At 43.0% G+C, this 111,668-nt stretch overlaps 6 protein-coding genes across 9 annotated transcripts; 5 read left to right on the top strand and 1 right to left on the bottom strand.

Annotated features, from left to right (window-relative positions):
• The first annotated feature begins 5,061 nt into the window (after positions 1–5,061).
• polr2a (RNA polymerase II subunit A) lies at positions 5,062–33,813 on the top strand. Its single transcript, XM_063187150.1, has 29 exons — positions 5,062–5,385; positions 6,264–6,396; positions 6,648–6,784; positions 7,149–7,322; positions 7,916–8,197; positions 12,081–12,242; positions 12,661–12,881; positions 13,113–13,245; positions 13,371–13,495; positions 13,795–14,005; positions 14,341–14,550; positions 14,887–15,055; positions 15,456–15,550; positions 16,121–16,324; positions 16,783–17,005; positions 17,840–18,023; positions 18,904–19,075; positions 19,562–19,667; positions 20,532–20,737; positions 21,535–21,798; positions 22,315–22,522; positions 22,868–22,968; positions 25,546–25,650; positions 26,204–26,386; positions 26,736–26,939; positions 28,197–28,383; positions 28,659–28,772; positions 29,016–29,165; positions 29,478–33,813. Exons 1-29 carry the CDS (start codon positions 5,299–5,301, stop codon positions 30,635–30,637), a joined length of 5,910 nt encoding a protein of 1,969 aa, XP_063043220.1. The 5' UTR covers positions 5,062–5,298; the 3' UTR covers positions 30,638–33,813.
• A 1,318-nt stretch (positions 33,814–35,131) lies between these two features.
• capgb (capping protein (actin filament), gelsolin-like b) lies at positions 35,132–56,500 on the top strand. Of its 2 annotated transcripts, none has more exons than XM_063187187.1 (9): positions 35,132–35,238; positions 41,558–41,751; positions 46,252–46,406; positions 48,778–48,939; positions 51,153–51,302; positions 51,959–52,042; positions 54,437–54,569; positions 54,711–54,802; positions 55,975–56,500. In XM_063187187.1, exons 1-9 carry the CDS (start codon positions 35,234–35,236, stop codon positions 56,038–56,040), a joined length of 1,041 nt encoding a protein of 346 aa, XP_063043257.1. In that variant the 5' UTR covers positions 35,132–35,233; the 3' UTR covers positions 56,041–56,500. The 2 variants fall into 2 exon arrangements, with proteins under 2 accessions (XP_063043257.1, XP_063043256.1); XM_063187186.1 differs by lacking the exon at positions 35,132–35,238 and adding an exon at positions 36,729–37,168.
• An 8,499-nt stretch (positions 56,501–64,999) lies between these two features.
• si:dkey-219e21.2 (E3 ubiquitin-protein ligase TRIM39) lies at positions 65,000–73,444 on the top strand. The gene is made up of 9 exons (XM_063187207.1): positions 65,000–65,021; positions 65,783–65,955; positions 66,231–66,329; positions 69,288–69,410; positions 69,645–69,785; positions 69,978–70,106; positions 71,363–71,438; positions 71,543–71,569; positions 71,712–73,444. Exons 1-9 carry the CDS (start codon positions 65,000–65,002, stop codon positions 72,230–72,232), a joined length of 1,311 nt encoding a protein of 436 aa, XP_063043277.1. The 3' UTR covers positions 72,233–73,444.
• Positions 73,445–75,567: 2,123 nt separating this feature from the next.
• On the top strand, positions 75,568–80,357 carry LOC134437682 (uncharacterized). Its single transcript, XM_063187188.1, has 4 exons — positions 75,568–75,857; positions 78,382–78,501; positions 79,254–79,379; positions 79,490–80,357. The coding sequence occupies exons 1-4, from the start codon at positions 75,602–75,604 to the stop codon at positions 80,065–80,067; spliced, it is 1,080 nt and encodes a 359-aa protein (XP_063043258.1). The 5' UTR covers positions 75,568–75,601; the 3' UTR covers positions 80,068–80,357.
• Positions 80,358–82,011: 1,654 nt separating this feature from the next.
• LOC134437671 (uncharacterized) lies at positions 82,012–102,969 on the bottom strand. Of its 3 annotated transcripts, none has more exons than XM_063187168.1 (9): positions 102,691–102,969; positions 101,976–102,206; positions 98,409–98,563; positions 96,716–96,869; positions 95,256–95,542; positions 93,558–93,734; positions 91,408–91,725; positions 84,376–84,672; positions 82,012–83,349 (listed from the first exon to the last, which is right to left on the bottom strand). In XM_063187168.1, the coding sequence occupies exons 2-9, from the start codon at positions 102,043–102,045 to the stop codon at positions 82,804–82,806; spliced, it is 2,004 nt and encodes a 667-aa protein (XP_063043238.1). In that variant the 5' UTR covers positions 102,046–102,206; positions 102,691–102,969; the 3' UTR covers positions 82,012–82,803. The 3 variants fall into 3 exon arrangements, with proteins under 3 accessions (XP_063043238.1, XP_063043240.1, XP_063043239.1); XM_063187170.1 differs by having other exon boundaries at positions 101,976–102,225; XM_063187169.1 differs by lacking the exon at positions 102,691–102,969 and having other exon boundaries at positions 101,976–102,280.
• Positions 102,970–103,025: 56 nt separating this feature from the next.
• On the top strand, positions 103,026–104,461 carry pdcd2l (programmed cell death 2-like). Its single transcript, XM_063187178.1, has one exon. The coding sequence runs from the start codon at positions 103,134–103,136 to the stop codon at positions 104,250–104,252; it is 1,119 nt and encodes a 372-aa protein (XP_063043248.1). The 5' UTR covers positions 103,026–103,133; the 3' UTR covers positions 104,253–104,461.
• Positions 104,462–111,668: the final 7,207 nt, after the last annotated feature.

The following is a 111,668-nucleotide window of genomic DNA, read 5'->3' on the forward strand; positions in this document are numbered from 1 at the left end:
TTTTTCGATTTGATAGGACAGAGTGAGAGGTGGACAGGAAGCGAATTGGGAGAGAGACGGGGAGGGGTCGGCAAAGGACCCGGGCCGGGAATCGAAAGCATGGCAGGCGAGTGCCATAGCGGTTGGCCACAGCAGGGCCTAGTGCCTAGTAGCGCATTCAATGGGGAAATACATCTCATCAGGCCTTTTATTATACACAACATGTCATGACACTGTTTCATCACATATTATTGTAATATTTAGAGGTTGTTGCCAATACCCAGTCTTATTCCTAGTCCTTGTTTTTGTGTGCCGTGTTGTGTTATGCGGCAACAATGTGTATGTCCAAGTCAAGACCATTTTCCCTCAGGCAGAATAAAGAATCTTTTAATCTAGTCTGTACAAAGATGTCCACCACACTTGATTACTGAAACTAAATCAACATGTTAAAGGAACAGACCACCCTTTTTTGATTTTCACATATTTTCAGTATTTCCAAGCATTATTTATGAATGTGCATATAATTTTCGTCTATGTGTTTGCACTGCCCCGTTTAACAGTATAGCCACATTAGGCAAAGCAATGCAAGTCTATGGTACAAAATAAAACACAATCAAATGTACTTATAAACCATTTTAAAATTAATGTAAAATTCACTGGAGTGTAAAACAGCAATTTAATTCCGTCCAGTGACCACTTGTGGCTTGATGCTAAAGATACCAGTTACTTCCAGTGATTATGCTAAGCTATGCTAATAATTCTGATCCAATAAATCTAAGTACTGAAAACACTGAGACGAAAATGATATGCACATTCATGAATAATGTTGGGAAATACTGCAAATATGTGAAAATCAAAAAAGGGTGGTCTGTTCCTTTAAGGTCAAATTAAAAAAAAAAAAAAGACTAGCAAGATCCCCAAAATGGCTCACATGTACAATGGGCCCACATTAAGAAAAAAAAGTTTAAATCATACTTATCTATTTTTAATAACAGTTTTACAAAATGTTGAGGGAAAAAATCCTGTCAGCCTTTGTACTCGTACCCTTTCATTTGTTCACTGGGATCATTGATTCAATCATGTTGTTTCGCAGGCCATCCTACAGACCAAAGCCTTTAACCACCAGGCATTTCTGGAAACCACCTTGGTGTTAGCCATTGCTGGTCTCTCTGGGGCAGTTTAACCACAAGACGGCGCCCGAAAGCATGAACTTGATTGCATTGCGCAACACTTTGAACCCTATGTGCAGTACCATGAAATTCCACTGGGTGTAGATATATGGACACCGACAGACACACAGGGGGGAGATTATGGGGAGTTTACTTGATGGTCACCTGTTAAAAAATGACTACCTTTCGTGTGAAAAGAAATAAATGGGAATATTTCCAGTATATTTGTAGTGATGTAGAACACAATGTAATAACACCATTGACACCAAACCATTGTATGAGGCTGGAACAGAGACTAGGCCAGGAAAGTAAGTTGGGTGAACTTTGTGACCAAAAGCATTTCTAAAATGAACATAACCATTGACAAAAAATTATATGACAATACAAAAGGAGGAAATAGAAGGCAATTAGACAAGAGGTGTGTTTAACAGTTTTAATTTGGCAATAATTTTGTACAAAGACAAGAAGTGTTCCTTACACAAACGTCACAGTCAGACAGGTACACGCATGACTGAAGAACTTGTTAGCATAGATACACCTGGATGAATATGAAAGGTAAAAACGTCAGAAACACAGGTGCCATGTTCAGGAGCAATCATTTCTAAAGCTGTGATGGGCCACCGCTCATCTGTTTAGAAGGTGCAGGATTCAGTAGAAATTTCTGTATAAAAAGGAGACAATCCGCACACTTCAGGTCTATTTTTGTGCAAAGAAGCTTTACTGACTTGCAAGCTTTCGGTCCTTTGGAGCAATCATTTAAAAAAAGTTTCAACAGGTACACAATATTTTAATACAAGACAGAACCACCTACAAAATGGCATGGCAGGTTAGACACTACAGTTAAGGCAATTTCTTCTTAATTCTTATTTCTCTCTTACTTTTCAAAAGCCAACTAATGAGGTTAAATGTGGAACTATTGTGAATCCAGCAAGGTTGATACAAAACACATTATGCCAGAGAAAACTGTATCAAACAGCTAAAACACACAAGACTGACTTCTTACTTAGCTCTTAACATTTGGCAGGAAGTCCATGTCTGATCACTGTCAAGCACAACCACTAAACAAACACAGGCCAGTTTCAGGTGTGTACCAAGTTGTGTACAGGATTAGACCTACAGTATTGTGTAACTGCAGTGATAAGTCCCTGTTGTGTTCATCATAGAACTGGATGCTAGGCTAACCAGAACTAGTAAACAGGGCCAGCCTGATTAAACGCAGCTAGAAAAACGGCTTACAAATAAACCAAAGACACGCTTGAATGGTGTATTACCGAGCATATCATACATGTCTCTTCGGTATAGTATCTGGTTCTCGCGAAGAACAACCTAAACACTGCTAATAGCTATTTGCACACCAACATGGAGCCAAGAGTTACACAATCTAGCAGGCGCGTCCTCGCTAAAGAACCCGCCCAGCACGTCCACTGCCGGGGAAGGGGCGCTTTCCAATATCCCAGGCTAATAAGGCCTCGTTTGTGTGTCTACAATCCTCCACACAGTCCGCCATGTTGTCGATTGATTTCAAAACAAATACGAGGTATGATACGTTGCCAATCTCGAACGAAATATCAAAAAATGCATGGTTTATTCCACGTATATAAGCAACATGCCAAATGCTTCACCTTGGGCTTTACATAGCCTGTAATTATGGCGTTTGATCAATCGTAGCAAAGTCTATCCACCCTTTACAAACTTGACCCCTTATTTTAACAATTGTTTCGTTGAATACACTCGTTACACAACAGGCCCAATAATAACACCTGAAGCTGGAAGTACAACGACGACAGTCAACTTATCTAGCCTAGGCCTACTACTGGCTAACAGTAGCCTACAGTTCTTTTTGAACAAGTTCCCAAAGTAACACCCAATTGCCAACATTGATAACTCTTTTTTAACAAAACTTTCTGTACACATGCATCACACAACTCAAGAGCATAAGATAATAGGCTGTCTGAATCTAATGGCTAGCAACATTATGAGATGGATGGTTAATCAACTCGAGGATTTCCCCAGAACCCAGACAGTACCAAGATACCTTAGCCATTCAGTTGTCTCGTGTTGAGAGCCTGAAGAATTAGCTTGCTAGTAAGCTAGGCTTGAACACAACCCTATTTTGTTAGCATTTCGTGTCACGTTAAACTAATATTACACTATGCGCATTACAGTAGAGGACATATTATAGAAATTGCTATTGAGCAATTGAGGTTGACTACCCGGCTTGTAGGCCAGTTGAGTGCTAGAGGCAGCAGACACTAGCCAGCTATGAGGGACTAACTAGACCTCTGAAAAACTAGACAACTACAGTAGGTTGGTGTTATTTAGTGACATATCTGCAATATTTCCACTACTTCTTTTGACAATCTGTTTGAAAATATCAATAATGTCCTCACGCGGTTTCTTACAGCTTTAACTTGAATCTACGCAGCTTTATTTCACGGCAGACAACGCTGTCTATTGTTCACTTTAGCCAACACACAACATACCATCGTACAGACAACTGATATTCCCAACTGGCGGCCATATTTCCATGTTGAGCTGTAACTTCAGTCAATATTAACATGACGATAAATTATACTCTACCGACCTTCTCGGAAAAAATCACAGTTTCTGATCCATTTGCTTGGACTAAATATATTAACAATCCATTATATATTTCTCATACACACTGGCGCAGAAACATACCAGAGGACAATCTAAGGAATTCACTACCAGCTTTGCTAGCCAGGTAGCTACTTTCTTGGTTAGCACAATCGCCATTGAATAGTATTAGCCAGACCTAGCAAGCGGCAACTTAGTTTGTAGACTATTCTACGCCAGAATAGCCATATTACTAACAAAATACCCCAACTAAATGTGAGTTGAACCAAATATACACATTAGCCAACCTCACAGGCAATTGAACTCCAGACCGGTGCAGAATATATGAAATGTTAATGCTAGCATTGGAGTGGCCCTGTCGAAAAAATGAATTATATCCATAATAATCTTTTTGAGTATGCAAAATGCAACAACCGACTGGTTTTCTAACAGCCAAATGATCATCTCTGTGTTTCAACGTGAAAAAAGTAACTAAATGTCTTAGATTTGTTTAGTAAGGCTTTCAGGGCACTTTCCAAAGATGCATACCGCCATCAGAGCAACTGGTCCCGGTAGGTGTTCCACGCGAGTCCGGGGATCGGCTCAGACTCCCGTAAAAATAAGACAAGGTAAAAAGGGAAAAAATCACCTCGCAGTGGGGTGAAAAGAAGATCGAAAAATAACCCATTTCGCGAAAATCTGCGTTGAATATAAACAAACGTCCTCAAATACACAATTTTAAACTTCCTATAACGGGTTAGGCCCTGCGCGCGAGCTTCTTTTCCAAGAGTCGTAGCTGATCCAGAGCAAGACGAACGAGACAACGCGGATTTTTTTTATTTTTGCTCAGAGGGAAAAATATCGTTCGGCAAAGATCGGTAGTGTTCGGAATATAGGCGGGTCTAACGAAATGCATTCCTACATCAACTAATCTCGCACGTTATTGGTGGAGGTGGATGGAGTAATATATATTAATGATTAAATTGGCGAATCGTCATTCAAGATATTGCATATGTATGATTTTGTATCCAAGTAGCCAGCAAAGCCCCGCCTTTGATGCATGTAAACCAATCATATCGGTATTGATGTTGATGTCATAGATTTATATGCTTCCTATTCGCGTACGAAGAAGCGTGCGATTTCACTGGCTGTACGTAGATTTTGTTGAATTATTCATGATATCTTCCCCAACAGCCAATTAACGTTTTACTACAGAGTTCGTGAGCCCGCCTTCTGACTGTTCAGCCCCTGCCGTGATGAGTGTGTAAACCTGTAGCGCAGCGTGCAGTCTATATAAAGCCGTGTGTGAGCCTTTCAGCTTCAGATGCGCTTAGGGCGCACAGGAGAGTAGTTCAGGAAAAGGGAAGGGGATAGCAGTTAGCCAGAGTAGTTAGGAAAAAGTCCTATAAACATAGGCACATTGTGAACAATCAACGTGGGTCCCTCGGAGCCCGCCATCGGAGGCATTCCGGTCGCTATTGGGGGCCAGGAGAGAGTCTTGGTGGCGTTTTAAAGCGGTTCCTTCTTTCAAAGCGGCGTGCCGGGGGAGGACGCGTCTCTTTGAATAGACAGGATGCACGGACCGCCCTCCAGCGACAGCGCATGCCCATTGCGCCTCATCAAGAGAGTGCAATTCGGCATCATCAGTCCAGATGAGCTTGTAGGTTTTGTCTTGGGGAGGGGGGGATTCAATCTGTTACCTGTGCTATGATGTTGCATCCATACATAATTCCGATAGTTTACGATGTTACAGTTTCATAGTCAAGGATAACGGATTGTCTGTAGTGAACGTTGGCATGTAGTTAGCTTAGCTGGTTACCTTCTGCTAGCCTGCAAGCTAACACATGCTGATAGCTAGGAAGCGCATGTTTGAGGAAGTTGGGACAAACTTTTCTGCACATTTTGTAACATCTACACGAGACAATGCCCAAGTATATTAAACTTCAATTGGCGAATTTACGTCTTCATCACACAATGTTTACACCTATTTGTCCCGAATGTATCCGTTAGCCATTCAGCTAACTACTATGTGAGAGCTTTGCTGTGATACTGTCTCAGCCAGTCAGTGATTCACCACCACCTGTAGAAATAGCCCCTTAGTCATTGCCCCCATTTCTTTACACAGTTGATAATATAATAAAATCTATATGAAATATGCTGTTTAGCATGTTCTGTCCCCTTACCTGTATCCTATATTAGTTATGGTTCGTTGTCGAATGAAACTGCGACTGTTTCAGTAAATTAATTGAATGTTCCTCCCAAATGTAAGCTGAGACCATCCAGCTGTCAGTAATCACATTTACTTTCTTATTTAATTAATTTATCGATTGTCTGTGTTTGATGCTTGCATAATTTCATTAAAGTTATCAACCTGACAGTTAAACTTGCATTGTCAAAGTTTCCTCATTTGCATCTAACGTGGGTCAGTGTTGTGTCTGTTGCTGTCCTGTCACCGGTCATTTTGTTCCATGTTGAGAGCCTTGATATTAATGTGATTATTGATAACACGTGTTGTCTGTCTGTGTGTGTCTTTATTAGAAACGGATGTCCGTCACAGAAGGAGGAATCAAGTACTCCGAAACCACAGAAGGTGGCCGCCCCAAGCTGGGGGGTCTTATGGACCCCCGGCAAGGGGTCATTGAGAGGTCGGGAAGGTGCCAGACATGTGCAGGTACTGCTCCTGGATCTACAGACTGCACTGGTGGTCACAAGACCTACTGTTTATAGTTCAAGTTTGGCACATACCTACCAGAGAGACTGGATGAGATATAATACTCTTACAATCTCTTTACGTATTGTTCATGACGTACAGAAGTATCCAGCTGTGAAGCATTTACAGTGTTTACATTAAAACGTAAAGCAAAAACACACACACATACCATGGGAAAGGCTAATTCTTCAATTGTTGTTTTCGTTGCCCAGGTAACATGGCAGAGTGCCCCGGTCACTTTGGCCACATTGAGTTGGCCAAGCCGGTGTTTCACGTCGGCTTCATCACCAAAATTCAGAAGGTTCTTCGTTGTGTCTGTTTCTTTTGCTCCAAGCTTCTAGTGGATTCCGTGAGTAATATATTCTTTGTCTTAATTCACTGAATATCTCACAAGAAATACAAAATACAGCGCCTTGCATACATACACAAACAGTATCTTGCCTGTATGTATCCACTTGAAGTCAAACACACAAGCACCCCTCCAAAATGTTAAGATTGTCTGTCTAGATTTTCCATCCCTTCACAATATGCCATTTCAGTTCAAAGCATTGAGCTATCCCATTTTCAAAGAGTGCAAACCCTAATGAGCTCTTGTGGAGCAGGGCTGTGTCTCCACGTATCTTACAAAATGTTTGGACGACTACTGTTCTCCAGATATCTGGTGCAGAACTGAAAAGTGATGTTATGCCGAAATTCTTTTTTTCTTACACCAGAATAACCCGAAGATCAAAGACATCCTGGCTAAGTCGAAGGGGCAGCCACGGAAGCGCTTGACCCACGTCTACGACCTCTGCAAAGGCAAGAACATCTGCGAGGGTGGTGAGGAGATGGACAACAAGTTTGGAATGGAGCAGCAGGAGAACGATGAGGACCTGACCAAGGAGAAGGTACTGGACATTAGCCATCGTCATAACAAATACAGTAGTTTCAAAGACATAATATAATTTCTCCACCAGATATGGTTCCAGAACTCTATTCTACACCTCAAATTTGGTTATACTGTAATGCGTTATGAATTATGAGTTAATTTTCTGCAGTAAAGGTACTTTATTATTTAATCCCAGTGGGAATTAAGGTGTAAACAGCATACACCGTACACGTGAACAGTAATGCAGTACACAGTGCACAGATCCAAGCCGTCATATACAACTCTTGCATATATTGGCCATCACTCGCTCATCCCCACACTTGTCTCTATGCATACATTCACTTATGTTTGAAATGTCGAATGGATACTTGTCATCCTAATTTACATTATATATACAATTCAGGGGTTTGGTGTTAAAAGCAGCTATGTTATGAAAAGGTGTTGCAGAACATAACATAAATACACGTATATGGTATTATAAAACCACAGATGACTCGTATATGGCACTCGCATTATCCCATACTCTGATTGCTGTTTCTTAAAACCTGACCCAGAAAGTTGTCAGAATCCCAACCCCACCTCCTGACCTTTCACCTCTCCCCCTCTTTGCAGGGTCATGGCGGCTGCGGGCGCTACCAGCCCATCATCCGGCGCACGGGCCTGGAGCTTTACGCCGAGTGGAAGCACGTGAACGAGGACTCACAGGAGAAGAAGATCCTGCTCAGCCCCGAGCGCGTGCACGAGATCTTCAAGCGCATCTCGGACGAGGAGGACGTCATCCTGGGCATGGACCCCAAGTTCTCCAGGCCCGAGTGGATGATCCTCACCGTGCTGCCCGTGCCACCCCTCGCCGTCCGGCCCGCCGTGGTCATGCAGGGCTCCGCCAGAAATCAGGTGAGCAGACGGGGGTCCGCCAACTACATTGTACTACCTCATCGGAATGATCCTCCACCAGTGGATGGTGGCGTGCCTGAGAGAATTGTCTGCTCCTTACTGCTCTCCTTCGTTAGGGCTCACTTAGAAACATGGGTGATTCTCACGAAATCACGAGAAAAAGATGTCACAAAGCATTTTTATAATTAAAGTTAACTGTATGAAAATAGAAAATATATCAATAAAAGCACCTTTTTATTTACTATATTGCTCATCATTCCAAATCGGTACTTCTATTACTCAATTTGTCATTTTTTCACATTTAATGGTAAATTTCTCATTACCGCAACGCGTCCACAACTAAAATTGTGCCGTATAAGATGGAAATATTATAAATTAAAAAGATATAAAAGAATACATTTCAGGAAATAACATACTACAAATAGGCACAAATAAAGTACATTGGGTATTTGGTGACTGTTGGTTAAGACAGTGAAAATAATAAAAAAAAGAAACGTGTCCAACACCAACTTTCTCATTCTCCGCAACAACTTTGCATCAGTGATAAAATCAACAAGGAACAAATATTTGCAATGCTTTTTGTTGGATGGGGACAGAATTGACTGTAACACTCAAGATGTTTACCAGGCAAGCAGCTATATTTTTCTCTCTCAAGACAAAAGTTAAAACTTTCTTCTTATAGCACCCATGTAACTTTTTAATTCTCATTACCGCAACGTGACATTATGAAGTCTTAAAAAAATATTTCTGCTTTTATTTTTCTATTATCATATACCCTATTATGGTCTAAACATAAACAACTGAGAAAAGTTTAGCTGACCTTCATGGTGCTCCTACAGCTTGTGATAAAGGTTAAGGTCACTCATCCTCCGCAACACCATTATCATACACCGCAATGTTGCGGTAGTGAGATTCAATGTTTCGGTGGATGAGAATACATTGAAAATACATTGTACATTGAGAATGCATTGAGGAATCGTTATACATCTTAGGATGTAACTTAACATTTTATTACATTATATTAAATTATTTTATTGCGCATTAATAAATATTATATTATAAAGGATGTGAATGTATAATAACAGCTCATTTTTATACACATCATAACATTTTCACACATTTATCCCCGCACCCCCTCTACAGTGTCTAACCCAACACAGCCCCGACGACCCCAGCCACCCCTTACTACTCTTGTTGCCATTAGAAGCCATGACTCATCACAGATGTTTCTGAACAGTGGGGTCCCCCAGGGATCCATTCTGAGACCATTATTCTTCAATCTGTATGCCACTCGAACAAATGTTCAAGAATAACTCAACGGTACTTATCTATATCCCCAAATGACTACAGCCCTCTTAAATCGCTCTATCATTAGCCTGGTCCTGACCATCCCATAATACTACCATTTCCATTTCGTATTCATGGTCTGGACTTTGTTTGATCTGACGCGATTGCAGGAAGCAGAAAGGACATTTTTGTGAAAAAAACAGGATTTAACTTATACGTTGTTGAACAAACATGTCTGACGTTTATCTGTGGCGATGTAGGACCGTTTAACAGACATGTCTGACAGAACACCCTACCGTAGGATAAAATTACAATGCTGGACCGTTTTGTCAGAACACCGGAGAAAATCCTACCGCTCAACATCGCTCCACAGAAGACAGGTACCAGACGTAGTGCGGAGCCAAGTGTCTTGGCGGAAGTACGTAGGATGGCGCGCGAGGCTACTCTATCATTGCATTGACCAAATTAAAAGTTGGATGTCTCACAATTTCCTTCAGCTGAACACAGATAAAACTGAAGCAATTATATTTGGGAAAAGGGAGGAGAGAATAAAGATTACTACTTTCCTGGAAAATAAGGGGCCTGAAAGCAAGGGATACAGTTAAAAACCTTGGTGTCCTTATTGACAGCAACCTAAACTTTAATAATCACATGGAAGCCATGAATAAGTCTGCATTTTACCACCTAAACACATTTCTAAATGTAGAGGCCTTATGTCAAAACATGATCTGGAGGTGCTAATACATGTCTTCATTTTAATAGGTTTGATTACTGCAATAGCCTTTTTACAGGCCTCCCTAAAAAGAGCATCTAACAATTGAAGAAGCTAATCCAAAATGCGACGGCAAAGGTTCTTACAAAAAACCACAGTACTCCACATTTGAGATCACTCCATTGGCTCCCAGTGAGCTACATAATTGATTTTAAGGCATTACTTCTTGTTTAAAATAGTAAATGGAATTGGACCCATCTACAGGGTATCTACTGGATATGTTTCAGTGGTATGCACCAAGGTCCAGGTCACTAATGTCAACGGAGAAGAATTTGCAGCTGGAACTGTAATTCCAAAAGTCAAAACAAAGTGAGGTAGCCTTTAGCTCCTACACTGCAAAGCTTTGGAACCAGCTTCCAGATGATGTACAGAAAAATGCACTCACTATTGATTGACTCTAACTTCTTTCTTTCTTTCTTTTTGCTTTTATTTGTTTGTGAAACACATTGAATTGCACTTATGTATGAAATGCGCTATACAAATAAACTTGCCTTGCCCTCAAATGACTCAGGCCCCACACTCCCCCTCCTTGCTGCACCCCTCCTTTCGCTACCACCCCATAACTGCCATCAGGCTTTTTCTAGTAATGGGGGGATATATATTGCCAAAAAACATAGATAGCATTTGTCCCCCCAGATGGCACCAAGGGCCAAAATTTTGGGCCATTGCTCAAGGCCTAATGCCATATTGTGTTGAATATGGCTGAGCCGTATGAAAGTTACAGTGATAGGTAAGTGTTAATTGTTGAATATTCACAGATTTCATACTCAATTTGCTTGTTGTGGAAACATTTCACAAAGATATTATCTGTTGAATGGGAATCCTATACAATAATTCTCATCTCCGAAACATTGAATCTCATTTCCGAAACATCATTCTCATTACCGCAACGCATGTTTATTTGCAAATTAATGATATACTACAAACTGCTTTAAGTTTGTAATGGTATATAGATAAATTATGGTGCTTCATATATCACCTGCATAGAAAAAATATATATAAAAGTATTTTTCCAGTAAGATATCCTAAAAAGACAGATTATAAATCATTAAGTGTGTTGCGGTAATGAGACAAATCATAAAATTGGAATAAAATATTGAACTTAAAATACAATAATTCCTGGTTTGTAATACACAGCTTAACATAACTGTTACAAATATTCAGTTAAAAAGTGCCAAAAACATAACTTTTTAAACATTTTTCTAATGTGAACTTGTGTTGCGGTAATGAGAATTTCTTGTGCTCAGGCAGACAAAAACTCCATTAAATATAGATAAAAAATGTGATAAAATGACTAAAACGTGTGTTTGTAACAACTTTAGACTTCAATCTTTCATTCCAAAAAGAAAATTTGCCTTCAAAAGACTTTTTAAAATTTGGGAGTGTGAACCGTTTTACATCTGATTTTCGTGAGAATCACCCACATGGGAAACTGCCTTGATGTGACTACCCTGGAGCATTATAGGATTAATAAAAATTAAAATGTTATTGATTTTAATATTCACAATTATTTGATAAACTGGGCAACTGTGGCCCAATAATAATGATTAGGGTGTCATTCGGTGAGTCAGAATGTTGATCCAGGGACTCTAACCAATATCCTGTATCTAAAAACTAGCCCAAGGCTAAAACTGGTGTGATGCATGAAATGGAAACATTTATGTTTTAATTGCACATGGTCCTAATAAACCTGCTTGATTGATTGATAAATAATTGTAAGCCACTTTGAATAAAAGCATCAGCCGAAGTAATGTAGGGTTATATATTAAATAGTGTCAATCCCAGCTTTAGAAAGTTTAAAAACTCTTTCTCTGTGCCCCGCAGGACGACTTGACCCACAAGTTGGCCGACATCGTAAAGATCAACAACCAGCTGCGTAGGAACGAGCAGAGCGGCGCGGCGGCTCACGTCATCGCAGAGGACGTCAAGCTGCTGCAGTTCCACACCGCCACCATGGTGGACAACGAGCTGCCCGGCCTGCCCAGGGTACACACACACACACACACACACACACACACACACACACACACACACACACACACACACACACACACACACACACACACTTACCTTGAAAAGAAATTCTCCCGTGTAGTACTATTGTTTTCTTTAAATGGGCACGCTTCCCAGAATTCAGATTTTTTTTTTCTGTGGAAAAAAATTAAGCTGCATTTTACAGAATGATTGCACTCGACAGTAAAACTATACAACTACCAGTGGAAAGGGTTAAATATTAACACCCGTAAAATTTCAACACTGGTCAAGACTAGTCCTTTCTGAAATATAATAAAACAAAAAAATCTGTAAAATTATACATTAGTTCAGGAAAACATTACAGGATTTAAGTTGGGCAAAAAGTGTTGAGAAATCGTGGTCATACCATTTGTTGTTTTTCTGATCATAGGCCATGCAGAAGTCTGGTCGTCCACTGAAGTCAATCAAGCAGCGTCTAAAGGGTAAGGAGGGTCGCGTTCGTGGTAACCTGATGGGGAAGCGTGTGGACTTCTCGGCCCGAACGGTCATCACGCCCGACCCCAACCTGCAGATCGACCAGGTGGGCGTACCCCGCTCCATCGCCGCCAACATGACCTTCCCCGAAATCGTCACGCCCTTCAACATTGACAGGTGAGCAGGACCGGAACCCTTAAATCCCATATGTGTATTATTGGTTTAGTTTGCTCCTATTGAGTTGTTTAAGCTGCAAAAGTCTAGAGTTATCTATTAAGTCTATTATAAGGATCAGATATTAAAAAAATTTGCACCCACAAAAAATACGTTTCTGTACTGTAAGCCATTTTCAAAAGTATATTTCAGTTTTCTGCTCGCTGACTTTGCTTCTTGTACCTCTCCCATAAGACTTCAAGAGCTGGTCAGCAGAGGCAACAGCCAGTACCCTGGAGCAAAGTACATCATCCGAGACAACGGAGACCGTATCGACCTGCGGTTTCACCCCAAACCAAGTGACCTTCATCTTCAGATCGGCTACAAGGTAATCACGTTAACAGCTTCATATTTAGCGAGTAAGTCATGAACAAGATGCACAAAGTGCACAAACGTTGTCGATATGAATTTTCAAGCATTTTTTTGTTTTGCCTGCCTCTCTCTCTGTGTCAGGTGGAACGACACATGTGTGATGGAGACATCATCATCTTCAACAGACAGCCTACGCTGCACAAAATGTCTATGATGGGGCATCGAGTGCGAATCCTTCCATGGTCTACCTTCCGAATGAACCTCAGGTGTGCTACAAAAGCCATACAAGTGCAATTTTAATTAATCTGAAAATTGATTTTACCATCAAGGCAGTTGGAATGGGGTTGCTTTTTTTTCTTAATACAAACATCAATACAGACACAATTATTTACCGTAGGATGCAAAATATATGGTAGTATTTCCATTTTCCTACCCAGACTAAAGTAGCTTGTCGTCTCCCTTCTCAGTGTGACGACCCCGTACAACTGATTCAACAAAAGAATTGGTATGGTTTCCATTTTCCCCCAGTGGGTTAAATGTAGTTTGTCCTTGTCCACATCTTCAGTGTGACGACCCCGTACAACGCCGACTTTGACGGAGACGAGATGAACCTGCATCTTCCCCAGTCGCTGGAGACGCGAGCGGAGATCCAGGAGCTGGCCATGGTGCCTCGTATGATCGTCACACCCCAGTCCAACAGGCCTGTCATGGGTATCGTGCAGGACACCCTCACCGCCGTGCGCAAGTTCACCAAGCGGGACGTCTTCATGGACAGGGTATGGCCTGCACGGAGTACTCTTTTTAACCTGAAAAGGGTCCCAAAAATGGTTAACAAATAAGTTAACTTTGTAGTAATACACTAATTTGTGCAGTTAAATATTAATTGATTAATCATTTCATCATTTTTCATCATGCTTCATCATTTTATTCTCAAAATAGACTGGGATTCACATATAAAAAGGCCTATAGTTCACTTCAAACATACGCATGCACAAAAACATAGGTCTTTGTAACAATCACATGGTGCAAAATCTCCAACAAATGAGCTTTCACACAAACAGGAAGTAAAGGCATGTAAACAGGAAGTGATGTCTTGTTCATCCCCCTGCAGGGTGAGGTGATGAACCTGCTGATGTTCCTGTCCACGTGGGACGGCAAGGTGCCGCAGCCGGCCATCCTGAAGCCGCGGCCGCTCTGGACGGGCAAGCAGGTGTTCAGCTTGATCATCCCGGGACACATCAACGTCATCCGAACGCACAGCACCCACCCTGACGAGGAGGACAGCGGGCCCTACAAACACATCTCCCCCGGAGACACCAAAGTACGCAGCTCACCGACTCGGACAAGTCTTATTTCCATTTCACATCGACCCTTTTTATTATCTAAAGCCGCATGGTCTTCTTTTACAATTAATCTACTGAACTTAAAAAACTATATATTGATTAGTTTAGTTGGTCACACGTACAGCCAGTAGTGAAATCCTCATTGTACTTATCCATAATATAAAGCATTAACCACAGAAAAAGACACTGACATAAAGTGAAGTTACCGCCTGTAGGATGCCATAATTCTGACTTGTCAGTGTTTGTAGGAGGAACGGGTCGGCCGTTTTGTGGCGTCTGTGTAACCGTCCACCTGTGCCCCTTGTCCCGTCCAGGTGATTGTGGAGAACGGCGAGCTGATCATGGGCATCCTTTGTAAGAAGTCTCTGGGTACGTCAGCCGGCTCCCTGGTCCACATCTCCTTCCTGGAGATGGGCCACGACATCACACGACTCTTCTACTCCAACATCCAGACTGTCGTCAACAACTGGCTGCTCATCGAGGGTAAGTATGCAAGATTCAGGCTCATGAGATTTTAAACAATTTTATTACAAATTTTGGTATGTTAGAGTTGAATGAACACATTCTAATGGTCTTGGGTTTAAATGCAACTTACAGCATGTTTATATGTGCTTCAGGGGATGAGATATTTAGGTTTTTATTGGCTGAGGGCATCTTTTCTTACAAAGGGCTTAGGCATTCAGCACCCTTTTTTGCAAGTGCTTTAGGCATCAAAGGGTTAATCTTATGATGTGTTACACAGGTTTAACAAACATTTTGGGAGCATTTGGGGTCTTTCATTTTATGGTTTCTGCCATTGAGTAATTTTATGGTTTCTGCCATTGAGTCGTTTATGCAGTGTCTCTGATGTGAGCGGTGTCTGCTTTGTTATTCCTCTCTCCAGGTCACTCCATTGGTATTGGTGACTCCATTGCTGATGCAAAGACCTACTTAGACATCCAGAACACCATCAAGAAGGCCAAACAGGATGTAATAGAGGTCAGTATGGAGGGGGGGTTTCAGCAACTATTTGTTCATCAGCATTTTCACAAATGGTTGATGAGCCCAAATAAAGGCAGAGAGTTATGAAAAGAGAAAGCAAGAAAATCAAGAACAGAAACTGGAACATCAAGGAAACTGAAACTTATGAAGACGAGCAGTCAACCTCTGCCTGATCATGGCAAAGAAAGTGAAATGTGCATAGTGTCCCAGAGGTTTGAGCTTGGGTGGGAAAAAAATTACTAACAAACATTTTTTATACAAAATGTGCATCATTTAACCTTACATGCATGATGTTAGTTTTACTAGCCAAACACACACTCACTAATGGGTCAAAGTAAATTGGACTTCTCTACCAGCCAAATTGAAATTTCACCAGCATTTTGCCAGTTGGCTGGTGTTAATTTAGAGCCCTGAATATGTGTGAAGAGAAATGGGTGTGAAGGCAAGTGAAATGCTTTCCAAAGCACCTCATTCCAGTCAAAAGGCCAAATCACTGCATTTTTGGCCTCGTCTAAACATGTCCTGTTCTCCATCCTTGACCTCCTCTCGTCTTGTCCTGACCTCCAGGTCATTGAGAAGGCCCACAACAACGAGCTGGAGCCCACCCCAGGTAACACGCTGCGACAGACCTTCGAGAACCAGGTCAACAGGATCCTGAACGACGCTCGAGACAAAACGGGTTCGTCCGCCCAGAAGTCCCTCTCTGAGTACAACAACTTCAAGTCCATGGTGGTGGCAGGCTCCAAAGGGTCCAAAATTAACATCTCGCAGGTATAAATCAGACATCAGGCCTGGGGTATTTATGTTTGACACCGTCAGTGGAATTGCCAGATAAACTAGGGGAAAATAGGCCCAAGGGAGAATATCTGTTTTAATCACTCCCTTTGGGACTACTTAAGAGTTGTTAGTTAGCACACTCTGCTGGCTGTATTTCCAGTAAATTGTGTGAACTCATTTTATTTATCCAGGCCATATTTCATATTAAATGAATTCACCTGCCTTTTAAAGAAATCTAATGATTCAATAAAAAAATAGACTATTTACAACATTTCATCTAATTTTATTTATTTCTTCAATTAAATAAAGACTGTGGGTGTGGCAACAATTGACAACATGGAAATTAATACTCTTATCAGAAAACCCTCCCATGTCTATATATTTGTGTAAGTGTAGGGTAGTAATTAAAACATGTATAAAACCTGCATTCCCTCATCTCCATCCCTGTGCAGGTTATTGCCGTGGTGGGGCAGCAGAACGTTGAGGGTAAGCGAATCCCCTTCGGCTTCAAGCACCGCACGCTCCCCCACTTCATCAAAGACGACTACGGCCCCGAGAGCAGAGGCTTCGTGGAGAACTCCTACCTGGCCGGCCTGACGCCCACCGAGTTCTTCTTCCACGCCATGGGAGGCAGAGAGGGACTTATCGACACAGCTGTCAAGACAGCTGAGACTGGTAAGGAGAGAGGAGGCTTACTGAGAACATGCATCTGCAGCCTTCAGAGCTACAATTTAAGTAAAATGTGCAAGGTTTCCTAACTAAAAAAAACATATTGCTTCCAACTTTATGCAATTTTTTCTTTTTTATTGGGAGCTCAGTTGGCATTGATCCTAAATGGACATGTGCCTATGGGGACCCATGGATCAATTCAGCCAGTGATTAATTTCTCAACCCTACCATATCTTTTTCCGCCTTAAGCTGGGCTTACACTGTGCGACTTTTGCCCCGATTTTGCCCCGAATTGGCACTCGCACGACTTTTTGAGAGTCGGGCCGATTTCTTGCTCAATCGCAGGTCAATCGTGAGTCTCGCATCGTGCAGTGTACATGGGGTAACGACAAGCGATTTCGCCTCACGATCGTGCAATCGCAGGGTCGCAAGAAAATCAAAACGGTTTGAAATTCTGGTCGTGGCTCGTGCGTAAATCGCACAGTTAAATCAGTGCTACGACCCGATTTGACACTTCACAGGCACAAATGTATAGGGCCGTGCGATTCGCTGTTGAGCGCGACTTCATTTCCACCTCAGGTGCGCATGTTCCCTCCTGCAGACCGGGGAAACATGCCTGTCGTGTCGTACGGTGGAAGCATTTCGCTCGCATCCGACTGTCGGCTCGTGTAGTGTGAGGACGTGAGTCGTGAGCTGTGAACTTTTAAACAGTGAAATTCCATCGTGCAATGTGAGCAGAAGCTTAAGACCCACGAGTGAAAATATCGCACAGTGTATGCCCGGCTTTAGTTTCTATGACTTTTTGTCGCCATCCTTCTTAAACGTTACTTCAAATCTCAGGTTACATCCAGCGTCGTCTGATCAAGTCTATGGAGTCTGTGATGGTGAAGTACGATGCCACGGTGCGAAACTCCATCAACCAGGTGGTGCAGCTGCGTTACGGCGAGGACGGCCTGGCAGGAGAGGCTGTGGAGTTCCAGAACCTCGCCACCCTCAAGCCCTCGCACCGCGCCTTCGAGAAGAAGTGAGTCCTCATGGCACGCCATTACCCACATATGCACGCATGCATACATTTAGCATACACTTTTACCCAAGTGAATTACAAGGGGTGAGCCTTGGTGAAAAGGTTAGTCCCAATGGCACGTCATTATAATAACATTATATTTCATATATTATACATTATATATAGCATACACTTGTATACAAGTGGAGCACAGGGAATAGGGCTTTTAGAAGAAGTGAGTCCCCGTGGCATAACATTGCAACATTTAGCATGCACTGCAGGTGGAGTACAGTGGGATTACAATACAACAACACACACACACACACATATACACTTGTATTCCACTTGTATCAATACATTTAGCAGACCCTTTTATCGAAGTCAAGTACAGGTTTGGGGAGCGCGTTGGAGTGAGTCGGCGAGGGCACAGTATAGCAGGGCACTGGGGAAACTAGGAGAAGGAAGTGGCGGATGATTGTGGTGTGCAGTTTTAGGGGCCCCTCTTGTAGATACCACTTTTGTATTTAGTGTCAACCTCAATTCAGATGTTTTTGAAACTTCAGGCTTTGCTGCAAAAAACACATGAGTATTGTTGGGTTGCATTAAGTAGTTCAAGGGCAAGCCTATTTTTTAAGTCAGGGTTTAAGCACAGTATAATGTGTAGTGTACCATCACTTCCTTAAATGATGTTGGTGAGATTGACTACCATATTTGTCTTATTTTGCTTGAGAAGTCATCAGAACTGGTCCTGAAAAGGCAGGCAGGGGTAAAGGGGATTAGGAAGTGTCCTGGCTCTAATCTAGACCACCTTTATCCCAGAAGAGCCTTTCCGTGACCCTTCCCCTTTAGCCATTGTTTTGGTTAACCTCTCCCTCTACTCTGTAATCTTCTTCTTCTCCAGGTTCAAGTTTGACTACAGCAACGAGCGGGCTCTGCGGCGTACCCTGCAGGAGGACGTGGTGAAGGACGTGCTGACCAACGCACACGTGCAGAGCGCCCTGGAACGCGAGTTCGAGAAGATGAAGGAGGACCGCGAGATCCTCAGAGCCATCTTCCCCACCGGAGACAGCAAGGTGGGACATCACGCACATATGTACACTTGTGCGCTCGCACAGACACACACACACTTGTAATGCGAGGGCTCACTAAAGGGGGGAAAATGCATGTTTTGATAACCTTCAGGCCTACACCTTGTGGGGAGTTCACTGATATGGCAGACATCTAGGGCTCTCCTTGCAATGACTCATATCTGCAAGCGGTTTATATTTGTCCACACCACCACTATAATCCCACATGTTTTTTAAATGATGTTTTGGCCATACACCTCATCACACATTTGACTTGTTATGGGAGTACATTGGTTTGGCACACTTAGCCATTTTTATATGAATGAACAAACACTGTGCTTGGCTATTCCTTCAACATCTTCCTTTTTATAAAAAATAATCAACTCACATATGCTAAACACAACTGCTATACTGTTTACTCTGCACCTCACATTAGGGCTTTCTTAGTTGAGGGTCTCCTGTGCTGATAGTAATCCCTCTTCTCTCCTCTAGGTGGTGCTGCCGTGCAACTTGGCCAGAATGATCTGGAACGCACAGAAGATTTTTCGCATCAACCCCCGAACTCCCACAGACCTCAACCCACTGCGGGTGATTGAGGGTACGTATACCCATCTCAACCTACGAGAGTAAAATTTGATTTAAAAAAAAAAAGATTTTTTAACTTTTATTAATCTCAAAGGAAATGAAGGTGTCGGTCAGCATACATAAATACAAAAAAGTAATTTGCCAACAAAATTGCGAACTGAGTTGATTGCGTAACGTGTTTGAGGCAGACAGACACTGATTATAATGTCCCTTAAGCAGTCAGCCAGTGTGTGTATGTGCGGTGACCTTAATGCCGGCGGGCAGTATTCCCTCTCCAATGCTATATAAAGCCGGTAGCCAGGCTCACGCCTCTATATAAAGAGTGCTCATGACTTAGAGCGGTGGGGGGATCACTGGCTAAACATGCTGTCCTCAGGGCAGAGGTGGTCTCCGATACTTCGCAACATTCAATACAGTATGCAGAGATCAGTATATTCTCGTGAATAAAAATAGCGTTTGCATTTCACCCAAAAACCATGGCAATTAAGTCTCTTACTTGACTATGCATTATTACACGTGTACAGCAAAGTTTGCACTTGAGTATGTTTTAAATGCCATAGGCATATCTAGTTGATGGGATTAAATGGTCTGTTCATGCCGTACTCTGCTAATTATTTTGGTACTAGTAAGCCAGATTACTTTGTATTATCTCTCACAATTTATTGTAGTTTTTAGCTGAATTTAGATTAAATTGTAACCTACACTTTTTTTGGAACTATACATTATTCCAGTTTATGCATTTTATCCATTTTTCAATTTATTTGAAGGGTTACATTGATGATGGTTTGGCTATTTGTTTCATATATTTTGATCTGTACTCACAGGTACCTTGTCAGTTACCAGGATGCATGTTTCATTGTCTGGTCTGTGCTTGCAGGTACCCACGAGCTGAGCAAGAAGCTGGTGATTGTGAACGGCGAGGACCCCCTGAGTCGGCAGGCGCAGCAGAACGCCACGCTGCTCTTCAACATCCACCTGCGCAGCACGCTCTGCTCGCGCCGCATGACCGAGGAGTTCCGGCTCAGCACCGAGGCCTTCGACTGGCTCCTCGGAGAGATCGAGACCAAATTCAACCAGTCCATCGTAAGCCACTTTAACACCCCGGGGATTAAAATCTCCCTTCACTTGCAGTGTGCGTCAGAACGTTTGTGCGTTTCAAATAATCAAAGCACACCATACAGCGTTCTCTCACACATAGTGGCCAGATAAGCAAGGTGACCAGAATGATGCTGTAGGAACCTTTAAAAAAAAAAAAAAGATATTGAGGCCACATTCAACCAGTCCACCGTAAGAAGCTTTAACCCAAGGATTACATGTCCTGGCTTTGATGTGTCTGAGAACTTGTGTGAGAAGACTACTTGTAGCGTGCTTTGGTTAATTGCAAGATGACACGAGTGATGCTGTAGACACAGTTTTTAGTCATTAGCTATCAAAAGGATGTACTTGATGAGAATATACCCAAATGTATTGTACTGAGATAATGGCACTAAATTGGAAAGAAAGTGCCTCTCGATTGTTAATGCATAATGAAATGCTGCTGGTGTATTCAGATTTCTACAAAGGGCATTTGGATCCCAGTATTGGTTCACTCAAATCTGCACAGAGATGATTGATAAGGTAGAGAAGATTCATAAACAATTTCTTCCGGGATCCATATGACGCAAGGCTCTAAACTGCAATCCTATGGCAGCCATACCCCTTTAGGAGAATAGGAGAATGATGGAGCTCAATGGAAAGTTACACCCATTCAGGAGACTCGACTAAATTCCACTTTGTTTAATCGGTGACGCGCCCCAAGACTCCTCTTGGTCTACCATGTTGAAAAAGCCCCCCAAAATATACTTTTAAAAAAACACCATCTTTCTTGTGTGTATCCACAGACTCACCCGGGTGAGATGGTGGGCGCCCTGGCTGCCCAGTCTCTGGGAGAGCCGGCCACCCAGATGACACTGAACACCTTCCATTACGCCGGCGTGTCTGCCAAGAACGTCACTTTGGGTGTGCCCCGTCTGAAGGAGTTGATCAACATCTCCAAGAAGCCCAAGACCCCCTCGCTCACAGTCTTCCTGGTGGGACAGGCGGCCAGGGACGCCGAGAGGGCCAAGGACATCCTGTGTCGCCTGGAGCACACCACACTGCGCAAGGTACCCACGCATACTAGAATACCAGTGGCCCTTCATTTGAACCTGTTGAAAGCAGTGGTGTGGTGGTTTGTAATACATATCCACTGCAGTAAAATTGTAAAATACTTGAAATTTGTGATTTTAAGTAGTAAGCATAATATTGTGGAGACTGTGTATTTGTATATTAACCTTCCACTGCGTTAATGATGGAACCTGCCTCACAATTCACAACTGCAGTGTTTGTGTTCAGAGTGTATAGCAATTACTCAATTGTGGTGTAATCACTACAGGGCTAAACCTACAACAAAAGTATAGTGCAATAGTGTCCAGATGGGACTTGATATAATAAATAGCTATGTTTGTGATGGCGCTGTGCTGCTTTTACTGTGCAGCACCCATGCACAGTTTGCCGTTTCAATCCAGTCTGGTTAGAGGAAAACATTGAAATGGCAATGTGTGCATGCGTGCTGCACAGCAAAAGCAGCAATGCACCACCACGAAAGCGGACCAAGACTAAACATCACCTTGTGATCCCAGGTGACGGCCAACACCGCCATCTACTACGACCCCAACCCCCAAAACACGGTGGTGACGGAGGACCAGGAGTGGGTCAACGTCTACTATGAGATGCCCGACTTTGACGTGACGCGCATCTCCCCCTGGCTGCTGCGTATCGAGCTGGACCGCAAACACATGACTGACCGCAAGCTGACCATGGAGCAGATCGCTGAGAAGATCAACGCAGGTGAGGAGGGATTTAAATCAACCTGCTGACAAAAAAAAATGTTTCTATTGCTGATAGAAATGACAGATAATGTGCAATATGTTTCCATACAAAATCTACATCTCTGGTTTTGCAGATTTCTCAAAGTTGTGCATTCACACACAGCAAAATATGGTTCCTATAGTTGTCAGTATGTAAAATGTAAACTGATAACGTGTAACTTGACTAACTTTTGATGCTAAATGTGTTCTGCGTTCTGACAAATCTGCTGAACTAAAGATACTTAAAAAAAATATATATATATATAGTATTGATTTCACACACTGAATTACTCATTGGTCCTTGTTGTTGTGCCGCTTCCCTCAGGCTTTGGTGAGGATCTGAACTGTATCTTCAATGACGACAACGCTGAGAAGCTGGTGCTGCGAATTCGTATCATGAACAGTGACGAGAACAAATTCCAAGAGGTTTGTAACCACTTTTTACTTTGTGGATTTACTAGTAGTAATTGAAGCACTCCAATATGTTAAAATATGATTGAAAAAAGTTATTGTTATTCAGGGTTCCCGCGGGTTATTAAAAATATTAAAAAGGCATTGAATTTAGTTATCCAGCATTAAGAGCATTAATAGCATTGAATTAGCTGTTAAAAGTCTGGAATTTTTTTCACTGCGGCATTAAATTTTCAAAAAACATTTCAGTGTGCAACCTAAAGGACGAAGTTTTTTTTTTCATAATGAAGATGACGCACAGAACGTCAATATGACCCATGATTCGTTGTAGAACGCTACTGTAAACACAAATCTAGAGTGCAGCGGCGTCATTTTTTGATGAGGTGAGGTGAAGAATGGGAAAGTGCCGGTTTAACCCCAAGTGGCTGCAGGATCCAAAATACTTTTGGGTAAAATCTGTGCCGAATGACCGCAAGGCGTGCTGCACACTATGCAAGAAAACGTTTACGCTGGGCTTTTTTCATAATGAAGATGACGCACAGAACGTCCATTCGTTGCACTGTAAACACGTGCACAAACCTTGAGTTCTGCAGCGACAACGGGAAGTGTAGCATTAACAATTATCTATCCTCGATGTAGCGCACAAGTATTTTTTCCACTAACCAGCAAAGTTTTATTTGTGCCGTCCAAGCACCAGTTGAACTCGAGAAGCAGGTTGTGATCAAAGCCACCCCCCCTTTATATTTATTTCATTGTGTTCATGCAAACAGTGGAGAACTGACGTTGTGGAATGTTACCGGTTTTCTTGGGGTAGGCTATTCTTTTTAAGGCTATTGAACGTTGTGAAGCAAACTTAAGGAGCAATCAGAAATCCACCGCTGTCATTTGTAGCCATTTCAATTTCATGACAAAGCTGTGTTACAAACGCAATTAGGCTACTTGGCGAGACAGCCTATCGATTGGTCGCAACTAGTAGATGTATCACCAACGACCACCGACATTAATTAACACACTCAAGCGTTAGCAGAAAACAAGGCGACGTCATGCAACATTTAGCCTCTTTTTAAAATCTTGCATTGAATTTTTGAGGTGGCCAATAATAACCACAGACGCGTAACCGCGGTTAAATCACACACTGGTTAGGCTACAGTGCACTCCACACACCAACGCGTGGGCACGCTATACCTGTTGGTAGCAAACTTGACTCGTATCAAATCCCGTCTCTGAACTATTTCCCCTTGCTGTTCGGAAAAAAAGACGACTACTTAGTTGATCTTGTTTTAATCGATGCGCTGCTAAACCAGGAGACCTGACCCATCTATGAATAGGGGGGCTCACGGCGCATTTCCTTACTGAATCATGCTCAGATAATGCATACTTCCCAGAATTGCGCATGGTGAAAAATTGTAAACAAGCATGGACGCATGCATGGTCTTATCGGATAATCATTATTGTGGCCATTCGACTATGGCAGTGCTATTCTCAAATACCTGTAAAACACTACATTAAGGGGGATCATTACTTGCACAACTAGCCCTATGACCAATAACTTGTTGACTCAAAAAATGAGTGGGTTATTGTCAGTTTAACGCTCAAATTGTAAATGGTACATTTAAATCAAGTCAAGTCAAGTAGGTTTTATTGTCAATTTCTTTACATGCACTGGTCATACAAAGAATTTGAAATTACATTTCTTGCTTTCCCATACAGACATAGACTAATCTAGGTAAGGACATAGACAGTATAGACATAGACAGTACTTATACATGGACTTAAGACAGTATGGACATAGACAGTGCTGTCTTAAGTCCATGTATAAGTACTGTCTATGTAGGCAAGTCTAAATGTAGGCAATTATGCTTTTTGAACGTCATTATAATGGAGTGAAGAAAAACGATCAGGCCTAATTATTAGGCCCAACAACAATAATAATGGTCTACTCCAATTTAGTCTGATAGGTTTACATTATATTGGCTAATACATGTTGAAAGACAGATAGGCCTACTGTATGAATATAGGTTACAGTACATGTGCAAATTATGATTAGGCCTATGATTGGTCTACTTCATCCTAGAAAATGTCAATAGCCTATAAAAAACAGCAAATGTTCCAATTCTTTCTGTGTTTGGCTGATCGGTGATCATCACAGCAAGTCGGTAATCTGCAATTAACAAATAAATAGTGCTTTTGAAGCAGCTTTTGAATTCAATTCTGGGGTTTGTTTAAGTAAATAAATCTGAGATGCTACAATGCAACTTTGCATGTGTTTTAATTGTATTTTCCATAAATGTACATTCTTGTGCCAAACAGAGAGGTAATCTCTTAAGAAGTAATGAGGTTTGAATTTGATACGCGCTTTCTTAATTGAATTTCGTTCAATATTATTGAAATAATGGGTGCGATAAAAGTATTAAATTTTATGTGAACATGCATTAAAAAAGGTCTTAAAAGCATTGAATTTAGGTTTAACAATCCTGGGGGAACCCTGTTACTAGTATTACACGAATTGAAGCACTCCAATATGTTAAAATATGATTGAAAAAAGTTATTGTTATTGAATGGCAAGTTGATGTGGTGCTGCGTTGTTGTCAGGATGAGGAGGTGGTGGACAAGATGGACGACGACGTGTTCCTGAGGTGCATCGAGTCCAACATGCTGACGGACATGACCCTGCAGGGCATCGAGCAGATCCTCAAGGTGAGGACACACCACTGGTTAAATGTTAACTGTGGAATGAACAAGAGTTGAACCATTGAAACAAATCACAATAACAAATCAACCTCACACATTGCTTCAAGCTAGGTTCACACACGTCGCTGCTAGTTACTTGCTCAGCGAATGAAGTCAATAGAATGTCAATGTGTTCCAGCGAGGCGAGTAGGCGAGTACTGTACAAGCGATGCGATGTGGGTGGATCCCGAGTTGAAAATATTTTAACTTTGAGAAAATTGGAGCTCGGTACTTCTCGCCTGTACCTATTGGCAGTTAAAGCTGCTGGAACTTTCAGCGAACGTTCCATGAGAGAGTGGCAAGTAGGCGAGCAAGCGAGAAGCTAGTAACTAGCAGCGATGTGTGTGTGTGTACGTAGCTTTACATCCACTTACACTTACCCATCAAGAAACCTCTTAGATACAAGACATCTTAATCCCCCATCACCCACTCACCACTGAAATGAAAGTTATTCTACTGTGTACCAAAAGACTGAATTTGTCCTCCTCCTCTCCTCTCCTCTCCTCTCCTCTCCGACCAGGTGTACATGCATCTGCCGCAGACGGACAACAAGAAGCGCATCATCATCACGGAGGACGGTGAGTTCAAGGCCCTGCAGGAGTGGATCCTGGAAACGGACGGGGTGGCGCTCATGCGCGTCCTCAGCGACAAGGACGTCGACCCCGTCAGGACCACCTCCAACGACATCGTCGAGATCTTCACCGTAAGCCTACTATGTCATTGGCAGTCTTTTGTTTTTTTTCACTGGGCTTTGAGCAGCAGTTGCTACGAAGCTGTTCATGTTTGACTTTGACAGTAATTTAATGTAGAGATTAAATGTACTAGTAAACGGTGAAAATATTTTACAGACCATCATCAATCCCACAAGTTAACTTTTATTTTTACGCAGAGGTAGATGTGAGCTCAAGTGAAATGCTTCCAGCACACGCGTAATTTACAAGTCATGATGAAGTAGTAAAAAAAAGTAGTGCATACTAATGAGTGTCACAGTTGATGCTAACATATGATTTTAATCAATAACCCTCCTATGTTTTAATGTCTGATGTCTGCAGGTGCTGGGTATCGAGGCTGTGCGTAAGGCTCTGGAGAGGGAGTTGTATCACGTCATCTCCTTTGACGGTTCCTACGTAAACTACCGGCATCTGGCCCTGCTGTGTGACACCATGACCTGCAGGGGGCATCTGATGGCCATCACCCGTCACGGCATCAACAGGCAGGACACCGGCCCACTCATGAAGTGCTCCTTTGAGGAGACGGTGAGTCCAACCTTACACCAATTTAACTCAAATTTTGTATTGTAGTGTTTTTGTATAGGAAAACATTTAGTTTCAATTTTAAACCCTAATCCCATGGGTGTTCAAGTGAAATTAAATTGAGTAGCACAGTAACATTAAACAGAGAACTCAGGACTACATGACAAAATTACAGAAAAAAAAGTGGATGATGTGCGGGATCTTTTTTAGACTTAAAATTACTGAAAACAGGTGGAAGGTGGATCTTCTCCATGTCTGCCATTTTGAATTTCCAGAAGTAGACATTTTTAGCTGCAAAACTTGATCATGCTAGTAACCATTAGTTTATTATTAAGTAAATATTTTTGAAAATACCAAATCTGGCAATAGACAGCACAGTTTCAATGAGCAGCATAGTTGCAGTACATGGTTTGTCCACCATCCTACACAGTGCACCTTTTAAAGCAGGGGTGTCAAACATACGGCCCGCGGGCCGCATCCGGCCCGCCAGAGGGTTGCATCCGGCCCGGATGTTGAATAATTTTTTTTTTTTTTAATTAAAAAAAAAAAATTACTTTTTTTTATTTTTATGAAATAACCATATGCGCAATTACGGCCCTCGAGGCAAAATCGAGACCTGCATGACATTAACCCAATGGTCCCTCTGTTACACTGTATATATGTAGTAAAGTGCACATCACACTTTTATTATAAATAGTGAATTTGTACTGTAACAGGCATTTGATGAAGCTCATATATTATAGACCTCATATATAGAGAAAAAATGTTAATACTTCTTATTCGTATTGTATTGGTATTGGTTGTTATTAAATAATAAATATAATTGGATTTGTATTGGTTCCTATTAAGCTCAAACTGGAAATGGGATGTTAGAATGCGTGAAAATGCAGGAATTTGCATATAAGAAATACAAAATTATCTGGGGGGAAAACCCCCAGACCCCATGCCAAAATGAAATGTCCCATATTTAATTAATTGACGGTTGGCAATGAATGAATGAAGTCAAGGAAATTTTGCATAGGATTATCAGTATTGCATTGCTTTCTACATATTAAACACACTTAAAACGTGATAGTACTGAACACTAATCCTCTGCTTTACGTTTTTTTTTTTTTTTTTGCGATGATGTTACTAATGCGGCCCGCTTGAGGTCCACATGGGTTGCACGCGGCCCCCGGACCAAAATGAGTTTGACACCCCTGTTTTAAAGAAAAAAAAAATCCTAACATGACCAACATGTGTCCCCGTGTGTCCCTCCAGGTGGACGTGCTGATGGAGGCGTCGTCCCACGGCGAGTGCGACCCGATGAAGGGTGTGTCTGAGAACATCATGCTGGGCCAGTTGGCCCCCGCCGGCACGGGCTGCTTCGACCTGCTGCTGGACGCCGAGAAGTGCAAGTACGGCATGGAAATCCCCACCAACATCCCCGGCATCAGCGTACCCGGACGTGAGTAGATGCCACAAGACCAACACACACCAAGTTCATATTAATTTTTCATACAGTAGCTTTAGTGTGAATTTGAAAGATGTGCATTATCGTTAACTGTTAAATTACATCATAGAAAAGTCAACCAAAAAAAGGTAATACTTTTGTTATGTTATTAAATGTAATAACATTTACATTAGAAATGTATAAGAAAATACATGCAGATATAAATGTACACAAAATTGATCTTTGAAGAATGTGTGTAACCGGATGCTTCCTTTGCTCTTCTCTCATAGCGACGGGCATGTTCTATGGTTCTGCCCCGAGCCCGATGAGCGCCATGTCTCCAGCCATGACCCCCTGGAACATGGGAGCCACCCCTGCCTACGGGGCATGGTCACCCAGCGTGGGTGAGTACACACACACACACACATACACACACATACACACACACACACACACACACATACAGCTTCAATTTCACAGGGCACTCTTCTACCTCTTCATTTAATAATAGTACATTTCATTACCACAAAAGTTGGAGTAAAGTGTTTTACAGGCAAATAGAAAAGGTAAAATGCAACACAATAAATTACAAAGAAATTATAATGTGACTTTTTACTGACCTCGTCTTCACCACTCTGCGTCTCCAGGAAGTGGAATGACTCCTGGAGCCGCCGGCTTCTCTCCCAGCGCGGCGTCCGACGCCAGTGGCTTCTCCCCGGGATACTCCCCGGCCTGGTCCCCCACGCCCGGCTCTCCCGGATCCCCAGGGCCCGCCAGCCCGTACATCCCCTCACCAAGTATGTACAGCACGCAGTCTTGTGAAAAAATGTCCCACACTGGTTAATATTCTGTTTAGTAAATTTTATGAGGGAAGACTACAAGTTGTGAAGATCATTGTTAATTAGCATTGTTAATGAGCAGATTATTTTAGATGAAACATTGTTAATGACCAATTTATTAATGACCAACTTGTTAGGGCTTATTTAGTAAAATCAAAATTTGAAGGACAATATCCTCAATTACAGCATTGGAAATGTAAGGTCGTCTCTTGTTGTTTGTGACCATACGGTTGCTGGAGTGTAACTTTTGTTTCCTTGTTTGTCCTTAAGGTGGCGCCATGTCTCCAAATTACTCTCCCACGTCCCCTGCCTACGAGCCCCGCTCCCCCGGTGGCTACACGCCCCAGAGCCCTGGCTACTCCCCGACGTCCCCCTCCTATTCCCCCACCTCGCCCTCCTACTCCCCCACCAGCCCCAACTACAGCCCCACCTCCCCCTCCTACTCCCCAACCTCTCCATCCTACTCCCCCACCTCCCCGTCCTATTCGCCCACGTCTCCCAGCTACTCCCCGACGTCTCCCTCCTACTCCCCCACGTCCCCGTCCTACTCCCCCACCTCGCCCTCCTATTCGCCCACCTCGCCCAGCTACAGCCCCACGTCACCCAGCTACAGCCCGACGTCCCCGAGTTACAGCCCCACCTCCCCGTCCTATTCGCCCACCTCTCCCAGCTACTCGCCCACCTCTCCGTCTTATTCGCCGACGTCCCCGTCGTACAGTCCGACCTCGCCCTCCTATTCGCCGACATCCCCCAGCTACAGCCCCACATCCCCCAACTACACCCCGACGTCGCCCTCCTACTCCCCCACGTCCCCGTCCTACTCGCCCACCTCTCCCAGCTACTCGCCCACGTCGCCCAACTACACCCCGACGAGCCCCAGCTACTCCCCCACCTCGCCCTCCTACTCCCCCACCTCCCCGAGCTACTCTCCCTCCAGCCCGCGCTACACCCCGCAGTCTCCCACCTACACCCCGAGCTCCCCCTCCTACAGCCCCAGCTCCCCGTCTTACTCCCCCACCTCCCCCAAGTACACCCCGACCTCTCCCTCGTACAGCCCCAGCTCTCCGGAGTACACCCCCACCTCCCCCAAGTACTCCCCTACGTCACCAAAGTACTCCCCGACATCGCCCAAGTACAGCCCCACCTCCCCGACGTACTCCCCCACCACCCCCAAGTACAGCCCCACCTCGCCTACTTACTCCCCTACGTCCCCCACCTACACCCCCACCAGCCCCAAGTACTCCCCCACGTCCCCCACCTACTCCCCGACCTCTCCCAAGTACTCTCCCACCTCCCCTACCTACTCGCCCACTAGCCCCAAGGGCTCCACCTACAGCCCCACCTCTCCCGGCTACAGCCCCACCTCCCCAACCTACAGCCTCACCAGTCCTGCCATCAGCCCTGACGACAGCGACGAGGAGAACAACTGAAGCCTATTGGAGGATAACAGCCCATGTGACTCCTCTCCCTGCCCCAGCGATTGGCCCCCGGACCCTGGGGCGGCTGACTGACAGAGGACTGGTACTATGGGAGAGGAAGCGGTGGTGGGGGGAGGGGTGTGGTGATACAGGAGGAGGAGGAAAGAGGGGTGGTTCAGAGAGGTGTAGGAGGACCTTGGGGTCCCACAAATGAGAATTTTTTTTTTTTTTTTTCCCCATTTTGTTTTTCTGTTTTGACCTCTTGGACCACTTGTTCAGCCTCTTCCCCTTTTCTGCTGGGGCTCACACTTCTGTACACTGCTATTGTATTTCATAGACTTGAACTATTGGCCAGACAGTGGCTGCCTTTTAAAAATAGACACTTGTTTCATTTCTTTTTTGTTTTGTTTTGAATTTAATTTTCTGGTGGCTGTTACCCCAGGGTAATTGTAAACCCCAGAATGATGGAGAGAAAGGAAGCAAATTGTGTGGTAAACACATTGAAATAATCCCACCCGCCTTCCCCCTTCACCTCACATTTCTTTCTCTGATATTCAGTGTTGGATGTAAACAGGAGAGCTTAAGTATTGCCAAAAGCTTGTGAAAAAAAACTGCAAATGGAGGATTGTATTTATCTGCAGAGCTTTGAAGATTCGAACGGTTTATGTTCTATTTTTGTCTGCTTTAGAATTATCCTTAGTGGAGTTAGCGGAGAGCAAAGATCTTTTTAATAACATATTTTATTCAAGAACGTATCTTCATAGACTCTCGTTTTCCTCATTTGTTCTGTAAATATTGTTGCCAGGTTTGGGTTGCCAGATCAGCTACGAAGATTCCGATGGTTTGATATGATGTGTCCAGTTTGATGAGGGAAGAGATCAGATTGGTAGAGAAAGGAATATCGTCTTCATCCAAAAGTGTTTGATCTGGTTAGGAATTAGTTTACTTTAAAGTGATTCAAGAGTTTAATCTTGTATCTTATGATAAAAAAATCAGTCTGAATGGAGTCAGCAGTGAATGACAGGTTTTTTTCTTTATTTTTCTTTAATAAGGTAGTGTGCATTATCGAACATCTTTGGTTGAGGAAATGGTGATCTGTTTTAAAATCAAACCTAACACTACATTTGGTGATTATCCCTCTCTCCTCCCTTACCGACCTCTCTCCACCCCAGAGGATGCAAGCCTTATACCTGTAACCGTCTCACCAGCACCTCTGTGTCTCAATACTCTTGGCCACTGTACAGCCAGAACAAATTAAAAAAGGACACAAAAAAAAACGAAATGACCCAACAACCACCATGTTTCCTGAATTCAAGGAAGGTTTGTTTGGTGTTAAAAAAAAATTCTGTTTTGTTTTTATTTTAGTCTTTTCCCCCATGAAAAATGGGTAGTTAGAATTTTGGTTCTCAAGCTTTCAAACTATGAGTTTTTATTTTGCATGTGAACCATACACCAGAATTGATCCAAGTCAAGATCATTGGTTCAATATCTCTCATTCCCTCTTGCTATAGCAACAGTTCAATTGTACAAATTTTATTTTTGTTTTTCAAGGGGAAAAAAAACAATATTCAGTGTATTTACGACCAGTGGAAAAAAAATACTCATCTGTGTGAATTTAGAAATTTACTGAATTTCTTTTGAATTACACCCTCCCAGCTAGGTATGGCTTGGATGTGATATATGGGCTGTAGGGAAGAGGTGTCAGGTGTATATAGTTGATGAAGATGGAAATAGAGTTGGCCCAAGTGATCCACCCCATTTCTTTAAAACCTTCCAAAAAAATCTATTCACTGCTTAACTAATTACTGCTTTTACTATAGCGAAACGATTGATCTGAAGCTATGAATTCCCTTTACAGTTTGAAGAAAGGAGTGTTTTCCATCTCACCACCTCAGTTTTTTGGGTGAAGGACGCTCGTGGGGCTTATTAGCCTGTCTGAAATAGGCAAACTGATGGTGGCACGACACGTCGATGTTTCTTATGAAGGATAGACGCCTTGCCCAATAATAGCACTTTTTGTACTTTTCAGAATTTGATCCTTCTGAGGAATTATGTATGTTTTCAGTGACTTTTTTCCCCCTTTGTGGAGATGGAAAAAAAAAATCAAAGTGGCCTTGAGCAGTGCAGATCTAGCCCTGCCATTTTAACCACCCATTAAATCCATCCATTCACAAACTCTCTGCGCCTCTTCCCTCGTCAGATCGTTGCACCTGGTCTTCCGACAAATCATTGGTCAATCTTTTTGTAATTACCAAGGTCCATGTATACAGGGACGGAGGTCACTGGGATGTTTTTGCGTGGGAAGGGTGGTAAAATATGTTATTTCTGGCAGGAGTGTTTCACTAGATTGGTGGGAGAATATTGGAGAGTTTTTTTTTTGGTCTACCATTGGTGTGGAAACCAGGATTAATTCCCCAAATTTGCTGGAATTCCCTTGGACCACTTGCTTTTTTCTTTTGGTACAGCACCTACCCTGTCTTGACTGTTCCAAGTTTCCACAGTTGGTGTCTGTGACCTTAGCCTGACTGTGTGGGCCAGTCTTGGATAGCTGTGAGGTGAGGTGACTAGTGCATGAGGAAAGCCCCGTAAAAGGTACCATCAGGTCTGCCTGAACTTCAAACAGCACCAACGTCAAAGATTCAGTTTCCAAAGCCTTAAGTTACAGATGGTTTCTCCAAGGCGTCTCCCTGTTTGTAATGTGTATGTGTGTGTGTGCGGCTGGGTCAAATCGGGAGGATCATACCTCCCTCTACTAGGCCCGGCTTGCCTTTAGGCCATTTGGCTGTTTTCATCGTGATGTCCAGTCGCGGTTGCCGTGTCTCATGCGTGTGTGTCTCAGAGAAGGGTTGCCAGGGTGGGAGTTCTAGAGTGAAAGAGTTGAGTGAGAGTGTGTGTGTGTGTGTGTGTGTGTGTGTGTGTGTGTGTGTGTGTGTGTGTGTGTGTGTGTGTGTGTGTGTGTGTGTGTGAATGGGTCTGCTGGAGAGACAGGGTTCTCCGGAGTTCTGAGTTTGAAGACTGGACAGGGTTTTCTTTTTTTTTTTTGCGGGGATGGGATGGGAGGTCAGGAGGATTTAAATTAAGAAAAAGAAATTGCCACTGTATAGAAATCAATCTGATTTACTTCATTCTCTGTATCTATTTGTTGCGTTTGTTTTTGACTTGAGAAAAAAATAAAAACTTTTACTACAGTTTTGACCAATTGTGTTTTCTTCTTTGGGCTATGGCTGACACAAGTTTAAAAGTTTTTTTGTTTGTTTTTTAAAAGTCCCTTAAACAAAGAATGGCTTTTTAATGTCCCCGGAACGTGATGATGCACCCAGACACATTTCAGTGAAAACAATGAATGCCATGCCACCGAATCTGATCCCTCAAGGTCTCATTACACTTTTAAATTGGCCTCACACTTAATTTGCTTTAAATTAGCGCGTGGCTGTTAGACTAATAACGTCGCTGCTGTGGTGTGGGTTTACTAATGCGCCTGGGTGGGTGTCACGGTCCAAAGGGGCAACCGAAATCTGGTCTGTTGTGACAACAGCATTTATTTTTCTAGGTGACTCAAGCCACCTAGAGTCACGGGTCTGTGAGTATCCCCTGGTATCCTTGCTGCTTCCTCTAACTGCCCAGCTGTGGATCACCATTGTGCACAAATTAGGGATGTTTTGCCTCATCTGGTTTCTACTTCCTATGGTTTGGCTCTGCACCCTGCCACCATGAGAAGTTTGATTAACATTTGCAGTGCACAACAGGTCCATTCTCTAATGACTCTTTAAAAGCTTACTTACAGTACTGTAACACGCAATAGTAATAGTGTTTGTCCAGGCATCCAGGCATGTTGAAAATTAGGTAGACCTCTGTAAAATGGAGGAGCCAGACGCAAGGTTTTGTCTCACTCTTTTTGGAAGTTTTATCATTTGCTCCAAGTTAGCAGACCCAGGGAAGTGACGAAGTGCTAAATTAACCTCAGTCATTGGTTATTCTGAAAAAGTCTTATGTTTCCTACATAAATCCTGCATTGGCTAGCTACATATATTACTCAAAATGGGTACCTTGTGCATTATTATGACCTAGTAATTCTGGTTGTAATTCAAATTTGCATGTGGCCTACACGTCTTCATAATTTGAGATATGTATGATATGAGGTATGTAGTTTCAGTAGGTCAAACCATAGTCTACTGTGCACTATACACCTTCCTCTTCCTCCCTCCCACACAGCAACACGTCCCTCCCTCTTTCATTGTGTGTGTGTGTGTGTGTGTGTGACTGCGTGACTGCATGCATGAATGTGTCTTTGAGTAAGCTTTTTTTTCCCCTTTTCTTATGTGTTTAGTTGTCCATGTGGTTGAGTGTGTGTCTGGCTGTAGGCACAAATGTGTTTGCATAAGCCTTTGTGTGTGCGTGTGTGCGTGCGTGCGTGCGTGCGTGCGTGTTTGAGCTGTGACCACGAGAGTGTGTGCATTTGAGTAATCTAGGGGGCTGGACCTATGCTCTACCCAGCCCAGGCGTTTTGAACAGGAAGTCTGTGAAAGAGCTTGTCTCCGGCAAAATCAGCACTCACGCAGACGCACCCCAACGTTTCAGCTCAGGCATTTTCTCTCCAAAAAAGCTACTATGAGGTGAGTGTGCAAACTTTTTTCAAATACTCTGTTTATGTTGATCTCCCAGCGGCTTTATTTTTCATTCAAGTTTTGTCTGTTTTCTTTTTTCTTTAAATCTTCCCATGACTCATTCACCATGAATGCTATGGGAGGAATCTCTCTCTCTCTCTCTCTCTCTCTCTCTCTCTCTCTCTCTCTCTCTCTCTCTCTCTCTCTCTCTCTCTCTCAATAACTTTTGGTTGTAAAAAACTGAGATTGTAGATCTATGATTTAAAGGGTGACCTCATGTAACATGATTAACACAAGTTAAATACAGTATTTATGAAAATCTGATACATAGCCATGCTGCTATTGAATAACAATTATGCAATATCATTCCCAGCTCTTCTGCTCTTCTTGCCAATGGTTCATCTAATATATCATTTAATTGTTCATTTGATAAATAATTCTTCAAAATGGCCAGAGAACTGGTCCCGTCATCGCCCAGTCCCTTCCTCTGAGTCCTCCTCCCCATCAATCTGTGGTGCAACTTCCTTTAGCATGCATTTACACGTGCTGACATGTTCGGACACAGAGGATCAAAATTTCTGCCCAAGCTTCTTACTGTGGAAAGTTTTCCCTTTCATGTTATATTTCTGCATATATTACAACAGACATGGAAATGCAAAACCTGAACATGACAAGTTTGGTTTTTTTCCACAATGCATGACTTGTGGCTTCCTGTCTTTAAAATTACCGTTGACTCTTGTCATTGCACATACAGCAATCTCATCTTCCACTTGCTGAGTTGTTCACTTTTACACAATGTGCCTACTAGGCTATTGCATGCTTTTACTGCTGTTTGTTAGTTACAGTGATGGTCCATGGCTTTAGGTCCCCATCACTTCCTCATCAGTTCTGCATCCCTCCTCTCTGAATTGACTTCTCTAGATTGCTGTTTGGCCTATCTCTCCTCAAACCACACCCAGTTTCATAGGCCCTTCTCCTTCTCCTCTCTCTCTCTCTCTCTCTCTCTCTCTCTCTCTCTCTCTCTCTCTCTCTCTCTCTCTCTCTCTCTGCATATATCTCCCCCCTCTCTCCTGCTCCTCATCTCTCTCCATCTTTAACATAACAGGGAAACATAACATATCATACATAACATATCAAACATAACATAACATAACAGCTCATTTCCTCAACTGAAAAAATTAAATACTCAAAGGATTTTACTTTACTCACTCATTTTCATTCATTGATTCATTTAACTTATGTTCCAATATATTACATTTTTTTCATTTTTCATACCATGCCTTAGTGATTCCTTCCTCCTACTTTCACATTTTGATCTCTTTGTTCTTGTCATGAGAGGGAAATGCATGGCATGATGACATGTTTGCTGTGGAGATGGATGGATGGATGAATGGATGGATCGTGGATGAATGGATGGATGAATGGATGGATTGGTGTGTTCCGATTGTATACCACCTTTAGGCACTGTTCCTTATTGTCACATGGTATCATTTTTTTATTTATTTTTGCCACGAGATGAACATTCATGGCATGCTTGGTTGGTTGACTGGCTGTCTGGCTGGCTGGATGGATAGATGGATGCATGGATGGATGATGGATAGATGGGAGATGGATGGATGGGTGGACGGCAGTAATTATCACTGTGGTGTTTAGCATTTGTCAGGAACCTGACTCTCTGCACCCTACCCCACCTCACCTCACCTCCACCAACTACCCCACAGGGCGTCCTCTCTCTCCACACGGCCGCTCGTATTATCAGTCTGGCTCCGGTTACTGCCACATATAAGCTAACCAGGCCAGGTGAAGACACCGGCGCGCTCACCCACACTCATCCACAGTCACACATTACACTCACACTGTTGGTCACTCGTTCACAGACGGGAGCAGGAATGGAGCAGGAGTCGGGTACCGGGCCAGAACAGGCGGATGGGATCATACAGTTAAGTGGATCGGAGATGCGTTTGTTATTACTTTCACTGCTTCCCTCCATTTGAATCTACGTTTCGGTTAGGCAGGTGTGCGCGCGTGTGTCTGTAAAAGGGAGCGTGCGCAAAAAGGAGCACGAGAGGATGTTTGGCTACGAGCGGCCTTTGTAGTAGCCACTTGCGCTTGGCGGATAACCTCGTCGTCATTTTCAGATATCTTACCACACCACATGCTAGACGTATTTCACAGCTTCCACCAAACCATTGAAAAAAAAAACACATGGTTTGTAGTTCAGTAGGTCATTGGAGGGGTATGAAATGTTAACAAGGGGATGTTGTTTCAATAAAGTAGGGCGACAGTTGTGCCACAAGGCCTTGTGCTGTTTAAGATTGACATGATGCGAGGTTTAGACACTGTTGATTAAAATCGACATTTACAGAAACAGCCTTAACCCGCCTGCTTTTGTGGTTCACATGTGTTGCTAACTTTATAGCCTGTGGAGAACGTGTTATCCTTCCTACCTTGTCTCTGACGTAGGCCTACCCTATGGTTCTCTCAGTCCACTTGGTGGTTTAATTGTCATAACTGTCAGTTCAACTTTTTTTCACAGTTTTGAGAAGTTCTGCTTTTTTCAGCCATGTAGCCTAAATACTGACCTTAGAGGGAGGCCTACGTGGTGTGTTTATCAGATCCGTTCAATGGATGCCATAACGGATGCTTCTATAAGGGCTGTGGCTTAAATGAGCGACAATGGTTACAATTAGTCAGATGAAGCCTATGGGTATGGGTAAGGAGGCCGAGCATCTCCCCTGATCAAGAAATTTCAATGAAATCTAAAATTCAAACATGACCTCTTTCTATTTTCATGTCGATGTCACATTCATAGAAATATTACAAAAGTAAAAACAAAGTTAAATAGTACAATTACTCTGGCATTTTGTTTAGTTTTTTACATTTACTTAGGTCGTGCAGTGCTTCAGCCGGTTTGCTTTTCCAAAAGACAACTTCAGGGAACAAACAGTGGGCCTACTTGAGTGGGCCAGAATGCCATCTAGACTACATGCCAGATGAGCCACTCTCTGGTGATGAATAGTGTGTCTCTTTGTTGTGGTGGTCAGTGATCGAGGGCGATCCTCCTGCTCTCCAAATGACCAGTTTGCCAACTCCTCCTTTCCAACAACAGGCCCTGTTTCACCAGAGCACTCAAATATTCGGGTAATCAGGAGAGTAGTGTAGTACCTCTGAACAAAGACCACCTCCTCTACAGATTGGCTTAAAATGACAGTGGGAGTGATGATGGCATTATGTTGGTGCGAGGACGCTCAGCAACAGGATTAACTCACTAACACTAACTTAAAATCAGGAGTTCATTCTCATAAGGCAGGGGTGGGCAACTATTTTCAGCCGAGGGGCCACTTCAAATTCCTCCAAGGGCCGTACTATGGACACAAACCAGGATTTCTCCCTGCACTTGAGGCCTATATTGAAGATGGACACCTTTAAAACAGACCCACCTTCTCTAGGTCCCCTGAAATATAACTTGATTGTACTGTGTTGCCAATCAAATTTCTAAGATTCCTTGTTTACAATACATGTTGTATTTCATGTGAAACATGTGAACATAACACTGTGTAAGTGGATTATATTAACTGTTCCCAGACAACACTTTAAAGTACAGAGAACTCAGATCGTCAGAAAGTAATGTGTGGTAGTCATGCCAACAAAACACTGCGATGTTGCCCGGCAACGTTGCCCAAAAAGTTGCCCCATCGTCTTGAGATAGAGACAAATAGAAAAAGAAAGTGAAGAGAGGGTTAAGTTGTCCTCAGTAATGTGGCAGAATGTGACTTACGAGAACTTGCCAACACATGCCCTACCCTAGTAAGATAGGGTGTGGTTGGCTTCTTCAAAAGTATAGCTTTCCCAGCCGCCTATTATTTGGTTGAGTCACAGCAAAGCTACCTTGAAGAGAAGCCTGGTTTGCCTTACAAAAGCCACTCAGAATATTTAGGCCAGTTTATTTGGTAAAGAAATGATTGCTCTATATTCACATGTGGCACTACGGAACGGAATAGAAAATACACACCCATCCGCCAGAAACCACACCCATCCACCAGAAAGCATGAACCCGTACTTTTTCATAAAATGTTTTGGTAGTTGCAGATTAACATGCACTCATGTCAAACAACTACTGTATCTTAACTACAGGTAGGCCTACTACTTACACACTTTCCTATGCGGAGACAAATAGATGTGTACATTCAATCCATCTAACCACTAGAAAGCTCATGCAAAATAGTTGAACTACTAGTTTAATTACATGCAGTGCAGTATCTACTATCAGTACTACTTGACGTCTGTGTGCGTGTGCGTGTGCGTGTGCGTGTGCGTGTGCGTGTGTGTGTGTGCGTGTGTGCTCTTCATGTGTTCTGAGATATGGGTTGCAGCCAGTAAACTTGTCTCTACTTCTGCCATGCGTCTGCTTACATAATGATGTAACACACTCTCCTCCTCTCTCTCTCTCTCTCTCTCTTTCTTTGTCATTCATTCTTTCAGGGGTTCTTTCTTTCTCCTTCGTCTGGTTCCCTCACTACACAGTGGCTTGGTAGTGCTGGGTTATTTCCTCACAGTTGGGGAAGTTAATGTGTGCTCCCTGCGGGAATAACCCTGTCTAACCCTGCTGTCCCCTCTTCTCTTCAGTCATGTCTGTGTCGTTCTGTTGTCAGTCTCACAGCTGTTTTTGAACAGTACTCCAGCTGTTTGTCTGTATTACACATGATTTTTTAATTTTTTGGCTGATTTTAGGGCGTTCTAGGCATATTATTATCGCAGCCATAGAAGGTGTAAGTTAGTAAGTAAGTGTAAGGGTAAAGGTAGGGGCCAAAACGTCACTTCAAATAAAACATTAAGTAAAGTATTGAGCAGAGTCTTCTTCTTATCACAGCCAAAGAGGACAATAAAAAAGGAAAAAATAAAGTATCACCCGTCTCTTGTAGCTACAATACGGGATTCCCATTTAACACACCTATAAGAAGTTTAGCCAGGCTTCTACAGGTCCAACTGCTTTTGTTCAGTATTGTCCTTCTAGACTTATACCCGTATATAAGATGAACAACTCTTAAAATGTCAATGAATCCAGAATTGTCCCTTTACTGGCAATTGTATCTGTCCAAAATGCGTGATATTTTTTGGTCACCCTTTTTTGGCATTTACATCTTTATTCAGATATGACAATAGAGAAGAAGTACTGTGAAGAGTAGTTGGAGAAAGCCATGGGGAAGGTTTGAGAGATTGACTTGAGCCGGGGTCCCTGGCACGATGGTATGGTTCCTGAGTTGAGCCACGGCGCCCCCATGTTCCTCTTATGGTTATGGTTATGATGTATATTTTTCGCAACCCTCATCTTTCCTCCCTGTAAAAAAGGAAGTACTGTTGCATACCCATTGCAAAATGGAATACATTACCTTATCTTCTGTCAGCCCCTCAGCCCCTCATCTTCCCGTTTTAATGTCTTCACTTCCACAAATGAGTCTAGTCATATTTTCTGTCTGGATCTCTCTTCTTGTTCTTATGGCTGGCCCTTTGTCTCGAAGTCTGCGAAGAAAAGGTACAGTATGCCTACACACTGCCATAGAAGGTTGCAAACGTTGTATATGAATACAATTGCTGGGAGTAGCAGTAGCAGTGTGCGGGTATACTTAACTCTCATTATCTTTAGGACTTTTTTTTACCTTGCACCTGTAAGCTGTTGGATGTGTGTGCTTTCTCCACTACAATTGCCCTCTCTCTCCATCCCCCTGCAGGCCTTAATTGCCAAAGCAAGACCTGTTGCAAAATTGAACGCAATGCTTTTTTTTTCATCTATTCACCTCTTCATCTTCCCGTTTTCATTGCTTCACTTTGTGCAGAAGTGAAGCGTCTGCACCCATCACAGCCATATTTTCTGTCTGAGTCTCTCCCTTTATTCCTGTAACTGTTATCTGTCTAGATCGGTGGTTCTTATCCTGGGGTGTGGGCACCCCCTGGGGGTGCGCCAGAGATTCCAGTGGGTGCTCAAACTCAAAACTAAAGTAAAGCGTGTTTTGGTCCCCATGGTGTTGGTTAATGTCTCATTGTAATAAAGAATCATTGTGATTAGCCAGCAAAAAAAAAACGTTTTTAAATAAAAAAAACATTTGATCAAAAAAAAGAAAGAATCATAGTAATTAATCACTTAAATACTGTAAATCATTTTTTAGTGCACATGTAGAAGTTTGGGTTGGGGGTGTGTGTCTTGTCTTGGGCTCAGGTAACAGGGTGCTTTAAGAAAAAAAAGCTTAAGAACCACTGGTTTAGATGATGTTCTCTCTTGTTGTTCATACGGTTCTTACACAGTAGTTCTCTCCCCCTTCCCCCTCCGCAGCATGCTACCCTTCCAGGCGGCGCCGGGCCAGTTCGGGCCCGAGGTGCGGCAGCCTGGCCTCAGGTGTTGGCGGGTGGAGAAGATGAAGGCCGTGGCGTTGGACCCGTCCGAGTTCGGAGCCTTCTTCAACGGAGACTCGTACCTGGTGCTGCAGCACCGCGGAGACCAGGGGGCAGACCTGCACATGTGGATCGGTAAGCCTAGATATACACTACATGGAGTAGTGGTCTTTACTGACTTAATGAGACATACACTACATCTGAGTGAAGCTCTGTATACACTATGGATCCAGCTATGGGCTCATCCACCCTGTCCATCATGAGTTCCTTGCACCAGTTCATAACAGCTTTGACCCAGTCTTGACTTAATTGGTGGCTCTTGGCAAATGGTGGCTCTTAATTGTCGGGCAATCCCCATGTATCCCCATGAAAATGTCCTGTATGCCATAAATCCAATATGTTTTCATGTTCATACAGGTTGATGTTGGAAAACATGCATAAAATGGACAATATGATCAAAAAACTTGTTTGCCTAATAATTATGCACACTGTGTAATAGGTCACAAAAGTCAATTTTTACTTTTTTTGTTGAGCAGTTGAATGCTTTCATGTCTTTTTGCCACTAGGAAAGTTATACTCTAGCTACCACTCTATATTCTTACCATATTAACATCACTGGGAGAATTGTACCTCATGGCAATGTTCGTACTCACTCAAAATTAGAGGTGACTTCACTAATTACTTGATCTACCTGTCTGATGGCCTCTGTTCTCATGAAGATCAGCACGCGTTGAACTAAAAACTGTAATGTGGTTGGTGTTTCACTCTGTATTTGGAAGGTGAAGATTAAAACTTAATTTTAAAAATACTTTTTGGGGATGTAACTCCATCATTCAGAAAGACAATGAGAGAAACAGGAAATTAGTGGAGAGAGAAAAACGGGGAAAGACTTAGAAACAACCTCGGGCCGGAATCGAAGCCAGGTCCTGAGTGTACAACCCACATGGTACGACCCACTAGCTCGCCATGCACCCTGTTGCCCCCAACTTTATTGAGTATTTAATGTTGTGTCTGTAATTTCTTAGCTGTAATAGGCTGTAGTATTGAGCACTGAACACATTCAGTTTTCTGTTGTCAGATATTTGCAAAGTGAGAATGATGTCAGCTACCTCAGTAGTCTGCCAAAAGGATGTGCCCCTGCTTGGAGAGCTCTAACATGAAGTTAGACATTCTTGATCTTTTAATTCTTTCTTCTTCAGATGAGTTTCAAAATACCACTGACAGTCAGTAGACCAAATAACAGGCAGAGGCAGAGTCTTTACCATTACGAAAATCGACCATGGTAAACCATGATTTCATGTTGTTTGAGCATGGTTCGGCGTGGTTTTTGGTATATGGTTTAACTACAAAATTAACCATGTATTAATCTGAAAACTAACCATGGTTTTACTATGGTTTATAATTATTCATTAAATTAGGCCTACACTTAGCTGATGCTTTTTTATCCAATGCACATATTTTTCACTGTCCTTGGAGCAATGTGGGGTTAGGTGCCTTGCTCAAGGGCACTTTAGTCATGGATGGAGGTGTAGGGAGAGGTAAGGGTGGGATTTTAACCTGCAACTCTGAGATCTTCAGTCCAACTCCCTAACCGTGCAAAACATGCAAACCATGAATAACGATGATTCATGGTTAGTCAGGAAGCACGGTTTTCATGGTTACCCAAAAAAACATGGATAAGCCATAGTAATACTATAGTTGGTTCAGAGTAGGCCTACTTAGAGAAACCATGGTTATAACAGTAAAAACCATGGTCGATTTCCGTAAGGGTAAAGGCGTGTTGGATCTTTATACAAATTCAGCAAACGTAATTTAACATAACGAGGGGAGGCGGTTGACATTGGTGTTCCTTTTCGTCAGTTATCTGAAGGCGGCCTTTTAACATGCAGTGAAGCAAGTTTCTATACGTTTTATAATGGAACATTGAATTCAGTTTCTTAGGTGAGTGATGCATTTGTCAAGTGAGGATGCATCTCATGACCAAATAGTGCTGTCTTGCTGTGTCATGCAAGAGTCTTACCGGAAGTTAAACCCTTTTTCCCCTTGAGACAAGCTATGAAATTCTCCGGACTCAACCAGTAGCCTTGAAGACACTCAGAGGCTTGTTGAATCTGGACAATGATTCAGCAAACATGACTAAACGTTACTACTGCTGAAAAAAGAGCTAGTTCACGTTGGTGTTTTTTTCTTGATTTAGCTTAATCTATCACTTTTTAACATGTTATCTTATTTTAAAAAAAAATATTTTCCTGTGTGAGCACTTGTTGTACAGAAGTACAGCAGTGCTAACCAGACTTTTATAGCTAATAAATAGTTGCACAGCATGTAGACTGACTTTGCCATACTTGCCATATGTCAAATGGCTTTGGTTAAAAAATTACCTGAAGAAGGTCTAATGCTAAATTAAGTTGTGAATAAGGTGAAGCCGAAATGGTTTGTGTGTGGGAGTTACAGTCTTTTTCTGAATTTCTTCAGTTGGCATAAGCAAACTTGAAAACTAATATGTTGATGAGTCACAGTATGCTTGACAAGGGTGTTTTAAGAGAACCTGCTAGAAGGGGGGAATTAAGCAAATGATAGGGGGGTGGAAACCATGGCATGCAGCGCAGTAAGTATGTGTCACAGGATGAAGTAGTTGTTATTTTGGCTCAGCCAAGTGGGGAGATGAACAGATAAGGGAGAAAGGAAGGAGAAGAGGAGAGGGGAAGAGGGCTAGAATAGCTTTGGCACCCTCCTGCCCTCCTCTCCTCTCCTCTCAGTCTACTTATCCTCCACTTCACTGATGGATCCCCAGATGAATGGGTCACTAAGCTCTCGGGCCACACATCAGTGGATGGAGAGAGAGAGAGAGAGAGAGAGAGAGAGAGAGAGAGGGAGGGAGGGAGAGAGGGAGAGAGAGAGAGAGAGAGAGAGAGAGGGAGGGAGGGAAGGAGAGAGAGAGAGGGGGGAGAAAGAGAGAGGGGGGGGGAGTGTGTGTGTGTGTGTGTGTGTGTGTGTGTGTGTGTGTGTGTGTGCGTGCGTGCGTGCATGCGTATCTGTGTGTTCATGTATATGTGCATGCTTGCATGTGTGTTACTAGAGTGAGTGCACGTGCCTGTGAGTGTGCGTGCATACACATTGTGCCTGTGTGTGTGTGTGGATGTGTCAATCCTGACCATTGACCAGTGACAGACGAGCGGCCCAAAGCCATCGCTAAGCTGACCCTACACACTGGTGATGAGGGCAATTAACAGATGACAATGAACGAGTGACACTCGAAAAAAAGAGGAGAGAGAGAGAGAGAATGAAAGAGAGGGAGGTAGAGAGGGATGAGTGGGGAGGAGTCCCAGGGGAAAAAGGGAAGGGCGGGTGTTCTGTGCGCTGGGCTCCATCAATGATTCAGCAGGCCTGTTGCAGGGCTCCATTGTGGCTGCATGGCTGTTGTTTCCACCGTGTATCCGGTGCTACTAGGGTAACAGAGAGCTGGCTGTCACTGTGTGGAGTGGAGTGGAGTGGAGTGGACACTCCTTACCGAACCATCTGTTGCTGGGCAGGGGGCGTAGCAGCAAACTGCGAGCCCTATGTACCATCAGCTCCAATGGATCCCTCTAGCCATATATATCTACATGAATCAGTCACAGTGTGTGGGCCCCCAATATACATGGGGCCCTGGTGACTCAGTTACATTTTATCCCCCTGTACGTCACCGCTGCTGCAGGGAATCTCACCCACCCCCCACCCCCCGTCACTCCTTCTGTCTTGTCACTCCTGTACTTATTACAGAAGGGAACCCATGTTCTTCTCACTGTAATGTAATGTAACGTATGAACGACCCAGAGTGTCTTCTGATCACCCCCCCCCTGACCCCACTCATGTCCTCTGACCCACCTGTTGTCCCCCCTGCCACCTCTGTTGCTGTACTTGTTGCTGGAGAGCGGCCTCTTGACCCTGTGGCTGTCGTGTCAACAATACTCCCTTCCCCTCACTCTCACTCAATTATGTTTCCACTCAGTCACAGTATCATCTTGTTTTTCATTCTGAACTTGACCATTTGAATGAACTCTGTGTTTTGAATACACCAGCAACATGAAATGACTGTGACCACCACTTTTCAGATTTATTCAGTGTTCTGTTTTTTCTCTTGGTTTTATTTTTTTATATTATTATTATTTTTAGATTGTGGTCATTGTTATTTCAAACATCATCCACCCATCTACGGTGCTGCTTGCATTGCCAGCTTCATCTAAACCTGAAAACATTTAGGTTGTCTTGCATGCTGTTCTTTCTCTACGTATCTCACTTCCCATCTACTTCCCGTTCCGTATATCACCCACGGTAACAGATGGATCGGTTCTTAAATGATCCGTGGGCCTTGTGAAATTGACCCGACCGTGGACCTGCCGTGGCCAACCGGTAGGGCACTCGTCTACCATGCTGCTGACCTGGGTTCGATTCCCGGCCTGGGTCCTTTGCACTCCTCCCCGTCTCTCTCCCCATTTGCTTCCTGGCCACCTCTCACACCGTCCTGTCGAATAAAGTCGAAAAAGAAAAAGAAATTGACTGGCCGTCTCTCTCACCTCCTTTGAAAACTAGTATTTGTTTGTACATCATCAGTCCATCTAACTCTGTCTCTCTCCCTCCATCTCCCTCCTCCAGGTGAGAAGTCATCTCGTGACGAGCAGGTGGCGTGTGCCATGTTGGCGACGCAGCTGGATAACTTCCTGGGCGGAGACCCCGTGCAGCACCGCCACGTCCAGGGCTACGAGTCCCTCGAGTTCATGAGCCTCTTCCCCCGCGGGGTCAGCTACAAGGTAGGAGAGAGGGACTGTGATCCGTAGGTGCTTTAGTTTACACTAGCAGCTACAAGGTAGGAGAGAAAAAAACTGTGGTCCATAGAGGGGTCAGTTACAAGGTGAGAGAGAGGGACCAAAGGTGCATTTCTCAAAAGTGTAGTTGTTAACCAGTTAGCAACTTGGGTAGTTGCCAATGAGAAATTGCATTGAAAACAGCAAAGTTGCTAACTTAGTTAGAAACTATGGTTTCGAGAAATGCATCCCAGAGTTGTATGAAGTAGAAGTAAAAGTACTTTTCAGATGTAATTACTAGTGGTATGATATTACTACTTTGTAATATCATACTACTATCGTTTTAATTACATCTGTAAGACCACCACAAACCAAAAAATGCACTTTTTTCCATTTGTAAATGTTCATGCTACTCGCTCAATAAATTGTGGAGGCACCAAACAAACTGTCAAACATTTTGGTCTTGAAGTTGAACCGCGAGGCACTATTACCGCGCCCGTGTGAAAGCCAATACAATCCAGGGGTGCATCTCTCGAAACCATAGTTGCTAACTACGTTAGCTACTTTGTTGTTTGCGATGCAATTTCCCATTAGCAACTACCCAAGTTGCTAACTGGCTAACAACGTCGAAGTCGAATGCACCCCAGATGTACTGTTTGTGTTGTGTAGCTTACATGGTTCTGCAAGATGTGAGTGATGGGTTGATCTTCTCTTCACCTGTTTCACAAAGCACCACTAAAACAAAGCAACATTTTTTGTACATTCTAATTCCTTATAACGAACTGCCACATTCTAAATAAATGGCCATCACAAATGGTCCATGAAGTCGAATTGCCAACCACCACCTCGTAAAGGCCAAAGCCTCGTAAAGGCTATAAAATATAGCACCTTATTAAAAGACACTTCATCTTGTAATGGTGACAAACATCCCGCTAATGGTGCCCACTGGTGAATGTCTCGGTGCTGTCACGCACGTCACCATATTGAGTTTCCTTACAAGCATGCTGTAGACATGCACTGGACGGTGTGCACGGTGTGGGTGTAATTAAGTTAAGACAGGTTATGGAACAGATGGTGGAAGCTTTCTCAGGGGTTGGCTTACACATTTTTGGACAGTGCGAACTAGCTGTTGGTGTGTGGTGTGTGGTGTTGGTAGTTAAGGCTCTTAGGAAAAACAAACACACCTGTGTTGTGTGACAATGTGTATATGGGTCAATGACGGTTTTTTTCTTTTTCTTGGAGGGCCCTCAGACATCAGGTGGTACTACCACCACAGCTATTGCCCATACATGTATTAGTTATCGGCAATTAATGTGCTACAATGAACATGCTTCTTAAATAATCCACTAAACACAAAACACAATTCATAATCATAATCCATACAATAATTGCACCACCCTGACGTGGCCTACTACTAAAACATCATTGACCCATCATGAAGATGGCGAGACTTTTGACTTCTTGGATCTCGTGTGTCTTGTGAGTCCTGTGTACAGTGCTGATTACATGTGTAACTGTGCGAATAGCAAGGTACCAATTGTTGTAACAGTGCAGTAACAATGTACTTTGAAATGTAAATTTGATTGTATACCTAAATGGTAGCACCCTTGTCTTAATTTTTATATTTAAAAAAAGTTTTACTGGTACTGTACCGGAATGGAATGTTTTGCAGCTTCGTTGAGCAGCTTTTTAGCACCCGCTCCTCCTACTTCTCAAGCCTTGACACCTCATAGTAATGTTTTGTCACTTCTGTACAGGTGTTAATGCCCACACCCAGCTAGCCATATTCACTATATAAGCAGAGATATTTTCATCACATCATTGTGTTTATCATTTCACACCAGAATAGAAAATGCTCTCTTCCGAGATATGTTAATGATTTTCTGAGTATTGTACTGAGTTTGTCACATGGTTTGTTAGTGTGAATGTTTACACGTAAGTTATTACAATGTGCTATGGGACTCTTTTAACAGCTAGTTTAGAAGGGTTTTGTGCCAGATAAAAATCACACTTCAGCATATTCAAAAGCACAATGTAATATTACAAACTGTGAGCTACTGTCCCACATAATCCTAGTTTGATATTACAGTTTAGTGAATAGCTTTTCTTGCTAGATAACTATATAGCTCTTTTAATAGATGCATGATATTCATTATGTCAGTTGTTAAATCAAGACTTTTTCTAATGGTTAAGACATGAACTATATATGTGCATCAACATCCATGTGACCCTCTGATGAAGGCGGAAGCTACACCGTCAAAACATGTCAGATAAAGGATAATGTCTAATGTCTAATGTCTGAAGAAAAGATGTCTGAGACATAAGAAAAAACAAAGTCTTTTCTTCTTCTTCTTCTCTGTTTGTCCATCTATCCCAGGAAGGAGGTGTGGAGTCTGGCTTCAGGAGGCCGCAGTCTGGCTCGGGACCCATCCAGAGGCTCTACCAGATCAAGGGCAAGAGGAACATCCGGGCCAAAGAGGTGGAGCTGAGCTGGGACAGCTTCAACAAGGGGGACTGCTTCATCCTGGACCTGGGCAATGTAAGCAGCACTCAGGACAGCAAACACCTCAACATCATGGACACATTCTGTGTCCCTGCCAATATACGGCTGTACTTAACCCATTTTAACCTAAGGCACCTGCAAAAAACACCTGCTAAACCTAAGCCCTTTTTGGGAAAAGCTGCCCTCAGCCTATACAAATCTAAATGTCTCAGCCTCCAAAGCTGTATTGTATTAGAATGGAGGTGGACTCCAGAGGGGGTACACTGAGGCCCCATTCATACCCTATGTGGTGTGGATTGGCACTGCCCTCACGATCCGATTCGATCACGATTCGGGAGGTAGCGATTCGATTCGATTCCATGCTATTCGATCCGATCCGATTCAATTCTACAATGCATTGCAATGCATTTACATTTCTACTGAAAGCAAAGCAAATGTTTCATCAGTCATGATGAGGCAATACAAGTAGTCAGATACTGAGCAACAATTTCTTAGCTGTTTTCTGTATCAGTCTGGATCAGTCTGTATCAGTCTTGCAATGCTTTGAAGTACTTTTATTTAATTTAACATTCATTTGCTCCCAAAATCCACGGAAGTAATTGAAACTGAAAAAAATTGCCAGATTGATTCTGGAAATTACCGGATTGATTCTGGATCGTCCATGCCCCGCATTGGATTGCATCGCCGAATCGATCATTGTTGACACCACTAATGTGTATTCATTTACACTTGTGTGTCTGTCCATATGTTCCATCCATGAATTTTATGGCTGTTACGCTTTCCTGGTTGCTTTGATCCATTTAATGAGTAATCGTAATCTCTCCAAATTCATAAACGTACTGATGAATTCAAGGAAGAGAACGTGTGAAACACTCCACACTCCACACGTATCCCTATCCATCTCCAACGTAGGGTATGAGTGGGCATTATGACTTTCATTTGGGAAAGAATACCTGCATTCATGCCTCGTTAAAAATTGGACTAATGCCTTGTAATGGGCGCATGGCAATTGGAAGCATTTCTTTCAGTTCTCAGTTCTCCTAACCAGGGCTGGATTGGGACCAAATAACCACCAGGGCATTTTAATCTTAAACTGGCCCCTTACACATACAAGCTGCTTCCATACTGTATATCCTGCTCTACTCAGTCCTCTGGCCTTAATGGGCTGCGCTCTCTAAACTGTGGACGAGTCCCTAAGATAAAATAGACAAACAGAAAAACAATAGTATCTGCCACTGCCCCGTATGCCAGATTACCAGTCCAGCTCTGCTCCTGATAATAGCGTTCCAAGCATTTCCTCTGGGTATGCCACCTAAAGTTCGGCGCAGACTGCCCAAATTCTCACCCTCATTCTGATTCAGAGAAGTGCTCAGGCGGTCTAGTTCAAGGTAGTACCTTAGCAGTCACGGGGCTCAGTCTCAATGTGAGAAATCTTGTTTGTTACTGTTAGGTAGAATTTAACTTGAAACTACTGTATCTTTCTCACTGAGGTCATTCATTTTGAATAAGATGTGTTTGATGTGATCAGAATCAGTTTTATGTTGTCATGGTGTTGTCAAGTGTGGCATGAATGCAAGTGTATTGGATTGGATTTCCACTTACGGTAGTCTTTATCTTAGAGTTCACAATGGCCTTGTCCTGGGATTTGTTTACTCCCTTGCATTGTAATTGTAAAAGACTACACAAAAGGTAAGATCTGTTCCTTGATATAGAAACGGAATCATGTAGACAGTTCCACAATACTGGCCACTTGTAATTGTCACAACATGCAGATACATGGCGTCAATGGAGAACATACAGTGAAAATTAATTTGCCATTTTCTCTGCTCAATTTGACAAAAAATAAATAAGTCCATACAATAGTGGTATTTGCTGTCATTGAGCTCTCCTGACGTGTGCTACTGCTGAAAAGCCACTGACCCATATACCTAACCCTTATCCTAAACTACAGTTTTAAGAGCATAATATTACATATTATGACATCCTTTGCAACAATTTGCCTAATTACTACCTCCGCCAAGGATGATTATTACCTCCGCCAAGGAGGTTATGCTTTCGGTCGCGTTGGTTGGTCTGTCTGTCCGTTTGTTTGTCAGTAGGATAGCTCAAAAACTTGTGAACGGATTCCGCTTCTCTGGTGGAGGTCTGCACTCTCTGAGTGCATTTCTAGTTATTAATGTGATAGGGACAGTCAAATAATTTTTTTTTTTTAAACTGATTCATTTGCTTCTGCCTTGATTGCTTTTCAGACCATCGTGTCGTGGATCGGATCTCAGGCCAACATCTTTGAAAAGCAGAAGGTGCGGGAGATCGCCACGCTGATCCGGGACACAGAGCGCCACGGCAAGGCCCAGATCACCAACATCACGGAGGGAGAGGAGACGCAGGAGATGCTGGAGGTGAGCGATCTCTCTTGCTCTCTGTGAAACTCCAGTCCTCCAGATAACCTCTCAACTCTCTCTGGCGTTATGTCAATCGACCCACAAGCAATGCGCACACGACTTGCCAGTCTTTTGACGCAAATACGATGTCTTTCACTTCTCCAAAGCAAAGAATGAGGAAAGTCTGAAAAGAGGTGATCTACGTATCTACTGTATTTGCTTTCAGTGAAACTTCAGTCCTTGTGTTGTAGATAGCCTCTCAACTGTCTTTGGCTTTATGTCAATCTATCCACATCACACATACACACACACACACACACACACAATCTCTCCTCACATTCTGCAAAATAAGATACTTTTTGTTGAATGTGTGAACCTCTTATGTACAGTAAAACCGCCTGTGTTAAGTGTGATGTATTGGGCAGTGTTCTCATGTCAATGTTTTGTATGCATATAAGTACAGACGCTGTGGCATAGGTCAGGAATACAGTATTATGTGTGTGTGCGTGCGTGCGTGCGTGCGTGCGTGCGTGCGTGCGTGCGTGCGTGCGTGCGTGCGTGTCTCTGTCTGTCTTGTCTGTCTTGTCTGTCTCTGTGTCTATTTTAAGTATGCTGTCTTGCTAGGCAGTCATGCTCATGCTGTGTATTTGCATCTTGCCAACTTTGATTGACAGGTGCTGGGCCCAGTGCCAGAGCTGAAAGAGAGCACGCCAGAGGAGGACAGCAAAGCAGACGCACTGCCCGCCTCCCTCTACAAGGTACCTTTAACGCACACTGCCCTCCTCTCCTCTCCTCTCCTCTCCTCTCCTCTCCTCTCCTCTCCTCTCCTCTCCTCTCCTCTGCTCTCATCCTCAAAGCAGACTCACTGCCCGCCTCTCTCTTCAAGGTACCACTAAGGAGAGAGAGAGAGAGAGAGAGCGAGAGAGAGAGAGAGAGAGAGAGAGAGAGAGAGAGAGAGAGAGAGAGATAGAGAGAGTTTTAGTTCAAATTACATATTAGGTGGAAAACAGAATTTCAATCGCAGTGAATTGCACAGTGAATTGGCAATAAAGTGCAACTTGACTTTGAATCTTCGCTTGTAGATGCATGCACTACAGGATGGTGTTCTTGATTCATGACTTAAATGGCCTTCTGGTTACGTATGAAGGGAAGTTGTCACATACTGATAGGTTATGTGGTTGAAAGCAGACTGTTCTCGTGCAGCCTAGCACATCGACAAGAACTTTGTGGGTTTCAGAGAGAAGCAGTGTGGTTTCCTGTCTAGAAGCAGCTTTGCTCTTTTGCACTTTTTTGGTGTCTTTAATTAGTTCTTCTGCACATTTCCACAGCCATATGTAGAGTTTTATGGTCCTGACTGCTCTTTTAAATATACTTTACAACGTTCATGTGTCTTTTCCGTTAGGCGCAGGTAGCCAAAATGCTTACAGTAAGACAGTCAGTTGTGTCAAGTCATCTAAAGTCTGCTGTGGTTTACCACTCAATTATGTTTGGAACAAATGTGTTGCTTACAGGGTTCGTACGGTCATGAAAAACCTGGAAAAGTTATGGAATTTGAACATTCAAATTTCCAGGCCTGGAAAAGTTATGGAAAACGTATTTTTGGTCAAAAGTTTTGGAAAAGTCATGGAAATCCATCCAGTGTTTCATCAATTATCTTTATGAAGTTGATGCCACGGCGTAATAAAATCTAAATGTCCGAGTTCTCGTGTAATGGCTCCAGGCGGGTTTCAAGCGTTTTGGCACTAGAAATCAGTCACACCTGGCAACCCGCCTCGTAACGCGCGAGCTAGTAGTGTGTGCGTGGTGGTGAGAGGTCCTAGAATCCTAGAAAAGAAATGTGGTTCTGTACGATATTACAGCATGTCGCGAAGTGTTACTTCAACAATGCGCGGCTTAACTTTCTGAAAAGTTGATCAACAATGGCTGGAGAGGACGAAAGTTGTGATGTGTCCGTCCGATATGGGCGAAGCAGCGGCTGTTAGCCACCTGAAGGGCAAGATACAGCAGGCGGTTCCTCCTCAGATACTAACAGGTTAGCAGTTACACGCGTTTTAAAATATTTAGAGGTTCCACTGAAATGTAGCTAATGCCAAAGGGAATACAATCCTAAGACCTGTTTGGTCTTGGTTTAATTTGCCAGATAGGGCACCAAGCGAACCTTTATGCTTTCGGTAAGCCCCGAGATTTTGATATTGATAAGCAGTGCACCTGCTGCCTGCGAGTGAACTTGTCCAGTGTGCTGAAAGATTGCATGAAATCCGTACAGTAGTCTATGTGCAGCTGACCGCGAGCCAAACGATTACCAATGTCTGCATGACGCGCCTGTTTTGAAATACGGTATAAACGGCAGCGTGACTAGAGTCATCTGTGGCTTTGTTTTCAAATCGGTCAGATCGTTGTAACACAAAATGAAACTCACCCTAGCATCTCCTTGAGTGGGCGTCAGACTAGAACTATGCCACGAACAGTGCAGTCTCTCTCTCTTTTTTTTTTTTGCTCCAGCAACGACCACAACAAATGACAACATTATCATTCTTACAGGAGCTTTGGACTGTTGTGCTTAGGCAGGTGTAGTAGGCAGGCCTATGATTTCTCACTTGGGCAGGATGAGCATTTATCCATCTCCATAGAGAGCATGTTGGCCTACTCATAGGCCTATTCATTTTCATTTCTGACTGTACATTAGACAAGCGAACTATATAACTGGTGAATAATAGCAGAATTAATGTAATACAACATGAAGTATAATGGTTGCTTATAGCTTGTAGTAAAATATAACCTATAGTATGAATATGTTTATTGTTTACATATTTGTAATATAGGCTATGTAATATATAATATGCCATAGTCTAGAGTATAAATATATACAGTAATTACATATTTATAATATAGGCTACGTAATATAGCCTGTAATATAGCCTAATACGCCCCCACCCCCCGCGCGCGATTGGTCATTGGTTTTTCGGTCCTGGAAATTCAGAAAAAGGTTTTGGAAAAGTCATGGAAAAAAATTGGTGAAAAAGTGTATGAACCCTGTGCTTAACTTAACATTGAGCTCAAGCCTATATCCAGGGTGTTGTTGATAAAGGTATAAGGAATGTATTTCCACATATAAAGAACTGAATATGATGCAGTAATTTATCTTGTTGTAGGTGTCTGATGCGACGGGGTCGATGAAGATGACCAAAGTCTCGGAGAAAAGCCCATTTGCCAAGGAGCTGCTGGTACGGGACGACTGCTTTATTCTAGACAACGGAGCCAGCGGCAAAATATTTGTGTGGAAAGGTGAGTGGGAAGTTGTTATACAGTTGTCCTTCCAAACATTAAAAAACTGATGTAAAATACACTTAGGAAACTGTTGAAAATATCAATTGAATGCGTTGTGATTTGTGAACAACTGCTTTGTGATCACATTGTGGTTGGCAGGAAGTGGAGCCAATGCTGAGGAGAAGAGGGAAGCTTTGAGGATGGCCGATGACTTTATCCAGCAAATGAACTACCCAAGAATGAAAACTCAGGTTAGTGTACACAAGTCATTTCACTGGCAGTGTGTGTGCGCTGTTCACAATGGCTCAATGTCAGTCTGGACATGTTGGTATTTTTAGTAGCTTAATAGGATCCACACTAATATTTTGTTACATGTAATAAAATTCACAATAGGGCTGTAACGGTAATGTATTGCACCGAGAAATCGTGTTACGCAGTCACAATACTGTATCACGGTGCAAGAAGGCAGTATTGTGATATGCCAACCTTCAGTCCAGAAAACAACCACATAATATGACGTGGTAGTGCTTCCAAGCTTCAAGTCATCCTCATCATTATTATTTTTCAACTTTTATTAATAAAACTTTTATTAATTTCTTAGCCTCTTGAAATCTATTTTCCCTATAAACTATCATAGTTTTATTTACAACTTTATTTTATAATGTTGGCAAATGTCATAAAAAAACACAAACTTTGTGAGTTGAGTATATCATTTACTAAGGCTTTTTCTTCTCAGATATACCATGTTTATTTCAGATTTCTGCTCTCAAACCACAGCCAAGTTGCCTATCACAGCTTTCAAGGTTTCATGTGTACAAATATCTGCTCACTTACATGTGTAAATCCTTGAATTTCCAAGCTTTCAGCCAACAGACCTTCCTCAGCAGGTGTACCTTGACGATAGTCTGGAGGTCAAAAGCTTGGACATAAAAAGATCCAAGTGTGCCGACATTTAAAAAAAAAAAAAAAGTCACAGTTTTTTTCATGTTGGGCAGCTACTAATCACAAGTATACGTATAAACGGTGTGACGTGTGCCATGTGCATTACGCCCCTTTTGGGGGGAAAACATTGGGGGAAAAGCCAATGCAATTCAATTGGTGGTGTTGGGAAAGAATAAATGAAAGACAAGGACCTGAAGACTACTGTTGTTCACTCTCAACTTGCCAAAGACGTGTTGTGTTGTGCTGTTCAAAAAATATAGCCAAACAGCCGTGGCTGAAGCACGGACTGTGTTTATTTTGGGCTAGCCGATGTAGCATGTAAGTTAATGAAACATTCAGTTTGTTTTCCCCTAAATAGGGCCGTAACGCACATTCACGAGCAAAGTACCCGGATGGCCGTTTATACGTATGGTGCAACTCATTCAAAATGTGCAGGTGTGTCTGTCCCTACCTGATTGCTTTTACCCCATCTGACCTGTAGGTGGAGATCCTTCCCCAGGGCAGAGAGGCCGTGATGTTCAAGCAGTTCTTCCACAACTGGAACTAACGCCACACGAGGCTGCACCAGCAAAACCTTAAGCATTTATTGCACTCGCTCCAAACGTTAAAATCATGTCAAAGTAATTTCTTATCAGCATTTCAGCTGTTGTCACTGGCACTGAGACTAAATTGTGAGTAAAACAAAGTGTCAGCAATGCTATAGGCCCAAAAATTGATTTTGGGTTTGCAATAGTATGTATATATTGAGAAAGAGAGAGAGCAGAGACAACAGCTATGCGAAGATAATGGCAATTGTTAGATTGTCAAGCTGAAGCTCAGTGCAGTTGAGATCCACAGAGCTATGATGCTGATGAGTTGCCACGGTAACGACACAGCAACTGCCTGACTCTGCTAAGCTGCCACTCACCTTCACAGTTAGCAATCAAAGAATTGTTCTTGTTGTTGTTTATGATGTTCAGGTTATTGAAAACAGCTTGCTGCATTAAAGCCAAGAATATTTCACACAACTGGGGCCTACTGTCTGCGTTTTTTGTCATAATCATTTCTTTACTGCCTTTTTTATTCATGTAACAGTTGTAGGTCTTTCATTTACGGTAATCATATTTTTATACAACAAGCTTGTCTTTATAGGCTTCTGTAGGTGATCAAGGGAGTTCAGGGACAGCCATCAGTTACTGTAAATGTGAAAAATGTACTTCAATCAGGTGTTTCGGCTTCCTTATTTATTTTTTAAAGCTCCTTGGTATTTGGGGCCATTGGACCCTCGGTCGTGTGCAGTTGAGGGCAGCAGTGAAGATATAATGCCGGTGACTAGTTTAGAAAATGCCCATCTTCACATTTCATAGGGCAACAAAATGTCACAACTGAGTTTACAATACTATGTACATACAGTATACTACTGCACATGAGTCAGAAAAGCAGCTGAGAGTCACTGCCCCTGTCCTCTTGTTAATGCCCAGCACCTGAAGGGAGCGCCACATAGCCTATGCATTCCTCAACGTGAGTAGACGATATGCTTATAAACCTCACCCAAGAGTCATTTAAGATAGCCTATAGCAAAAACTATAAACATCTAACTTGCCTTCCATCTCATGTGGCCTGTTTATGTATCATGGCAACAAGACTTATTTCACAATCAAATGTAACATCATCAAAGTCAGCTCTGTGCCCTGTGTCAATGTGGGTGTTATAATTTGAATTACAGAGAAGGAAACTCTGAGAGCTGAGTCTATGACTAATGGTTTACTTAAGCAGGGAACTCCGGGGTGAGCTAGGTAATCACTGCCTCAACCTTTCACCGTCTGTCTGTCTGTCTCATTGGAGGTATTTTTTGCATATATAAAAATCCAATGACTGACGACATAGAAACTGGCGAGGTCACTGTAATTCTGGTGAAGTGTTTAGAGGATAGGCTACTTATCGGAACGTTTCAGAGGGTGCCAACATTTCACACCTCAGCTCTCCTTGAAGTTTATTTTATGCTTCATTGTTGATAGATCACTTGCCTCTGACTTACTTCCTTATCGAGCTAATGGACAGGTGTCAAAATTCCCCCACCACCCGTTAACTGGTATCCTGCTGGCTCTCAAAGTCTAATATTACCTTTAACACAGTATCGGGCCCCTTATCATTATCTCCATGGTGACGGGTATTCAGGGCAATGTCAGGTGGGCAGGGCCTTCGTTTACCTCCATACACCTTTACGTCTGTATTACACTAGAGTTACATAAGCAGCCTTTGCCACAGCCACTGTAACGTGGGTTTGCCAGGAATCTGATATTGTGTTTTTTTCATATAGGACTACACAATGGCAGGCTCATAATGAGGTCAACTCAGTCGTTTGGACCACAGGTGGAAAAACTCAAGGCTCAGGGGCCAAATCTGTTCCGCGGTGCCATTCAACGGCCTAGGAGATCATTTCAAATGTGTATTATAGTTGGCCCACATACAGCATTGAAGTATGACTTGAAATCAAAAGCTGTGCGTCACGACTCACCTTGCACAATTTCAGTCCATTTCATTAGCAAATATCGAGTTTGGCCCACAACTTAGTCCCAGGGTTTGATTTTAGCCAACTGTGAATTTGACCTTAACACCCCTGGTTTTGACGGTTACATACCGCCATTCTGACATACCGTCATTCCGACATTAATGTTCAATTGTCGGAGTGGCGGTATAATTTTTTACATGAAACATCCCACCATTCTGACGCCTTTTTTTCACATTATCGGAATGGCAGTTCGTTTTTTTCTTTTCATATTGCCATTCCGACAGCCTGAAGGGTCACAGCCCCTGAGAGATTATGAATGTTGATACAAGTGCTGAAAGCCAAAAGCCCAACTGGGAAACTCCACCTCCCATTGTCATTGTGACACAGCACTCCACAGCACACAAGTGAACACTGCACACAATGGAATTGCATTTATGTCTCACCTCTGCAAGGGGGAAGCCCTCAATGGTGCCGAAAGGGAGCAGTGCGGCGGGACGGTACCATGCTCAGGGTTCGTCAATCATGGAGGATGGGGGAGAGCACTGGTTAAACTGGTTGAACAGGCAACCTTTGGGCTAAAAGTCTGACACCCTAATCGCTCAACCACAACTGCCCAATTTTTTTATTTTTTTTTAAGTGATGGCTCATTGTTGTGTCGCGTTGCCTAGGCCGTCTTCATCTGACACCAGACACTGGTCAAGGACAGACAATTAACCTATTTAATTAGATGAGGGGTTATCGCTGTTTCCACAGTAGATACTAAAAAATGAATGACACTTTTATGAAAAGCAGATGAGTAGAATACAATCAATTTGCAGGTGTACGTATCCATCTCATGTAATCAGTTTGCAACTGTCAACATAAGAACCTTAATCTTTATCACCATCATCATCATCATCATCAATCACTAATTGCTAGTTGTTGCTTTTAATGTAGCATGTGTGATTTGTAAGAAATAGGTCATTTCAGTGTCTCCATGGCAAGACAATTCTGTATACATTGGGCAGATAACATCATGCTATCATAAGATTATATTACGGGCATGTGGACTGAGCTATGGTATACCTTGCCAGCAGGGCCGTAACCAGACATTTTCAAATACCGAGGTCAAATACTGACTTGAGGATAAATGGGGATGTCGTATACAGTCTGAATTTATCATTGCTGATCATAAATCAATTTCCATCATAGATACATTTTACATTATTGAAAAAAATACAGAGGACATGACCTCAGTGTCCTCAATGGTAGCTAAGGCCATGCTTGCTAGTACTGTAATTTTAATTTTGTAACTTGAGCCGCCACTTGGCCAGGACACCCTTGTAAAAGAGGTTCTTAATCTCAACGGGTTTATTTTTCCTGGTTAAATAGAGGTTAAATAAAATTAAAAAAAACTGTATAATATATATTGGACAGACATCCTGTTATCATAAGATCACATAGTATGTGAGTGACTCAGCATTCAAATCTAGTTCCTGGTGGTCAGGGAAGCCAACAGGGGGGACAAAGGGGCGACTTGTCTCGGGCCCAGGAAGAGACGGGGCCCAGAATTGGATCCTCATTACATTGTATGTTTTGGGTTTTGGGGCCGTTTCAGATGTCTTTGTCCAGGGCCCAGCCAAAGCTGTCAGCGGCCCTGCTGGTGGTATCCATGCATTATTATCATGCACCTACCCATCTCCACTTGCCACGCCTCATCCTCGATTACGGTCGATGATAACACAGTTATGCCCTCCTGAGTAAGCATTGTGTAATGCCATTGTGGGCGCTGTGGTGGGAAATTAGGAGAAAGGTCATTCTGAAGCTTGGCAGATGAGTTACGGTTTTCCTGTAGGGCTGTGGGGAGTGGCAGTCAAAGTGTGGCCAAAACCATGCAGACAAAACTTACAGCTCACCATGCCAGCAGTGAAAACACCATTATTTACGTGCCACTTGCAATTACTTGTGTGAAATTCAAATGTCATATATTCATAGCATTTGCAGTTGGTTTTTGAAACAGTGTAAGCCTATTTCACATGCTCATCATAAAACCTGTAGGCCTTTAGGCAAAGGAGTAGAACATTATATTAGATTCAAAATTGTGTTGGTCTAAAAAGAAACATATGCCGCCACCACCACAGACGTTGGTATTCCAGTTGTAGGTAGGCTATAGTGTGTAGTATAGGCCTACTAGTCTACTGGTAGTGATCTGACTTATTCCTTCTCGTACCAGCGGGCCATCCGTAGCATGTCCGCAGTGGGGCTAGTAATGTAACCTGGCAACCACATTTTGTTTTTCGATCAAACCCAGTAGCCAAGGTGTCACACAACCAGTGACACACCAGTACTGATTAGCGGATCATAAGAGTTAAGTTGGTGTGAGGATGGTGTAATTTTCATTTGAACACTATGATGGAAATTAGGTGAGAGATCATGAGAAATGAGTAATGACTGATCACTTCGCTTACTACTATGGGGTGTGCCAGGCAACCATTGTCTGATTCTGAAGAATCATGCGCTTGTCAGCATTCTGCAAAAGACGCACGCACGCACGCACGCACACACACACACACACACACACACACACACACACACACACACACACACACACACACACACACACACACACACACACACCGGGTGTGTGAAATAGATACATGCGTAGGTGGATGGGCCGATGAGCAGGACAGATAGCCCAGGAGGATTGCTGTTTTTAATGATCCTCACCCTTATGATAGCGAAGTAGAGACTGGCATCATCTTCTGAGGCTGATGCTCCCTACGTGACGAACTACAGGGGAGGCCGTGCCACGACCTCAAAGGTTTTTCTCCAATTACAGTACAGTGGATTTCAACTTCCTGATTATATTTCCAGCTAGCATAAAACGTAAATCATAAATCATAGCTTTAGTTGGCATTTAGCTGGGGCAGCTGTGGCCTAATGGTTATGGTCTGAAGATCAGAGGGTTGCAGGTTTGGGGTTACTGTTTAGACAAATAAAAACAGACATCATCAAGGTTCGAACCCTTACCCCTCTCTACACCTGTGACTACGGCTGAAGTGCCCTTGAGCAAGGCACTAACCTTATCCTGTCAGTGAGGAAATGGTTTTGGTGACAACAAAAGTACCCCAGCAAAAGGGGTCAAAACATGTGGGGTCCAGGATTTGGGCCCCACACAGAGCGAGCGCCCACTTGTTGGTGTGCTCCAATAGCAGTGGCCTCACGAAGGTAGATTGGTGCAGTACACACACACACACACACACACACACACACGCACACACACGCACACACGCACACACACACACACACACACACACACACACACACACACACACACACACACACACACACACACACACACACACACACACACACACACACACACACACACACACACACGACTGGTATGCCTTGCGAGCAAAATGGATACGGTTTTTATGTTTGATCATTTTCATTGCTGTTGTTTATTGTCATTACTGTTGATAAAGACATGATGGATTGGATATCAAAACTGAAGTCCACACTATCATTAAGTTTAATTATAAAGTTGTTTGTCACGTGGCAACCATCATAAAAAACACAGACTGAACTGAATAAATAAGAGTTAACGTGTCTATAAAAGTTAGAGTTTGCATTTCCAGTTCTTTGCAATGAATGAAATTATTAATGTGACACTGTTTCTAAAACCCAACACTCATATTTCAAAACTACCCCTCAAGTTCATGAAACCTCACACTAATTCTCATTTTTGATACCTTTCACAAAGTTTTGGTGGAGGGAGAAGCTGTCGTGCATATCGGTTGAGCAACAGTTGAATTTGTTGGCATTTGTGGGAATTTTTTTTGTAAGCAATTGGAGAAAAATGCAAATCTGTAAAAACCTGCAACAATCGAACTAGAGAGATGCTTCAGGATAAAAATTCCTACTTAATAATGTACATAGACAGGCCGGATCTCCAAGCATTCTATTTTTCCAAACAATGCTCCAGATCACTAAGGCTAATCATTTGTTCACAAGCCCATTTCCAGCTTCCAATCCCATGAAAATCCATCCACAAATTCTTTCTATTAAAATTGCAAAAATAAAAAGAAAATGTGGACAAGCCATCCAATGGCGACAAAATTGATGACATCCTTGCACTGCCACTTAGTAATTTTGCAGTGTTAATTCAACACTAAAATGTAACACAGATAGTGTTGGTAAAAGTGATAATGTCCGACTACTCTGGGTGTTAAAGTAACACTGCACAATCTACTGTGTTTACCAGCAGTGACCTGACTGAGACCACGTGATTTATGAAGGCAATTCACAAGGGGTAACAAGGGCTATAGTTCATTCAACTTCAGTTCAGTTATGAAACGGTCTTGGCCCAATGTTTTGGCTGCTGCCATGCCCTAATGGTTAGGGAGTTGCTCTAGTATTGAGGCCTTAGGAGTTGCGGGTTCCAATCCCACTACCATCGCACATGTATGAAGGTGTGTCTAGGCCTAAGTATCTCAACGGTTCCCAAACTTTACTGTGGCCCCCCATATAATGGTACATTCCAATCCAGCCAAGACCCCCCTGACATGGGTCATGCCACACTATTTGTTTTCTGTGCACCCCCTGTGTGTGTAAGTGCCTCACTGGGATATATAACATATCAACAATGGTAGTAATGTTCATAGATGCCGTATATGAAATTATATTGCAGTTATTGACTAATGGGAATATCGGTTAGCTTATTTTTGTTTATTTTGGTGTACATTAATTGTTCAATTATTTATTTTGTTTTGCTATACTTTTCCTGCTAGGTAATGATGGAAAGCTCGCACATCCACAGGAACGTCTGATCTGGGAGCAGGACCAAAAGTGACTAGATGATTTTGAGAAAAAGTCCGCTGCACAACCAGGATTTCTCTTGCTCCCAATATTTATTTTTTCGTGACGTTTCGGGTTTTACCCATTCTTCGGGGTAAAACCCGAAACGTCACGAAAAAATAAATATTGGGAGCAAAAGACATCCTGGTTGTGCAGCGGACTTCTTCTCAAAATCATACTTTTCCTGCTAACCTGCCAACCTGCTGCAGCACCCCTAGCACCCCCTCGGCCCCCCCAGGCAGGGCCGCTGACAGCTTTGGCCGGGCCCAGGACAAAATCATCTGAAATCATCTCTAGCCCCATAGATACAATGTAATGAGGACCCAATTCTGGGCCCCCTCTCTCCCTGGGCCCCGGGACAACTTTCCCTTTTCTCCCCCCCGGTCGGCACCCCTGCCCCTGGGGTCCCCAATTCCCCACTTTGAAAACCATTTTGAAAACTACCTTGTCATCTGTGGCTGTACCCTTGAACAAGGCACCGTAACCCCACAATGCTCCAGGGATGTACCTACATAAACAATCAAAAACGGTGCATTTGGTTTGTGATTGTGATTGGCTGATTAGGCATTCCTACCTCGTTGTATATCCACCACAAAGCAAACAGCTTTGCATCACGCTGCAACCCCCTTAGTCATTCTAGAGTCACCACAAACACACAAGCTCTCATGGTGGCTTATTAAATGTCCTATAGGCCTACCTAAATAGCTTTATTGTTGTTTTGGATAAAAGCATCAGCCACTGTAAGAGTAATGTATCAGGTGACGAATTTGTGATGTCATGTGCAGCCAAAAGACATTGAAAAGTCCACACAAATGCAAAAATGACTGCTATAGAAATGCTATTGTATATAAAAGACTTAACACTGTTGTTAGTTAATTAGTATGAATATACAGTATGCCTATCCATGAAGACTGGTGAATTAACAGCAGAAACAACAGCTTTCGACTTACTGGAAGCCATATTACTTTAACTGATGTAATGTAAGATATAACACACATCAGAATGCACCCTCCCACTGACATGAAGAAAATAACAACGCATTGGATCATTTACATAATTAGACTATAATACATTCATGAGGCCTGTGCAACAACAACGGCAACTGCTTTTGACTTACTGGAAGCCATATAACTTGATAAGCTGATGTGAGTGATATAAAATATAGCCGGCATTAAAGATGAAAAAAGAGTAACATCACTGCAGCATTAGCATGAGATGATAATGTATTCATGAGGCCTGTGCATAGAAAGCAGGAAAGGTGTCCACTACTTTCAACTTACAGCAAGCCACATAACTTCAGCTGATATAGTGTAAATCCCCCATCACAAAAGACTGCAACAGGCCCAATCGGTAGGGCACTCGTCTGCCATGCGGCTGACCCAGGTTCAATTCCCGGCCCGGGTCATTTGCTGACCCCTCCCCATCGCTCTCCCCATTCACTTCCTGTCCACCTCTCAAACTGTCCTGTCAAATAAAGTCGTAAATGACCAAAAAAGAAAAAAGAAAAGACTGCAACAGAAATTAGAATAAAAAAAGAATAACATCACTGCAGCTTTAGCTTAATGAGATGTAATGTATTCATGAGGCCTGTGTGCGTGTAGGCTACAGCGTCAACTGCTTTCGACTTACTGAAAGCCATATAGCCTTAATTGATACTGTATCACAGGGCCCGCAACCATGCCAGTAACTGTTGCCATGTGAGATAGCTGTTCCGGTAAAGCCGCCATTACACAGCCATAGTAGGCCCTGGGTGACGCTCGCTAGGGAGTCCAAAGATCGCAGCGGGAGACGTATATAACCAGCGGCTACGCGCTTCTACCTGTCCAGCCTCAACACTACCTGTGACCACACACACTCCCTTCATACCGGTAGGCAAACCTGAGATTTATTTTAATACATAAACATTTATGAATATAATTTATTATATACATGTGACTTGTCATGTAATGTTGTCAAGTTCAAAACGTGTCAGTGGTAACACTTGGCCTAAATCATAGTTTTGTCATCATTTCAATATTGTCTGGCTTCGTCTTGTATTATTATAACAGTACATTATTGAATTAACATTATTTGTTAATATATAACATTATTTACTATTGTTCTGAAAGCATTTTTTTTCTTTCTACCGGTCATAGGAGTACATCACATACACACACCTGGACAAGACCCGTTAAAGATGAGCACCAATAAAACTCAAAGTAAGCATGCCCGCAGAAAATTTTTGAACACATTTGCTGTTTATTATTTTTTTAAAATCATACCATGTGCTTAGACCTTGTACCGGTAATTGTCGGCTACCGGTGGGAGAGAAAACTCCAGTTGACTAGAGTACAGTATGCATGTGTTTGGATATCAATTTGTCTCCATTAGTGTTGTATAAAATGGTAGTTTGGACGGAGAGCAATTAGGGTTCAAAAATGCTGGATGACAGCTTGTTTGTAATCTGGAGATTGTAGTCAGCAGTGAGAAGCCTTTTGTGTCCCTGAATCAGATGGTCAAACTTCTAATCAGAGGCCCAGATAAGTTTACATAAGACGCCCCTGTGTTAATAGCCTGTGAATTCATTTAGTCTTATCTTGAGGTTTGATCTTGGCCCCTAGTCATATATTGTGGAATAGATTAATGATTGACGTTCTTTCAGACTGTTACTGGATTTGCAAGTTATTATGCTTAGGCTAACAGAATTACTAGGCCTATAAAATTGAAAAACAATCGGCAAGAGTTGTTGTTTCCAAATGTTGACTTTAGTATTGTGCATTACGAGCCCAGTCTTACCATGCTGAGTTGAAGACCTTGCACGTTTGGCCAATCAATTAAGGAAGCTAGAGCAAAACGGTGAATGGAAGTGAATGGATGGCTAAGGCTAGGCTTATTATAAAAGCCTACCTACCAAAAGTCCTGTATCCGGAAGCATAGAAGGGGACTTTTAAAGTAATGAGCTCGTTATTGTGTTGAACAGGGAGGCTGCTCAAGTTCGCAGATGAGGGCACCCAGTCCAGCTCTCTTGGCGGAGGAGAAAGGGTGCGCTTCAAGGGGCTCGCAGATGACACACAGCAGCAGCTCCACAGCTCCGCTCCTGTCAGACCCTTCAATGGCAGCGCCCGCTCCAATGGCAGTGTACAGACAGCACAGGTAGCTGCTCATCACTAAATTGATTTTGCATTCATAATTTTTGCATGTACAGTATTCAGTCACTTAAGAGTAACTTTGCATCAACTTGCATTTGCAAGTTGACATCAGCATGTCAGTTGTTTGTTGACATCTGCATGTTTGTCAGAACAGAAAAGATCAGAGTCAAAAATATAACGACATTAAAATGGATGTCGTAGCTATAAGTGTGTATTGTGTCTGTGTTTGTGTCCTACTACCTGTTGGTTGACGCCTGTGTCATTGTTTGTGTTTGGCAGAACAAGCACCGGCCGCACAGCCTGCGGGACCTGAGGAGCCTGGAGGAGTGTGTTCGCTTCCTCAACCACTGGAAGGAACAGGTGGAGCAGGTCTGTAAGGTAAGGACTGCATTACGCTGCACATCACAATCACAATCTGCTGAGTTCATAGACACAGCAATTAGATGGATGGGCTGATGACTAGAACAGGCCAAGATGGCGGTGTTGTTGGTTGCCCTGGATGGCCCTATGGTGGCCCTATGGAGTAGAGATACCTGTGTCATCTTGGATTGTGCTCTCTCTCAACGTGACAGGTGGTAGGGAAAGGCCTTGTTACTATCTCTGAGGGATTTCCCCCAATCTTCTGGATTTCCGTTTCCTGATTCTGCGTCCTGCTTCGACACTTTAATAGTTGCCATGTACTGTAGATACCACCCCACCTCCAACTGAAATGCAGCTGAGTGAAGCATTGGATTTGTTGCATTTGCATTGCATTTTTTTTAGATTAAGTCTGCTCAACTCCATAACAATGAATTAAGTCTGTGGGTGTGAACACCAGGCTATTCAAATAGAATGTGAGAAGTGAGCCTGTCTGTTGAATGTAAATCCTGTGATGTGGTGATAGGGAGAGCATGAAGACAGGCCTTTTGGCCTAAGCCATCTGCAGTGTCATGCTGGTGGTTGAGTCACAGATGTAGACGTATACTAAGCACAGTAGGTTTAACTACCTGCTGGTTACATGTATATGGGCTTGCTAAAGCCCCTTTGTCTTTTCACTGGCGCTTTTCTGAAGTTTTAAGACCAAACTCCATCTTTATGTTGTCTGAGTGACTAGAAGGAAGCAGAAGAGCACACACAGTTTATGACTTACAGTGAAACAGTTGGTGTTAGAACTTGTAAATGTTTGTGGGTCTGCTTGTACACTTGAGCTCGTACACTCCTGGTATCTTTGGATTTGCAGACTGACAGTCACCAAAGCAAATCTCAGGGGAGATATGAAATCGTTTCAGGAAATAGTTGGAGCACTGCGTATGGACTTTGTAAACTTTACTGTTCAAAGGAAATTATTTCAGTTTGATAAGATCCACATTTATTGCAATGCAACGTGATTGTTTTTCTTGATGTTTTGTAGGAGAAAAGTAGTCCAATTGGCAATTAATTTTTTTTTAAATGCAACCCTTGCATTCTGAGCAGATAATCCAAATAATTGTTGTTTATAGACTTGTTTACCTCTTAAATATATTTGATACCCTTGAATGAACACCAGCCTAGCCTAAATGACTATATAGCCTTAATGACTGTTTCCCGAATGCCTCAAACTTCTGCCAACTATTTTGATTGTTATGCACTCTGACCAGTATATCAAAACAATTAATGTTTATAGATGTGCTTATCTCTGTAATGCATCACATTAGCCAGGCCCAGGTCCATCCCACTGACTAGAGTGAGAGGTCATCATACTCGGGCCTACGTGCTTGCATGCACTCCGTATCACCAATAGTTTTGATAAGCGTTGCCAGGCAGGACCTGCAGCTTTCTTTTATTATCACTCCCATCACAGGGGACGATGGTAATCTGAGTAAGGGCAAGGAGCAGTGATAACAGGAAACGCTAGGTCACTTTACGACTTACAGTAACTGGCATCATGGGACACATCGCTAACTAAGGAAAGCAGGAAAGGAAAGGCGTGGGGGGAAAGTGGAAAAATGATGTCAGGTGAGACAGAGGGAGTGGGGCAAGAGAATAAGGTAAACAATATCATCATATACCTCTTGGTAGAGTTTGCAACCATGGTAGTGTATGGACAGGTTACTGTAGCTTTGGCACGTCATTGGCAGGGAGTGTGATTTACTCATAAAACTTGAGTAAACTATAGGCGTGGGTAAGGCTCTGGCTCAGGCTCAGGCTCTAAAGACATAAAACTTTATGTCCAACATTAAGCTTATCACATGGGAGCCGAAGGAAATCAAAACGGGGAAAAACTCAAAACAATAAGCATGGAAGTATTGAAACATTTTTATCATATTAAAACATATATTATTCACTTTTTACATGCACTCTCTTGTGCAAACGAAATGCTGTATTGGATATATTTTTATTTGTCCCTTGCCTATTGCAAATAATAGCTGCACTCTAAACAAGACTTTGTTCAGTTCTCTATTTTACCAGAATCACAATTTAATAGTAGAGATACTACTGCAGATTACACAGTCAATTTGTCACTATTAATTCAGCACTCAGTGAGTCGATTTAACAGTACTCTCTACGTGTTAAATTAACATTGGATTTTTTTGTGTCTAGTGCCTTGATTCCTATATCTCTGCCACTCCCACAGAAGTGTGATGCAGTAGACATGATGGCTCGTAACAGTTAAGGGGCTGTGGTGTGAAGAAACTGGGTGGGGGTCAGTGGTACGAGGGGAGTTTAGGGTGGAGGGGCCACTGAGGCGTGGAAAGTGTGATAGTGGGATGAGGTTAGTCAGTCAAGATGTACGTACGTACATACAGCAAGCCCTACAGGGTGCCATAACAGCCACACTGATAGATGGTGGGTGGTGATAAGATAAGCCACTCTACATTGAGTGTCAAAAGTGCAGCGCTGTAATGTTCTGGGTTAACACCAGTGTTTTATGGATGTATGTACGTAAGGGCATGGGTCTTATAGGTTAACACCAGTGTTTTATGGATGTATGTACGTAAGGGCATGGGTCTTAGAGGTTAACACCAGTGTTTTATGGATGTGTACGTTAAGGGAAAGGGTCTCGATGTACGCACATGGTGGGGCCCTGCTAATTGGTGTCATGTTTGTGATGTAACTGAGGTGGCTGGGATGTTAAGGGTCTTCAAGGGTTATCTTTTAGGTGACGATGAGACAACATTTGACCAAAGTGAAAACGAAATGCTATGTCAGCACTGAAAAAAATATTGAACTAAATAAAACACAGAAGAACAGAACCATGTTAAAGAGATGTTGAAAATTCTGGGGCCCTCTCTCCCTGGGCCAGAGACAACTGTCCCCTTTGTTCCCCCCAGTCGGCTTCCCTGCTGATGGTACATTATGTTATATTTTTTCTCACAGGCGGGAGAGGAAGAGAAGGCCAAGGCAGACAAGGTGAAGATGGACTCCCGCACGGTGCGAAGCCTGGAAGAGAGCCGCAAGCTGATCCTGGAGTGGGCCAAGGAACTCAACAATGTGGACATGGTGAGTCCTCTTAGATTTCCAGTCCATGGTCAGGAAATATGCATAGAAGCAGAAAGTAACATTGTAAACTCAATCCCTGACTCTTCCAGATCATGTCAATCATGATGTAGCTATACTGCTTGCTATGAACTATGTCATATCTAACACATGGTCCACATGTAATTTAACTCAATGTAACTCAATGGCACGTGCTACTATACGTCAATAAATCCCTGTGATATGACTTTCCTTCAGCTCTCCAAAGACAGTCCCTGGATGCAGAAGAGCTACTTGGAAAAGGTAGAGGAGGAAGAGGAGGAGAGGGAGGAGAATGAAAACCAGATCCTTCAGCAGAGGGTCACCGAGTGGGCTCAGGATCTGAAGACCGTTTCTGAGGTAAGAGTCTTTAGCTGCTCACCGCATTGTGTTCCAAACGTTTCGACTTTGTATCTCTTATATAAACCTTCCATCAGAGTTACAATGTGAAGATTCTTGGTACATCACACAAATCAGACATCATCAAGATAGAAAAGAAGACAAACGTTGAGAGAAGTGGTGTGTCTAACCTCAGCATGGTTACGTTTACAGAAATGTGGCATGCTGGGAGAGGAGCTGGGGCCGACCCTGAGGTTCCTGGGCCTGAAGAAGAAGAAGCTGGCCAGCCTGATGCCCCTGATTGAGTTCATCACCTGGTCGCTCCTCAAGGAGGACTGCAAGGTAGGAGAAGAGCAGACCCCTTCCATACAGTACAACTCACTCCCCCTGTACCCGATTTAACTACTGGAGGCATGGGTGCCGCTGGGGGGGGGGAAGGTGTTACAAATTCTAAGGGCCCAAGCACTGACAAGGGCCCAAAAGCAATAACAGGGGCCCTTAAGGGGCCCAAAATTAAAATCTTTCATAGGGCCCAACATTTCTGGTGGCGCCCCTGACTGGAGGTGAAAGTGAAATAGAGCAAAACTGTACCTGATTAGTGCGACGGATGGTCATGTTTGGTGGCGCCAGGACCCCTTGCCTACAGCACCAATCAGCTGGCCCATATCCTCCCTGACTGGAGTAAAGGTTAAAGGGGAAAGAGAACAGTGCTAGCAGAGTAGAGGGTAGGTGGGTGGATGGATTTAGATAGGGGGTAACGTTAAGAAGCTGCTAAGAAGTGGGCTATGGTTGCCACTGCGATAAGATCTCAACTGCACCTTTGAACGAGACGTGTCTGCTCATAGTGTCGTGAAGTTGCGCAAGCGTTGGCAGTGCACCAGGTGCCTTCCAAGCTTACTGGAAATGCTCCGCCCCCCAATGGAACTTGAGCTTTCGATTTGATATCAATCTTTTATATTGTGTTAGATAGCTTATATCTTCTTTTATCTTTCTGGAACAAGGCTGGATTGTTGTGTTATGTCAATGGGTGAATTTCTTTCTGTTTGAGACTTGTGAATGTACAGTAGATGGAAAATGTAGAGGTGGAGGTCATCCATATGAGAGCTGTGCCCCAATCTGTTATTCCATTGGTCACCATTCACACTAGTAGTCAACGTGAACAGCTTTTAATTAATAATCTGGATTTTGCATCATTTACCAGTGTAGCTGCAATACTGTTCACAGGCGTGAAATCATTGAATGACAGGTGTCTGTGTAGAAGGAATTTGACCTCAAATCTGTTGATAAGAGTGCAGTGTTGGGTGATGGGAACATATTTCAAATTTCTTTATTTGAGGATGACCTCTTGAGATGGGCATCTAGTTTTCGAGAGGGTCCTCATATGGGAACATAATGGACTTGGCGTTTAAGGCGTTCCCTGCTATCTGTGTCATGAGACACACATGATGTACCCCGGTGTATCGCAACAAACTCACTGGAAGAATTCCAGAAATTACAGTGCATACATGCAGATCAAGTGATGGGACTTGCAGGGTAAATAAAGGGGTAAAATACTGTAAGTAGGAGGCTCCTTCATGGTTTCCATCTTCCTTCTGTAGGGCATGCCCCAACTGTGGCTTTCAGCTAAGCAGCGCAAATGGGAGGCGGGAACCTTGAGATACATCCCCAACTCAGGTAAATGATGTTGCCAATCTCAAAAAAAAAAATCCCAAAAATAATTATTTGAAATGAACGTGGAATAATTGCCAAAAACTAATATACAATCTTACATCTTACAGTGTGGAGCTGGATCTGCAGTGCTGCCTGTAAGTATGCCTTGTCGATTACTCAAAAAATGCAAACAAAACAAAACAAACAAACAAATATTTATCCGCCATATCCAGCAGAAAGCTGCCACGTGCTGTATCTCATTTCTCCCTGGCCTCTGTCCCCTTCCTCCTCCTCTAGCCAACGTGACTCTGGACCCCATGACCAACCACCCCTGGCTGCTGGTCTCCGACGACCAGAAGAAGGTGCAGGAGTCGCACACGGAGGCCGACCTGCCGTACAGCCCGCAGCGCTTCGACAGCTGGCCGTGCGTGCTGGGCTGGGAGGGCTACCTGAGTGGACGCCACTACTGGGAGGTGGACCTGGCCAACAACGGCTACTGGCGCGTGGGCGTCACCACTGGCTCCTCCAAGCGCCACGGCCGCTTCCCCATGTGCCCCGGCAAGGGCTACTGGACCCTGTGGCGCAGCACCCGCCAGTTCTACGCCTGCACCAAGCCCGAGACCCCGCTGCCCCTGGATCTGGTGCCCCGCCGCCTGGGCGTCTACTTGGACTACGAGGAGGGCCAGATCTCCTTCTACAACGCCGAGAACCGCTCGCACATCTTCACCTTCAAGGGACACTTCCGCGAGAAGCTGTACCCGCTCTTCGCACCCCTGGACGGCAGGACCCTCATCACCATCAAGGAGCCTAGCCAGTAAAGACACGCGCCACGCCACGCCACGGCACCTCATCACCATCAAGGAGCCTAGCCAGTAAAGACACGCGCCACGGCACGGCACCTCATCACCATCAAGGAGCCTAGCCAGCAAAGTCACACGCCACGCCACGGCACCTCATCACCATCAAGGAGCCTAGCCAGTAAAGACACGCGCCACGGCACGGCACCTCATCACCATCAAGGCGCCTAGCCAGTAAGACATATGCCACGCCACGCCATGCTACGCCACGTGCCGCGCGTGTCAGGAGGTTAGGGGGAGGACTTTTGCACACCTCTGAAGAATAGATGCCTTTGAGATGACCAGAGGTTAAAAAGATGATCATCTCCAAAAAAAACTCTCCTGCACACTGTAACGAATGAGGAGTAAAACGTTGCTCCGACCAGCTGCTTGGAAAAAGAACCGTGTGTGGGAGTTTTCTTTGTATGTTTTTTATTTGGTTGAAGTATGTCGTAATGAGGGGCAGTCGTCATGACACTGTAATTAGGCTTTTCCCGACTCAGATGGCCCTAGGCCTAGGTAGGCCTACGTCGTGGTCTGCCAATCCCATCATATATCTGCAGTTGTATACTCGGCCTATATAAGCACTAAATAGTATTTAGAAAACAGCTGTTTATCAATCACAATTATGAAACAAGTTTAGTTCTAAGAAAGCTATACAAGAAAGCTATATGAGAATAGTAACCTAAGTTGTTATAAGTATACATAAAAAAATGTATATTCCGTTGCACAAGACTGCTGGAAAAGTCATTTATTGCAACTAAAATGCACAATTATTAAATATCCATTTTATCTTCATATTTATCAGTATATTATTTTTTTGTATAGTTGTATGTACATATGTGTGTTTGTGTATGCTTGAATTCTGCACTTTTAAACTGTATTGAGTAAATTACTTCTATGTAGGTATTGCATACTTCTATGGTCAATTAGGACATACAGTCCACCCTGATGTATCAAGTAATATAATTTCAATACAGTATAATATTGGACAAAACCGTTGTACAATATTCATCATGGCAAAATAGTAACAACATAAAACTGTTTTTGATCGCCTGTTGGATGATATTGTGCTTTTTGTTTTCTTTATGTTGACTGATGCAAGGCGACAGAATCAGGAGAGAAGTGTAAATGTATTAAGTGCTTAAAAGTATCTCATTGTACTGCTTATATATTTCAAATAAATACTATTTTATGGAATACCAACACATTGTTATTCTGTTTAAATTTGAGTCACACTCACCCAGCTACCCACCGACATGCACCAAGCTACAAACAAATGTGCCAGATATGTGGACGAGATTAATAGCATGAACTCGTGAGGTCCCTTCATAGAAAGACAGTGAATTGTTTGTTTGTTTGACCTTCCCTATCTCCAAATGCAGTCACCACACAAGACAAGTCCAATGTGGTTCTTACACACTGCAGTATGCCAGCCAGCGAACTAGCAGAGTTTATGTCTGAAACATAGGCTATAGGCTAATGTTTTGATCTATATATAAGCCAGTCAATCTAGCGTTTGACACGGGACAAATTGCAATAGTAATCATTACAATTTTTTTTGTAATCCCTAGCAGGGCCCAGGACAAAGTCATCTGAAAGTGCCCCCCACCCAATACAATCAATGTAATGAGGACCCAATGATGGGCCCCCATTTCCCTGGGCCCGGGACAGATGACCCATTTTTGGGCTTTTGATTGCCTTAGTTTGACAGGACAGTGAAGGTAGTGACTGGAAGTGAGCAGACAGAGAGAAACGGGGAAGGGTCGACAAAGGACCCGGGCTTGGAGTCGAACCCGGATTGGCCACACAGCAAACCCACCATCCGTGCCGCAGCAGGGCCTATGACCTCATTTTCATATTTAATCAGAATATTTTAGAAAACTTGCAATACAAAAAATGATTTGCCTGAATGTGAACTGTGAACGTTGGTAAATAATAATGATAAATAATAAATGAAAATGGAGCTGCAGGAACATGCTATGGGACCATTGTGCTGTGGGACCAAATGGGTCTAAAAATAATGATAAAAATCTTAGTGATGTGGGACAAACGGGCTGTGGGAACATAGACAACTCCCATTTTTTAAGACCTTTTCTTAGAACAAAAACCTGTCTTATATTCGACCAATACGGTAGATACTTTGGCCATTTCGTATTTTGCCTGATTTCTCGTCTGTTTAAAACTCTCCTGGTTGGGAGGATGGGGAGCTAATTTCCGTCATCAGTCCCTGGGCAAACATAAAATAGGCCTACAGTAAAATACAATACAAGCAGCCAGGCCCGCCGACAGGGGGGGCGGCAAAGGGGTATGTAGTCTGGGGCCCAGGGAGATCGGGGGCCCAGAATTGGGTCCCAAATACATTGTATTTATTGGATAGGGGGCCCTTTCAGATGACTTTGTCCTGGGCCCAGCGAAAGCTGTCAGCGGCCCTGCAAGCAGCTACTCAGGCATGTGAACACACCCACACTCACTCACCAAAACTGAGCAAGTTATACTTGTCCAGTATAGCACAGTAATGAAATTGGGAAGGGCGTTTGTCCAAGAGCTTAAGAGCTTGTTTGTAAAGTGGTGTAATGGATTTCAAGGCAGTCTTGTTAGCCTGAGACCAGCTTGACATACAGTACTACAAATGAGTGAGACATGCATGGCATTTACATGCATTTTAGCAGCATCGATAGTTGGTGAATTATGTGTCTAAAATGTGCTAAGCTGTATTTCACAGTGTTGGTGAGGAACCCTGAAAGGTTCATCGAGGAACCTGTAATTCTAAGAGTGTAGTAGAATAAGAATTTTCTAAACTACATCCAATAGGCCTACATAATTATGGCCACTGGGCTAGTTGGCACATGCCATTAGAAAGTCAATGGAAGCACATGCCAACTTACCCAATAGGACAGCACTCTTGACTGAAATCATGTTATCCTGTTAACACCTGACATCACAGAATTCCTGGTTTAATATCAAATTATAGCTAAACCCCCTGTCTATCACACACAATATTTATATGTTTCTATCCCTTAGCTTTCCAGAGCTAATTTAGTGAAAGGTGCCTACTGCCTATTTTGGACATCACAAAATGAAGAAAAGTTTCACTCACTTTCAGACAGAACCTTGATCGTTCTGAAGAATAGATGGATTAACTCTATTCAAGATGGGCATCATTTTTGAAGCTGTGCCCTGTAGCCCAGAAAGTCATTATGTGCCGACTTGGCCCTGTGCCTAGCCCCGTGGGAGGGAGTGTGAGACAAAAAGCAGCAACAGCATAAACTCTGACACATCTAGTGCACCAGCTCTCGCACCTAGTGTGTTTTAATACAACATTAAGCTTTCATAGCACAGGCTACGAGGATGGAGCTTGCCCTTCCACCACCTCCTCAGTTTCTATCACTGCCTGGCGAGCCACCGGTGCCTTGGGTCCACTGGCTTGAATCATTTGAGAACTATATTACTGCCCTGGGACTGTCAGTGAAGGATGACGCTCGAAAGCGAGCTCTTCTCATCCACTGCCTGGGCATTGAGGGGCAGCAGATGTTTAGGATGTTGGGCGGCGGACAGGCAAAAAAATACAAAGATGCCACGAAGTTGCTGGAGGCACACTTTGCCGGTGAGTCAAAGCACACGTTTATTCTGTGTACTTAAACGTAAATACCCAATATTACATCTTTTATTGCCGTTGTGCAATTTGACATTTTAGGGGTGATGAGACTTTCATTTTGTAAAAAAAAATATTGAAAAGCTATTTGTCATTGCATGAAACACACAGAAATACAAAATATACATTTTAGACCGAGATCTTGATGGAAATGTTAAGAAAATGTATTGAAACATTTTTTTAATTTCTCATTGTACAAACCCCATTATAAAGAGAAGAAAACAGAAAAAATGAGAGAACTATTATTTTTTCGAAAGTAACTATTTGGGAAGTAAAAGTGAAAGTAATCAGAATTTTAGAAACTCAAGTAGAGAAATAAAACGTAAAAACACATATACGTATTGATATACTGTACTGTACTGTATATAAGGCTACAATACAAGACAATAGAGTTCTTCAGCGTTGACGTCAACTTGTATGCGGCGTTTGGACTTCCGGTTCTATGGCGATTTTTTTACATTGCAACACGCCATAGAGATTCAGGTTTGGCAAAAATATAAGTTGCACGCCAACAACGAACATTAGCGTGTCCCCGCATCCCTTTCTCATTAGTGGAACGGATCGTATCATCATGTTGGTGTATTCACATGTTAAATCATGACGATTATAATTCAATATTGCTAACCCCGGCCCTTTCTGATCATTAAAACTTCCGAACTACATGCTTTCCTTTGGTTGCCATGGGTACAACCTTCCGCACGTACATGACGTTAGATACAGGCGCCGCTTCTGTAGTCGCCAAAAGTTTCCAGGTTTAGCATATGGACGCAACATCGTATTTATGTCGAAGTTTGACACAAAATGATCAACCATGTCATTCCTACAGCCTATTTTTAACACCCTCGACAGTTTGCGGGGGTTCGCTAAGCGCGTGCTTGCACTCGGAGCTTATTTGAAACTGGCCCCTATTCATTCCCAAAGGAGGCCGGAAGCCGATACGAACCAGGAAGTCCTTAAATGCTAACATGAAAGACTACAATCTACTACATGCTTCCGCGTTACTGAAGAACTCTATTGGGAGGGAAAGTAATCTCATCGCCCCCTGCTGGCAACGTTCCAAGCCCTTGCAACAAATGAATGGGTTTTTTCTTTGAAAAATTACATCTCGGCCTTGACGACGAAGTAGGAGTAGTGGCAGTCATATTAGGCAAGTTGGTCCGTTTTATCGACTCAGGTGGTAAAATGTTCGGTTTTTCACTGATCTGAACTGATTTTAATATTCTTTAAAAAGCTAATACAGAACTACACTGACTGGCATGTGTGAGGTGTTTACTCCATGTAATTAGCATAGCCAAATTAGCATAGCCAAACATGAGCCAGAGAGGTGGTTACTCGTCACCACAGAAGCCATCATATCTACTAGAGAAGTTAAAACCAAACCAAAATGATCGCGTGTATATATGTTTAATAAGAAGACAATGTGGAACTCGCAGGATTACAAGAATGTGAAGATATGCGAAGAACTTGCGTTCATTCGCGTTCATTTGTTTCTCTGTGTTGTCAACGAGGCGCAAAGCACAGCATGCTGGGAGCTGTAGTCCGTTTCCGACCAGATTGGCACAATTTCTATTTTTCTTAAAAGGGCAAAAAATGACTTAAGATTTTCACAGGTAGTAGTTCATCCTATTGTGTACGCTGAAAAATGTGTCTGGTGTTATAGTTCCTAGTCATATCTTTGTGGGATTTTTTTTAAAAACTCGCCTATGGGAGTTTCAATAGGATCGCCCTGGTGTTTGGAACGTAACCGCTAGGATCGCTGTTTTCCACTTTCCCTCCCAATACAAGACTGTATACAAGGAGCACTTCTGTCAATTTCAATATGCTGTTGTGTATTGCTCACACTTGACTTGTCAGTACCCGGTGATGCTGCATTTTTAACATCCTTTAACATCTTTTATTATTTTATTCTACATCCTTTACCATGTGTTGGACAATGCTGTCAGTGTTGCAACTGTACACAACGGCTTTATGTTTTTGTTTACTTTTTGCCACTTTTTAAATGCTTCTGTCTTTTTGCTATGTCATCTTTGTGTTGGACAATGTTGTCGGTGTTGCAACTGTACACTGCACCTTACCCTGTTCTTGCTTGAATTTTCTGCCTGTAAGTCACTTTGGTGAAAGGCATCTACTAAATGCTATGTAATGTAATGTAATGAAATGTATTCTATTAATGTTGAGGGGGAAAGCCTCTTCTTTTTCCAACTAACTAAAAATAAAGAAGCTATAGAGATACAGAAATTTCCTTGGCCCTTCCATGGCCTGCCATGCCCGGGTCCTTTGCAGACCCCTCTCCGTCTCTGTCCCAATTTGCTTCCTGTCCACCTCTCACACTGTTCTATCAAATAAAGTCAAAAAAGACCAACAAAAAAGCTTTAACAAATAAAAAAATAAATAGGCTAAATAAATACAGAATAGCATTCAAAACAGACTGCCATTATATTGACTTTGATGCTGGTGTCTCTGGTCTATGTGTTAGGAGGAGCACATGCACAGGAACCGCCAGATGACCTAACTATTGGAAAGCTATGGAGAGAATTTCAAAACATGAAGTCCCAGATGACTGTTTTGGAGCAACAGAACGAAGACCTGCTGTCAAGTAAGAATTAACCGATGGAATCACAACTACAGCATAGGCCTACACGTCATTCCATCCCATGTGAACAAATCTCTGGCCAAAAAATTAATAAACTATTACTGGGTGTTCCATATCCAAGAGAAAGGATTGACCTCTTTTTAAGCAACGTGTTCAGTGAAAGTGTTGAGACAGTTTTATAGGGGGAGGGGGGGTGTCAATTTTGTCCAGCCATTGTTTTTCTGCAAATTTCTAAAGGCCTAAGCGTACAATAGCTGTACAATGCTTACATTTGGCATGTATAGTTGTAATCTTCAGCAAAATATTCATGTTTGCTCTATATATTCTCACATCTTCACAGTAGTCAACCAAAGCTGATCAACACTGAATTGCAGTATTATACTCTAATATTTAGGCCTTCAGAACACATAGGGCCTATTTCTACTCAACATAGGCTCTTGGAAAGGATAACACAATCAATCTTCAATATTCAATCTTGAACATAAGGAACACCCAGTTATATTTTCTGATTTTTTGGCCATATTTGCAAAACCTTGAATACAGTCTTACAAACTGTGGTGATGTAAGATAGAATGTGTATGTATGCCTACAGTACTTCAATGATCATTTTTAGTAAATACTTTTAATCAACACACTATAGTGTTTTTTTTCTTGTTTTTACAAACAACGGTTTGGCACTGACAGAACAGAAAGTCGGTTACTACATGATTGAAGGGAAACTAATTTGTCTTCATGAAATGATTTTTGTCACCCAGAGAAAAAGGTGGCTTTCTCAGCTTCGTTACTGTCAACTGGTGAGGGTAACATATATGCAAATGGAGAAAACCTTGTCTACAAAAAAGTCTTCACAAACGTCGGGGAAGGCTACAATCCTAACACAGGTAGGCCCTACATCGTAGGCTACATAGGCCTACCCATTTAACAGACAGCTTATACTTATTCCAATTTCTTCCAGAAGGCACAACGCCATAATGACACGCTTCTCCCACAGGTGTCTTCACAGCACCCGTGAGAGGTGTTTACTTCTTTCGCTTCTATGCCCACTGCCATGGTGGCAATAAGATGGCAGTTTCCCTCTACAAGGAGGGCAAGAAGCAGTGCTCCATCTTCAATGAAATACCGCGGACCAATGGCAACGCTTCTAACGCGGTGGTGCTTACTTTGGAGAAGGGGGAAGAAGTGTACACTCGTATGTGGGAAGGGACCTGGGTGTATGACGACTCAAGCAGCTACACTAGCTTCACTGGCTTCCTTCTGTTTTCCATGGAGCACAATACAGATGCTGAAGGCCAGCGATATGCTTGCTGCAGGACACACGCATGGGCACATTTCCTGCATGAACACAGTGAGCATGTTCGTGATGAAGCAGTGCTGCTTTTGCTAGGCAGCACCCATGCGCACTTTGCCAGCTTGATGCAACCACAATGCATCAAACTGGCAAAGTGTGTATGCACACTGCCTAGCAAAAGCAGCACATACTGTACGTGCCCATTCTCATGCGACTTTTATGTCAATTTTTTGGAGGGAGGGAGAACCCCAGGCAGAAGCGTGTGTACGGTGAAATATTGACAAAACCTTGAGGGGCGATCTTCCGAACTTGTTGAGTTGTTGATAAGTTGAGTCAAGTAATTGTGGAAAACCCTGTTAATGAGAACCCTGTTGAGACTTAATATTATATCTATTCTTTATACTATTTTTATACACTTTATAATATTTTTTATTACTATTCTTTATACACTTTTATGGGGCTCATGCTTTCGAGGAGACGTTCTATAGGCCTATTATTTCAATTTGTGCCTTGGGTTTGGGGTTGTTGTGTGTTTGTGTAAAAGAACAAAACCTTAATAAAGAAATGTTAAAAAAAAAAACATTGGCTATCTGCCCCCTAAATGCCTCAAGTATCGTGCAAAGTGCTCTAGTTGTTCTGATCGAAGCACGTAGGCCTACTGTATTTGTGTAACAGAGTTGGTGTAGAATGTTATTAAAAATCTCCCTCCCAAAGCCTCATACAGTGTCGATGCCCTTGGGCTGGGGGACTGGTGGTACGGAGTATACCCACTTTCATGGATTTCAGTATACCCATTTAATATTGATTGATCCATTGTTTTGAATAGCACAAATATATACAGTATACCCACTTCAAAAACATGCTCAAATATACAGTATACTCACCATAAAAGAGTAGACTACACCACTGCCATCCAGGAAAACTTTTTTGCAATGACAACACTTGTTATTATTAATAGAATTAATTAATTCATGTTTGGATCTCTATGCCTTTCAAGTAATTCAGAGGCTTAAACTTTGAGAAACACTGTCATGTCCATCATACCTGCAAACTGTTAACCCCCAGACAGCAGAGGTGGGGGTTGCAGTGGAACTATGCATGGACGTTTTAACTAATCGTCCTTCATAGCCGTTATTTCCACAAGCTAGATTTGAAGAGTGTTAAGTGAATTCATGACTTAACTAAAAAAATAGGTCACATAAATGTATCACATTTGAAAACCAGTGCATCTTTTTCTGACTGGGCATTGACAGGATGCACATAACATTTAATGGGCCTTTTGAGTTTGTACAAAATACTACTCAAAAATGGAAATTTTGCAGATTTTTGTAATGGCGTTTGGATGGTTTGCTTCTTGCAATCATATCATAGCTGATGTGGCCTGCAGGACTCTGTCACTCCTGTTTGTTTAACCCAATATACACAGTTAACTCATTATCTATAGAGCTTGGGTTGTAAGTCATTGTGCGCCTCATAAACTATGGACGAGTATGGATGGACATGATTAGAATGTCTTAATTTCCTCGTTGGAGAAGAGTAAACACAGAAACGAGTGTAACCGAACACATTAACCACACCTCAATCATGCAGTGGAAATATTTACGCAAACTTTTCCCTCTCTCGGCAAACAGAGGGACTTCTCACAACACATCAGCAATAATCCTCATAATGGAAACAGGGAGTGCATTCCAATATGCAACCTTGCGTCCTCCACTTGTGCTTGTGGCCTTGCCACGCCTTCTGGCCCGTCCTCCGTGGAGAAAACAAGTTTCCCCGCTGTCAGCCTAGCCAAAACAATTTTTGGGGGACCATCCAGTTTGCAAGTTGAGAAAATGACTTTACAATTGAGCTTTTGCGAGATATTGAAATGCTGTTGTCAGTCATGTCATCATATTACTTCCTGGACGCAAAGTCGCATATTGGAACGCACCCAGGGTATCGATAGCCAGATGGACCGGATGGACCGCCGGAGAAACACACACCTAAGCAGCAGGGCTGCTGACAGCTTTGCCCAGGCCCGGGACAAAATCATCGGAAAGGGACTCGGACTCAACCTGATGTAATGGGGACCAAATTCTGGGGCTCACTGGGCCCTGGACAACTGAACCGTTTGTGTGCAAACAACAACAGGGAGTGTACATTTATGGACATGAGAGCTAGATTTGGTTGCAATTGCAAGCCGTTCTTCAGTCAGTCATAGTAGCATATTCTCTGTGATACATCACACTTTTCAAGTAATGCAAAAAGTCTTTATTTGGAAAAAATAATACTCGATAAACATTTCCTAGTCAACATTCATAAAGGATTCACAGAATGAAACATCTTTACTGTACAGGTGTCATAAGAATTGACAGATATATATTTAAATCACACATGCCAATCATGTCGCCCCTGCTTCTTTGATTTCAAGGGCCTGTATTCACATCATTAGCATTCATCAGACTAGAACTGCTGCAATGTGGCAAAATTTGGAAAAACTCACCAGCCTGTCTTTAATTCATAGCTTTAATTCACCAGCTTTAATTCATACTTGTATTTTTCCTCATTGACAAATTACAGTATTTTTTAAATGAAGTGTTGAAATATCTAAGGATCTAAATGGGCTGCCACCATCCCAGAACTGAATACCCAAAACCAATGACAAAGTGACTCCAAGCAATTGAAAACATGCTTTCACAATCAAAAGGCTACAGAGTTCTTGTGGTGCTTTTCTTGATGATGGCTAGCTACACGGTTACAAAATCACAGTGCAACCCATCTCTACACACTATAGTATGTCCACAGTGAAATTTGTTGTTGCAATTGTGGGGTATTCCAACAGTTTGAAAATGGGCATGTACTGTATGGTCACAGAGACAGACTTGTCCCTCCACAAACAATCAGCCTGGAAATGGTGAAGAGACATAAAATTCCAAAAATATCTTGAAGACAAAGAGCAGTCATGATGAGGTAGTTTGTGAACACAGGCCCTCAATAGCAAATCCTGAATCCAACTTACAACTTACAATTGGTGCAGGTCAGGAGGCTCCTACCTCAACCCCATTTTGCTGATACAGGATGCAAGCCAAGTAGCAGCAGACCTCCCAGGCACGGTCCATCTGCGCTTGCGACCCCTGTGCAAGCGACTGAATGCTGCGCAGGTAGCGGAAGTGTTGCATTTTATCGGTCAACGAACGAACACTCAGCACCTCCAGACACGGAGTCCCCTCCGGGGGCACGGGCACCTTCCCCGTCTCGTCCCCCACCAGGAAGGCGGGGAGCTCGGGCCGGTCGGCGGGCGTGGGTCCCTCGGGGCTGGCCGCCCAGTCCTCCAGCTCCTGCAGCCGCTCGGAGCTGCAGAAGCCCAGGTGACCCTCGGGGGAGGCCAGGGCGCAGCCGCGCTGGGGCCTCAGGTAGCGGTAGGGCTGCGAGAGCGTCTTCTTGGACCGGCTGGTGCGGCCCGTGGGGCCGTCGAAGAGCAGGTCGGCGCACTCCAGGACGGCTAGCTCGCGCCCGGGGCCTAGGTACATGGGGTATTGTGGCCGGAACTGGAGGATTTTGTGCTGTTTGCAGCGCACCGGGACCTGGGCACAAACAGAGAACAAGACCGCACTTTTTAACTTGCGTGATAGAAAACTCACTCAAACCACATTTTCAAGTTATATACAAGCAATAAATGAGGTGAAGTGGTAACCCGATCATTCAACTGTCAATCCAATGGTCTAATGCCGTGTTTTTCAACCACTCTTCCGGGGAACAGCCGAGAGATCATCTGGTGTGCCGTTGAAAAATTATAGAATGACTCACTGTACATTGTTAATATAGGCAACAGCCAACAGGGTTTTATTTCAAGTTAACATTTAAAATTGGTGGTGTGCCTTGGCATTTTGTCCGCGAAAAAAGGTGTACCGTGGCTTAAAAAAGGTTGAAAAACACTGGTCCAGTGTACTACTGTGAGAAGTAAATGTTCTCAGAAACGGAGATTAAGACAATAAGACATGATTTTTTATTTGCGTGTCATGAAGGTCAATAAACTCATTTTAGCCTAAGCCCTTTCTGGGAAAAGGTGCCCTCAAAGATGTTCGGCCTGGTTATATCCATGAAACGACTTCCTATGGGCAATTTTTTGCAGGCACAAACTGCCTCTTTTCATTTAATCATTACGGTACGCTACTAGTCATAACGCATAGGTGGATTTCTTTTTTTGGAAACTTCTCGGTTTTGCAGGCAATACAGTTTTTGAAAGACTGGTAAAGGGCGGCGGTGACCAACCGATTTCCTGAAATGAACGATGACAGGAAAATTAATTGGCCGCTTAGCGTCCTGTTGTAAGTCCACTAACCTGTTGTAAATCGGACACAAACTCACAGCCTCTGGTGGCTTATTGCTTACATCAGGCATGGGCAACTTTCATGATAAGGAGGGCCATCGGAGGGCCAGATGACCTCGGATCTGACTGCAAGTTGGTTGCACAGTGATTTCCGAAAAAGCTTGGAAGTTTAATTTTCTTAAGTATGATTTATCTATGGGCTGCACTCAGTGAGGAGGCGGGCCACCAGTTGCCAATCCCTGGCTTACCGTACATATATCACCATGTGTGCCTGCCTGACCTGCTGTAGTCTCCTCTGCATGAGCCTCATCCAGTTGGAGTAGATGCGCGAGGCGGTGGCGGTGGCCACGTTGAAGCGGAAGGCCAGGTCCTGCGTCAGCAGCCCCAGCCGGAGGCGCATCAGGGTCAGCAGCAGCTGGTCCTCCTGATCCAGATTGTGGTTGAAGCTGACCCGGGTGGCGTTATTGGAGCTGCTCAGCTCCGCCTCCAGCCGCTGCCGCACGGAGCGCGCCGTGGCCTCCCGGTGCTCCTCCACCGTCTCCGAGAAGTCCGTGCTGAGGGAGCGGTCCACGTGCTCCTGAAAGAGACATTAATACATCAATTAAGTCAAAGTTCTTTATTTGCCATTTGTGCATGGACTTGTAGTGGCGCACTTGTCTTGTGCAGGTCGTCTGAGTCAATAAATAGAAATAAATAGAAAAAAAGAAAAAAGACAAAAGATGTTCAAAAAAGTGACATCAATAGCACACCCTCACCACCACATTGCATTATTGCATACAGTCCGTGCAGAAGGAGTGGTCTACATGTTCAGCATCCAGGCTGAGGCCCTGTATTGAGTGGGGTCCATTAACAAGTGCAAGACATGGAATACATTTTTCAGTTCTACTGTAGTTAGGGCAGGGAGGTTGGATAAATCTTGCAGCTGGGTGGAGGTAGAACAGGAAACATTAAAAATCAACAACAGCAGTGGACTGCAATTTGAATATTTTTCACATGAGTGACAGCACGCTGCATTAGTGTAATGCTTACAGGACTGGAGACCTGCGGTGGCGGCGTAGAGCCAGAAACATAAGCGCAATGTCAACAGTTCAGTATAAAAGTCAATGAATGTCAGTTTTTCTGGGCTCAGATGTCAGGTGGTACACCCTCAGCTAAACCACAATAGTGGCCAAATTCAAAAAGAACAAGCACAAAACTTGGCCCGCATTATAAAAGGGGAATCATACTGCACCAAAAGCTGCAGTGCAGTCATTTTGGATTTGGCCTTCAGGACATCTGGATATCTTAACAGGGCAGGATAGACGTCATTAGTCAACTCAACAACATTTCTTTTGTGCTTCTCAAGAAGACTGGAGTGCTTGAACCTGAAGGCTTAATAGAGAACTTCAAGGCTTGAGAGCTTGAGAGTTAACGGTCGGTCTCCACAACTAGCTTTACTAAAATGACAAATTTTCTTTTTAAATAATGGCAAACAAAACAAAAAGCAAGACAGCACCATATGGCAATATCTGAAGGCACCATATAATATGCAATGCACAGAAAAGCAGGTAGTCATGCATTGCCCCAATCCTCTAATAGTGACCTACACTGACATGACAACTTTTAACTTCAGCAATAGACGCCATTGAACAAGGTCTACATTGGTCTAGTGAGACACCTTGAGGATTTAAAGTGAAACTGACAAAATCCACCACTTCACCTACAGTACTACTGAAATGTGAATAAATCCTGAAATAACTCCTGAAATGTACATAATGCAGGGGGAAAAAACACATATTTTAAGTGTTTAAGGTCAATAATTTGCACCTGGTTGTTTGTTTGTTTGTTTGTTTATGGCCAAATATGCAACTGTGGCTATTTCATGGCCAGTACAGGTAATAAAATTCACTTCACAGTAAAAATCAACAATGATATAAATAATTGAATAAACACATGAAATAAGTTTGGTCACATCAATAAATTTTAAAAAGTTCAAAACCTTCATAGGTGGGACCTTATTAAAAATACCAAAAATGGTGTCTTCTTCAAAAAACTGTTGTCTTTTCCTTCTAAGAGCAGAGCAAGATAGAATATGCTTAATTGATAAGATATGTCCACAAAAATCACAGAGGGGAGGTTCACTTCCAGTTAGTAAAAAAGCACGAGTCAGTCTAGAGTGGCCAATTCTACACCTTGTGTAGACGACTTGATCATGTCTGCATGAGAATGACTGAGTTATCAGCCGTTTCACAGAATTGCACAGATCATGCAGCTTATTTCCAGCACAATTATCCCATTCGGCTTGCCATTTATCCACTATGTAGGAAGAAAGTACAGGCTTACTGTCAGAGACGGGTATTTTGCATTGAGATATCTCTTCATCCAGGGCTCCTTTAGCACCATTATCTTCTTTCTCATTACCAGTCAGGCACACATGACCAGGGACCCAACAAAAAATACTGTCCAGGTTGAGTTTGGTTAGGTGATCCACTTTCTCAAGTATTCTGGTAATCAGAGGGTGGCCAGTTTTTAAAAATTCTAGCGCCTGAAGACATGACCTAGAGTCTGTGCAAATCAAGGATTGTTGTTGATTGTGATGTTCAATTTATTCAAGGCTTAAGAGCAGGGCTTGGGCTTCAGCTGTAAAAATAGAGCGCATGTTTGGGAGGCGTATTCCACACTGGTAGGAAGAGACTACCATTGCTGCGGACACACTAGTATCAGTCTTAGAGCCATCGGTATAAATTGGAGTATGGAAAGGGAAGCACTATCTTCCATCAAGGAAGCACCTTTGGTACTGGTTTGGATGTGTGTTAGATTTTTTTCTTGTGACTCAGGTCCTGTACAATTACAGTTTTTTTCAGGGTCCAAGGTGGAATAGTACAGAAGTGGGTAGATGTTAGTCCATCAAGATCAACATTCAAATCCTCAAGGAAAGGTTTAATTCTTAACCCAAAAGGTCTGATAGACCTGGGTCTAGCCTCATAAAAGTTCAAATATTCTGGCTGGAGGACAGTGGAGCATGGTGGGTTATGACTGTTCCCTCTGATTTTGACTGCATATTGCAAAGCAAGTTTCAAGCGTCGTAGTTGAAGGGATGGTTCTCTTGATTCCACATAGAGACTCTGCACTGGTGAGGTTCTAAAGGCTCCTAAGACCAGTCTTAAATCTTGGCGATGAACAGTATCCAATATCTGAATATAAGATTTTCTTGCTGATCCATAGACAATACAGCCATAGTCCAAACAGGATCTCACAAGTGCTCTAAACAGGCGTAACAGTACAGTCCACTCTGCCCCCCACTTGGTCTTTGCCAGTACTTTTAAAATGTCCAAAGTTTTAAAGCATCACTTCTTAAGATTCTTCATGTGTGAGATAACAGACAATTTATTATCAAGGATAAGACCAAGGAATTTAAGCTCTTTCACAACTTGAATTGCTGCGCCATCCATGTACAGCAGTGGCTCATGATGTAAAGTTCACAGCTGGCAAAAATGAGTGCAAACAGTTTTGGACTTGGAAAACTTGAAGCCATTTTCAACGGACCAAGTGCTGATCCTATTTATGCATAGCTGGAGTTGTCTTTCAATTGTGCTCATATATTTCCCTCTATAACAAATACAGATGTCATCAACATAAAGGCTGCAAAAAAGGTTTGGGTTGATTTCCTTTGCAATGCTGTTGATTTTGACACTGAATAGCGTCACTGAGAAAATACTACCATGAGGCACTCCTTGTTCTTGCAAGTGCGGTGTTGAAAACGTTGTGCCCAGTTGAACTTGAAAAAGTCTATTGGACAGAAAATTGGAGATAAAATTGGGCAGTTGTCCTCTGAACCCCATGTAGTGCAAGTCCTTTAAAATACCATATGTCCAGGTGGTATCATACGCCTTTTCCAGATCAAAAAACACTGCTATTACATGTTCCTGATGAATCCGTCTCTTATATAGGCCTCCAGTCTAATGAGATGCCATTGTGCTCATTCCTTGCCTGAAGCCACATTGGTATGTACTTAAATGTCCTTCTGATTCAAGCCTCCACACAAGTCTTTTATTCACCATTCTTTCCATAGTTTTACACAGGCAGCTGGTCAAGGCGATTGGACGATAGTTGGTGGGATCAGTATGATATTCACCAGGCACACTGGATGGTAGGTGTTTTAGGAATTGATAGTGGATCATGTCAGGGCCCACTGCAGTATCGTGGGAGTTTCTAATAGCACAGAGCAGTTCATCCATTGAAAAAGGCTGGTTGTAGGGTTCCAAGTTATCTGATAGGAAGTTCAGGGCCTTCGCTTCCTCTTTTCTACGCAAGGCTTGAAACTCAGGATGACCGTTTTCCACTGAGGAGTTTTTTTCAAATGTCTCTGCAAGTTTATCAGCTATATCTTGCTTAGATGACAGGCACAAGTCCGTCTTAGTGATAGTCTTAGCAGTTTCCGTCTTAGAGCAGTTAGAGCAGTTTCCTCCCCATGCAGGGTTATGAGCATTAAAATCTCCTAAAAACACATATGGGGGAGGCAATTGTGCTATTAAATTGTCCAGATCCTGCATAGTTACTGTGGCATCAGGCGGAATGTAGACAGAGCACAAGGTAATAACTATATGAAGAGTTAGTCGGACTGCCTCTACTTGTAAATGGGTAGTGACAACAAGATGACTATGGATTATGTCATTGCGTGCTGAAACAGCTGCTCCACCAGAAGGTCGCTGAGCATGTGGGCCATACGCATTAAACACTGAGTAATTCTTCAAAGACAAATTAATACTTGGAGACAGGTAGGTCTCTTGAAGGCAAAAGGCAAAAGGATTAAAAAGAGTAGTTAATTGCTGTAGCTCAGAAAAATTGGCTCTAAAACCACGACAGTTCCACTGAATAATATGGCTACCTATGGTCATGTGGGCAAGACTGGAACATGGCCTTTACTCCTACTTTTGGGGGAGCAGCTTCGGCTACGATGGGTTGAGGGTTCCTTCATTTCCACATCCATAGGATTTCCATTCTTATTTCCTTGACTAACTTTAGATTGAGAGGGAGTATTAGATGATTTATTTTTCTCTTTGTCTTTATATTTCTCCTTGGGCGATTGGAATGGTTCACCCATAGCTGGAGTTTGACTGGCAGAAGACTGGGAGGTTGATTTTGTGTTTACTGGAAGTTGGTGGGGTTTTATTTCCACTGATCAGCTGTGGTTTATCTTTGTTCATCCAGGTGAAATCAGTTTGACAGTCAATTGTTTTTGTAGGGGGTTTAACAACAGAGGCAAAAGAATGCTGGAAGTTATACGCAGGAAATCCTTCCACCTGTTTTCTTGCTTGTGGATAACTTATCTTCTTTGTGACCCTTATTCTCTGAATTTCTTTTTCCTTAATCCAAACAGGACAGTGTTTTGATGAGGCTGGATGGTCCCCATTCCAGTTGCAGCATTTGGGTGGTCTTGTGCAGATCAGTTGATGCCCATCCTCACAACAGGTACAGCAAACTGGTTTGTTTTTACAACTTGCAGAGCCATGGCCAAACTTCTGGCAGGTAAAGCATCTCAAAGGGTTAGGGATGTATGTGTCCACTCGCTCACTTAAATATAAATAATATTAAATAATAAAATATTAAATATTGGATAGAAAGCTTCACTTTCCCACAGAGATCACCACCACATCTCTCCAGCCAGACATAGTGGCTTGGTCTGCAAAGGCAAGAGCGGTAGCTCTCATAGAGCTCACTGTACCATCGGAGGAAGGGATTGAGGCAGCCTTTGAACGGAAAAAGGCCAAGTACGCCGAACTGGCTGCGGAGTGCCGGGAGGCGGGCTGGAAGACTTCCATATATCCAGTCGAAGTTGGATGCTGAGGCTTTATGGGGCTGTCGACCATACGCCTTCTGAAGGATGTGGAAGTCACTGGAAGAAGGCTAAAGGAGGCAACAAAGGAGGTGGCAGAGGAGGCAGAAAAAGGTAGCTTTTGGCTCTGGCTGCGGAGGAAGGACGGGAGCTGGGGGAATAACAACTAACCCCCAGAAAACAGCCGCAGGGATAACATCCATCAGCTGCAGGGGGTGACAGGGAGACGTCCCTGTCACTGCCCCGTCACCGGAGACGTTTCAGGATTAAAGGGGCGAAACGTTGATGAACGGTGGTTCCCGACTTTACATCTTTGACTGTCCCTGCTATTCCTGAAATACCTTTCTGGATTGCAAAAGGGGACAATTTAGTGAGGGGCATGTCTGGCATTGCAGTTTCCATTAGTATAAATTTAGGCCAGTTTCTTGTCTTGGGGGGGGGGTAAATAAATGCCATGTCAGAAGCGTCATCCAAGTCGTGATCCATTCATCTTTTCTTGTGGGGTAGATTAGTAGCCATATTAGTTGAGACATTCATCATCTCTGCTCCTCACCATCCTTGGAGCCCAACTAGGGGATGCACAGCGCTGCGGTACTCCACCAGATATGCATCAAGGATACAGGGATGGTATACTCGAGCAGGCTAAACAAAAATGCTCATTTCACTCGATTGACCCTCGGCCAAAGTCTTCAGGAAAAAATAAAAGCATGGTCCCAAAAAATATTCCAGAGAACTTTGACTAGCCGGGCCCGTCCAACCGCGTGTGGAAGTCACAACTAACCACATGCCTCAAATGCCAGGCATTCCGTCACGGGTCGCAACTTACGGCAAAAAAGTCGCCCCATTTGTCGCCCCTTACGAACAGCAAGGGGGTGCTAGGGACCTATTCTACCCCGGGTCCCCACGGGGGAATTTTTCACTAGGTAGTAAGCTGGGTAAAGTTAAGACATTTCATCAGGGATTAAGGTATAAACCTTACCCTGAACGGCAAGTGTCAGAATATTCTCATACTAAATTATACAATTACATTTTGCGTTTTTCCTCAGTGACAACGACGAAGCCAATTGGAGCGGAGCCAATTTTGGTCCCCTAGGGGAAATTCTTTCTCTGCATTTATCCCATTTGGACTAGTGAATCACATTGAAGTACACACACTAGTCCGTAGCAGTGGGCTGCATGCTGTGCGGCGCCCTGGGAGCTGTGTGGGGGTTAGGTGCCTTGCTCAAGGGCACTTCAGCCGTGGTCTGGTTGGGCATTGAACCGGGAACCCTTGGGTTGCCAACCCAGCGGTCTAACCACTGAGCCACGACGAGTGCGCCGTTCCCTTGCCTCTGGAGACCAGACAGCATCATCCGGTACTTTCAAATTCAAAGTACCAATTTCATCAACAATCCTGCACCTTCAAAGAGAAATTCTGAAGAAATGTACACCACAAAGATGTTCACACACGATATCAAACCAACATGCAAAACTCAGCCAGGCGCCTCGATCCCCTACCTTTTCCTGGTGAATCACTCCATTGTTCGTCACGCCATCCTCCTCTCCGTTCTCCTCCTCCGCTCCACCATTCCTCTCCCCGTTCTCCTCCTCTCCTCCGCCACCCTCCCGGTCCCCGTCCCTCTCCTCCGCGTCCGCCTCGGCCTTACTGGGGCAGCTCTTGGCCAGCATGTCCCCGTCTCCGCTCTGCAGGAAGGAGAGGAAGGCCTTGAAGCGGGCGTAGGAGCTGAAGCCTGTGAAGTGGCGCAGCCACTTGATGGGAGCGCGCCTCAGGACACGGGTCGACAGAGCAGCAGTCAGACGCTCCGTCTCGATTTTCTGTTTGGATAGAGGGAGCAAGAGAGGATGGGAGAAGGGACAGGGATAACATAGATACATAAGCACATCAATAAAGCTAGGTTAAAAAAAACATATCGCTGATCAAAAGCGTAAGACCGGCTAGAAACTGGGAAGAATTTGTATTTTTTTACTTCTTAAAGGAGAATTCCGGCCAGTTTGGATTAATATCCCATCTTGGGTGGACCGAGGGAAAGGGATGAAAGGCAAAACCGCGAGAAATTTTCATGCCTGCTGCGCAAAGTTGTTCAATTGCGCTGTTTTCGGTTAAAACCTGACCCTTCGGGCACGTAATTGACCTGTTTTAAAGCTCCTAGCGTGCATTAAAACCCTTTTGAACGCTTTGGCCGTGGTGTGTGGGTCCATACAAGTCGATCTAGTGGTTCACATTTCCATTAGGTGGCATAGGTACGATACAACAGGAGTTTTCGAAAGTGGCGCACCTACCTCTTTCAGCTTCCGCCTTCCAACTACGTCCGCAAAATGGTTCGCCAAAGTGATACTTCATAGTAATCCATTTTATTTTTGTCCACCAAAGACGAGCCACAAGAAACATATTCACATGTTTTCATGCCCTGAGTTGTTATTGTCGCGCAGATTCACTTCTCTGTCACTGAACGCAGTGTAGTGACGTCACGGTGTCACATGACTCCTGGANGGAACGCCATTCGCTCTTCCAGTTATTATACATAAGCGAGAAAGAGAGGCGCTGTCGTAATATACTGTTTGATATTTTTAGATGGATCCTCCGTTGGGGTAGTTCAATTGAAGAGTTTGGTGGCCATGGTTATCTTTTTCGAACCAGAATATTTGTTACAGATAAAGAATTATTCCTTCCAGGAGTCATGTGACACCGTGACGTCACTACACTGCGTTCAGTGACAGAGAAGTGAATCTGCGCGACAATAACAACTGTGAACCACTAGATCGACTTGTATGGACCCACACACCACGGCCAAAGCGTTCAAAAGGGTTTTAATGCACGCAAGGAGCTTTAAAACAGGTCAATTACGTGCCCGAAGGGCCAGGTTTTAACCGAAAACAGCGCAATTGAACAACTTTGCGCAGCAGGCATGAAAATTTATCGCGGTTTTGCCTTTCATCCCTTTCCCTCGGTCCACCCAAGATGGGATATTAATCCAAACTGGCCGGAATTCTCCTTTAATAAGATTAGGATGGGGTCGGGGTCAGGGTGGTGCAACCACAGCTAATGCCTCTTTTGTATGAATTATTTTAGTTTTTTGTTTTTACTGGATAATCTAATAAGCCTATTCATTGATTACATTATTATCATTAATTATCTCATGGCATTAGCTATGGTTGTACCACCTCAGACATCTGCTACAAGAAAACGTCAATGACCCAGGGTACAGCTTCAAAATGCAAAGACGAGGAACAGGAACAAGAGGCCACAGCTTTTTTGACCAGGCAATTTGTTCAAACTACAACTGGTCATCTGGTAGATCAACAGTACATACGTTTCCAAATGCTACTATGTTCTTGGACAAAACTGCTCTTTTCCACAATTGTGAAACCAGGGATCACTTACTGTACAACAAGAGCACGGTCATCATCCCTCACTAACCTTCAACGAGTTCTGTGACGTCTGAATAAACCCCAAATGTAATGTAATCTAATGTAATGTAATATAATGCACTGTAACGGACTGTCATGTAATGTAATGGATTGAAATGTAATGTAATATATTTTAATGTAATGTAATGGACTGAAATGTAATGTAATTGACTGAAATGTAATGTAATGGATTGAAATGTAATGTAATGCAGTGTAATGTGTGCTACTGCAGATGCTACCTGCTGATGCATGGTGGTGCTAAGGAAGAGCACGGTGTTGCTGCTGGCCTTCAGCTTCTCCTCGGTCTCCTCCAGCTGTTTCCTCAGCCGCTCGTTGGCCTGCTGCTGCCGCTGCAGCTGAGACATCAGCTCCGTGACCTGGGCAGTAGAGTCCTCATGCCGACCCTCCATCTCCGCCTGAGGAACACAGCCAAGGAGCACAAAGTCAGTTTACATCATCAGGGAATTTGTGGATAAGCGGTTAGGGCATCAGACTTAGGGCGTAGCCCAAAGGTTGCCGGTTCGACTGCCGAACCACCAGGCTGGTGGGGGGAGTACTTAACCAGTGCTCTCCCCCATCCTCCTCCATGACTGAGGTACCCTGAGCCTGGTACCACCCTGCTGCACTGCTCCCTTTTCGGGTGCCATTGGGGGCTGCGCCCCTGGGGTGAGGCATGAATGCAATTTCATTGTGTGCAGTCACAGTGTTCATTTGTGAGCTGTGGATTGCTGTGTCACAATGACAATGGGAGTTTGAGTTTACCAGTTGGGCTTTCACTTCACTTATTTTATTCTTAAAAAGGTACACTGTGCAGGAAATGGTCAAAAAAGGTACTGCAACTATGCTGCTCATTGAAACTGGGCTGCCTATTGCCAAATTTGATCTTTACAGGTAAGTTTAATAAGTAATTAACAAATATTTCTTAGTACGGTCCAAGTAGAGTCATTTTTGCAGCTAAAAATGGCTATTTTTGGAAATTCAAAATGGCGGACCATGGAGAAGATCCCCCTTTTCATGTATGAAAAGTGCAATTTTTCCAGTCATAATGAGTGCTTAGAATTTGATGGTGGTTGTAAGTATTCATGAAAAAGGTAACATTAGGGAATGGGCAGCATGAATTCTGGAAATAAACAACTACAAATCTCACACAGTGTCCCTTTAATACTACAACAACAACATGAACGTGGAATTAGAGTCTCCATTGCAGCCCTCCATCTCCTCCTGAAGGACAACGCTGGGGGGATCAGAAGATATGGGGAACATTGAGATCCATGGAAAAACGCTGCTCATCAATTCATCGTCGATCAATAAGCTCAGTCAACTAAAGCTGGGCATACACTGTGCGATATTTTCGCTCGTGGGTATTAAGCTCCTGCTCACACTGCATGATGGAATTTCAATATTTAAAAATTCACATTTCACGCCTCATGTCCTCACACTATACGAGCAGACAGTCGGATGCGAGCCAAATGCTTCCAAATGCTTCCGCATGTTTCCCCGGTCTGCAGAGGAGGGAACATGCGCAGCTGACGTGGAGATGAGGTCGTGGTCAACAGCAAATCGCACGGCCCTATTAATTTGTGCAAGTGTCAAATCGGGTCGTAGCACAGTTTTAACTGTGCGATTTACGAACAAGCAACGACTAGGATTTCAAACAGTTTTGATTTTCTTGCGCCCCTGCACGATTGCACGCTCGTGAGGCTAAATCGCTTGTCGTTACCCCATGTACACTGCACGATGCAAGACTCACGATTGACCTGCGATTGAGCAAGAAATCTGCCCGACTCCCAAGAAGTCGTGCGAGTGCCAAATCGGGGCAAAATCGGGGCAAAAGTCGCACAGTGTACGCCCAGCTTTACAAATAGCGAATTAATCGATCAGTTGCATCCCTGGCCATAATTGAAAACAAGGGAATGGTGTGTTTGCATGCCTCTCACCTTCAGGCTGATGAGCTGGCGCTCCTTGCCCTCCAGGTGGCGCTGCAGGCCGCGGGCCGCCATGTCGTAGTGGTGCTTGCCCTGCGCCAGGCCCCGCACCAGCAGGCTGAGCCGCCGGCCCGGCTCCGAGGGCAGCGCCAGGCAGCCGTGGTCGTGGCGCAGCGCCATGCAGGTGAGCGGGTTGTGCTGCTGCTCCGCGTACCTCTGCACCATGTACCTCTGCAGCCGCGACGCCACGCTTCTCGCCTTGACCCTCAGCGTCGCCAGCGCCTGCTCACGCACGCCGCCTGGAGTGGGGCACACGTAGAGACAGTGGAGATAAGAGTATTACTAAAGGAGTAAGGAGAAAGAGCAAAGATTATTACTACAGGAGTAAGGGGAAAAGGCTATGATTATTACTTCAAGACATTGTTACTTCAGCAGAAAGAGCACCCGCTCATGCACATCGCCTTGAGTGGAGTAGAAGATCTTTATTGATACCGAGGTGGAAATTAAAGTGTCAAGTAGCTCACACATAATGCACATAAAGAACATTGCAAGAAAGCAAGCACAAAACATACCTGCACCTATAGACATGTAAAATATGTTACAGAGCTCTCTACATTCAAGCTCAGAGACGCACAAATGTACAAAAACATCAGATAATACAGAAAACGGTTTTGCGCAAATGTTCAAATGTTAGTATTTGAGTAGCATTAGTATTGCCATTTAGTAGCAATAATACTTCAGTAGTGTTTGGGATGCAGCAGGGCAGTCATGGGTGAGCGGTTAGGGCGTCAGACTTGCATCCCAGAGGTTGCCGGTTCGACTCCCGACCCGCCAGGTTGGTGGGGGGAGTAATCAACCAGTGCTCTCCCCCATCCTCCTCCATGACTGAGGTACCCTGAGCATGGTACCGTCCCACCGCACTGCTCCCCATGGGGCGCCACTGAGGGCTGCCCCCTTGCACGGGTGAGGCATAAATGCAATTTCGTTGTGTGCAGTGTGCAGTGTTCACTTGTGTGCTGTGGAGTGCTGTGTCACAATGACAATGGGAGTTGGAGTTTCCCAATGGGGGCTTTCAGATGTGAAAGTAGTGTTCTATATCTGCTCAGAACAAGACAAAGTAAAAGAGACAGATGAAAAGATACCCTGGGCATCGTAAGACGATTGTGATCAGTTGGAGCGTTCAAATCACTGACTCTATGGTTTATAATAATACATAGAGTAAAGTTGACTACATTAGTTCTTCTGAGTGCAAAGAGACTTGGGGCCCATACTACAAAGCTGGTTCAGGATAAGTTAAGTTTAAGTTAAGAGGTAAATCATCTAATGCAAGAGCTTTTCTTAAGAAAATGAGGACTCCAGGCTCTTCTATTAGATAATTTACCTCTCAACTTAACCTGAACCAGCTTTGTAGTATAGGCCCATGTTGTTCACTAGTTTATACCTGCCCCCCTCCCAGTTATGCAGAGTCTCACCTGTTTTCTTTCCTTCTTTCCTGCACCTGTTTTTGCTCTGTCCTCTGCTCCGTCTCTGTGCTTGCATCCGTCGCTTTCGAGTCTTTATGATGAGAGAAACAGCCTGGGACACCTTCGACTTCCTGAAGGCTTTCAGAAACAACCTTCTTTTCGCCTGTAACATGAGGCAGAGACAGACACAACGGATCACCAACAGTCACTGAGTCAATTGCGCAAATGGGGGAAATTAACTTTGGAGTGTATTTTTGCTAAATGAAAACTTTACCAGACATTGATAAATGGTCATTTCACCAGCTACTAACTAACTGGAGGAGGTGTGACAGGCAGCAATGCCCAGCAGGATGTAACACCTTCCTGTACAAATCCCAGTCAATGTCCATTCCTGGTGTTGCCACTGCCACTATATCCAAGATATGAAACCATCTTTCGGAGGCGTCAATTCCGGGTTCAGAAAATAAAAACCCACAAAATGTTCTTCCTGACTTCAATGAGCAACTGGTGTTTAGCTCGTAACAGTCAGCTGATTCAGAGTTGGTGGGAGGGTTTTTAACTTTCTGAACCCGGGATAGACAAGCTGGTCGTGTGGTGAAATCACTTGTTGTCGTTACCCCATGTACACTACACAATACGAGACACACAATTGATCACTGATTGAGTGAGAAATCGGACCGATTGCCAAAAAGTTGTGTGAAATGATCAAATGAATTAATTTAATCTGCCCATCACTGATCTGAATGTTCGACCACTTACAGTACAGGACAAAAGTATGGACTCACCTTCTCATTTAATTAATTCTCTTTATTTTTGTGGCTTTTTAAAGAACATAATTTTCAGAGAGGGCATTATTTCTGTGCATGAACACATGTATATTTTTTTGCTTAACAAAAAAAATGAAAATATATAAAAAATAAAAACAATTATTTAAAAAATATCATAGCCAAACAGTGACGTCAACACAGTAAAACTGAGGGCCCCACATGTTTCAACAAGCTTATTTTTCTGTCTATTTTCAAGTAAAAATACCCAGTCATTCGAGTCCATTTTAATTCATACAAGCAATACAAGATAGATTTTCTTGCTCTGATAATAGGTCACTTGGTCAGCATAGCTGGTTATCTAGGTGAAACAGTGATACAAAAAGTAAAAGTAAAAGTGAATAACCCTGCCACAGATTCCCTCTAACACACTTTTGACCTCTCCAAGTAACTGGCTGTGATTCAATATCATATCAAGAATATGTCTGTAAAAATATTGTATTGGCAAGTGTTTAAAACTAGGTTTTAGGTCTCAAAATTCCAGTTCAACAATTCTAGTGAGGTATTGGAGGACTTTAATGTTCAATTAGGATTAACATGACGGTCTGGGCTTTTTTACTTAAAAAGACAAAAATACGCTGATTGAAATGTGTGGGGCCATCAGTTGTGCCGTGTCGACGTCAGGTGGATAGACAGCCGTCATTGCTGTTGGACAACAGCTAGAATTATATGTTTTTGGTAAGTACGCAATTCTCCATATGTTCATGCACAGTTTTGATGCCCTGCATGAAAATACACAATGAAAATCCACGAAAATAAGAGAATGCATGAATGAGAAGGCGAGTCCATACTTTTGGCCTGTACTGTACCATCTTCCTGATATGGCCGGCGTGGCTGCCCTCTCCTTCTGCCCCCCCGGCCTCCTCTACTATCCTCACCTTTGCTTCTTGTTCCGCTCTGATCCGTCTCCTCGGCTGTTTTGAGGGATGTGAGTAACCTTCGGGTTCTGGTGTCCCGTTGTCGTTGTGGTCCCACAGCTCCACTGGCTCCATCCAGTCAGGGATGTGGTCCAACATTTGGTATGCTGGTCTCCCTGGAACACAAAGCACAAATCTATCATTTTAGCGCATTGAGCATTTTAATATTATATGGCCGGAGCAACAGGAGGAAAACTTGCCCTTGCCAGGCCATTCAGGCACTTCATTTATAGTATCCCTCAGTGCAGTGTTTTTCACTTCTAAGCAACATGTCTGAGGAAAATAGGCATTTCCTCGAGTTTATGCTGAATTGTGTCCCATGCATACTAATTGAAGTAGACATCCTGTTGAAGTCGTTCAGTCTGTCTTTTGAAACGCTACATCTGTCATTTCACTTTTGTTCCGTTTGAAAGCTTTACCTACAGTTGTGCTCATATGTTTACATACCCCAGCAGAATAAACGCTTTCTCTGCGATTTCTCACAAAATATGAAGGATTACACAAAACCTTTTTTTCACTCATGGCTAGTGACTGGCTTAAGATATTTATTAGCAATATTCTGTGTTTACTCTTTCAAAAGCATGATCACAACCCAAACTACCCAAATGACCCTGTTCAAAAGTTTACATACCCTAGTTTCTGATGCTGAATATGGCCCTGTTTAACATCAGGGACCGCTCTAAATTGTTTGTGGTAGTTGTGGATAAGGCTCTTAATCAGTCCCTCCAGGATTTTGCACTGGGATTTTGTGATTTTTGCGGTCAAAATGCCTGATTTTGTGGCGGCATTTTCTCATTTTTTGCAAAGATTTTGCGGCATTGTCTCATTTTTTGCAAAGATTTTGCATCCCTTTCTGGGTTTTTTGGTAACTGAAAACCACAATCAGTCTAAGCAGGCTTAAGACAAAAGAGAGAGCGATTCAGAAACACACTTCCTACATAATAGAATAATAAAATATTGTCAAAAGCTGTCAGAGCTTCTTATTAGCCAGTGCGTCCAATGTGTGCTGTATGCAAGCATTTGACAATGTCACCTGTTGGAAGACGCCTCTCTCTCTCCCTCTCTCTCTCTCTCTCTCTCTCTCTCTCTCTCTCTCTCTCTCTCTCTCTCTCTCTCTCTCTCTCTCTCTCTCTCGTGCTCGTATTGCAAGCTGTTGCATATTATTTGCTTGATGCAAAGTTGTGATGGCATACACGCTCTCGTTGACATGGTTGTGTGCATGGTTGCATGGATTCGCAAGACTTTATTGCAATAACACAGTGAAAGCGTGGAAGGGCCGTTCACTTCCTATCTCGGTGTCCTTGACTGAAACAAGTTGCAAAACTCCACACTTCCGAAACCTTTGCGATCGGCACTACAGTGATTGTTATCAGAAGGCTTGTGCCTACGCATAGACATAGACCCTTAAATTACAAACATTAGCGAACATTGAAAAAAGATCAGACAACGACCGTCGGGTAGCATGCTCATGAAAGCGACAGGGGAGAGTGGAGAAGTTCCGCAAACATGTAGCCTGCCTAACGTAAGATGTTTGCTACTGTGCGACAGTACCGCCACTATTTCATGACTGCATACACTTCTTCGTCATGGATAAATGGGCAACAATACTTTTTCCACCCAGGATTGCACTGAAAAGTAGGCTACTGCTGTTAAAAAAAGGTCATGAGTGTGCAGCACCGACGCCTGCGTGTAGGCCTATGTGTGAGGGAGGGGAGGAGAGACGCGGAACAGCTGAGATCCGAAATAGCAGGCAATTATTTTTCAATGTTTCAGTGACATATTAACAAAAATGCTTCGTATTGGTTTTCGTCTCCGGTGGTATTGTAGTCACATTTTTATTTTTTTGACGAAAATATAAATCAATAAACTCCACAGAATGTTGAAATTTTGCGGGAAAAATGCGGCTTTACAGGAATTACGCGGCATCGTGAAATTATGCGGAATATCATTGAATTTGCATGAATCCACGCGATCGCTGAATCGCGAAAAACTGGAGGGACTGCTTAATGTTCTCAGAGGACAAAACAGCACATTCTTCCTGGCAGAATGGTTGTTTCCTATAATATCTTTGGGTGTCTTGCTGGAACCTCACATTTGAGGTTTCCCCTGAGTGGCTCAATGATGTTGAGATCAGGAGAGTGAGATGGTCGCTCAAAAACCTTCATTTTATTCTTTCTGAAGCTAATGACGGGTTGATTTGGCTTTCTGTGTCGAAATATTGTCATGTTGGCACCGTTGGAATTTCAATTCAGAAATGCAATATGAGGAGTTTGGTTGGAATCAAGCCAATGGGCAAGGGAATCATTGCATTGCAATGAGCATTGCAAGGGAAATTGTTCAGGAGGCATAGGACAACCAAAAAATAACTTCAGGTGAAATATAGGACAACATGAAAAAATGTTTTAAACTGTACAGGAAAGAGGCACTTGAGGAAAGATGGGCTGTTGGGGGTTGCCAGGAGAAAGCCATTACCACAAAAATGCAAACATGTTATTTTGCATATGATACACCAAATAGCACAGTGAGAAGCATCAAAATGCCTGTGACAAATTCATTTGGAAAAATTAGATAAATATGGAACTTTTTTAGGCCACTATTAACAGTACCATTTGGAGAACAGTCAATGGAGCCTATGATGAAAGTTACACCATACCCTTCTGTGAAACATGGTCATGGACCACTGATTTCATGGGGACATTTGAGTTACAAATGCATTATACTTTTGATCCATACTCGCAGAATGATGAATACATTGCCCTGTGAAAAATACTGGAGGAAACTTGACACACATCAGCCTTGAAACTGCACATGGTCCATTGTTTGGACATGCCAACATGACAATATTTCAACACAGAAAGCCAAATCAACCCGTCACTAGCTTCAGAAAGAATAAAATGAAGTTTTTGAGCGACCGTCTCACTCTCCTGATCTCAACATCATTGAGCCATTCAGGGGAAACCTCAAATGTGAGGTTCCAGCAAGACACCCAAAAATATTATAGGAAACAACCATTCTGCCAGGAAGAATGTGCTGTTTTGTCCTCTGAGAACATTAAGAGCCTTATCCACAACTACCACAAACAATTTAGAGCGGTCCCTGATGTTAAACAGGGCCATATTCAGCATTAGAAACTAGGGTATGTAAACTTTTGAACAGGGTAATTTGAGTAGTTTGGGTTGTGATCATGCTTTTGAAAGAGTAAACACAGAATATTGCTAATAAATATCTTAAGCTAGTCACTAGCAATGAGTGAAAAAAAAGGTTTTGTGTAATCCTTCATATTTTGTGAGAAATCGCGAAGAAAGCGTTTATTCTGCTGGGGTATGTAAACATATGAGCACAACTGTATGTAGTGGTCTCCACTAACGACTCTTTGGGGGCTGAGCATCGGAGGGCCTCGATTGATTCCTGAATTTATAAATTTGACTGAAATTATTTTAATATATATATATATATTAGTAGCAGGCAAATGTAGTTTTATTATGGACAATCATATAGCCTTTCCATTCACAATAAGGTATACAATACCTGGACGCAGAATTGGTGCAGCATCCATCTCTGAATTAAATCCAGTGCTGTGGGGGAGACGGGGGTTCATTCACTTGTCTTGATGATGATGATGCTCTATCCCACCCTGCTGAGAACTTGCAGTGACTCGTTCACCCTTCTTTCTCAGGCACATAACTTGTCTGTCTGACCGAGATTCAGATATGACACCCTGACAGGGTCATCACACTCCAGCATTTCAGACTGGCTTGCCTGTAAATGCAGAGACACACTGCACACACAAAACGTATGTGTGAATGTAGAATGCTCTTTGTCTCCTTACTTTGCTGTTGCATCAAGGAGAACTAGAACTATACAAGACATTAATGGTTCCTTTTGGAACCACATGGACAAAAAGCTGCAGTCTTTGTCAATAACCACTGATGTAAAATTATTGCTCTTGACTTTTATAGAAAGCAACTCAGTCCAGCTAAAGTGGACAAATCATGTAGGGAAACACCTCCCTACCACCAGAGATAGTTCCATACTTAAGTGAAAATAAGTTCAATGGAGTATTATATTGATTCATACATAATTAACGTCAATTATTGCTTTCTAACACACACCCACACACTAACTAACAGTTGTTTTGGAACACAAAGTCAGTGCAACAGTTTATATTTCAAAGTAAGTCATGATACAATAACGTACATTTTGCTGATGGTAACCCGTATTTGTGAAAATGCTCTGAACATACCAAAATGTTTGAGTTTGACTGAAGATGATGTTTGGTCTCCTCAGTCGCTGAGTCCTGCGTCGCCCCTTCGTGTCCTCAGAGACAAGGCTTAAAGTGGTTTACGGATAGAAGAAGTCCTCATTTATCCGTTTACTTACGACATTGTGAGGCTGTACGACTAGCATCTAAACCCTATTTGTCTAAATAACGCGACGTCAGTTGTATTACAGTGGCGGCTTTGCTTGCATGGGAATTGCAGAGTCGCAGCAAAGAAGTTGGATGCAGACAAAAACAAGAACTGAGCGCTAATTTCCCATGATTCTTTACGTTTGTCGCGGGAATTACGTCAGTGATTACGACACACCGGTAAGCTCCACAGAAAAGTCAGGATGACAACTGCACGTGTTCGCCTTCGCCTCGCTTCACTATGAAACTCGCTTCACTATGAAACTTTTTCTGTCATTATGGCAGCGTATCTGGAAAATACCCTTATTGGACTATGCGACGAAGCTATAGAAAGGAAGAAAACCATTTCAACATTTCTCACAAGTAAGATCGGCGGTGAACCGGACAAGATTCCTGCGGTATGTTTCAGGTATCCCAGCTGCACTGTGTGCAAATCGGCTCTTACACATGTTGTTCAAGTTTATTGCCCTCTTGATGCCTCTCCCTATCATCGCACCATAAATGTCTTTGCCTGTACCAACACTGACTGCCAGGGAAAGTCAGATGGCTGGAAGGTCCTGCGCTCACAGTGCCTGGACTCCGACGTCAAGCTCTCAACAGGGGCAGCAGGGGCACAGCAAGCTCCTCATGTGCAGCCAGCAGCACCCATGGCCAGCACTGACTGGTGTGCCGACGCGGACGACTGGGGCGTGGAGGAAGAGGATTGCTGTAGTTCAACGTGGACCACCAGTCAAACTCCAACTGTACAACCCTCCAGCATGGCTGTGACTGAATCAGCTGCAGCGGATGTCGGCAGCCAGTTTCAAAGCCTCAGCATCAGCACCACGGAGGAGGACTGTCAGCCCGCTGGCCCAACCTTCCAAGAGTACTACATCAGCGTGGTGGAGGAGGGTGACTTCACCGCGGACAGTGGCATGGAACATGCCCAGGACCTGCTGAGAGAATACGAGGAGCGAGAGGGTGCGTCTGTGATGGAGTTGGGAGACTCCGGGGGAGGAGGAGGAGGAGGAGAGGAGAAGTATGAGAAAACAGAGGCTAGACACGGGGATGCGGTCTTCTCTGGATTCATGAAGAAGGTGTCTTTATGTCCTGAACAGATTTTGAGATACTGTAGAAACGGCTCGCCTTTGTTGATTTCCAAGCCCCCGTTGGACCTGGAAAAGTCCGTTCCGAAATGCAGTCACTGCGGAAGTGGCAGAACATTTGAGTTCCAGCTTATGCCCGCGCTTGTTAGTTTGCTGTGCTCCAACAACGCCTCGGAGACCGAGCTGGCTGTTGAATTTGGAACTGTGATGGTTTATACTTGCCAAAGCAGTTGCTGGAAGTCAGGCTTGAGTTCACCCGTGGAGGAGTGTGCTGTGGTTCAGCAAGACCCTGACCAAAAGTTCTTTAAGTGACATCTGTGCTACATTATGTTTTATGTAATAAATCAGCTACTGATGACTCATGAAAAATTGGACTTCTTGCAAATGCATAAATAAACTAATTAACATTTTGACAAGCAGAAAAAGTGCTGTTTGTATCTGTGATGTTTGGCTGGTGGTAATATGCCAAAGTGTGGTTTATAGTAAACTGTGTCTGTGTGTGTCATATCAAATATGAAATAATGTCTGAAACACGGCAAAATAAAATGGCAATACAGATTTTGGAAAGCAACTTTGGAAATGAATTGGGTATGGGTAATACAAAATCTTCATTTTTTTTCAGGGGACCTGGCCAAGATGTGAGGTGTTGTCAAGGTGGCTGCCTTACGCAATAGGGGAGACCAAGGAGAGTGCGATCACACAGACATCCTTTGCTGCTGCCCAACTGACAGGATTGAGAGTTAAGCTGATCACTTAGAATGCTATCCTGCTCATTTTAGCATACTATACACAATATATATTTGGGCTTTTTTATTGAGCCGTTATTTGATAGAATAGTGAAGATCAGGAACAAGTGGGAAAAAGCAAGATGGGGGTAGAGCTGGAAAGTGGCCCAGGCCGGATATGAACCGGGGTCTCCCTGGGCATACACTCCATGTGGGCCCGGTCTACTATCTAACCTCTCGACCTCGCCTTGTGCTTGTGCCGTCGGGATGCAAGCCCAATTCAGAATGTAATTTTCTCATTTGCCAGCGGGACGTTGAATGCGGAGAAGTCTCTCAAAAGTGGTTGTGTCTAGGCTGACAGTGGGGAAACTCAATTGTTTTCTCCACGGAAGCAGGGCATTAGCAAAGCAGGAGGCCACAAACACAAGGTCAGGACAGGAGGTTAGATAATGAGATGGACCATATGTCGGATGCGTACGCATGTTTGAGCAACTTTCAATCTGGAATCATCTATTGGTAACCAACAGACTGCCGCCAAAGACTTTAAATTACTGATGTGTTGCACAAAATTCAAACTCGCAGGTCAAGTCGATTTAGTCTGCAGACAATTTATTATTTTTAATGCATATGTACATGTATTAATTACATACAGTCATTGGTGACAGACCTACAGTTTTTTTATCAGTTGACTACAGATACATTTGTGTCTGAATTCAGGAAAAAGGTTAATCGTAAATATTCCGAATATATTATTTAATCAATGGCAATGTTACCTCAGGAAAATTAGACAATACCAAAGTCATTGACAAATGATGGCAATCCTACATTACTCATTTTGTCCATAACCATCCAGTTGAAACCAGAGGTTTACATACATTGAATATACATGTAGACACGAAATCTTAAACCAGTATGTTTTGGGTCACTGTCCAACTGGATTTACTACCCAAAGAAAATGTCTGAAATGCTCTCTCTCTCTCATTATACTTTATTTACAGTAGATACAATTTTGGCTTTTGGAAATAACTTTTCTAACTCTTCTAAATCAACTAAAACAGGAAAGGTTTACTCTCATTTAATATCAAAGACTGAGAAAAAATATGATGTCATGACTTTTGTACGACTGAGTGCCATGTCGACCAGGCTTTGGCCCTTGGGTCAGGGTGATTGTGAATAATGTGTGTGTGTGTGTGCAGTAGAAAATGCAGTGTTAATTCAATAGTCAATTTAATATCTTCTAGATTGTATTTGGTCCCAGAGTATTCTGTAGGTTTTGAATTAACACTGTATGCATGTGCAGTTTTGTGTGAAGAATATCAATGTACACCACATTTTAGCCATGCGAATCAAGAGTAAAAAAAATAAACAACATAAAAACTCATTTATCAATATTATTAACTATTGGGCTGGAAAGTCTATTGGGGAGTCAGTCACATTATCAACATTACACTGCACGCCACAGCACAGAGTGCACACAAAGAAACTGCATTTATGCCTCACTTATGCAAGGGGGCAGCCCAACAGACACCCTGAAGGGAAAGTAACATAGTGGTGTCATACTCAGGGTACCTCAGTCATGGAGGAGTGTGGGGAAGAGCTTGGTTAATTCACCTTTTTATGTATTAAAAAGTGTCACTTTCCCGGTCACAATCAATACTTAGAAATTGATGGTGGTGGTAAATATTCATAAATGTGTAGTACAATATAAATTCTGGAAACAAACTACTACAAAATTACAGGATCTACCTTTAATGATTCCATTTGATGCTCTGTACATTAATACCTCTTTTCCACTGCTGGTTTTCTGGTGGGCCTACAGCTCGACACAGTGCGACTCAGCCGACACTTTTTGCTTTACGATTTAGCTGTGTCATGCCTATCCTAAAAGCAAAAAGTGGCTGCCGGGTTGCACTTTGTCGGGCTGTAGGCCTACCAGAAAACCGGCAGTGGAAAAGAGGCATACGATTCATAGACCCATACAAGCCAGCATTATCTCTAAAATGCAAAGTGTATTACATTACACTTCGCTGATGCTTTTATAACTGTAAGTCGCTGCAGATAAGGTGTGTGTTTGTGTGTGTGTGTGTGTGTGTGTGTGTGTGCAAAAAAATATTTCTAAACATTATTAAAACAGTATTTCACTTTCATACAGTATTTCATTTTCATACAGTACTTTTGTTACAGTACTGTAAGTTGTAGTAAAGAGTGGAGCATCTTTCTCCATCTGCTTGTGACTAAACAGGAAAACAACTTAAAGGTGCACTGTGTAGGATGGTGGCCAGAGTAAGTATTGCAATTATGCTGCTCATTGAAACTGTGCTGCCTATTGACATTTTTTTTTTTCATGAATATCTACAAAGTAACAAACTAATATTTACTAGTGTGACCAAAGCACGGCAGGTTTTGGCAGCTAAAATGTCTATTTCTGGACATTCAAAATGGCAGACAATGGAGAAGATCCCACTTAATGTATGAAAACTGTGATTTCTCAGTCATAATGAATACCTAGAATTTGATGGTGGTGGTAAGTATTCATGAAAAAGGTAAATGGAATGAATGGGCAGCATGATTTCAGGAAATAAACTACAAAAATATTACACAGTGCACCTTTTAATGCTGTACATCACAAAAAGACTTATAGGGTGGACTAAGGTGGTACTTATCGCTGTCTGAATGTATGATCTAACAATAGCTACGTATGTGTATCATAGGCCTACTGTATTGACCCGTTTAGAGTTTGTAAACAACAGATATGACGTCATTTGGGTGCGTGCACATCGTTGTATCAGAATCGACCACGCGCCGTTCACTTGTACAGAAACTCGACAGGTGTTTTTTCCGAAATAAGATAACGGATGGTCACACTAACTTCAGATATTTAGTGGGCACCACAGACACAGGCATTCCTGACGATGCTCTCAGTCCAGTCAGTAGTTTCATGTCTTGTAACAACAAACATCTCCTATGCTTCTGGAACAGCCTATTCCCTCTCAAAATAGCACAGCAAGTGCACTGTTCGGAATTTCTATTTTTTTTTTATCAACGAACACGCTTCAGGACGGCAGGTTTTCTCTCTTTAGGGTCTGCACTGTCTGTTCGTGTGTGTGTGTTCACAGTCAGTTTTACATACAGCCTCCCCACTCCCTATTTTACCCATGCCTACAGTTCACCTAGGGGCCGCTGTCGAGAGAGCGCAGCACATTCATTCTGAACCATGGAGGTAGTATAAGAAGTGGAGAGAGTGAGTAAGTCCCGCCTCCAGTCATTTCAATGGGAAATGCTAGGCTAGTGAATTCAGCCAAAATTGAACACATTTTTCAGCTTCCAAAATGGAGTTTCACTGAGCTCATTTCTGCCGACAGTTTACTCAGCCAATTACGTGCCATGTTACTGACTGACTTACGGTTGACCAGAAAGATACATGGAAGACGAGCATTGGATGCATGGAGGTATTATAAGGTGCCCAACCACAGACCTGTAAAGTCTGTGTGCCCAACACTAAACTCGAACACCTGGCCCAATTCCCCTCAAGGATTCTAGGTCACCAGCGGTGTTTCCCAAAAGCACTCAAGCAGTTCTTAACAGCGTTTTCACACCTGGTCCCTTTCAGCCGCCTAAGTGAACTCAGAGTAGTGACTTAGCATTTTTGCAGCATATGTGAACACTTCAAACCGTACCCAGACCCCTCGGAAGCGAACTTTACTGAGACCTTGGTTGACCTGGTCTCAGTTCGGTTCGCTTATGAGTTCAGACAAGTTACACTTGTGATTAGGAGGGCTCTAGAGGACTGAGATTGCTAAAAAAGAAGAGTGGCACACCATATAAGCCTACCAAGACCAGAAAGATCAGCAAGTTCTTTAATACACTCACAATATGAACAAAAACAGAACTGAGTCCTTTTGCTATCCGTTCGCTTTTTGGTCCACTTAAAGAGGACTGAGTTTGGTTCACTTAAAGGGGACCAGGTGTGAAAACCCTATTTGTCTAAGCCTGTGGTGCTCATTCCAGGACACATACACACAAATTTGGCCGAGTGAAGCAAACTTCACCATTCACCCTATGAGAGAGGCGAAGTTGTAAAATAAGAATACGAGTTGAGTGTCATCAAAGTAGATTTTAAACTGTGTTAAAAATAATGATAAGAAATCAGACAATATCTCCCATCTTGATTAAGAACATAAAATAATAAAAAGCGCAAATCTTACATTGTGTGTGTGTGTGTGTGTGTGTGTGTGTGTGTGTGTGTGTGTGTGTGTGTGTGTAGGGAGGACCATACTATTATCCACAAAATGACATCATTTCTTCAAGTCCGAGTAGACTCCTTCCAGCTCCTCCACCAATTTCGTCCTCAGCTGCAGTAACAGAGAGACAAGCAGACATGTTAATATGGACATTTAACATTACCACATTTCCTCAAATAATAACTGAGGCTACTATTAACAAAAACGATAGTTTGGATCAGGCCACAAATAGGGGCAGCAGAAGATTTAACACAAAAGAAAACCAAAAAAACGCTGTATTTGTGCGTGATATACACGTTACATATAAATATTTGTACGTACACAGATTTGGATACCTTCAAAGATGTTAGTGCCACATAATATAATCAAAGACATTTGATTATGACATATTTCGCTTCATGTGTTCTGCATGACTGACTGCTGGTTGTCAACAGTTGGGCTCTGATAATCACATCTCACCTGCTTTAAGAGCGATGACGTCTCACTACAATTCCCAGATGTACCGGAGCTGCACAGGATTGACAGCGTGACATTCCTCACGTTCGGATCTGTGAATTAAAATAGCGATGGAGATGGGCAGACACAAACAGAACAATTTCAAAGAAGCAAAGGTGCAAAACCCTCTAAGTGCACGTCTGATGAGTTTACAAAAAGAGGCTGTATTTCCATACATGTAGTAGAATTCTATTAAATTTAGAAATGTAGAGGGTTGTTTTGCATCTGAACTCTTCAATTATACCACAGGATAAAAGTAAAGGCACATAAAGATAGCAAATACAAATAACCTATACCCGACATGCGAATATTGTGGTGTACTAATACAGTTTTTCTCGATTGCTTACACACATTTTTCGGAGTCAGGTCTCGAATTCTCAAAACTCTACACACAAATCCCCAAAAATTCACACACAACGGACAAAACTCCTCACTACCCCTGAAACATGCACGTCTCAAAACAATGTACTCTCTTCTAAAAAGGCAATTTTGTTCTCAAATGACACACATAAACAGTCATTTTAATCCACACTAATATGAGCCATTGAACACTAATGGCCATATGGTATAACACTATACTCAGCTTGACACAGAGTAGAAACTCATTTTGTTCAGTGTTCCACTTACTGAAGAGGACATCTTTCTGTTGTAAAGCACTGAAATATTGTTTTCAGACTCAGAGTACACAGATGTGTGGCAAAAAATGTATTTTACATATGTTTTTGACGTTGAAAAAAAATGCACTGATTTGTTGTAAAATATTGGGTAACCACATGAAAGTGATCTCTTGTATAATACAGTATTAAATATTTTGGGGATCAAAAACTAAACAAATGTGTGTTCTCACTGCATCCACTCATGTTTTCATCAACATCACATGCAATGTGTGTCCTTATGGGGTGATGATTTCAGATTGTAAACAGATATGAAGAGAGTTTGCCCATGTGATGAGGAAGTGAACATAGTATGGCAGTTGATTTTAGTATTTTGAATGACATTGTGTTCCATGCGACAACCAGGAATTTTCTTCATGAAAATTGTGTCTAATCCTGATAATTGTGTGTAGTGTTTTGAAAAGAGTGTGTTTTAAAACTGAACCATGAGTGTAAAGAAGGAATTGTGTTTATTGTTCAGTGACATTGGTTAGGGGAGTTGGGAAATTGTCGAGATGTTTCCAGAACTGTGTGTGAAGTACCAGAAATTGTGTAGAAGCAATCGAGACAAACTGTAACAGTGAAAACAGCCCAGTATGCGTTTACAAAGCTGTGGTGTTTTAACTTCTCTCATGAACATTTTTTTTAAAGTAGAGTGTGTAACATTAATCATTTATTTTCTAAATATATGCTGCCCATTCACAAATAGTCTCTTTTTATGAAAATTAAGTAATGAACCTATGTAATAAAAACTATTTACTGGTCTGACCAAAGTAGAATATGTTTTGCAACCAAGGATGTTTATTTCTGTTAAGAAGATGGACCAATTCGTGTGTGAAATGACTACATTTCCAAATAATCATGAAGTCTTAAAAATTGACGGTGGTGGTAAATACACATGAAAAAAGTTACACTCATGAATGGGCCGGGAAGCCGAAAGGGATCAGTTGACTCTGGTCCAGGGACCCAGGGGGCCCCACTACTGGGTCTTCATTACATTGTCTGTACAGTATTGGGTGGGGGGCCTTTCACCCCGGGAAAACGTGTCAGCAGCCCTGGTTGTCTGTAATCTAATCTAACCTCATCTAGAAGCAAAGTGTATTTACCTGTCTTGCCCTGGTTTGTTATGGAATGTTCACAATCACTTGTTAGCTACTAATCCAGGATGTGTCTCCTATCTGTTGTAACAGTTAACTTCCACTATAAACAAAAGAACTAGCTACAGCACAGAAAAAGCCCATTTTTCTGAATGCACAGAACTTCACTTTTTCCTATCGGGTTTTATGCCTTTATTTGAGATAGGACAGTGAGAGATAGAGAGACAGAAAACGAGTGGGGAGAGATGGGGAAGGATCGGCAAAGGACCTCGGGCTGGTCGCCGGCGTAATAATGGTATGGCGTCTTTGCTCAGTCAGAATTTCACTTATAGAGCTTTGTCCTGCACCTTTACCACAGTCCACACCCCCCACAGTCAGCCCCATCGTGGTAAATGCCAGGAAAAGTAATTTAAAAGGGGCCCATGTCTACATTTTGTCTAGGGCCCCCAAATGGGTACAACTGCTGCTGCCCTCAACCAAGTATCCCACCTCTAACTTGAGGACACTGTAAAGACAC

This window comes from Engraulis encrasicolus, chromosome 21, assembly GCF_034702125.1.
Source record: "Engraulis encrasicolus isolate BLACKSEA-1 chromosome 21, IST_EnEncr_1.0, whole genome shotgun sequence".
Classification (NCBI taxonomy): domain Eukaryota; kingdom Metazoa; phylum Chordata; class Actinopteri; order Clupeiformes; family Engraulidae; genus Engraulis; species Engraulis encrasicolus.

Coding starts and splice junctions, on each gene's coding strand:
- polr2a (XM_063187150.1), top strand. CDS start 5,299: ATGCACGGACCGCCCTCCAGCGACAGCGCATGCCCATTGCGCCTCATC. Junction 25,651..26,203: donor GCATCGAGCAGATCCTCAAG/GTGAGGACACAC, acceptor CTCTCCGACCAG/GTGTACATGCATCTGCCGCA. Junction 28,384..28,658: donor CGGCATCAGCGTACCCGGAC/GTGAGTAGATGC, acceptor CTTCTCTCATAG/CGACGGGCATGTTCTATGGT.
- capgb (XM_063187186.1), top strand. CDS start 37,119: ATGGAGCAGGAGTCGGGTACCGGGCCAGAACAGGCGGATGGGATCATA. Junction 48,940..51,152: donor TCATCCTGGACCTGGGCAAT/GTAAGCAGCACT, acceptor ATTGCTTTTCAG/ACCATCGTGTCGTGGATCGG. Junction 51,303..51,958: donor AGACGCAGGAGATGCTGGAG/GTGAGCGATCTC, acceptor TTTGATTGACAG/GTGCTGGGCCCAGTGCCAGA.
- si:dkey-219e21.2 (XM_063187207.1), top strand. CDS start 65,000: ATGAGCACCAATAAAACTCAAA. Junction 65,956..66,230: donor GCAGTGTACAGACAGCACAG/GTAGCTGCTCAT, acceptor TGTGTTTGGCAG/AACAAGCACCGGCCGCACAG. Junction 69,786..69,977: donor ATCTGAAGACCGTTTCTGAG/GTAAGAGTCTTT, acceptor TTACGTTTACAG/AAATGTGGCATGCTGGGAGA.
- LOC134437682 (XM_063187188.1), top strand. CDS start 75,602: ATGGAGCTTGCCCTTCCACCACCTCCTCAGTTTCTATCACTGCCTGGC. Junction 75,858..78,381: donor GCTGGAGGCACACTTTGCCG/GTGAGTCAAAGC, acceptor TCTATGTGTTAG/GAGGAGCACATGCACAGGAA. Junction 78,502..79,253: donor GAACGAAGACCTGCTGTCAA/GTAAGAATTAAC, acceptor TTTGTCACCCAG/AGAAAAAGGTGGCTTTCTCA.
- LOC134437671 (XM_063187168.1), bottom strand. CDS start 102,045: ATGAACCCCCGTCTCCCCCACAGCACTGGATTTAATTCAGAGATGGAT. Junction 96,870..98,408: donor GAGCGGAACAAGAAGCAAAG/GTGAGGATAGTA, acceptor CTCATGTTACAG/GCGAAAAGAAGGTTGTTTCT. Junction 83,350..84,375: donor TGCAGAGGAGACTACAGCAG/GTCAGGCAGGCA, acceptor GTTTGTGCCCAG/GTCCCGGTGCGCTGCAAACA.
- pdcd2l (XM_063187178.1), top strand. CDS start 103,134: ATGGCAGCGTATCTGGAAAATACCCTTATTGGACTATGCGACGAAGCT.